This window comes from Nycticebus coucang, chromosome 2 (genome assembly GCF_027406575.1).
Source record: "Nycticebus coucang isolate mNycCou1 chromosome 2, mNycCou1.pri, whole genome shotgun sequence".
Lineage (NCBI taxonomy): Eukaryota > Metazoa > Chordata > Mammalia > Primates > Lorisidae > Nycticebus > Nycticebus coucang.
In genome coordinates, this window is record NC_069781.1 from 5,317,336 (window position 1) to 5,459,434 (window position 142,099).

Consider the following 142,099-nt stretch of genomic DNA (forward strand, 5'->3'; position numbering starts at 1 on the left):
GACCAAGGTCACACAGCAGGTAAATACCATGCAGCCTCACTGCTCACCTTACCAACCTTTTTGAATAGAACAGGAGTCCACATGAGGGTAGCTACCCTTTTTCTTCTTTTTCCTTCAACCCTTGTCTTTTCTTCTTCTTTTTTGGCTCATTTTTCTTTCTAAAGACCTAAGATCTAGTAGTTGTAAAGCAGTAAATTACTGCTGAAGAAACTCTAAAGATTAGAGGAGAGATATCTGCATGCAGTTGATTTCCCCCCCCCCCCTTTGATGTGCTTTTTATGTCTAAAGTCCTTTAGAAAAGAGACAGAAAGTGGGATGATACATTTAGGACCACAGTGGGATACAATGAAAGCCCTAGGTCCATTCTGTAATAGTCATCTGCACTCAAACATTTGCTTTCTGAAACCAAGTCCTCCTGTATCAGAATATTGGTCTTGCCAAGAAGCGGGCGGTTTTCTAGAACTGAATTGTCCAGAGAAACTTTCTGTGATGATGAAAATGTTAGCGCCTGTACTGTTTAATACAGTAACCATTAGTCATGTGTGGCCATTGTGCACTTGAGATGTGGCTCACACAGCTGAGGAACTGAGTTTTTGTTTTTTGTGTGTTTTATTGAGACAAGGTCTTACTATGTTGCCCTCGGTAGAGGGCCGTGGTGTCACAGCTCACAGCAACCTCTAAACTCTTAGGCTCAAGCGATTCTCTTGCCTCAGCCTCCCAAGTAGCTGCGACTACAGGTGCCTGCCACAATGCCCAGCTATTTTTAGAGACAGGGTCTCGCTGTGGCTCAGGCTGGTCTCGAACCTGTGAGCTCAAGCAGTCCGCCCACCTTGGCCTCCCAGAGAGCTAGGATTACAGGCATGAACCACTGCTCCTGGCCTCTGAGGAACTGAATTTTTAATGTCATTTAATTTCAGTTAAAATTTAAATAGTTATGCAAAGCTGCTGGTGACTGATACAGATCTGTATGACACCTTAATACGATGTAACATGAGTAATAATCATAAAATGGTTGTTAGAGGTACTCTTTTTTTATTCATGTTGTTCTATTAGTCTGTATTCAAACTTATTTTTTCCTTTCAGCCTTTTCTGATGAGTAATGGATTCTTGAGAATCTACTCAGATTCAAATATACATACTACTTGTTCAGAAATGAAAACTGGAAGCCCATGCTTCCCAAGCATTGTTTTTTGGGTTATAATTCTTTCTTCCTCTCATTGTTTCAAGGAAAATCAGCATTGGAATTACCTGATCCAGGATGCTCAGAAGCGTGGTGCCATTATTAAGACCTGCGACAAAAACTATAGACATGATGCAATGAAGATTCTGAAACTCAAACCTGTACTACAGAGAAGTCTGACTCACCCCCCCACCATAGCCCCAGAGGCATCCAGACCCCAGGGCGGCTTGCCCAGCAACAAGCTGGACAGCGGATTTGCCAGAACATCTTATGCTGCTTCTCTGTACCACACGCCCCCTGACTGTAGTGAATCTACTGTTACTTCAAAGGATCTTGAAAGGTCACCTGTTCAGGAGCTCCGAGACCCACGACTGCTTAGGAGGATGAATGCTGAAGCCAAAGGAAAATTCATCAGGAGTCCACAACCCTCGAGCCCCCAGCGTCTTGGAGCAACACCTCCTGCAGAAGAGCCCGGCTCCCCTGTCACTCAGCAGGGTCTGGGGTGTGGTGTGCAGCAGTCCACTTCTAAAGCAGCCCCTGGGAGCAGCCACAAACCTCATGTGCAGTGTGAATCTCCAGCTGCCAGTACTGATGCTGCAAATAATAAGAGAAAATATAGTGACCTGGAAGAGGGACTCAGTCACAGGAGAGAGACCAGGGCTCCCAGTGAAGGGGAGCCGGAGAAGCAGGGCTCTGTGACTGATCACACCCAGAGGAACTCTAGCTGGGACAAGTGGAGACAGGAGAATGAGGACAGCAGTTCTAAGAAAAGAAAGCATACGTAGTAAAGCCAGATGACCCAGACCGTCAGCCACAGCATCATTGTAAACTTAGGAGGGCCAGCTGATGGGACATCCACATAAGATTATTTTTTCCTTTAAGGAGTTTGTGTGCTGTTGAAAAACATGAAAATGCCTCCTAACGCCTGAGCCTGTGGTCATCTTCAGGACTTATGTCAGATGCAAAAGCTTTCAGAGGGCACTTGTGTATCCGTAATAACGTCCTTGAAGCTGGAAACTCAAAATGTTGATTTCTTGTTCTTCTGTAGACAAGGAGGTCAGACTGGAATGTTTTGAATGTTACAAAAGTTCAAGTGTATATTTGTATAGCAAATAACAAAATCCTTTTAAAATTTAATCTAGTAGGCCACTTTTCTTTCCCCTGTTTAAAATGTTAAATCATTTTCAATAGAAAAAAACATATTTTAAAAAGGCAGGAGGAGGGCAAGTCTTTTCACAACCGTTGCATGGCAAGACAGTTTGCTTCTGCAGCCTAGCTGAGTCGGTGGTAGGCTAACTTAAAGGGGAAAAAAAATGGAGTCACCGAGGGAAAACTTTGAGAACAGTTATGTTAGGAAAGTTCTGCTGATAGACATTTTTAGTTGAGACACCTTGTCACTGCTTAGGAGGATGGGTTTATTACATTTCTGTGATGAGTTTACCTATTTTAGTACATACTTGTTCCTTAGCTAAAATTCTTAACTCTTCTTGAAATAGAAAGATATGATAGGACAGAGTAAATCTCGAACTCTCACTCATAATACCCTCAGCATATGTGACCTTCCTGTGACTGCTGAGATACATCTAAATGAGTGCTGGGCTGGCTTCCGAAGATTCAGACAAATCTTAACTAATTTTCAGGAGAGCTAGGGAAGTTATGTGTTAAACACTTAATTCCTAAGGGATCCTGATGACCAGGCAGCTTGGGAACCACTGGGGCAGGCCAATAGAATATTTCAAGCAGGAAAGAAACACCCTTTCCCAACAATGGAGGGCAAAGAGGAGTTTAGTGGGTAGATTTCCCGTGAACTTAGAAATCATTTAACTGACGAAAATACACTGTTGTTGTGGAATATCAATTGGGTGTTTTCAGCTACTGTTAGAAGCGATTGTGCTTTTGTGAAAGAAATTTAGCCATGGGATAAGGAAGGGGCTGCCCTATTTTGTCCAGTTTTCCAAATACCCACACAGAACGAACTTGGAGTAACCTAAGCTTGTACTCTAGACAGCTGCAGTAACAAATGGTTTGGAGTGAATACTGTGTAGCCCATTAGCTAATTCAGGGCAGAAAATTCCCTGAAATGTACACTATTCATTCTCTGTCTTCTGCTTTTTAAGCAAAAAATTTTGTGTTAGAAATTCTACTGAAGCAGGTTAGAAAGAGCTTTAACAAAACAGCTTTTAGTTGCTGGAAGTTTGAACGTTCTGTTCATTACTTGTGCTTCTCCCTTTGGTGTCCAGCCATCTGTCTAATGTCGACTGAACACTCCTGAAACTCAGGGAGCAGATGCCTTCTTAGAGAGCTTTGTCCCAACAGAGCCTTCCTATTTGCGGGTGAAGAGGTTTTGTCCTTGGCCATGCAGTTTAAGAAAGCACAGGAGGCGGGTACGGAGTGAGCCCCACTGTGGCTGGGTCAGGCGAGAAATCTCACTGTTACTTTAAGTTTACTTCCCTGTTATCTTGGTGAAGTGCTCAGTTTAGCAGAGACTTGTAGTGGTGACTACTTAAGGAATCTGAAATTCTCAAAGCTTCTAAAGGAGGCGTGACAAAAATAGTTGTGGTCAGAACTTCACCCTTTCTGCTCATATTAATATTAACATATGAATTAAGAAACAGGTTTTCCCCAAAATGCATACTGCCACACGCTGAATAGTACTTTTTCAGCTAAATTTGGTGCCTCTTGGCTCATAGCTCACTAGGTCTTAACAAGGAAGAATTAGGAGAGCTGCCCCATCCTAACAGATCGGCCTATGTCCCTGACAGCCTCTCCCAGCATAATGCAGTCTACCTGATGTTACCTTTGAAACTTGGTTACTACATTTGGTAAAAGTATTTGTAGGAAGCATCTCGTGTACATTGTGGCCTTTTTGGATGTGGCTGTCGCAGCCTTGTTGAATGGTAGTGAAAAGTATGGCTCTTCGCTTCATTCTTGCCATAGCATTAAAAGAAAGTGCCCTGTCTTTTTTCAATATTAGGTATTTCAACATGAATATATACTACTTAAAAACTTGTTTTGCTTCTTTGTGTATAATCTGCCTTGAATTTATTGTACAGTTTGTTTAGTTATATATTTTCATGGGTTATCAGGAGTAAATTTGATAAGTACATGTGAATAACCTCCTGTAAATGAATTTTGTAACAAAAATGTACTAAACTATTTTCCAAAATTAGTTGTGCAAATTAGCAATTTATTGCCATAGCTTTGACTATGCGATGAATTCATACCTGGGATTTGGCGAACAATAGCCCTGTTTTTGTTAAAACAAATTTTAAGAGTAAATGGCAGGATTAAAAGCAGAAACAAAACTGACATGGGTTACAGGTTACATGTTATTGGATTAAGGTGCAAGGACTAACAGGTAATCCACTTAGTCTGCCACTGGATTTGCTTTATGCTGAAATTATTTGATAAGGGTTTGTGTAGTTCCTATGTAAACATGTATAGTCCTTTCCACCCAGTAAGCTGAGGTGGGAAGATCCCTTGGGCCCAGGAGTTTGAGCTTACAGTGAGCTATAATCATGCTACTGCACTCTTGGCCGGAGTGCAGATAGACCATTTCTCTATCCAGCCCAGCTCTCCTGCTTCCCAGCTGCTTTTAGAACCTTCTCCATAAAGTAATGAGGTACATCATGGCCATCTATGGTGTTTGGTTTACACTGAAGTTTGGGCCAGTAGAAAGATGCTCACTGTTCATAGGAACAATGGACGGTAACCCATGAAAGGAGCTCCCAGAGGCACTGGTGGAGGGGCAGGGTATAAATGTCCAAATCGCAGGGGTAACTGCCCATGGTTATGGACATAGAACACAGTTTGTGAAAGCAATAACTTCAGGAAATGTAGTCAGACTGCCCCACACTTGGGCCTGTTAAAGGCACTTGACCTCAGCCCCAGTGTCTAATTCTGTACCCAGAGAGTGTGCACCCCACCCTCTTGGACTGCTTTGCTCATTTGATATGCATACACAAATAACCAGTGAGGGTGAAATGGCATGTTTGGGAGTTAGGGGGAATAATAAATTTGCCAAATGACCTATGAGAGAGAGATGAGTGCTATGTCATGGTCATTTGTAGAATTTTGTTTCTGCAGCGGCTGTAGCAATGATATTTAAAGTCACCAGACATCTTCTCTCCTGACCAATCTGTCCCGTAATCAGCCCCCACCTCCTGGGTTTCACTATTCATTGTTTGAGGAATAAATAAGTCAGAGAGGAAACTAAAATTCAGCTTCAGCTTAAATAGAATTTATAGTGTTGTATAGCACCACAAAGGCAGTTTCTGGACACAAGGGATCCCTTCCTAACTCCTAAAAGACCTGAGTTGTTATCACCCAGTCCTACTGTACAGAAGGCATTTGCCAAGTCAGGTGGCATAGACGGGACATTCGAAGCCGCAGGATCAAGGCTCGTTGGTGCTGCTGTTGCTTATGGCTCGAGCTGCATTCCACTGGTGGATACAGTTGCAGTTAGAGCTTCCACCTTAGAAGTGGACTCTGGAATCACCTAGGGAACAATTGAAAAACGGATGCCTGGGCTCTACCCTATTATTCTGATTGATTTTGGGGTGCAGCTTTTGCCCTTTTTTAAGAAGTCAAGCTAAAAAAAAACTCCCAGGTGATTACATTGAGCAGCCAGCAGTAGGACCTGACTCCTACAGAGCCAAAAGGAAAGAGAAGTCCCTGGAACCCAAAGGGCCATGCGTACCTTCTTCACGTCATCTCTCTTGCTGTGGCCGAGGCTTTCAGCACAATAGGACCCAGCGAAGCAAAACTGGAAGCAGCTCAGTTGACTCCTGACCCCATCAGAAGGGCAGAGGTAGAAGACTCCTGGGAAGATCTGGCCTGAAGCAGTGTGGCCAAGGAGGCCTCAAAAAAGCAATCTTGCTGGGCGAGGTGGTTCCCACCTGCCATCATACCATTCTGGAGTCCCAGGGGTTTTGAGACCAGCCTGAGCAACAGTGAGACCCTATTTCTACTAAAAATAGAAAAATTAGGTGTTGCAGCAGGCGCCTCTAGTCCCAGCTTACTTGGGAGGCTGAGGCAGGAGGATCCCTTCATCCTAGGAGTTTGAGGTTGCTCCGAGCTAGAAGGACACCATGACACTGTAGCCTGGGCCACAGAGTAAGATCTGTTTCAAAAAACATGGCAATCTGTCTGATGGGTGTGCTCTGGCCCCCTGCAAAGGGAGGGCTCTGAGTTTATTATCCTAAGGAAAATGTGGTACATATATCTAAGGCCTGAGGTCTGCTAGGCATCTGTGTCCCTGTGAGTTCTCTGAGTTCTCTCGCTAGCCCATGATGCACCTGTCGTTATTCCCATCGCACAGATTAAAACGGTCAAATCAGTGAAATGGCTTTCCCAGCATGATACAGCTGAGAAGCACCCAGTCTGCAGTTCCAACTCAGTTCTTGTGACCCAAAAGCCCTTGGCTGGTAACCACTACAGTAGGTACTTGAGCAAGGATGAATGCCATGCTGGCCAAACCACCACAGAAACGGGCCCCAGGGGAAGGAGTTCACTTTGCCTGGAAAGGAGCTGGAGATTGCCTGAGCCCTGCTGTCCATCTTACAGCCTCCGTGGGTTTCACTTTCTTTGCCTGCAAACTCATAGTTTGAGTTTGCTTCCGATACGTTTTACGAATAAATTATAAAATTCCAGGCCCCAATCTCTGAGCTCTGGAGAGGAAGTAGCAAGAGCAGTGAGTTCATAATTTGTCAACTGTGGGTGTTTCCCTTTAGGGTGGGCCATGGCAGGTACTATTCATGACATCTGAAAGCCAGAAATGAAGCAGCATCCCTGCTTAGGCTCAGAAGGCTGCCACGAGGCGCCAAGTGCTGTTGCCTTTTTGACACCTACCTGTTGGCCTATTGGTGTGGGACAGCAGCCAGGCCTGCAGCTGGGTCTCCATCCCCTTCAGCTGCTTCAGTTCCTACCCAGTAGGTATTTGACTGTCCCTGCTCTCCCCACCTTATACCAATCTTCCTTTCCCAACTGCCTGCCTGCAGACTCCCACTCATGCAAATTTTAAATAACTTGAAAAAAAATCTATTATATTAACCTATATAGTTAACATCTCTGTGTATTTTCCCTTATTCCTGATTTTCCCAGTTGCCTTTTGGAATCATTTTCCTTCAGAAAGAACTACTTATTAGAGGTCTTTTGGCAATGAGTTCTCTTAGTTTCCCTTCACTTAAGAATGTTCTCTGTGTCGCCTGATCCTGAGGAAGATGTTGCTGGATATAGTATTCTGGGTTCGTAGTGCTTTTCTTTCAGCACCCACTGTCTTCATAGTTCCCAGTGAGAAATCCAGTCATTCAAATCATTATTCCCCAATGCTGTGGTCTGTTTGTTTTCCTCCAAATTTGCATGTTGAAACTTAGTCTCCAATCTGATAGTACTAAGAAGTGAAACCAGCACATTCAGTGTGTCAGGATTCAGTGGGTCAGAATCAGAACCACTGTAAAGTAAATGTAAATAATTGATTACAGGACTTGGCCTGTAGGCATAGTAGGAGCTAGTTTAAAAGTCTTTGTTAAAGCTACTTGGGAGGCTGAGGCAAGAGAATTGCTTGAGCTTAAGAATTTGAGGTTGCTGCTCACCACAGCACTCTGCCCAGGGTGACATGGTGAGACTCTGTCTCAAAAAAAGAAGTCTTTGTTAGACTATCTTCATGTCTGTTATTTCTTCAGATTATTTTATTTTATTTTATATTTTTGAGACAGAGCCTCAAGCTGTCGCCCTGGGTAGAGTGCTGTGGCATCACAGCTCACAGCAACCTCCAACTCCTGGGCTCAAGCGATTCTCCTGCCTCCACCTCCCAAGTAGCTGGGACTACAGGCGCCCACCACGCCTGGCTATTTTTTTGGTTGCAGCCGTCATTGTTGTTAGGTGGGCCCGGGCTGGATTCGAACCCGCCAGCTCAGGTGTATATGGCTGGCATCTTAGCTGCTTGAGCCACAGGCGCCAAGCCTCTTCAGATTATTTTTGTTCACCAATCTTTTCTCTCCTTCTCAGACTTTCTAGAAGCTTTTGATATTGTCTTATGATCATTCTGCTCTCTATTTTTCAAATTGGACAATTTACATTGATGTATCTTCAACTTTACTGAATCTTTCCTTTGTCACTTTCATTGTGCTATTGAACCAATGAAATTTTTACTTGTATTTTTCTTTTTTTTTTTTTTTTTTTTTTTGTAGAGACAGAGTCTCACTTCATGGCCCTTGGTAGAGTGCCGTGGCGTCACACAGCTCACAGCAACCCCCAACTCCTGGACTTAGGCGATTCTCCTGCCTCAGCCTCCCAAGCAGCTGGGACTGCAGGCGCCCGCCACAACGCCCGGCTATTTTTTTGTTGCAGTTTGGCCGGGGCTGGGTTTGAACCCGCCACCCTCAGTATATGGGGCCGGCGCCCTACTCACTGAGCCACAGGCGCCGCCCTTTACTTGTATTTTTCAGTTCTAAAATTTTCATTTGATTTCTTTATTATGCCTTCTATTTGCTGAGAGCTGTCTTTTCATTTATTTTGAGAGGTTTTAATTTTACTTCTCAGAGCATGGTTATAATAGCTGCCTTAAAGTCTTTGATAACCTCGACACCTGAGTCACCTTGGGACTTTCACCTGGTGATTTGTCTTCTCCCTTGAGAATTGGTTGCATCGTCTGGGTATAATTATAAAAGGATATTCACCAACGTTAACAGGGGTCAGGCAGCATTTTTTTTAAAAAGCAGTCTATATTTTTTAGAGCTGTTTTGGGTCACCACAACTGAGCAAAAAGTACAGTTTCATTGCCCTCCCAACACATACAGTCCCCCCAACGATCAACATCCCCTACCAGAGTCATATATTTGTTACAGCTGATAAACCTTCATCACTATCACCCAGAGTCCATAGTTTACATTAGGGCTGAATCTTGGTGTGTTACATTCTATGGGTTTGGATAAATGTATAATTACATGTATCAAACATCCATTGTGTCAGGGTCCTGCCCCAAGAGCAGCGTCTGCTGAGACCTGTGGAAACTGGGGGCAATCCACTGAAGAAATATAAAATTAGGAGCAGCGGTAAAGAAAGACAAGAGATATCGAGTAGAATTAAAAGCGGTAGCTTAGGCGTCCATTGCCCATTGTAGGATTCCAGCAATGGCCCAGAGTGTTTGCTCCACTCAGATTTTTTTTTAAATTTTATTTTCTTTATTGTTTTGTTTTGTTTTTTGGGGGGGTTTTTTTTTGCAGTTCTTGGCCAGGGCTGGGTTTGATCCCGCCACCTCTGGCATATGGGGCCCGTGCCCTACTCCTTTGAGCCACAGGCCACCCTTCCACTCAGATTTTATTAAAGTCTATTTGCCCAGAGGGTAAGATGAGGGAAGGAACAAAGACGTCAGCAGTTTCTCAGACTGGTCATATCAGCTCCTATTGTTATTAATATTAACCTTAAGGGTAGCCTTCAGAAATCTGAAATCTGAGCCTTGTATTGAGAGAGCCTCCTGCTTGAGATCACACACACAGAATTTTAGGGAGGTGTTAAACTCCACTTAATGTGTGGAGTAAAACGCCACTGGCATTAATCTCTTTTGAGGGATCAGTGGGAGGGAGGCATTTTCCTCCCATCACCACCACAGAGGATCTTCCTCTGCCATAAGGGATATAAGAAGCTCTTCTGCCCATATCTCAGGGCTTGAGCTATCCCCTTGGTCTCTGCCCCAGGCAAATACAAATCTCCACAACAAATCTCCACAATTAAATTGGCTTTGCCTATTTAATGGGCAGGAACTGCCCTAGAAGATGTATCTTTTCTAGGACTTGCCATAATCTCTTCTATGGCCATTACCCTCCTCAGAGTGTTCACAGACCCATCAGGGTGTTTGTAAACTGTAACCCCAACAGGCTAGAATTTCAGAAAAGGCAAGAAGTTTGCTAGCAGTGGCTAGCTTAAATGTAAACTACCTGACTTTCCTTTGTTCTGACTCACTCAGCTTACTTTTTAGTTTTCTTGTTTTTCTAGGGGTGCTTTCCTTTGCCAAGAATGGGGTCTTTGGTCCCCATTCTCCCAGCACATTGCTCTAAAAATTCTTTGTGTTCTACTACCTAGAACAGTGGTTCTCAACCTGTGAGTTGCGATCCCTTTGGGGGTCGAAACGACCCTTTCACAGGGGTCACCTAAGACCATCCTGCATACCAGATATTTACATTATGATTCATAACAGTAGTAAAATTACAGTTATGAAGTAGCAATGAAAATGATTTTATGGTTGGGGTCACCACAACATGAGGAACTGCATTAAAGGGTCGCAGCATTAGGAAGGTCGAGAACCACTAACCTAGAAGGTAGTAATTTTAAGTGCATTCTGTGTACTTTTTTCATTTTCTTTACAGTGAGAATAAATTATTTTATAATAAAAATTATTTTAAAGAAGACACACCAGCTATTTAGACAATTTTTTAAAAAGGCTTGCACAACTCCATGCTAGCAAATCTTCAAACTGCTCTGTGATAATCTGATTTCCCACAGTCAGCATGGCTGAAGTTCAGGGAAAAGATCTAGAGATTCTATCTGGAAGCATGGTGTCCCCAGGAGACCCTGAGTAGACACTCAACCGTCTCTGGGGCTCAGTATGAAAACACTTCTTATTCATGGGGGTCCCAAGTCCAAAGCCACCCCACCTCTTCCCCTGAGAGGCCCTCTAGCCTATCCATCCTCCCTCCTGTAACTGAGACCCCCAGAGCTGGAGGACACATTTGGGGCTCAGAAAGGTTTGAACAAAAGCAGGGAGGTGACAGTGAGCTGCTACCCACCCACCCACCAACGCTCAGGTGAAAGACAATGAGAACCTGTAGTCCCTGTACTACCAGGTGCCCACCTAGGGTGGGTACAGTGCCCCTTGTCCCACCCTGGCCTCCCTTCCCCTGCCTTGGGTATCTACAGCCCTGAGTAGGACAGTGCTGCTACCCTGGGTGGCCCTGCATAAAGGGAGGAAGCCATTAAATATGCCCTGAGTGGGACAGAGCAGGGTGGAGTGAAGTGAACCTGGCAGGCAGAAGAATGTGTGCTTTACTGAACACATCCTGTGCGACAGTGAGCAAGGGTAAGGCAGGGGTTTGGAGCGTGGATCACGATTGTGAGAAAGCCGCTATTCTACACCAATGGCTCTCAAATTCTTTTGTCCCATTAAGGGGCCTCTGTCAGTGTTCTGGCTATTCAGGAGGGAGACAAAGACATCAGCTTGCTAGCAGCAAGGAATTGCTCATGAGGAGATGAGCCCACGCATATGAACTAAGTGGGTATACACTTAGCAGCTAACTTATCTGCATAGCACAGGCTGACAGGCAGCAGTGTAAATTGTGTACAAAGAGTTCGGGGCCTGTAGCTCAGTGGGTAGGGCGCCAGCCACATACATGGAGGTTGGCGTGTTCAAACCTAGCCTAGACCTGCTAAACAACAATGACAACTGCAACAACAACAACAAATAGCCTGGCTTTGTGGCAGGGCCTGTAGTCCCAGCTACTTGGGAGGCTGAGGCAAGAGAATCACTTGAGCCCAAGAGTTTGAGGTTGCTGTGAGCTGTGACACCATAGTACTCTACCGCAGGTGACATAGTGAGACTCTGTCTCAAATAAATAAATAAATAGTGCACAAACATCCCAAAATGTAAATGGATATCAGTAACACTAATGTAGCAGTAACACCTGCTCAGGGATCACAGGTAGGGCCGGTGCAGGTCACCCTGGCTGGCGGGGTGGGCACAGGCGGGGCTCTCAGGACCCACATCCAGGGCTCCTTCTAGTTAAGGGACACTTAGCTGGTCTATGGACACTTTTGTGAATGTCAACCCTTACTAACACCCCCTCAGGTTGCTGGGATACCTGCCCTTCTCCCAGGAGAGCAGCAGGGAGAACGGTGGCTTCCGGCACGCAGCCGCACGCGGGCTGCCTTTTGGGGGGACAGGCTGGACCCCGCGGCCTGCTCGGAGAAGCGCACACATCACCCCCGGAGGCGGCGGGCGGGACTGCACTGCCCCAGCTGCCCCGGCGGCGGCCGGCGTGCGGCCCCTCCCAAGTAGGGACAAGTATGTGGACCCACGAGGCCCAGTGACCCTCAGCCGGGACCCCAGGACAGGGCAGGAAAAGCCCGTTCTCCTCAGGGGCTGGAGGTAGGGACCCCTGCCCTGCCCCCAGGCTTCCTTAAGCACCTGTTCTGGAATCCACCACCCCTGCTTTGCTACAGCTGAACCAGCCTGACCGCCCGTCCAGCCCCGGCCCTCCTCACCCTTTAGATGGAGAGTCACTGACTGTCCTGCCCCGCCTACCGGCTCGGGCTCCCCTGCACCCTGGATATTACGGACACGCACAGCCCCTGCTCTTCTGGCAGGCCCCACTGCTGCCTGTGATTCCTGGAATGTTCTTCAGCTGTCCACCGGGACATCATGGGAGGCCTCCCTGGGGACACTGGCCCTGGTCTGAGCCTTATCTGTGCCCCATCCCTGCAGCACAGCATCGTCTGTGCCCCATCCCTGCAGCACGACCTTCACGGGGAGGTGATGTCCTGCGCTGTGCTGGTTTGAGAGCTACTCCGAGCGGATGGGGCGGTGTAATAACAGTGTAAGGAACGCCCTCTGTACCCACTTTTCACAGGTCCCATCATTGCCCTACAGACAGAGTTGGATCCCTGTGACATTCGTCTCCCTCCGAAGAGACATGAGCCTGAGCCCGCCCTGCCTGCGTCTCCCTCGCCTCAGTTTTGTATTTTAGCTTTTACACAGAAAGTATTACACTGCATCTCTCTGTAACACGAATTTCCCATTCAACATTGTGTTTTTAGGTTTATCCGTGGTGCTTCATATGGCTCTAATTTAGCAGCTCTCAACGGGTCTTCTGCCCCCTGTCCTGCCCCGCCTACCAGCTCAGGGGGACGTTGGACTGTCTGAAGACCTTTGTGGCTGTCACAGCTGGAGGTGCTGCTGGCTTCTGGAGGCCAGGGACGCTCTGGACAGCCCGCAGGCTCAGGACTGCAGCTCCTGCTTTTCACTGGTGTCTTTCCACAGACAGAAGATGTTTTTTTTGAGACAGTCTCAAGCTGTCACCCTGGCTAGAGTGCTATGGAATCGCAGCTCACAGCAATCTCAAACTCTTGGGCTTACGTGATTCTCTTGCCTCAACCTCCCATGTAGCTGGGACTACAGGCGCCCGCCACAACACCTGGCTATTTTTTGTTGCAGTTGTCATTGTTGTTTAGCTGTCCTGGGCCGGATTCAAACCTGCCAGCCCCAGGGTATGTGGCTGGCGCCCTAGCCACTGAACTACAAGCACGGAGCCAGACAGAAGGTTTTTATTATAGCGTAGTTGAATGAACAATCCCCCCAAAGTTGTAAAACTTCATTTTTCCCATTTGTGTCTTTAGCCACTTGAATTTATTTTTGTATATGATGTGAGGAAGGCCTAGAATTCTACTCCTTACCGCTCATAAACACAGCCACATCATTCTAGCTCTGTTTTTTAGCTAGTCATTTTTAACTTTTTAATTGTTTCTGTCCAGTGTTTTACTCTGGAAATTTTAAATCTGAGGAAAAGTTGAAACAGTACAACAAACACCTAAATACCCTTTGCCTTGCTTCCCCAGTTCTTACCAGCTGAACACTTTACACTCTCTTTTTCTACTTACCTGTCTATGTTTTCAGTTTTCACTGAGCAATGTGAAGCCCTGCTAAGCCATCATGATATTCCATTCACAAATACTTCACTGCAAAGCACCAAGGAATAGGACCATTTTTTTTTTTACACAACCACAATACTACTATCACATCTGAATTTGATATAATAATAGTATCTAGCGTATCATCCATATTCAGATTTCTGCAATTGTCCTAAAATGGCCTTTATCGCTGTATTTTTTTTAAAAAGAATTTGATTCAGGGGTGGCGCCTGTGGCTCAGTGAGTAGGGCGCCGGCCCCATATACCGAGGGTGGCCCCATATACTGAAACCCAGCCCCGGCCAAACTGCAACAAAAAAATAGCCGGGCGTTGTGGCGGACACCTGTAGTCCCAGCCACTCGGGAGGCTGAGGCAAGAGAATCGCGTAAGCCCAGGAGTTGGAGGTTGCTGTGAGCCGTGTGACGCCACGGCACTCTACCGAGGGCGGTACAGTGAGACTCTGTCTCTACAAAAAACAAAAAAAATTTGATTCAGATGCCACCAGGAACCTCCCATTGTGTTTGGTCTCCTTTCTCCAGTTCCCTGTGTGTAGAATAGCGCTGCTCCCTTTTTACTTTATTTTTTGTTGGTCTTTCACAATATCGGCATTTTTGAAGAATAAAGGCCAGTTATTATATATATGTATGTGTGTGTATATATATATATATTTTTTTTTTAAAGAGACAGAGTCTCACTTTGTTGCCCTCAGTAGAGTGCTGTGGTGTCATAGCTCACAGAAACCTCCAGCTCTTGGGCTTAGGTGATTCTCTTGCCTCAGCCTCCCAAGTAACTGGGACTACAGGCGCCCACCACAATGCCCAGCTATTTTTTTTTGTTGCAGTTTGGCAGGGCCGGGTTCGAACCCGCCACGCTCAGTATGTGGGGCCAGTGCCCTACTCACTGAGCCACAGGTGCTGCCCACAGTTATTTTATATTAATGGAATTCTCCATAATTGGAATTTGTCTGATTGTTCCCTTATGTTTGAGTCAGCTTAACTATCTGGAAAGAGTTTGCAGGCAGTGCTATTACCTTGCTGCTATTGTCACAGCAGGAGGCATGAAATGTTCCTTTTGCTATTGTTGGTGTTGAGTTTGATCACTTGTCTGAAAGGTTGTCGCCACCTTCCCCTCCAGGTAATTAATCAGTAATCTGTAGGATAAGACTCTGAGGCTGGGAGAGTAACCTCTTGCTCTGAGCTTTTCAGCCAATGCCTTTAGCGACTACTGGTGACTCCCCTCCCCCCCAATCAGTTCCCCTGGAGGTTGCAAAATCATGGTTTTCTATTTTTTTTTTTTTTGTAGAGACAGAGTCTCACTTTATGGCCCTTGGTAGAGTGCCCTGGCGTCACACGGCTCACAGCAACCTCCAACTCCTGGGCTTAAGCGATTCTCTTGCCTCAGCCTCCCAAGTAGCTGGGACCACAGGCGCCCGCCACAAAAAATCGTGGTTTTCTAATCTGTCATTTCCTGGGTGCTGTCATCTAAAATTCTTTGGCGGGCATTCTTCTACAAAGAGCTCCCCATGGCCTTCATTCCCTACCCCCAACACTTTTTGAATGTCGCTAGGAACCTATCATTTCCTTTAAAAAAAATCAAATGTCTGGGTGCACTTTGGAAGGCAGGAGGATCGGCTTGAGTCTAGGAGTTCAAGACCAGCCAGACAAGATCTCTACGCTTTTGTAGAGACCCCATCTTTACAAAAAACAGAAAAATTAAGCTGGCATGGTGCATACACCTTTAGTTCCAGCTACTAGAGAGGCAGAGGCAGGAGGATGGCTTGACCTCGGAGTTTGAGTTTGCAGTGAGCTGTGATGAGGCCACTGCACAGCCCATGTGTCAGAGCAAGACCCTGTCTCAAAAAAAAAAAAAGTCATTATTGACATTATTCTTGTTTATACACAAATGATTCGTACTTGGCCAGTGGGAGTCCTATCACGCTAGCTCCTGTCATCTTTGTTGTTTTACTATTTCTTTTTTTTTTTTTAGAGACAAGGTCTCTCTCTGTTCCCCAGGCTGAAGTGTAGTGGTGTGATCATTGTTTGTTAACACCTGGGCTTAAGCAATTGTTCTGCCTTGGCCTCCTGGACTACAGGTATATATTACCACACCTGGGTAATTTTTAAATGTTTTATAGAGATGGGTTTTTGCTGTGTTGCCCAGGCTGGTATTGAACTCCTCCCAAGCCATCCTCCCACCACAGCATTCCAAAATGCTAGGATTACAGGCATGAGCTACCATGCCTAGCTTCCTCTTTGTTCTTAGAATACCTCCTTGTCTGGCGGTACAAAACATTCTGGGTGCTCCTGGCACGATCTTTGCCCAGCCATGGGGTCGGCCTTTATCTAAGAAGCCCTGCTTCCTCTTAGTGGAGAAGGGTCTCAGGTGTCCACCCTCTCCAGGCCACCAGATTGACTTCTGTGTTGGGACTCTCCCTGGAGCTGAGCTTATGGAGGAACCCGCAGACCAAGGACATCCGAAGTCCACCCACTGGGTGTCCCAGGCTGTTGGGAGTGGTAGGATGGACTTCTGTCTTACTGGAAACAGAGGCCCCAAGAGTAGAATCTTTTCTTTTCTTTTTTTTTTTTTTTGCAGTTTTTGGCCGGGGCTGGGTTTGAACCCGCCACCTCCGGCATATGGGGACAGCGCCCTACTCCTTTGAGCCACAGGCGCCGCCCAGAATCTTTTTTTTTTTTGACACAGAGCCTCAAGCTGTCACCCTGGGTAGAGTGCCATTGCATAACAGCTCACAGCAACCTCCAACTCCTGGGCTTAAGCGATTCTCTTGCCTCAGCCTCCCAAGTAGCTGGGACCACAGGCTCCTGCCACAACGCCCGGCTTTTTTTTGGTTGTAGTTGTCATTGTTGTTTGGCAGGCGTAGGCTGGATTCAAACCCTGACCAGCTCTGGTATATGTGGCTGGCGCTTAGCTGCTTGGGCTACAGGCACCAAGTCAAATTTTTTTTTTTGGCCAAGGCCAGGTTTGAAACTGCCACCTCCAGTATATGAGGCCAGCGCCCTACTCCTTGAACCACAGGCGCCGCCCCCCAATTTATTTATTTTTTTTGAGACAGAGTCTCAAGCTGTCACCCTGGGTAGAATGCTGTGGCATCACAGCAACATCCAACTCCTGGGCCCAAGCGATTCTCTTGCCTCAGCCTCCCAAGTAGCTGGGACTACAGGCGCCCGCCACCATGCCTGGCTATTTTTTGGCCTGGGCTGGATTCAAATCTGCCAGCTCCAGTGTATGCCCTAGCCGCCTGAGCTTCAGGTGCTGAGCCTCGGGAATAGAATCTTTCTCATCTTCCCTCCTTTCTTCCTCTGGGTTCTTGCCTTCTCCTCCCAAACCTCTAGCCTCCCTCCTGAGCCTTGCCTAACTCAACTACTGGTATTATTGATAATGCCCCTAATTGTAGACTCTTTTACACAATTAAAGAGCTTTGCCATCTTTATCTTGTGTCTGTTCCTGCCCTTCCCTGGCAAGTTCCCTCATAGGACTACAAGCCCCTCAGGGCAGCAGCCACCCCTGTCTGACATTGCCTTGGCCCTGGACACCTGGGGGATGAAGAGACACTGAGGTTATGGGAGCCAGGAGGGCCACTCACTGTATCCAGCTGGCATCAGGCTCAGCCTGGCACCTGGGAAGGGGCTGCCTACTGCCCTTGACGGGTGCCAGGGACTCAACACACAGAGCAGCTGCCCATGACTTTAGCTGAGCTGGAGATAAGACTTACTTGGTCCGCACAAGTTCTTTGTTTAATTGAGGTGAAATTCACATAGCACAGTGGACCATTTTAGATGCACAACTCCGCAGCATGTAGTACAATTACGGCGTTTTGCAGCCATCACTTCCGTCTAGTTCCAAGACGTTTTCATTGCCTTAAATAAAACCCGGCGTCCGCTGAGCAGTGGCTCCCCACTCTTCCCTTCCCTGGCCCAGAAACCACCAGGCGGCTTTCTCCCTGTGTGGATTTGGCCCCACTGGACGTTTCCTGTCTTAGTAAATGGTGTTGGAGTCTGCAGCACGTGACCTCCATGCCTGCCTTCTTCCCCGGGCTTGTCCTAAAGCTCTCCTCTGTGGTAGCACACGGGGCTATCAGGGCTTCATTCCTTTTTCTGACTCGGTAACAGCCTGGTATATTTTGGTTTTCCGTTCATCAGTTGATGGATAAACTATTTCCCAAATTTGGCTTTTGTTCTCTTTTACCTATAGCCCTTGCCTATTTCGAGTAGTGTGGTGCTGCGGGGAGTATTTGTGTATGAGTTTTTATTTGAACACTTGTTCCATTTCTTTGGAGGTCTATAGCTAGGAGCAGAAGTACTGGATCATATGCTAATTATGTTTTACTTTTTAAGGAATTGATCTGCAGTTTTTTAAAGACAGGCAAGTTAGTGGCATGTTTGAAAATCCAGAGGTTTCTGTTACACTCTAGAGTTCTGGTTTCTCTTGAAAACTCCAGGGAACTGTCAGCAGCAGGGTCGGTACCTGTCCGCCTGTGCATCCGGCCTCACTGGAATCTTCCCTTCCCGCCCCAGTGGCTGCCACAGGCCTAGCCGGCTGGGACATGTGCACTAATACTTGTTTGCTGAGGGCTGAGCAGGGCAACCGGCTGGCCAGGGGTGGGTCCAGATGCAAGTGGGGGTTTGCTGCCTTCACACTACCCCAGACCTTCGCCCTATAGTTCACCAGGCAACCAGGGGTATTTGTGACCAGTTTTCAAGGAGGAGTTATAGAAGCTGGCCCCTGAGGGCTTCCACAGCCCCAATGGCCTGTGAGGCCCCAGGGAGGACCAGAAGGTGAGTCTGAGCACAGCCCAGCACTGCCCACCTGCCTTTGGGCATCACACCCCTTCTAGTCCACACCAGGAGCAGGAGTGGGGGAGGAGGGGAGGATGGCAGGTGGACCAGAGTCCCTCTCATTCCCTCCCAACCCCCATAGTCTGGTTCTACCTGGAGTCCAAGGATGCTAATTTGAACCAGCCTCTCAGGTCACCATGAAGGGATTGCTTTTCTTTCTTTCTTTTTTTTGAGACAGTCTCACTATGTCACCCTCGGTAGAGTGCTGTGGTGTCACAGCTCACAGCAACCTCAAACGCTTGGGCTTAAGCGATTCTCTTGCCTCAGCCTCCTTAGTAGCTGGGACTACAGGTGCCCGCCATGATGTCTGGCTACTTTTTGTTGCAGTTGTCATCGTTGCTTAGCTGGCCCAGGCTGGGTTTGAACCAGCAACCCTCAGTGTATGTCACTGGCGCCATAACCTCTGTGCTATGGGTGCCGAGCCAAGTGATTGCTTTTCAAGGATTGGCTGCATTTCATTCCACAGCTTGATGGATGCCTTTAAATATTTAGACATGTAGTACATGAGCCTCCATCTGTGCTCACGTCTCAGCCCTGGAATCAGAGGGGTGGTGGGGGCCCCTCCCACTGTTGCCTGGCTGTGCAGCAGGTAGGGCTGGGCTACAGGTCTCAAAGCTACCCCCAAAGATGCTGCCCAGCTCTGTGCCCCCCAGGGAGTGTGAAACCAACAAGTAGGGACATTTGGACCCACCTCTGGCCAGCCAGCTGCCCTGCTCAGCGGTCAGCAATCAGGAACTGGTGTGGAAGACTCCGGGAGCCACCACCAACCACAGGCCTCTCCACGGTCACTCTGCAGGCTCTAGGCATCTCTGCTAGCCCTCACGGCCTCTTGGGAAGTGGCCCTGCAGAGGGTTAAAGGGACAAGGTGTGCGAATGATGCTGGAGATGCTGGTGGAGGCAGGATCAGAGCAGGCCTGGTGGGCCACCCACAGGGCTGACTTGCTCCTTCCTGGACCTGGACATGTCTGCAGTCAGCTACACCTGTGAGAGGGACATTGGGACCTCCTTTCCCAGGACTTCCCCTTCCAGGTCCCCAGTCGTTTTGGTCACACCCCACCCCACCAGTCCTGGGAGCCTCTGTCCTCCTCCCGAGTTCCTCAGTCCTAAAGCGACTGATGGGCTGGGGTTTAGCCGGGGAGGTGGGCAGGGTGGGCAGGGTGGGCAGAGCCCTTTGACGTCTTCCTGGTCCTTCCTGTTGGCGTGGGCAGCTCCTCTGCAGATTGAATACTTCCTGGGGTGTGAGGTGGCTGGGGGTGGGACCCTGGGGAGGACAGGGCTTGTGTCTACTTGCTTCATTGTGCCCTGGCCTGGCACAGGGAGGCGCTCAAGTGTACGATGAATGTGGGAGGGACGAGAGTGTGGGCAGACAGCACCCACGAGTGGGGGGCAGGGAGGAAACGGAACAGTAATGGCAGTGGCCCTTGCCTAGTGCTCACTCCATGCTGGGCCCCCCTTCTAAGCACTGCAGCCTTAGCTCACCCCTCAGCAGCCCATTTCACAGAAGCAAAGTCTGAGGCACAGAGAGACGGAGAAACCTGACTGAGGTCACAAAGCTAGGTGATGGTAGAAGACAGTTTTGAACCCAGGTGGTCACATTCCAGAGCCTGTGTCCTCAACTGCTGTCCTTCTGCCTGTGGACTGCTGTCCTCTTTGGGCACTGGGTCAGCTATAATTGGCATGAGCTGCTGGGGCTCCAGGCCCTATTCCAGTTGCTCACAGCTAGGTCCCAAAGGCCACCTGCTCAATCATCCACAGAGCTGCCCTCTGGCCAGAAGCCGTTTGGAGCAGTCCCACACAGGTGCCCCTACCTGGCTTTCTGCAGGCTTCTGGCCTTGGGCCTGCCTTTGCAGGACAGGCAGGTCTCCTGTGCTACCAGGAGCACAGCCAGAGGGGAGTGGGGGTCTGGCCAGACCCTGTTGTGTTAGAGGGGCCCATGGGAGTTGGAGTCCTGCTGCCAGCAGCCCCTGGACTGAGTGGGGAAGAAGCCAAAAGATGGGGCCAAAAAATGAAATAATGGGAGTTTGCATTTCCCTTTTATTTTAAATGCTTCCTTTGATAGTCTGGATATAGTGCTGATTTTTATCTAGCAAGTTAAAGAAGGGTGTGTGCAGATGAGGCTACTGTTAAAAAATAAAAGAAAAAGGTGGACGGCCATGCCGCTCAGTCTGATAAGCTTAGTGGGCTCTGTGCCCAAGAGAGGGAGTTTGCAACCTGGACTCTGCCTCTTCCTGGCTGTGTGACCCCAGGCAACTTGCACACTCTCTTTGTGGAGGACAGTCATTCTTTCTGTGTCCCCTTCCTTGAGGGAGTGGACCTGCTGGACACGAGGGTGAGGGCACACAGTGGGGGCCTGGTGGGGAGCCCAGCGGGAGGGAGGCCTGGGGGTGAGGGCAGTGTCCACTTTAGGTGGGATACTGGGTGGCAGGCATTCCTGGCTTGGTGGCTCCCTCCTCACTCCTAGCTGTCCTGACATACATCCCTGGGTCCCATGAGCCTTTGAATAATCTTGTTTGCTGCTTCATTCACATGAATGAATATAGCCTCTGCTCATTCAGCTAAGGTCCCCGCCAGGCCCCTCCCAGTGTGCAGTGTGCTGGGTTCTGAGATGGCTGCATAACTCAGCATCTGGGAGCACCCCTCCCACAAGGAATGTCAGGCCTTAGCACACTGGCTTAGCAAATGCGTGGCTGGGGGGTGATATCTGCCTGTGAGTTTTATTTTATGGGAAAACACGAGAAATATCTATCAGAAAATGTAAACAGTTATTAGCTCTAGACGGAGAGTTGTGGGTGATTTTAATTGAAAAATTATTATGATTTTGCTTTTCTGTGTTTTCTTCACAATTTCCCTACTAGTCATGATTTGTATTTTGAAAAGAAAAAGTGCAAATCACTGGGCCAGGTCCCTTAACTCCTCTGGCTCCAGGAGAACTGGGAGGGTCTGGGAGGGGGTGTGACTGCCCAGGCTGGGATGCAGTCCTGGGAGCCTCCCCCCGGCCCAGGTCTGCAGAGAGATGCCCTGGTGGTCTCTAGGCGTCCATAAATGCCTCGAGCTGTAAGGCACAGCACGGCAGGGACTGCTGATGAAGCAGTCCTGAGTGTCCAGAGGCAGGTGGGGCAGGGGCACAAAAGCCTCTCCCCTGACAGCAGAGCCATTCTGATGAAGTCTGACTCCCCAGAGACCCTTGCTCAGCCTCTCTGGGGCTGCAGGGGCCAAAGGAGGGAGGTGACAAAGGGGAGGCCGGAGATGCTGCTGAGATCTCACAGGGTGCAGTACAACCCCTCAGCCCCCTGCTCCCCGCCCCCCCACCGGAGTCCACGGTGCCAGCTGAACACCTCGTCCTGGAGCAAAGGAGAGAATGAAGGCAGCCAGGTGTGTGCAGCAAGTGTCAGCCAGGCTAGGGGTGGGAGCCGCCTCCTCTCTCCGTTCAGAGCCAGGCGTCTGCACACCTGGTCTGGGACCAGGGAGCACCTCTGAGAAGGAGTCTGCTCTCTGACTTTCGGCTCTGCCAACCTTGCTCTCGCTTTCTTCCTGCTGCCTGGAAGATGTCGGAGTTTCCCTAATGGCCACTGGCAACCCTCCACCCTCTGGTGAGGTCAGGGCCTGAGCATTGCCCTGGAGTCTTTGGGGACTAGAACTGCCACTCTGATTTAAGATGAGCTCCTGCTCCACAGCCCACAGGGACAGACTGTCTCAGGGAAGTGATGCAGCCAAGGCAGGTCAGGGAGGACAGAGCAGGCACCCACCACTGAGACTTCCTCCTCCCAGACCCCTCGGGATTGTTCCAGAGCCACACAGGGTGTGTGTGTGTGTGTGTGTGTGGTAAGTGCTGTGGGTACCCAGCCCCCCAGCTCCTTCACAGGGGCTCCAGCACTCCCACGCCCACCTTCTGCACAGGGGCTTCCACTGACCCCTCATGCCAGCCTGGAGTCCATGTCCCACCTGAGGCTGAGCCCTTGCCCCAGATGGAACATTGCTGTGATGTCACTTATGCTCCAGGGCCCCCCAGCCATCACGCGCGGCCCTTCCTGCCCATCTCAAGTTCTGCTTCTACACAGAAACCCACCTATGACTGTTGTGTGTGGCTCTCACTGATATTTCAACGTCTTGATGGCAAGAAGGAGGCATCTGTGGTTCACAGACTGGGGCTGGCACCGGTGTTTCTCTGGAGGTGGGCTTCGAGCAGCCTGGCCTCTGCTCAAAGTAGAGACAGGTCCTGTTCTGGAAAGAGGTGAACACTTTTCCCCCCACGCTACACAGTCTGTGGTCTTCCTTGTGTGTTTGGGGGTCTCATCAGGGGGTTATGGCAAGAAAGGACTGGTTTTAGCCTCTCTCTGGCCATAGCAGACTCAGGGCATCTGGATATCAAATTGGGGGAGGGGACTAGAAAGTAATAGGAACTGGTAAGTCTGCCTGGAACAGAAAACCCAAATTCCAGTACTTCAGTCACATCAAGGTTTATTTTTTCTCACACATTAAGAAATGCAGAGGCGGCACCAGGGCTGGTGTCTCAGGCCCAGTGGGGTACTCAGAAAGGCAACTGTTGTCTCCCTGGCCAGAAGGGGGCTGCTTCCGCATTAGAGGCTGTTGGGTGTTTCTCCCCCATCCTGCTAACTAAAGATGGGGAGGGGTGCCAGAGAAAAGCCAGGGCCCCAAACTCGGGCAACTGAGGCTTTGGGAGAAGTGTGTGTGTGGGGGGACAGCTTTAAAGAAACTTTCTGGAAGCTCCACCCATCACACCTGCTTATATCACATGGCCACTCCTGTCTACTCCCAGCCGCAGCAATTAAGTTTTATTTGATTTGGGCACTTTGGTCCCCTAAGTGGGGCTCTATTAATAAGGAAGAAGGTGAGGATGAAGCTGGGGAAGCCAAGGATGAGAAGGCACTTTGGGGGTAGGGGAGCCACCCCTGCAACCTGGTGCTGGGGACAGGAGCCCAGAGAGGAGGCTGGGTGTGTGTCTGGCCTGGGGATGCTCTAAGTCCCATTTACTATCCAGTTGTAACTCCAGCTCCTTTTCTGTGTCATAATCTCTTGACCTCCCCAGGACCAAACAAGTTTTATTCAACTTAGTCTTAGCTTTGCTTTGGGGACTTGAGTGAAGGACTCGGGTCTGAACATCCCAGCTTGGGAAGAGCAGCTATCCAAGCAAGTGCCAAAGGGTGACTACAGGCAGGGGCAGGAACGTGGCAGGGGGAGCAATTAGGAGCCAGGCCTGGCTCCAGAGGTCTGCTCAGAGATATGTTGCCATGTTTTCACCAGTGCAGAGAAGCTGGGCCTTCTCAAGAGGACATGTGACCTCCCCGCCAGGGGAGGAGACCCCTGCAGATCCCTGAGTAGTAAGGTGCCTAAGCTGGTGAGCCTGGGGTCCTTACAAGGCTTCCTCTCCTGATTCCCAGGCTGCCTATGTCCCCTCCACCACCCCTCCATGACCTTCAGAAGGTGAGGAGGAGAGGGTGGCCTGCCTGTACCTCTGCGCTGCCCACCTTCACCTCCCTGGGCTGCCTGGGAACTCTGTACCCAGAAGGAGCCTCTGGAAGGAGGTGGTGAGACCACTGCACCTGTGGGTCCTGGACTTGAGGCTCTGCATCCAACAGGTCTGAGATGATATACTTGTCCTGGGCAGCCACACACAGATCCTAACTCAGAGCCCTGGAATCCATGTCTACCAGATTCTCCCTGAGCCATTTCCCTAGACTTCTGTAGACTAGAAAAGTGCCGTTCAACTCTGGATTCTTAACCAGCAGTGCAGCCAAGGAGTGGCAGAGCAATTCCAGCCAAACCTGTGCAGAGGAGGGCTGCCTGCTCTCATGGCCCGGGAAAGCTTCTGCCCTGACAGGGAAACGGTTTCAAGGTGCCTCTTTAAACCCCAAACTACCCCAGGTCCACGACACAGAAAGAGAACAGACCTTGGAGGCAGCAGTGAGCGACTCTTTACTCCGGGATTATACACCATCAACGCCCAGGTGACCAGCGGCCCCACCTGTCCCTCCTTACAAGGGACAGTTAATACAAACAAAAATAGTTCTCTACAAAACAAAGTTCCCAGCCCCCCAACCCCTCCTTCAGATGGTGAAGTTCTGGTCACCAGGCCTCATGTGGGACCTGGGGTCTGGTGAGTAGGACGGAAAATAAAGAATAGAAAAGAATCAAGTGGCCCACCACAGTTGTAGGGCAACTGGGACTCCAGTCGACGCCGATGGTGAGCCCCGATAGGCGTGGGGTGTCTGCAACAGTCCTGTGTCCGTGTGTAGGTGTGGGGGAGACAGGACTTGGGGGGCTGGGGCGAGCAGCATTTCTCCCGACCCCTTTCACCACCAGCAAAAAAAAAAAAAAAAAAGGAAAGGAAAGGAAAGGAAAGGGGCGGGCGGTAATGTTAATACAAAAGAAAGAAAGAAAGAAAAACAAAAAAAGAAAGACTAAGACGGGTCGCAGGCCGCGGGGCGGAAGCACCGCTGATAGCACCTGGGAGCAGCCGGGCCTGGACGCCAGCCCGGTGCCCGGGACCCCGCGCGGGGCTCAGCGGCCCAGGCGCGCGGCCAGCCCCAGCAGCAGCAGGCAGCCGAGCAGGGTGGCGGGGCGCGGGGCGGCCCCGGGGGCGCGGTCGCAGTCCAGGCCGCCGCCGCCGTCGTGGTCCGGGTCGCAGCGGGGCTGCTCGCAGCGCACGCCAGTGTAGCCGCGCGGGCAGGTGCAGCGCTGGTTCTGCACGCAGGTGCCGCCGTTCTGGCAGAGGAGCTGGTCGTCGTCGCAGACGTTGGCTGCGGGCAGAGGAGGCGGTGACCGCGGGCGGCGGGCCGACCCACCCCACCCCACCCCGCCTGGAGCTTCGGGACCCGGATGTGCGAATCCCTGGGGGCGCCGCCGGGCCCAGCGGGTGGAGGCGGCCCAGGGAGCAGGTGGTGCGAAACGTCCTGCTCGGGCGGCGACAGCGCAGGTGATTCCGGCCCCCGCCTGCCTCCCGCCCCACTGGTTTTGGTGCGGGTCTTTCTTTTTTTTTGAGACAGAGTCTCACTCTGTCACCCTTAGTACAGTACCATGGCGTCACAGCTCACAGCAACCTCAAACTCTTGGGCTTAAGCGATTCTCTTGCCTCAGCCTCCCAAGTAGCTTGGACTAGGCGCCCCCCACAATGCCCGGCTATTTTTAGAGAAGGGGTCTCGCTCTGGCTCAGGTTGGTCTTGAACTTCTGAGCTCAGGTTATTCACCGGCGTGGCCTCCCAGAGAGCTGGGATTACAGGCGTCAGCCACAGGCCCTGGGGGCAGGACTTCAGACTCACCTGTTGTCTCCAGAGCTTTGCACCTGTTACTCCTGGCGCCTGGAGGGCCCTTCCACTCTCAGCCCATAGCTAACACCGCCTCAGACGCACCTCCCAGCCACCCCCCAGCCCGGCCTTTCCGGCAGTTCCCATCCGGCATCTGCCGCCCTCCCGGCCCCCCCTCGGGGCCGGCGCCCACTCACGGTAGCAGCCCTGGCGCCAGTAGTGCGTCGGGAGGCAGTCGTCGCACTTGGGCCCCGCGGCGCCCTCGCGGCATTCGCAGAACCCGGTCTCGTTGCACCGGTCGTGCACAGAGCCGATCTGGTTGCAGTTACACTCTGGGGGGGTGGGGAGCACATGCACAGCCGTCAGGGAGACCCGTGGGCGCCACCAGGACGGCCCCGCATCCCCCCTACCCTCGCCGGCGGGGTCTCCCGGGCACTATCGGGAGATGCTCTCTGCGGCCCCCTCGCCCTGACAAGCGAGGTCAGCACCAGCCTCTTCCTCTCTCCCGGCAACTGGAGGCAAAGCGGCTGGGTCTTTCCCAGAACGGAAGCGCTAGGGCTCTGATGGGGCGGGGGGGCCGCTTCAGCAGAGGCCACGGGGCATCTGTCCATGGGGCGATGGAGGGAGGGCGGGTGGCTCCCATCTGTAGCTTCTTTCCAGGGGGTTTCCTTGGGCCTCTGCTCTGTGGGAGGGGGCAAATGTCCCCTGACCCTGGGAGTCCTTGAAGCCCAGTGCTGGGCCAGAGAAGGGGGAGAAGGGGGAAGGTGCAGTGGGGGACCCTCTACTGGATCCAGCACCCCTGCGCTGTCCCTGGGTAACGTCACAGCACGACTTCCTCCTGACCACTTACAGTTGATGGAATCATCTGAGGCCACTGCCATGATTTAGATCAACAGCGCCCTCCTCCTCTGTACCCAGCCTGGGGAGGAAACAGGGCCTCCGGGGGCTGGCTGGGCAGGGGTGGCAAACACCCCCCAGAGTTGAGACCTGGTGTCTACTGGAGACAGGGCAGAGGAGTGGGGGGCAACTTCTAGGCTGTGGGGGGTCATGGGCTTGGCCTTTGGGCTGTTCTCTCCCCTGCCCCAGGCCCAGGGCTGGGGTATTTCCTTCTTTACTCAAGGCCAGCTCTGGAGCAGAGCTTGGGTGGTGCCTGCCAGGGCACCAGGTGCAGCAATATAAGCTGGACCTTTACTTAGAAAGCATTAGAGGAAAAGCTTCAGCAAAAAAAGAGGATCAAAAACCTAGATCTCACCCACTCCTAATTTTATGTGTGGAAAAGGCAAGGCCCAGAGAGAAGGAGGGACTTAACCAGGTCCACCCACCAAGGCCACCTCTAGAAGCCGGCCTGGGACTCTGTGGGAGACTTGCGTATGGGCAGCTTCTGGAGGCTTCTGTCCTGGAGATGCTGGACAGAGTGGGCCCTGGAACTGGGACTCCCGCAGCCTGCCAGGTGATTCTGACACAGGGGGTCTGGACTTAGCATGCTATGTGCCCTGTGGGCATCCCAACAAGCTCCCTGTGTGGGGCCGCGCCGCTCACCGATGCAGACGTTCTCGTCATCCAGCTCAGCCGAGCCGTTCCGGTAGTAGCCCAGACGGCAATGCTGGCAGTGCTGGCCGCGGGTGTTGTGCTTACAGCTGACACAGGTCACCACATTCAGGAAGTCAATGTAGCTGCAGCGGTTGGAGTGACCGTAGCACTCACAGTCTGAGCCGGCCGAGCAGGAGAAACACGATGGTCAGCACACACTCAGGGAAACTGAGGCACAGGCAGAGGAAGGACCCATCCCAGCACATGCAGGGAGGGAGAGATGTGTCTTTGGAAAAGGACCTAAAGGAAGCCCTGGGCCTATGACCCTCCTGTGGCATTGGAAAGAGATAGGTGCCTATTTCCAGTAGAGTAGGCCCAGCCCAGGGACTCCCACCTGGACCTGCGGGCAGTATCTGCTAACACCTGGCCTGGTGCCTGGTGAAGTGCTCTCTGAAGGACACCCATGTGTCAAGGTGACTAGAAAGGGATTCATGCGAGGAGGATGGGGTTGTGCTGCCACACCGTGTGTGGCATGAATGCGCACATGCATTAGTGCAGGACAAGGTGGACGGGGCCAGGAGCTTCCTCCCCATGCTGCTTTGGAAGATGGTTGGGAGGAACGCCCACGCTGTCTTATTAACCTCAATTTCTCAGTTTGTTTTGCAGGACCCTGGGCCTAAATACCAGCTTAAGGCTAGCGTCCTGGGTGTCTGCTTGCCTCCCCTGGGTCCTGGCCTGGCTTTTGACTTGTTGCTGCAGGCATGCGGCTCCTCCAGGACCACCATCTCCATCTCGGCTCTGTCCCGCTGACTCTTCCACCTACCCCCTGCACACTGCCTCTGCCGGTGGACCAGGCAAGCCCTGTGACCGCCTGGGCAAGGCTCTCAGGGCTTGGAGGTGGGATCCTCTATCATCAGGGGTCCTCAAACTTTTTACACAGGGGGCTAGTTCACTGTCCCTCAGACTGTTGGAGGGCCGGACTATAGTTTAAAAAAAAAAACAATTATGAACAAATTCCTATGCACACCGTACAAATCTTATTTTGAAGTAAAAAACAAAACAGGAACAAATACAATCACGCGGCCTCATGTGGCCCGCCGGCCACAGTTTGAGGAACCCTGCTGTCTATCATGAATGGGTGGGGTTTGGTGAGGGCGGTCACCTCCCTTGCCACAAAAGGGAGGCATCCTTGGCGTTTCTCCTAAGGGATTCAACGCCCCCTGGCCCCAAGCAAGAAAGCCAATGTGGCTGCCCCTGTAAAGGAAGGACACCACCAGCCTCTTCAAACAGCATCTGTGCATCTCAAGGGGATCCAGGCTCCCTTTTGTCATGGGGACTAAATCAGGCCTCAGTAGCAGAAGGGCACAAGCAGTCCTGAAAACAGCCTGCGGTGTGCCAGGACAGGCGGTGGTGGTCCCATCTGTGGGCTTCCTGGACCTGTGCCCTTCACCTTACCCCTCCAGGGTCAACACGGAGTTGAGGCATCCTCTGAGTGTCCCAAAGAGCAGCACTGGTGACCCTGTGTGTCCTAGATTCTGGTTCAACCAAGATGCGCCCCTGAGCCACACCTCCCAGAGGGGCAGGACAGGTTATTTCCGGCAACTGCCCTGCCTGCTGTGTGCCTGCCCACTGTGCCCATGTGGGCTTCTGACTCATACCTGCTCCCAGCTCCCTTAGGGAGGGAGGAGAGACTCCGTCTGACCTTGACCCAGCTACCTGGGGAGGGTTTTCTGAGCCAGATGTCGTCCTCTGTCCCGCAGTGGAGGTGGGGGAAGAGGAGAGGGGGAGGGCTGGTCTGGACGCAGGGCCCTCTTACCTTGGAATTCTTCAATAGGCATCACTTGAGGAGATTTGGGCTTGAGCTGGAAAAGTTTGGAGCTCTTGGCAGGGGGAGGGGCAGGGGCAGCTGTGGACACGCCCTCAGCTGGGAGAGATGAGAAACAGGCTCTTTCATCTGCCATGGTCCAGCTGCCTGGGAAAAAGGTTTCCGAGGCACCCTGGGCCAGCTCTGGGGAAGCCTCGTCACCTGCCCAGATTTGGGCCACTCTGGCCTCAAAGCACAGAGCCCCAAGTGAGGAGCCAGGCTCCTCTGAGAGCCCAGGGAGCTGGAGCATGCCTGCAAGCCCCCACCCTTATCCTCTGTCTAGGACGGTCTACACATCTGGCTGGGGTGACTTCTGTATCTGCCAACATCCCCTGCACTGTGCTGAGACCTTCTTGGATGCTGAACCGTTTTTTGACAGATCAACATCACTTCACATGCCCTTCTCTTGCCCTCCCCTTCTCCTCTCATAATTCTGTGGAACATCAAATCCACAGTTTAGCCCTGGCATTTAAGACAGAGGCATCTCCCTCCCTTTCTGAAGCAAACTCCCTGCTCCAGCCAGTGAGTCCTTTACCAGCTCTGAATTCCCACTGGCAAGTGTTGTCAAGCCGTGCACACAGATGGTGCCGTCTTCCACTGCCCCTAATCCCACCGAGGCCCCCTGTTTGGGGGTGAGCACCCCACTGTCCCAGGAGTGTCATTGCCTCCCTTCCCTTTGGGAGTCTGTGGTGTCTCAGTGCTCCAGGGCAGGGAAGTGATGGCTCCAGCTGGCTGTACCTCTCCATCACCAGAGTGGATGCTGGAACTCTGGGTCATTGCAGGTTGCTAGGAACCCAACTTACTAAGTGTGGTCCCAGCTCCAGAGCCACCTGCCAGCAGAGGGTGCCTACAGCCCTGTTCTCTGCTCATAGAATCAGGGCCGTCTGTGTGTCTCCTCCCCAAGCAGCAGGAGGACACAGCTGGGCTGTCAGTGTCTCCCTCAGTCCTGCCCTGCCTCGTTTAACAGGCACAGTTTCCACTTTGTCAGGGGCACTGCTGTCTCATCACCCAGTCTTTGCCCCAGCCACTCTCTGCCTTCCCCCTTCATCTACCGCGGTCAGCCCTTCTTTAGGTCCAACTGCCCCAGCTCCCAGGGAAAGTCCTCTCCTACTCCTCTGGACTCCATCAGCTGTCCACATGCCTTGGGAGGAAGGGTGGCTGGAGAGGGAGGAGCCTTCAGTGGGGGCAGATTCTCCCCTGGAGTCTGAAGCCCTTGGAGGGGGCGGTATGGGTGAAAAGGAGCTGGGGTTTGGGGGTGTCACACTGCACCTCTCTAAGCAGGTGAGACTTGGGGGTGGGCAGAGGTTCCTGGGGTCCCCTCCAGCCCTGGGTCCCCACCACATACGCCACACCTGCTACTTCTATTATGGTTGTGGGGGGTGTCTAAGGGTCTAAGAAGGGTCTGCCCGGGGTCACAGGCCTTGCCCCCCCATACCTTCTGCCCTGGAGGACACCTGAGGCCAGGGGGGGCTCTCCCAGAGGGGGACAGCTGTGGATGGCTTGGTCCACTCTTTGGGGGAGAAGAGAAGAAATCAAGTTATGTGGGCGGCCCCTGTGGCTCAAAGTGGTAGGGCGCCGGTCCCATATGCCAAAGGCAGCAGGTTCAAACCCAGCCCCGGCCAAAACCCACCAAAAAAAAAAAAAAAAAAAAAAAAAGAAATCAAGTTATGTGAGGAGGGGTCTGGGGGCGGCCTGGGGACACACGGAGGCATCATACATCCACGTGGCCATAGGACCTTAGAAGCAGCAGCTCAGGAGAAGAGGCTCTGTCTACACGGGCTAACAGAACTAGGTCTAAATCTACAATGGAGGGAGCATCTGCACTACAGCAGCCTGTGGCAGGCACATGCAGACTTGAAGCCAGAAGGGAGGGGCCCCACGCCTGAGAATCTGCATACTTTGGGCGATCCTTTCTTCAGCCAGACCTGCTTTGGGGGATTCCTCTACCCCTGTTGCAACTGAGGGTAAAATTAGACCAGTTTTCATCTCTGGGCTGAGGTCTCTGGCTCCTGGCAGCAGAGCAGAATTCATGTCTGGCCAAGAACTCAGATGTGTAACAGAGGGTCCTGGAGGCCTCAAGCCAGAGACTGAAGCCTCCTCCATCGTCTGACTCACCTGCCTGGCCACAACCTTCCCACCTCCTGACCCCTGCTTTGGGCCCATTTTCACCAGGAACCCCAATGTGAGTCAACCCCCAAACGCCACTGTGCTTAGTCCCTACACTAACTGGACACATGGCAGGGAAGGCAGGTGCTGGGACAGCTGGGATGGCTGGGAAATGCCTTGCACCTGCCTTTCAAAGGACTCACCCAGAGGGATGGGGCAGAGGTCTGATATTTTCTGCTTCTTAAAGGAATTACAGTGATGGCAGGTGGGAGAGAAAAGGAAAACATGCCAGCTAAAAGTACCGGAGCCTTTGCAGCTGGGAGCTGGCGCCTTGGACATCAAATTGACATTAGTATGGTGTTCAGTGAGGATCGAGGCTGCCAGACCCAAATTGGCAAGGGCTTAATTAGAGCTGCATAAAGTGAGCCCTGAAGGCACTTTGCTTCTGCGCCTGTCCCCCTGGGCCCAGCCAGGGCTGGATTAGTGGTCTGAGCAGCCCCTGTTCTCCAGACAGCTCAGGATTGGCAGGAGGGGGAAATATCTCGGCCAGGGGTTCAGGGACCCAGCTGGATCCTTGACAGAGCTCCATGCGCATCCTGGAGAGAGTCAGGACCTGCAGGGTGGGGACTGGTCTGGGGAGGAAATGACCCCCTGCTGGGCCCCAAGGGACATGCCCAGGTGTGCAGGAAGCAAGTTCTGGCAGTGGCCCGTGGCCTGTGCCAAGACCAGATGGCAGCCCTGACTGTTCCTTCTGAATTCGGGAGCCCTGTAAGCCAGGCCTTAAAGGTGACACACCTCGTAGTCCCAGGCCCCAGGGCAGTAGCACTAGGAGGTGGTGTCAGGGTAGGCAAGTCAGCGCCTTCCTTAGCTTGCTTCTGGCTTATGCCCCTTCCTAATCCTGGGACCTTGGGCAGCTGCTTCTTTTCTTTCTTTTTTCTTCCTTTAAAACAGCTTTATTGAGGTATAATTTATATACCATAAAATCCAGCTGCTGCTTCCTGAGCCTCAATTTCCTCACCCCTGGGACCAGGACAGTAACAGCCTCTAGCTCACAGAGCCACGAGCAAGGAATATGATAATACGGCTGGAAGAAGCCCAAGGTGAGCAGCACAGAGCAGGGACTGTCACGGTTGGAGCCATCTCCTTCCCTGATGCCCCACTGCTGGCACTGGGGGGGCCGACCAGTCCTCACTAAATGTTTGCTACGGCAGCCTGGAGTGAGGGTGCAGCTCCTGCTCACCAATGGGGCCTGGGGCCCCTCACAATTTTAAACTTCACCCTTTCAGATTCACCACTCTAGCCTCTGACTTTTCCTCTTTCACTCCCAGCTTCGCTCAGCCTTCATACCAGAAGCAGCTCTGAAAGTGGATTCAAGGTTCGTCATCTGTGTGCGTGTGCGCACACGCGTGCGACAGAGCACTGTCTGGAGGAGGACACACCCGCCACAGCTATGTTTGCTCCCATCTGCCCACTGCAGGCAAGGGCAAGTCTCACATGGCTGGGCCAACCTATGTCCTAAGCTTAGAATTCTCAGAGTGACTCCGGTCTTCCACCCCAGGAGGATCTCTGGGCTGGGAGGCTCCCCAGAAATCCTCCAATCTCCTGGTTAGGCCCTGCCCTCCCGCAGATGCCTCCCATGGAGAAGGCAGGATGCAGAGAGCTTGGGAGCTGCCCTCTGGGAGGGACTTTGTCCAGGCATCAACCCGGCCTGGGGAGGCCGAGCGCCTCACCCCCAACAGGCCAAGGGAAGAGAGGGTTAGAGTTAGGTAGGTCCTGTAGCTGATGGAGGGGCCTCTGCCCTTTAGAAATGCCACCACCCCCCCAGGCGCCCCTCCTTGGCTGAGGCCAGGAAGCACCTCCTCAGCCCCCATCTTCCCACCAGCCTCTGGGAAGGATGAGTCCATAACGACTCCTGGCACCTGCAGTGGGCAGAGTCTGGTAAGATTCTCAGAGGAGTCCAGAGGCCACCCTAGCACCCCAAACCTTGAGTGCACACAATCCTGCCTGCGGAAGGGAGTGAGAAACATACAGGTTTCCACACCTGTCCGTGCTGCCTCCCCTGAGGTGTGAGGGCCCCCCCCTGCCCTGCCTGGCCCTGCACACATAGCCCTGGGTGCTGGGCGGTACACGTGGTCAGATCCAGCTGCAGAGGCTCGTCTGCCGTGCTGCTGGGAAGGGTCTGCCTTCTGGAGCTAACCCTGCTCTGTTCATCCCTGTGGTCGACTGGCTGTGGAGGAGCTGGGGGCAGGCCGGGCCACTCCAGGGAACAAGGAGGTAGAAGCCCTGTCAGGAGATTAGACTCCATTTTTGGCTGAATCTCAGGGTGGCCTCACTGCCACCAGCACCCTCCTCCCAGGTTCCCTGTTTGGCCACACTGGTCGGGGCCCTGCCAAGCAATAACGTGGAGAGCAAAAGGAAGCAATTCTAGGTTCAAGACCTTTCTAGGCCCCTGGATCCCCGAGTTGGGGCTTGGTGACTAGTTGGCCTAGATGGCCTGGAGGCCCCTGGGCCCCTGCCCTTGTGGCTCCTTGTGGGCTCCAGCACCGCTACACTAAGAGCCAAGCCCCTGTTCTCCACAGGGCTGACCTCCCTCAGAGAGGCAGGGACGCAGGCTAGAAGCAGGAGTGAGCGGGACAGCAGGGGTCACTGGCTGTACTCTGGCACCCACCTGTGGGCTGTGGGGGCCTGAGGGCCACAGGGGCCCTGGCAGTGGATGTGGAGGGGGCAGGAGTGGTCGGTTCCCCCCTCATAGCCACAGTGGCCATGGGGCCTTTAGGGACAGGGTCTTTCCCGGACCTGCCAATGCCTGATGAGAGATTGGAAAAGCAAGAGAGAGTGGGGAAGTCAGCAGAGGTGGGAAGACTGCCGAGAAGCAACTTACAATGGCTGTGCAGGTCAGCATCCCCTCCAGGCTCCAGCTTCCTTCTGGTGCCCTCTCCGCCCACTGGCACCCCGGCGGGGCAGTCTGGGTTGGGAGGGACTGCCTGGGTGATATGGAGCCCCACATGGGGAGGGCACACCCAGAAGCATTTCTGAGGTTTGGGGTCAGCCAGTGCAACTCGGCACATAAGGCGTACACCTGGGGGAGGGCCCTACAGGGACTAACCGAGACCCTGCCCGTGGGCTCTGTGCTGCTGATGTCTGGATGACAGTCCGCTGACCACCTGGGGACACCATGCCTGCCCTCACTCTCCTCGAGAGCTCTCAGGATTCCCTGGCCCCCCTCGGTCTGATATGACCTAGGATCTGGGCTGGCTGGGATGACCAGGGCAGGGGTGGCGGGCTGTCCCCCATGGGCAGGCTGGGGGATGGATTCTGCCCCTGGTCAGTGAAGAAGGTCACCCCACTCTTGCCTGGCAGAAGACTCTCCCCCCAGATCTGGGTGAGAGAGGGTCAGGAGTCCACCCAGGGGTCAAAGAGACCTGCAGAAAGTCCCATCCCACTTTCCAAAGCAGCCCTGACGAAGCTCCTGGGAGAATGGGAGTTGCTGGCTGCCGGCCACAACCAAATGACAGTGTGCTGTGACTGGGAGAAGGAGCGAGAGGTGGAGAAGCAGATAGGGTGGAATTAGAGGAGGGAGTGGGTAGGCCGAGGCGCCGAGGGACACGGAAGCCCTTCTTTTCCCTCCTGCTCTTTTCAGGACATGCAAAGAGGCTCGTGCAGTGGGGGCCAGTTGCCCTCCTGGCGGGGACCAGGTGTGTACTTACTGCCAAAGGAGCCTGCAGCGGCACCTGCGGGGAGAGAGAGGGTCACAGAGCTGGCTGGCCGGGAGGAGGGGGCCTGGCTGTCTTCTCCCTGTAGAGGTGGGGTGGCGGGGGGGGCATCAAGATGTCCCTCCCTCTCTGCCAAAGGGGGGAACTTAGGGCTTGGGTGGATTAATCCCCTTCCACACTCACTGCAGCCCTGAGAGGGAGGAGCTGCTATTAGCCCACTTTGCAGATGGAGAAACTGAGTCTCAGAGCTGTGACTTACCCTTGGGGACATCCTGATAGGTCCCAAACACCCCACTGGGAGATTCACATATACCCTTCTTTTTTAAAATTTTGGACTTTGGGGCCCTCCAGTGCAGGACAAGGAATTACATGCAGTGTGTCCCCATCTGAGAAAAGTAGGGCTGAGTAGCTTCCTGAAACATAGTCATAGCACCTGCCCCCCGTGTGTGCTTTCCAGGAGCCGGGCACCACACACTCTTGTCCCTACACGAGCCATTTGGTTCTTACAACAACCCCCAAGGGAGTGTTCTTATGGTCCTAATTCTACAGACGAGGAAACAGGCCAGGGGACAGAGACTGCTGGGAGTGGCCAAGATGTGGCTCAAATGCCAGTGACACCGTCTGAGTGGCTGCCCCTCAGGGGTGAGGGAAGCCCTGGATCTCGGTTTGACCAGGGGCCTCGGGGTCCTGGGTGAGCATCTCCAGCGTCTCCACAGTGGGACGCATGGTGCGTGGACCTCTCTTGGCTGAGCCAAGGATGTGGCCAGCAGGACCATCCAGGGAAGCCGGGACGACGAGCCCAGCCAACCTTCCTTCCCTCACCAACGTGTCTGGGCAGGCATCACATCAGACCCTGGGGACACCCCTGGAGGTTTGGTCTCAGGAATGAAGCAAGGATGGAGCAGTTACCAAATGAGGCTCTGGTGGGGAACAGGCAGTGCTGGGGGTGGGGCACGGAGAGGCAGGTGACCTCTGGGCCCTGGAGGGTGAAGGAGCCACCCAGGCAAGGGCTGGGGGTGACCAGGTGGAAAGATAGGGCAGGGATCAGGTGGGAGGGGAAGGGAGGGAAGTGGATGGATGTGGGTGAGGGCTCCAGTCCAGGGGACCCTGACTTGCAGCTTCGTCTCATGGGTGTCAGTGCCACTTGCACCCTTTTCTCCTGGTTGCCTGCAAGAATGCAGGAGGCCAGGGGAGAGGACTTCAGGCTGAGGACGGGGAGCCCCTCCAGCCTCACCCCTGCCCCTGAATACTCCAGGCCTGGAGGCTCCTGAGGAAGCAGGGGGGTGGCCAGCTCTCGCCTGCCCCTGTGGGGAGGAGGGGAGGAGACGTTTCTGAGGCAATGCCCGGGTTAGGCAGTAGGTGGCCTCCCGCGTGTGATCTGCAGGTAAGAGTCTCAGTCTGCGGTGCCCAGGAGGTGGCAGACGGAGGACCTTGCAGAGTCCTCCCAGGAGTAAGGGGCAGAGGAAGAAAAGAGCCAGAAGTGCCGGAGAGAAGGGGGGGAATTGCCCACAGGAGGATGAAGGGGGGTATCAGTGAGTCAGAGAGGGAGTGACAGCCATTAAAGGAGGGGTCCAGGAAAGGGTCAGGGCCACAAAGAGACAGCACGGGAGCAGGGAGGAGGAAGCCAGGCTGGGGGCTGTCAGCTGTGCCTTTGAAGGCCTACGGGAGCACGGCCTGGCGCCTGGCGAGCCAGCCCTTCAAAGGCCTACTGTGCTGCCTGCCCTGGCTCTCACACAGGTGCCTGTCAGGCCTTGGAGCTTGGCTTTCAGCTTTGATCAGCCTCTTTTACGCATGGAGGGAGGGTGCCCAAATGGGGGTGTGCAGCCTGGGGTGCAGGAGGCTGCTGCTCAGCCCTGGCCTTGAGCCCCAGTGCCGGCATCTAACTCATGCTGACCCCTACAAGGACCCTGAGGCTCTCTGGGTCTCAGTTTGCTCATCTGGAGAGTGGGTGATTTCAATTCTCCTACACCTTGTGCTGTTGGGTGGGCAAAGAGAGATGATGCATTTAAAGAGCCTCAGGCACCAGAAAGGTCCTTCACAAAGGTCAGACATCAGTAAAATCCTGAGGAGGGTGGGTGGGCGGAGTCTGGGCTCTCCTACACTTGTAGCCCAGGATCCCCATGGGATTCCTGGTTTCAGGGAATCACCTGTGGGCTAGGCTGGGGTCCCTGATGAGTGATTCACCGGGAGCTCATGATGCAGGCATGTGGGCAGACTTGGAGGACGGCCTTCCTGGCCTGTTTGAGCAAGGAAAGGACTGGGCAGACGGCACGGGCCAGGGGACTCTGGTGAGATCCTCTGTAAAGTGGGACAACAGGCACCCAGCTTCCCGGGGCACTGTGAGGACAGAGGGGGTGCGAACACACAGCACTCTGCAAGCGCTCTGACAACACTCATCATCCAGGGTGGCACTGGTGATCTGCCTGCCTGCCACGGGCCCCTTCTCTCCCAGGGGCCTCCTGCCTGGATTTTAGGGGCAGAAAAGATGCTCAGGGGCTCAGCTTGGGTTTGCTTGTGGGCCAGGGTCAGAAGGGTGGCGTAGAGGGAGACAGCTGTGCTCGAGGCCTGCTGGGGAGGTGTGTGTGTGCACCTGAGCATGCACATGTTTTTCTGTATGCATGTGCATACAAGTGCATGTGTATGCATGTGTGCCTGTGTCGTAGGAGGGACACTGCAGCCACCCTGACTCTTGGCCGGGCACAGCACGTACAGGCGTTGGGAGAGCCGTGGGGCAGCGGCAGGTAGGAGCCGGCACGCCAGGAGCGGGTGCGGAAGTTCTTCTTGCACTTGCCGCAGTCGGGACCTGTGGTGTTGTGCTCACACTCACACTGCAGGCTGCCCTCATGCACGGAGCACAGGTTGGCGTGCAGGTTGCACTTGCACCTGGGGAGACATGGGGTAGGGGCAGAGGCGTCAGAGAGCTCGTGGGCAGACCAGCTGGCCTGGGAGAAAGAAGAGCCCCATGGGAGGGGCCAGGAAGTGCTGGGCTGGCCACCCAACCAACCAGCACCACCTCCTTTGGGACAGACAGAAACTCCCAGTTTCCTCCCCTGTCAAGGGATCAACTCCAACTTCTGAAGTCCTCCCTGGACTCGCTGCTGCTGCTCTGCTCCCCTCTTTGATGGTGATTTCAAGGATTCCCTATACCTGCTGGGGCAGGTGATGAGACTCTTTGTCCCAGATGCTGTATTTTTAGCAACGCAGCTTCTGATCATCCTGGCTCTTAACTGAGGTGGGTGGACAGGTAGTAAGGGCTGCCTCCAGCCCCTCATTGTGTAGACAGGGACCTGGCCATGAGCTGCACTCTGCTGTCAGCAGTGGCCCACTTCTGTCCTTGAGGGTGACAGAAAGAGCCCCCAACTCCCAAGTCCCTGTCAGTTCATCCACACATGTATTCATTCATTCAAATATTTATAGGCAATTCATTATTCTGAAAACTGGTAAATACAGGGAAAGAATCAAGTACTTATCCCGCCTGTCCTATATAAACTGTACCTCAGAAGTTGAAGAGGGAAGCGTCTTTTTACAGAAGCATTTTGCGATAGAATTAGTGGTCCCTAATGAATGAATGGCTGCAGCCACAGGACAGAACGCCACAGAGGGAGACGAGAGCGAGTGTCCCACAGAAGAACACCCCCCACCTGGAGCCATCTCTTGCCATAATAAATTGCACCTGACTCCCGCCAAGTCTCCCAGGCGTCCTCAAACTTTTTAAACAGGGGGCCAGTTCACTGTCCCTCAGCCCGTTGGAGGGCCGGACTATAGTTTAAAAAAAAAAAACTATGAACAAATTCCTATGCACACTGCACGTATCTTATTTTGAAGTAAAAAAACACAACGGGAACAAATACTATTCACACCGCCGCATGTTTGAGGACCCCTGCCTAGACCCAGCCTAGAGTTGATGAGAAATGGGACAGAGCCACATACTGCACACCAGGGGGCGCAGTCCAGAGTGGCGGGAACTCCAGAAGAAATGACCCAGTTTCTTCAACAGATGAATTGCATGGGACAAAACTGATTGGGGGAAGGGTAGAGAAACCTCAAAGGCATACGTCAAATGGCAGGGTGTGGATTGCCTCTGGATCTTGGTTCAAACAACCTACACAATCAAATAAACAAATGGAATGTATAGGCTCGGTGCCTGTAGCACAGTGGTTATGGTGCCAGTCACATACAACAAGGCTGGTGGGTTTGAACTTGGCCCAGGCCAGCTAAACAACAATGACAACTGCAACAAAAAATAGCCGGGCGTTGTAGCGGGTGCCTGTAGTCCCAGCTACTCGGGAGGCTGGGGCAAGAGAATTGCTTAAGACCAAGAGGTTGAGGTTGCTGTGAGCTGTGACGTTACAGTACTCTACAGAGGACGACGTCTCAAAATAAAAAAAAAAAAAGAAAGAAAAAAATGGAATGTATATTTATGAGACACTTGAAAATTTGGACACTGCCTATATTTGATATTAAATTAATGTTCATGAGGGGTGATAATGGTATAAGTTTTTTTTTACATTTCAACTCTTTACTATGGAAAAAAAAAAGTCAACATCAAATCAATAATAAAAAAAAAATGACCCCAGTAGAAACCAGGAAAAGGGATACATGTCCAATTTGCCAGAGTAATACTTTATTTTTATTTATTTATTTATTTTTTGCAGTTTTTGGCCAGGGCCGGGTTTGAACCCACCACTTCTGGTATATGGGGCCAGCACCCTACTCCTTTGAGCCACAGGTGCAACCCCAGAGTAATACTTTAAGAAGAATAAAATGGTCAAATTAAAGCCCCCCCAAACTTTCTTTATACTATGATTACTAGGAAGGCAATGATAAATGTTAAATAAAAATATCTAAAAACTGGGCAGCACTTGTGGCTCAAGGAGTAGGGTGCCGGTCCCATATGCCAGAGGTGGCAGGTTCAAACCTAGCCCTGGCCAAAATAAAAAATAAAAAAAAAAAATCTAAAAACTGAAAATTTGTATTTTCATGGCTCTATAAAGCCATACACAACTGACTGAACATTCACAAGTGGTAAGATTAAATTCTTCTACCTATGCTTATGTCAATATTTCACTAAGTAGAATAATTAAAAGGTTTTTTTTTTTCCCCCGAGGCAGAGTCTTCCTCTGTTGCACAGGCTAGAGAGCAGTGGCTTCATCACAGCTCACACCAACCTCAAACTCCTAGCTCAAATGGTCCAACTGCCTCAGCCTACTAAGTAGCTGGGACCATAGGTGCATACCACCATACCTGGCTAATTGTTCTGGGGGTTTTTAGAGATATGATCTTGCTATGTTGCCCAGGCTGGTCTTAAACTCCTGGCCTCGAACGATCCTTCTGTCTGGGCCTCCCAAAGGACTGAGATTACAGGCATGCCCCACCGGGCCTCCTTGGCCTTTTCTTTCAGAGAGAGATATTTATAGATGAAAAATTGTCTGATAACTGGGATTTGCTTCAGAATAACACCAAGAGGGGGAACATGGGCAACAAGACAGATGAAACAGGAAGGGCCACCAGTGGACTCTTGGATGACAGGTACATGACAGCTCGTCACAGCAGAGTCTCTCTTTGTGTGTTGGAAATTCTCCATAATAAAAAGTTAAAGAGAGGGAGAGTGCTCTATATATGATATGGGAAGATTTCCAAAACATACTGTCAATATTTGGAAAAAGCAAATTGCAGAACAACGGGTTTAGCAGAATCTTCTCTTTATTAAAATGTGCAAAGAAAAGTATTTATAGGGCACCTGTTATGTGGCAGGCTCTGAGCTAAGAACCGTTGAGTATTATGGTCAGCAAAGCAGATGAGACCCTGCTCTGGTGGAGCACAGAGGGTCTAGAAAAAAATCAGTGATTTGAGGGAGCAGGAAGGGCAGACAGACAGGCGGAGCACAGGGGCTGTTAAGGACAGTGAAACTCCTCGTGTTGCTCTAAGGATAGACGCACAGTACCATGATGAAACCACAGAACCATCCAACAGAGTGAACCATGAGGTAGACTAGAGGCTTAGTGAATAATAATGTACCAAGGTCTGCCCATAATTGTAACCAATGTCCCCCACTAATGAGAGATATTCATAATAGGAGAATCTGAGTAGGGGAGAAGGGGCAAACTTTCTGTACTACCCGTTCAGTCTTCCGTAAACCTAAAACTGTTCAAGAAATAAAGTCTATTAATTAAAAAATAATCATCACACAAATCTTCCATTGTTCGTTTCAGTTGTTATAAGGGCCCACGTGTCACACAAAGGAGAAAGGATTGCGGGGAGGGGTCTTAACGTGGTCTGGGGGAGCAGGACAGGTTTCTGGAAAGAAGAGTTTTAAACTAAGACCTGAAAGAGAATCAAAAGTTACCAAGCCAGAAGGAGAGAACCTTCTAGAAAGGGGCAAGAGCTTTAGGGAAGACCCTGGCTACTCCACGGAGAGTGATTTGTCTGCAGATAAGAGCCCAGGCAGGGAAGCCAGTGAGAGGCTGGGCATACAGCCTGCACGGGGGGGGGGGGGGGCAGGGGGTGAAGGAAGGGTTCCAGCAACCACTGCTCTCATTCCACACCAGCCACCCATCTGTGCTGCTCATTTCCCAGGACAAAGGATGTCTCCTGGATTTCTGGGAACAGGACTCCAGTGCAGAGCAAGGCACTGGCCCGGGGCATCAGTTGTCGCTGAAGTCTGTGTTATTTAATTCCAACCTCCCCTTACCATCTGGACACTAACCCTATGGAGGTTTCCCTGCAAATGCAGCATGAAAAAGCCCGTTCCCTCTTTCACCAGAGTTCGAAGCCCTCCACCACCACATGTGAGCCACGGGCCTACTATGTGCTCTGCTCTGGGAGAGGCACAGAGTAGACTGGCAGGCGCCTGCTGGCACTGGGGGCTCTTCTTCCTGGGGGCACTACTGGTCTCTGTCCTGTGCTCAAACCTTCTTGGTCAAGCATATGATATTCTCCAAATCCCCCCCATACCCTGCTCCCTGACCCCTTCTACCCAGGGCTACAGCCCAAATTAGCACATTAAAGGCTCTGACAAGTCCTGCAGGGAAGAAACCTATTTGACTTTAACAAAAGTTTTTCTGCAAAATGTATTTGACCTTGGAAGGTTTTCATTTTCTTCTTCTGAATTCCAATTTGACATCCCACTGAGCTAGCTGGAGAGGCGCACCCCAGCTGTATGCAGTCAGGAGTGTACTCTACACCGCTGGCCCAAGGAAGGGATATTTTTAGATATCAGCTACATAAAGAAAAGATTGCCATCAACTTTGGGTGATAACATTGACCTTGGCTTATTAAAAATGCATAAAAGACCAGCTGAATCTGAGAAGCATGTTGTAACAACTATAATAAGAGTCATGGGATGTCAGAGCTGGACAGGTCTGGATGGTACAGGTGGGGAGAAGCTTGCCCAAGGTCAGACAGTTAGTTTCTCCTGACCCAAATCCAGATGTCCCTCCATGGCCCTGGCTCTGCCCAGGCTGCTCCTGGCCAGTCTCTCCCACCAGCCCCAGCTTCCTCAGGAGCAGGAGAAGACGTTCTGGCCTCTCCGACTCCCAGCTGAGCTCTGGGATGAGCACTGTGCTTCCTTCTCCAAGGAGAGAAGAACATCCTGCCGGGCAGGAGCCAGCTCAGTGCAGGGAGAAGCCCAGGCAGGGCTGGCACAGACGCGGCCACTGGTCCTGACTGACCTCCACAGGGGACTCTGGGTGAGGTTACCTCTGTGCGTGAGTGTGTGTGTGTGAACATGATGTGTGTTCATGTCCTCTAAGCCTCTCTGGCTCTCTCTTGGTGTCTCCTCCCTCATGTCTGTGTCTTTCCTTGTCTCTTTGTCTCTCTCCCCGCGTCTCTGTCCAGCATGTGTTCTGACCTTGCTGTCCTCCGAGCCTTTGCACATGCTGTTCCCTCTGCTTGGATCGTGCTACAGGCTCCGCCCCTTCTCCTGAAGCTAACACTGAGGGAAGCAGTGTCAGATTCAAGGCCAAATACTGCTTCTATAGGGAGGAGTTTCACCACCCCCACCTGGGACCCTGCTCTATTCTCCCTCACCACAGAACTTATCGCAATCCACAATGTCCCCCAAAGCGAGGTGCACGGATGCAGTAGGGGTGAGGGGCAGGGAGCTGGGTACATGACCTGTAAAACAGCTTAATAGGGTGTTATTTCTTATTATTTGTTAGAAACTATATCTTATTTTATTTATTTTGGGGCATTTATTTTTGAATGCCAGTATTTTTCAAAAAATGACAAACTCCTAAGATATGGGATCTTAAAAATATTATCTGGGTGAGACCAGCCTGAGCAAGAGGGAGACCCCATCTATACTAAAAACGGAAAAACTAGTTAAGTGTGGTGGTGGGCGCCAATACTCCCAGCTACTTGAGGCAAGAGGATCACTTGAGCCTAAGAGTTTGAGACTGCTGTGAGCTAAGATGCCACCGCCCTCTACAGAGGGCACAGAGTGAGAGTCTGTCTCAAAAAAAAAAATGATTGCCTGGTTGAATCCAAGTTCTAAACATATATAAATTTAAAGAAATTATTAGGCAAACAAATAACATGAGATAAAGTTAGACCTTTACCTCACACCACATACAAAAATTAACTCAAAACGGATCAAAGACCTAAATGTAGGAGCCAAAAATTAGAAAATGCTGAGAAGGAAACATGGGGATAAATCCATATGACTTTACACAATGGCTGCTTAGACCACGACACCAAAATCAAAAGCAACAGAAGGAAAAAATAGATGAACTGGACTTCATAAAACTGAAATGTTTTTTCATATTCAGAGGACATTATTGAGAAAGTAAAAAGATTACCCATGGATGGGAGAAAACTTTTGCAAGTCATATATCTGATAAGGGACTTTTATCTAGACTACGTAATAAGCTCTTACAACTCAATGATAAAAAGACAAAGGCAACCCAGTTTTTAAAATGGGCAAGGGGGCTTAGCGCCCGTAGCACAGTGGTTACGGCACCAGTCTGCATACACCGAGGCTGGCGGGTTTGAACCCGGCCTGGGTCAGCTAAACAACAATGACAACTGCAACAAAAAATAGCTGGGCGTTGTGGTGGGCACCTGTAGTCCAAGCTACTTGGGAGGCTGAGGCAAGAGAATCGCTTAGGCCCAAGACTTTGAAGTTGCTGTGAGCTGTGATGCCACAGCACTCTACCCACGGTGACAGCTTGAGACTCTGTCTCAAAAAAAAAAAAAAAAAAGAATGCAATGGGCAGCAAAGGATCTGCACAGCTATTTCTCTACAGAAAACATATACGCAGGACCCGCAAGCACATGAAAAGGTCCTCGATGTCATCAGTTAACAGGGACGTGCCAATCAAAAGCACAGTGAGCTAACACGTCGTACCCACTGGCGTGCTACAGTAAAAAAGGCAGGGACACATGTTGGTGAGGGTGTGGAGAAGTCGGGACCCTCCTGCCCTGCTGGGAATGCACAATGGTGCAGCCACTTTGGAAAGTGGCTCTGCAGAAAGTGAAACTTAGAGTGATCCAGGAAGTCTATCCCTAGGTGTACACCCAAGAGAAACAAAAACACGTGTCCTCACAAACACTTGCACATGAATGTTTATAGCAGCACTATTCCTAGTCAAAAGGCAGAAACAACCCAAATTTCCATCCACGGATAAACAAAATGTGGCACATTCAGACAATGGAATACAACTTACTATTTAGCTATAAAAAGAAAGAAAATACTAGCACACGCTAAAACCTGGAAAGATCCTGGAAACATCACGTTAAGAGAAAGAAGTCGGTCACACAAAGTCACACACTGTATGATTCCATCTGTACAAATGTCCAGGGCAGGTGGTCCACACAGCGCAGACGGGCAGCTGCTGGGGAGGGGCTTGAGGTTGGTGGCTAAGGGGAGCGGGGCATCTTTTTAGGGTAATGAAAATGTTTTAAACTTGACTGCACAACTCTGGGAATATCCTAAGAGCCGCTGAACTGTTCCCTTTAAATGCGTGGATGGTACGGCACGTGGATTCCATCTCACAGAAGGCTGCAGTGAAGGAGTAAGTGGGAGGCGGGCAAGCAGTGAAGGGCTGACCTGCATCACGACAGCTGGAAAACAGGGCTTTATTGTAATATTACGTCTCTCCTACAGACCTTCGGAAGTTTCGTTTTACTATTTCTATAAACCTATCAAGTTGTACCTCAGAAAAAGGCTTCTGTGCAAAGGCCAGCTGACCTGCTTTGCATGAATTAGCACACCAGCCCTTCAACAGGAACCCTGTGAATGATGCATCCTTACTATCTCCTCATGAAGGGGGGGAAACTGAGGCCTGGGGCAGTGAAGGGAGCAGCCTCAGGTCCCACAGCTGTTAAGGGGCAGAGGCAGGACTTAAATCAGGCAGCCTGATTCCCAAGCCATGTTTAGTGTCTGTGCTCTGGTGGCCCGGGTGGCGGGAGTCTGGGAGCTGTGGATGGTGGGCAGGGCTCCTGCGCAGCTCAGGGTGCACAGGGCCGTGTGGCCCTACATGGGCTTCTAACCCATAGGAGCATCAGTTTTCTTACCTGAAGAGCGGGGAGCAATAACCCACATGGGCTGTCATAGAGCCCAGTGACACTGGTTACTTGTGAATGAGGGAGTGGGTGAATAGACACATGGTCTGCACCTACCCACCTTGTCCAGGGTTGGGGTGAAACAGAAGCCCCTTTCCTAGCAGGTGCCCAGTGGGCTTTCATCGTGGTCCTGGCCTTTCCTGGTGACTCTGGGATGGCAGCCCTGTCCCCCTCATCCCACTGGCCTGGGATGTTCTGCCACTTACTGCACAAGCTTAGGAAAGCTGTTGAATTTCCATTGGCCTCAATTTCCTAATCTGTAAAATGGGGCAGCAGAGCACCTGCCTTGGAGAGTTATTGGAAAGAACCACTGAGAGGCACTTGTATGAGGCACGGAAGTGTCTGGAAAATGTCAGTTTCCCTTTCCCACCCTTCCGAGCTCCTAGAGCCAGGGTTCCCAGAGTTATACCCTTTTCCAGAATGAAGGTATAGCTCTTCACAGGGAACTTATGAAGAGGATAGTGGACTACCTCCATTTTACAGACAAGGAAATGAGGCACAGAGAAGTCAAGCAAGTTGCCTAAGGCTACACAGCTGGTGAACCCAAATTTAGGAAGGGTCTTGAGCAGATAGCTGGGCCCCTGGAAGTGCAACCAGCCCACAATCCCTCCCTCAGGCCTCTGTCCTGTGTTTTCTCTTCCCTATTCCAGAAGGTGCTTGGGAGATGAAGTAAAATAAATAACCAAGCATATGGAACTAATGTGCCGAGCCCCCGTGCGTGGGTCGGGCTGCACTGTTAACCAACCCTCACGGAGACCCAGAGGCACCACTCTTCCCATTTGACAGGTAAGAATGCAAGACTGGGGCTAACATCATGATGTTAACAGGTGCTAACATCACCCCAGGTCTCTGGGAGGGGAAGTGGCTTTGCCCCCAGGGCCGTGGCACTGGCATGGGTTCTTGTCATCATCTACCACTCTGCCGCTCTCTTGGTGCTGACTCTGTGTCCAGCCAGCTGGGAGGACAAAGGTCAGAAAAAGAGCCACTAAGCCAGACCCTCGCCCTGCCTTCCCTTGCCGAGCAAAGTAGCCGAGCAGCTACAGAAGAAGAAAGAGTCCCCTGCCGTGCCCCCTCCCACACCAGTTTCTGCCTGTGTCCACACCTGGGGCGAATATAGGCTCCAGGCTGTATCTTCAGCCCAAATAGCTTCCCTTCATCCATGGGATTAATTTTCCCAAGGAATCACTTTCTGAATTTGACCTTCGAGAACCATCAATCGCATGAGAAAACCATCACCTGTGCCACGTGAACCTGCTACCCAGCACTTTCTGGCTCACCCACCAGAAAGCATCGGGTAATGATGAGCACGGAGATGGGGAAGCTGGCCAGCCCCAGGCCTGCCCCAGGTCAGCGGGCAGCTTAGCCCACTGGGACCTGCTGTTCCCTCTCCTCCCCACCCCTCCCAGAATCTCCCAGCTTTAACAGCAGCAGGAAGACAGCTCCATGGGAGACAGGCTCAGGGAGAGGGAGAGGGACAGAGGCAGGGAGGGACAGGAAGGGATGCCGTGGAGTGTGGGGGGACGGGGATATGGGGGAGGAGGTGTGGGGGAGAGGGAAGAGATCCTGAGTCAGCAGCCAGGTTTTTGCCCAGGGCCCTGCTGCTGATTTGCCAGGTGACCTTGAGCAAGTCACCTGTCTGGGTCTCAGACCTCTTGGTTGCCAATTGCAAGTTGATTATACTTAGATTTCCAAACTTATTTTATTTTTCCTGAATGTTGAATAACTGTCTGGCACACAGCAGGCTCTCACCATCTATGGGAAGAAGGGAGGATGGCAAGAGGGAGGATGGCTAGAGGGAGGGAAGGGATAAGGGGTTGGGCTTCGAGCACCTGCTCAGTTATAGGCTGCTGTCAGGGCCCGGCTGGAGCATCGTGGTCATATAGTGGCCAGGCAGGTGGATTCAGACCTTTGCCTCCTAATGCCATGCACATGTGGGCAGGGAACCAGCCTCAGGGACTCGGCCAGTGGGCTGCAAAGCTGGGAAGTGGCTACTGCCACCTGATGTGGCTGTGGTAGGGGGAGCTGCGCTGGCACCAGTACTCAGTACAGGGTGTGGTGCACAGCAAGCCCTTCACAAATGCCAGCCATTGTCTATGGCCAAGCAGTGATGAAGGGAGGGACAGAGGGGGGGTTGCAGTTTGGCCTGGGGTTTCTAGGAGCAAAGATTGCCCTTGCCTGGCAGTACTCAGGTGCCCAGCCCCCGGGGCAGGCCCTTTTATCAATGCCATCCTCCCAACACCTCCCTCAGAGCCTGTTTCAGTGGCCAGCTGCTCCCAAAGCAGACATGACAGATACTCTTCAGGGACATGCCCAATGGCCTCTTGGAGTTGCATCCCCACAGAAGCTCCTGCCACTACAGTTGACAGATTTACCAAATAAAAACACAAGGTGCTTGGGGGTGACACCTGTGGCTCAGTGCGTAGGGTGCTGGCCCCATATACTGAGGGTGACAGGTTGAACCCGGCCCCAGCAAAACTGCAACAAAAAAACAGCCGGGCGTTGTGGCAGGTGCCTGCAGTCGCAGCTACTCGGGAGGCTGAGGCAAGAGAATCGCCTAAGCCCAAGAGTTCGTGGTTGCTGTGAGCTGTGACGCCATAGCACTCTACGGAGGGCGACAAAGTGAAACTCTGTCTCTAAAAGAAAAGAAACACAGGGTGCTTAGTTAAACTTAAATTTTAGATAAACACCAAATAATTTTGCTAATATAAGTATGTCCCAAATATTTCGTGGGTTATATGCATACCTACGCTAAAAAAAAATTCCTTATTTAGTGAAGTTCAAGTTTAATGGGACACCCTGTATTTCATCAAGCAGCCCCCCTGCCACCCATGTGTCTGAGCCACACCCCTCTGCCCCGCCCAGGCCTGGCACAGGCATACTCCATCTCCTGCTGGAGGTGGCCCTCCTGCCTGCAAGGACAGAAGCTGCAGCCAGCTGCTCAACTAAGTTGTTCTTTTATCTTGAAGAATCTCTAGCTAACCCCAAAGACCACAACGGCTTGGACGCAGTGCTAGGCCTCACCTCCAGAAGGCCCGTCCCAGACAACCCAAGTTCTGAGGTAACCATGGCCAGCCCAGCCGGGGACCCCACAGCCCCACGAGGGGCCCCAGCCCTCACCAGGCCAGAGCGTGCCCTGCCCTACAGGGAGGGGCAGGCAGTGCTCCTGAGCTGCCGGCAGGGGCACCATCTGGCCCCCGGCCTGGCACTGTCAGCTCCACAAAAATCGTGAGCTGGGCCCTTCCCTCCTCCCAGGGAGAGAGAAGCGGGGTGTTTGGAGAGTCTCCCAGACAGGAGGGCGGGTGGAATGTAGGTCAATGCCTGGCTGCCGGAAAGAGTGATGTCATCCACTCCTTGGGGGAAAGATGGGGAAGCGGTGAGTTTGGGTGAGCAGAGATGGCGGCAGAGCTGGGCAGGGAAGAGGAGGCCCCAGGGCCGGCTCCCCTCCAGGGTCAAGCCCCATGGGGATTGCAGAGCAGTCCCAGCGGGGTGCACAGGTTGGGGGAGAGCCAGCCCCCACTTCCTCACAAAGTGCCTCTTTGCAGGACCCATAGGAGATCTTGGTAATCAACCACACACACTGCCTGGTCCTCCCCCGACTTCCTCTGCCACTCGTCCTCACCTTGGGAGTGGGGTGTGTGGAGCCAGGACCTACGTAGGTCTGGTACCTTGAAGGCTCAAGTTAGAAACACACCACTCTTTTAAGGTATTGTTCTCCTATTTCTCTTGCCAGAAAGAGCACTTAACTTTGGGTAAAGACCATTCTTTCATCTTGGAAAAAAAACATTTTCATGGGCCTTTGGGTTATGGGCAAAGTAACCCACAGTCCCAAATCTCATGCTGGACTGTCCACCTTAGCATGTGAGGTGGACACATTCTGCAGGACAATGGAGAAGGCCAAAGTCACCAAGGCCATTTCTTTCTTGTGGGTCTCACACATCTGGGGTTGAAGGTCTGGACAAGTAGGAAGGATGGCTTTGAGTGGAGGCCCAGGCTCAAGTGAGGTGGGTAGGGGTCTTGTCTCCCCAGCCAGTGGACCAGCCCCCAGGGCAGTGATGCTAATGGCCATCTTTGACACGGTCATCCCTGTCTCTGCTCCCTTGCCCCGAGTCAAGCTGTGATGAGACACAGTGGCCTGGGGGGTCTTAGGTCTTCTCTGAGGGGCTGAGGGCAAAACCATGGCCAAAGCCATGTGGGGAGATTGGCAAGAGCTAGAGCAGCAAGAAGGGGTCAGGAGAGCAGCCCATGGAGGCCAGCTGGACTCGAAGAGGTGACAAGTGACCAGAGGACAAAATGGATTTGAGGATCATGGTACAGGAACCAACTAATCAGTAGAACGGGCGAGCCATGGGCATAAGCAGGAAGAAGGCCACCGGTGTCAGGGAACTTGAGATGACTGCGTCAAAGGCCACCACAGTGAAGGCTCGAGACCCCTGAGTAGGCAGCATCGGTCAGTCAGGCGCTTGCCTGACACAGCCTGGGCAACGTGGACAAATGCTGGAGGCAGCAACTCCTGGAACATAATCAGGCTGGCAATTGAGTTCATCGGCTAAATTCAATTTGGGCCTCTGTGCGAAGTCTCTCTGCATTAAGTGCTTTACTGTGCATCACCTCCTGAGTCTACTGGGAAATCCTATTACCCAGCACAAAGCCAGAGGCAGCTCACAAGACAGTGGTTCCTAGGTAGGTGCTGGTGGGCTTGGGTGTGTGGTTTAGGGGTGACACATGGGTGTGGCCAGGGCCTAGAAAGACACCCCTGGCCTGGCAGGATTGTTTCTCTCCCTGTGGGAACTCCCAACACCCCCGAGGGAAGGCCCAGGCCCAGGTGGTAGCTCAGAGACGCCCATTTCTCCCACAGGGAAAACATGAAAAGGAGCTGGGTATGACGGTGGAAAGGTGGGTGGCAACAGGGGTGGGTGTTAGCAAGCCCAGCTGGCTCCTGTATTCTAGTCCCTTTCTTCCCTGGAAGGAGTTACAGATAGTAAGATTCATTTGTTCATGTAAGGAAGTTCATTTGTTCATGAATGAATGAATGAATTCCACACATCCATAGGGTGCCTACTTGGCCTGGGTGCTGGTGGACAAGGCAGGCCCCGCCAGGCTCCCTCAGGACTCAGAGCTATGGTGGCTGTGAACATGCAGCGCGGCTGGTCTGGAGAAGGGGACAAAGGGGACAGCCACATAAAATCTCCTGCCTTCAGGAGCTACAGAGAGGTTCTCTGTGAGCCAAGCCTCAAGGGGTGAGGAGTTGCCAGACAGAAGCCCAGGGAGCGTGGGGCTGTGTCCCAGGCAGAAGGCACAGCTCAGAGACACGTCAGGGGGACCCGCATCAGGGTGGCTGATCACCAGGACTCGGAGCCCAGCTGGAAGGGGTTGGTAGCGGGGGAAGCTTACAGTCCACATAAGCAGAGTCACAGAGGGTAGACTTGATTCTCAGCTCATGGAAAGCCACCAGAGAGTATCATATAGGGGAGAGACTGGGTTTGTGTTTGGGGAAAACCTACAGAAAAAGGGCAAGAGGGAGGGGAGGGCAGAGGCATCGCCCCAGACACATCATGAAGCAGCCTGGGGCTCCTTCTGGGTAGTAGGGTGCTGATGGGGGTCAGCTGAGAGAATGGGATGGGGGATGTCCAGGAGTCCAAGGGATGGGGAATGTCCCCCCCCCAACAAGTGGAAAGAGGCCTTCAGGAACCCAAGCACAGGATGAGCAGCTCCAGAGGGGCAGAGCGTGGAGAGGCCCCTGTGAATCGCAGGCTCCTGCTGAGGCCTCAGCTCACCTGAGGGTCAGCACGTGTGCACAGGTGCGTGGTGGCAGAGAGGGTGCTGTGTGTGACGGGGTGCTCATGGAAGTGGGCCCATGAGTGTGGGTGGGGTGCATTACAGACAAATGTGTGTGTGACGAGAGGGGTACACGGGAACATCTGTGAGTCTGAAACACACTTGCTACGGACAAAGTGCCAGTGAGGTTCCACGTGAAGGCTCCTCTGCTGGAGGTGGGAGGGAAGCCTGGGAATGGGTGTAAAGTGGGCAGGAGGCAGACCGAGGCCTGGTAATAAGTGTGCACCTGGCTGCCTGCTCCCCGTCTGACCATCCCTCCAACCCTCTGTTCTGCCCACACCTCACCTGCCCCACCTCGACCATAGTTGACAAGGTCCAGGTTACAGAGCCAGGGGTGGGGGATGGAGCCACCCAGGCTGAGCCTTGCAGGGCTCGCACCCTGAAAGGTGCTTTGCTACAACCGGATTAAAATGAGTTTCTCTTTCCAGCGCACAGGCTGACTAATGAAGGGGCTCGAGGACAGGGCTAGACTTGAGATGACATCCAGGATTTGCTCCCACATGAGTGACACAGGGAAATGGGGTTTGTGTCCAGGTGACTAAACGCTGGCTCCTACAGGTGACAACAGCTCCCCTTTCTCCAGCACCAAATGTGTGCCGGGGCTCCAGATAACCTGCAAGTCCTCGGACAGCTATCACAACCACAGGAATCCCATTTTACAGGTGGGGACAGTGAGCATGGGGAGACTTGCCTGGGGCCATCAAAAGCAAACTGAGGCTGAATTCCAAGCAGGCTGCTCTCCACCACCTGGATGTGCATCCCTGACTCAGGCCAGGGGACCTCTGCAAGCCAGTACGGACACGGAGTCCCAGACAGTGTTGGAAGCAGGTTCCTGACATGAACGCAAAGTCCCACAGCCTTTCCTCCTTGGCCTCACAGCACCCTCTGTCCTCCCAGCTCTCTGCCACCCGGATGGCTTTCTCCAGCTCCCGCCCTGCCTGAGTCATCATCATGGGTGCTGCCTCCTTCTCAGGAAGAGCCCTCTCCTCGCCCCATTCTCCCAGCAGCTCACACTCCCCACTCGCTCCAGAGCCAAATGTGTTAAAAGCTCCACGCCCCCTCTTTGTCACCCCTTATTCACTCTGGAGCCCACCCGAAGACACCTTCATCTAACTCCCCGAATCTGTTCTCATAGGCCCCCCTTTGGCCTCCACATTGCCAAAGCCATGGACGCTCCTTGGCCTCCTCTGTGTGGGCTCCTCAGTGGTGAGGGTCACGGGCGCCTGCCCCTCTTCTGCTATCCCGATCCCCCTCTTTGATCCACCTTCTCCTTGGAAGTCTCGCACACCCCCATGGTGGGCGCCAGGCGCCATCTCGAGCCCAGGCCTCCCCGTGCCCAGTCTCGCCTGCGCTTCACACTCGAGGTCCAAACGCTCCGGATGCCTCAAAGGCGTCTCGCAACCAGCAGGGCCAAAATAGAACCGTCCTCCCGCACACAGCCTCGGCAGCACGGCCTGGCAGCTTCTCAGGAGTTAAACCTACACGCACCATGTGACCCAGCATCCACACCTGGGTGTTTACCCAAGAGAAAGGAAAACTTATGTTCACCCAAAAACCTCTACACGAATGTTTATAGCAGTTCTATTCATAATCGCCCCAAACTGGAAGCAACCAAAATGTCCTTCCCCGAGCACGGGTAAACAAACCTCGGTGCGCCCATCCTCTGCTCAACAGCGACACGGCACATGAGCCTCGGAAGTGCTGCTTTGAGCAAAAGAAGCCAGTCTAAAAAGCGACATGCTGTGTGAGCGTGTCCATCTGTAGGACATTTCCAGAAAAGACAAGACCATAGTAACCGGGAGCAGATCAGTGGTTTCCAGGAGCCAAGGGTGGGGCAGGTGTGGCTACAAGGGAAGACACCAGGGAGTCCTTTGGGCAGTCAGGACAGCTCTGGACCTGACCGTGGCGGTAGTTACACGAATCTATACTTGTGTTAAAATGTATAGAACTGACCCCCAAAAGGCCAATTTTACTACATAATAAATGAAAAAAGTTTTTAAAATTTACTCCAAAAAACCTTCTTCATTTGATGACTGTCCCCGTTTGACGAGGTAAAAGTGCCACCCACTGAGTGTCTCAAGCCAGGCACCTGGGAGTGGCCAGGATGCCTCCTGTGTCCTACCACCACCAGCCACTCCGTCAGCTTTGCCAAAAGGCCATCTCCAGGCCCATGTCACCATGCCTCCCACCCCCATTGGAGGCTGGCCAAGCTGTTGTCAGCTTGCAAGGACTTGCCGGGTCTCACTGCTGCCACTTGGGCCCAGGTCCCAGAGTGGTTCCCAGCTCCCTCCTGTATTCTCCTGTCCTGAGTCCGTGGTCATCTGAGGCTACCTGGTGTCCTCATTCCTACACGACCTACCATGGTGTCAGCCCTGCAGAGCTCTTGGATCCCAAGGACCTGGCTCTGTCCTGAGGGTGGCAGGTGCCTGTTATGGGTTGAATCTTCCCAGCACACCTCGGGAAGACTCTAAGCCTAGAGCACCTGCAGGGTTTCCTTGCCCCTCTGCTGAGGGGGAGCACAGCAGTAGAGGAACAGAGCCCAGGCAGCAGAGCACACCTGCGGGCCCAGGGGCCACCCCACCGGAACACACACACACACACCCTGCCCAGCACGGTCTGCCCCCATCTCCTCCAGTTCTCAGCAATGGCCAGTGTCCTTTGTACTCTCCCAGGCCCGCTCTTGGGTGGGAAGCAATAGTTCAGGGGCTTAGTGGGGCCAAATAAAGGTGTGTGAGCTGCACCTGATGAAATCTTGGTCCAGGTGCGGTGGCTCACCCCTGTAATCCTAGTACTCTGGGAGGCTAAGGCAGGTGGATTGCTTGAACTCATGAGTTTGAGACCCTGTCTCTACTGAAAATAAAAAAACTGAGGCAAGAGGATCGCTTGGGCCAGAGTTGGAGGTTGCTGTGAGCTATGGCACTCTACCCAGGGTGACCGCTTGAGACTGTCTCAAAAACAAAAAACCTCTCTGTTCCCAAAGAGCTGGGCACACTTACACTGGGTTAAAAAAAAAAAAAAATGGAAAGCATAACACAAACTGCCCTTCCAGGGTCTCTCCAAACATTTGGGGATCATTGACCCTCTAAGAATGGACTGAGAACTGGGGCTTCTCTCCTCCTGATGATGCACACACACACAGCATGTAGCGTATCTGCATTGAGGGGAGTCCACAGACCCTGGAATACCAACCACCCTTTGTCCTTCGAAGGGCCCCCAAGCCCAGGGAGAAGAGCCCCCAGTGCCCTGACAGGTGGCGCTCCCCTCATGTGGACAATCTCATTTACACCTCGAGGTCATTGTCTCCCAACGTAATGGAACGACGAAGAAGGCACAGACGGTTAGGGGACTTGCCTAGGTCACATCTGATCCAGGATTTGCACCTGGACAGTCTGGCATGGAGGCCATCCACCCCTCCATCTATTTATTTTGTAATGTGGTAAAATACACATGACATTTACTGTCTTACTATTTTTAAGTTGACAGTTTGGGGGCATTAAGTACATTCACAATGTGGCATAAACCTCGTCACTATCCATTTCCTGAACTCCCTCATCTTCCCAAACCAAAACTCCGTCCCCACTAAAGACTAGCTGCCACCCCGGCACCCACCATTCTATTTCTGTCTCTAGGAATTCGACTACTCTGGGGACCTCAGATGTGTGGAATCCTGCAGTATTTGTCCTTTTGCGACTGCCTTACCTCACTTACTGTGGTGTCAAGGGTCACCCGAGTTGTTGCATGTGTGAGAATTTCCTGGACTCATCTGCTGGGAGTGTGTTGCGTTTTGTTTTTCCATTCATCCACTAATGGACATTTAGGTCGTTTCCACCTTTTGGCAACTCTGAACAATGCTTTTATTAGAATATCTGTTCAAGGCCCCTGGACACCCTATACCAAGGTGTGGAATTGCTGGGTTACACGGCGATTCTACCTTTAACTCCTTCGGGGCCCACAGGCCCACTGTTCTTCATGACACTGTGCCATTTTACATCCTACCAGCAACACACAAAGATTCTTCTTCTTTTTTTTTTTTTTTAGAGACAGAGTCTTACTTTGTCACCATGGGTAGAGTGCCATGGCATCATAGCTCACAGCAACCTCCAGTTCTTGGGTTTAAGTGATCTCTTGCCTCAGCCTCCCCAGTAGCTGGGACTACAGGTGCCCACCACCACGCCTGGCTAGTTTTTGTTGCAGTTTGGTTGGGGCTGGGTTCGAACCCGCCACCCTCGGTATATGGGGCCGGTGCCCTACTCGCTGAGCCACAGGTACCGCCCCCAAACGAAGATTCTAGTTTTTCATATTCTCGATTTGTTATTTTCTGTTTTTCTGCTAACAGGCATCCAAATGGGTACCTCGATCTATTCCTTAACCTCTCGGCCCCAGTTTCCACATCTGTGCAATGGGGCCAATGATCCCTTCCTGGTAGGACTCAATGAGGAAACCCACAAAATAGAGCTTAGGACACTACCTGGACGATAAGAACTCTCAGTCAATGACAGCTGACACTACGGAAGGAGGCTCAGCCCTCCCAGAGTTATACAGACTGAGCATAGGCAGAATGTATCAGAGAATTCCCTTCCTGCCCCTGTTTTTCCTGTAGAACAGCTGAAGAGGGGAGGGTGGGCACAGAAATGGGCAGAGCTGAAGCACCTCTCTCTGCACCCCTAGAGGCTTTTACTCTCTGCTGTAGTTACCCATCAGAAGACAAGAAAGCAGGGTCAGGGAAGAGAGAGCCAGGCTGGGGGTTGCCCCCATAGAGTCTGGGGGAGCCTGGCATGGCCAGTCCAGGGATCAGATCTACCCGTCCAGGCCCAGCTCAGCCTCTGGGATCTAGCAGGTCTCCTGCCAGGTAGAAGGGGAGTGAGGACACAGCATGTTGCATACATGGAGTAAACGGTACCTACTATTCCCATTCATTTAATCCTTATTTACTACTGTTGAACAGAACAGGTGCACAAGACTCCAGTCTGGCACACAGGACCTCTCTCCATCAGCTCCCATGAACACCACCACACTCAGCTTGAATCCCTCCAGGAATGGGAAACTCACTCCTCCTTTCCTGTGCCCAGCTGGCAAAGGACCAGCTGGGCTGCTTCCCCGGAGCTTCCAAGAATTTTCTGGGTGGAGGAATTTGCCTCCAGATATGGCTGGGGGTGAGAATAGGATGACTCTCCTCTTCCTTCTGATTCCCAGATTGGGAATGGGCAGGGCAGGCCAGGATGTTTTGCTGGAGTTTGCCTATGCCCCAGCTCCTGGTGTGACAGCCCAGCCACGGGCCATGTGCCTGCTGTCACAGCTACACGCAAACTGACAATTTCAGAGCCACAGGGCATGCTGGCAGCTTGTGAGGTACCCTGGGCTGCAGGGGATTTTTTTTTTAAACCTGTACAGTTTTGTTTTGTTTTTGCAATTTTTGGCTGGGGCTGGGCTTGAACCTGCCACCTTTGGCATATGGGGCCAGCACCACCCAAACCCGTACAGTTTTTTAAAAACTTTTGAAGTAGGTGTCAATATTTTAAAGATCAAGATATTTCCCGTAGACATCTGCTGTGTGCCTGTCCCAGCAACACGAGACGATCTGGCAGTATTCAGTATGCTGTCCTGTGCGGGGCCTGCTCTCTCCATTTCTCCACAGACCATACCCTTCCCTGTTGCCTCTGCTGGTCTGTGTTACACACATGTGCTGACTTCACAGTCCCTGCGGACCTTTGGGCTTGCAATTGCCATGAATTCAAAAAGCACATGTCCACAGTCCCTCTGTAAGCACCCGCGTCTACGGTGGGTGCAGCGTTGGCCTCGTATCCGGGCAGCCTGATCCCCACACCTGGGATTTGCCTCTCCTGCCATCCAACTAGAGAAAGTCACACTGGGACAAGTTCTCTAAATACATCATTCTTTGAATCCCCACAGCAGGCTGCTAAGGTTATTATTACTTCTCAGATGAGAAAACTGAGGTCCCTTGGGCTGCGCCCATGGCTCAAAGGAGTTGAGTGCCGGCTCCATATACAGAGGTGGCGGGTCCCCTAGCCAAAAACTGCAAAAAAAAAAAAAAGAAAGAAAAAGAAAACTGAGCTCCTGACAGCTCATCTGCCTGGCTGCTCCCACCTCTCCTGCTCACTCCTTTGCAGAGACAGCTTTCTGGATCTCGCCCCAACCTTTCTGGACCCAAAGCCTATAGTGGTTAGGGTGGGGATCTTGTCTTCAAAAGCTCTCCTGGAAGGTGCTGGGTCTGGTCTGGACCTCTTTGTGCTGGGAGTGGGGGCTCCATGCCTGCTCCCAGCACCGTAAATGAGTGATCTCATTCCTTCTCAATCCAGATCTTGCCCCAGATTTCCTGCACGGTTTAAAGCCAGGCGCTCTCTGCTCTGCACCTGAGTTCCCCCGTGTGTGGAAGGAGAAAATAGCTCCCGCCCCCTTCCTGCCTTCTAGGAACAGGCACAAGGGGCAGGGCTCTCGGGAGGCAGGGAGGAGCCGCCTAGGAGGTGCAGGTGGCTGGTTTCTCTTTGGTCTCCCCCACCACCCCATGGGACTGCAGTTAAGTTTGCTGCCTCCTCATAACCCCCAATTTTTACCAATCTCCCATCCCCCGGGGCCCTGGGGTCTCTCTAGCTGCTCTGGCTCCCACCCCAGCCAGGTACCTTTATGTCCCACTCTTGCCCCCACCTGTCATGGGGATTCATGGGAGCTGCAGACAGGGTAAAGAGTAGCCACCAATTCAAAGGCTGCTGGGGGTGGGATAAGGTTGGCGGTGGGGGCGGGGGGGCACGGGACAGACTACCTGAACTCAGAGAGGGCCCAAGTCAGAGCTGGGACCGGGAATGAGGAAGCCACAGGGCCAACACCTGACCAGACCAACTTGAGCTTGGATGTTCTTGGGGGCTGGACCTTGATCATCTGGCATTTAGCGTAGCTGTGTGGTCTCCTTATACTCCAAACCTCACAAGCCTCTGCCTCCTCATCTGAGATGGCTGAGGCGGGTGCTGCCCTGTAGAGAGGCTTCGCAGGGTGGGGATCAGGTCTGGCTCACCCAGTGCTGTATCCTCGGATGAGGGAGCTTGGGCATTCGACAACACAACCATTGGGGCTTAAATGACTATTGATTAAACAAGAAATTACACACCAAGTCCTTAATAGAGCCTCAACAGCAAAGGAGGCCATGGCAAATGCTCAGCAAATATTTGCTATTACCGTTAGTGAGCCACAGGGGTGGCACCAGGGAACACCAGGATGGAAAAGGCCTGAGGGAATCCCAGAACCCCCAGGGTCCCCAGGTGCCCACTCAGGAACTTGGGGTTTCATTTCCCCCTTTGCCACCTAGTCCTGCCTCTCTAGGCCTCTTTGGGGTTTTTGGCACAGCTGGGCTTTCCAATGAGGAATTTAAGAAGGGAAAGAGGAGAAAGTCACACCCTTTGCTGAACTGTCTAACCAGACCTCATTAATCGATAAGCCCAGCTGCCACTTTCCTGCCAACCAGCATCCCGAAGAGTGCTTACTCTATCTGTGAATTGATTACTGTACTTTCACTACCACCATGTCTAATCTCTGCCGCCCACAGAGGCCAGGTGCCAAGGGGAGCTGTGAGCTGCCGGGCAGGGACTGCCCTGCCACCTTGCCAGCGAGACATGGCCTCGAGGCAGCCCCAGGCCTCCTGTCACAGATGGGAAACTGAGGCTGAGAGGGGTACAGAGGAGTGGGGCATGAAGGCCAGGTCTCCCTGCCAGGGCTCAAGGGGCACCACAAGGCTCTTGGGCCTGTCACAGTCCCAGACTTGACTTTGCAGCCAGCCCAGACGTCAGGACCCCATGTTGGTCGCCTAATGAAGTGTAAGGTGGCACTTGAATGGACTCCTGCAGATGAATGTCCCCTGCCAGAGCCCAATGCAGGTCAGAGAACAGGCCAGGATCTGAGGAAGGCCTGGGGTCCTGGTTCTCACACCTGAGCTGCTAAGCCGAGTGGGACTGTGGAGCTCAGGGATGTCTTACACCAACCAGACAATTGTATCCTAAGGGTTCAAGTCACAGAAATGACCGGAGGTCAAAAGTCTGGACTCTCAGCTTCCTTAACAGTGCCCATTTATTGGGTGGTTTCCAGAACTTTCCTGATTTTAAATATCCTATCTCAATTAGGGAAGGGCTGGCAGGGACAGGTGTCAGAACCACAGGCCTCTATGCACCTGCTCCGTGCCCGTCTGCCTTGAACTTGACTTCCACTTAACGAACTCCTTGCCTTTGCACATTGTCAGAGTAAAGTAAAATGCTGAAATCAGAAGCACCACACAGGCCCTGCCCAACCCCACTCGGCAGGCCCCTGTGACATTTCCCCCATGCTTATCCAAAGTTCTCTTCGGTGTCCCTTCAAGATACAGAACTTATATGCACAGATGCTTTGTGTACTTTCCAAAAACAGGATTGTGCTAGTCACACCATGCAGGAAGTCGCTTTTTCTACGCGTCAGGAATCACATACCTGGGCAGCATTTAGAGCCTTCGGGGGCGAGGTGCCCACAGTGCACTGTCCAGCCATGCTCAGGCATGGCCCTGCTTGTGCCTCAGATGTGCTCCTGCCTTGATTATGCCCCAACGCCCTTCTCTTCTCAATCCTGTCCTCCCTCAGCCTGTCCCAGCCCTCTCGTCTCATTATTTTGTCCAGTTTTTATTCACCTTGTTTTAGTACATATTATGCGCTGTGCACTTTTCTGAGGGCTTCATCAATTTTATTCATTTAATCCTCACTTGATGCAGTGAGAGAGGCATGATCGTCACCACCCTGCAGAGGGCTCAGGGATGGAGACTTTGCCCCACAGACCTGAGCATTATCCATCAAGGGACAATGAAGAACCATCTAACCACCCATGATATAAAAGTTCCTAGGAATCAAAGGCTGTTGTTACCTGCCATGACAGTTTCCTTTGTCTCCCCCAAAGTGTCTCTAAGCAAATTCTCCTCCAGAACCATGCAGTGAGAGTCACATCAGCAGGCCTGGGTTGTCCACATCCTGCACAATCCAAAGGCAGGTCTGACCCAGGTCTGACCTCTAACCCTTCATAAGTCCTATGAGGTATGTGTTTGTCTGAACGTCTTGGGCTGCACCAGAGTCTATGCTAATAATGTGATTTATGGTGAGGCCATGGCCACATAGCATCAGCTCAGCCTCTGAGGTACTGGAGACGAGGCAGCTGCGTGATGGTCAGTCATGTCCACGTGATCAGCCTCCATAAAAACCCTGAGTACCAAGGCTCTGGCCAGTGTGCCTTGCTGGCGACACTCCCTGGTTGTCCTACACTGCTGTCGGGAGAACTCGATGCAGTGTGTGCGGCACCACCAGGACAGGACATGCAGAGCTCGTACCTGGCTCCCCTGGACCCTGCCCTGCGTACCTGTTGCTGATTTTAATCTGTGTCTTTTCACTGTAATAAACCATAACTGTGAGTTTTTCTGGTGAATCTTAGGGACCCCTGGGCACAACACCCGTCCTCTGAGCCAGTGACGAGCAGCAGCACCTCCCGCACACCAGCGTTCAGCGACATCCCAGCCCTGGCCATACTGGCCAGCTCCACTCCGGCCCTGCAGACCCCCAGTCCCTACGGAGGACATCTGTCACCCACACATGCACCTCCCTCTATGGAAAAGCCCAGATTCTCGTCTGCACAGCCCCAGCCGTCGTGACAACCCTCCAACGGAACACGGGTCACAGCGTCCCAGCCAGGCACCAGGGGGCTCCCCAGCCTTACCTGCCCACGACCTCGATGTTGGAGATGGCGTAGAAATACTTGTAGAGGTTCTCGCGCTGCACGTAGGTGCCGCCCAGCGCGGGGCGCAGCAGGCGCATGCGCAGGTCCGTCAGCGTGAAGAACTCCTTGAGGCCCTTGGCGCTCTCCAGCCGCGTGTACAGGTTGTCCATGTTGCGCAGGTCGGGGCCGGCGAAGATGGCGAAGCGGTCCCGCACCTCGAAGCGCACGTGCTTCTCCTTCTTGGAGCCGGCCCAGCGCGAGTACTCCTCGGTGCACAGCACGCGGTGGGCGCTGGACGCGGACATGTCGCGCGCGCGGCGGGCGGACATGCCGAACGCCTCCATGCAGTCCTCGGCGTAAAACTGGTAGGGCTGCCACGTGCGCCCGTTGTCCAGGGACTTCTCGAGGACCATGACCGTGGGCCGGCCGTACTCAAAGGTCACCACCACGTCGTCCGTCAGCTCCACGCTCTTGTTCCACGACAGGGTGATGTTGGCCTCCAGCGGGCTCGGGTAGCGGCTCCACGTGATGCTTTGCCAGTAGGTGGCCAGCCCCTCCTCCTCCTTGTCGAACATGAGCCGCGGAGGGTGGGCCAGGTCCGGGTTGGAGGCGTCGCATTCGTTGCTGCACAGGTAGGGGTTCTCCTGCAGCGAGGAGAGAAGGGAAGAGTGGGTGCCAGCTGCCTGGGCGGCCTGGCCCCTGCCCGCTGGCTGGACATTTGCCCCGTGGTCACAGAGCCAGTGCTCTCGTGTCCGGACACCAGTGGGGTCATTTGTACTCATTTCCCCAAAGTGTACAAAGCCAGGAAACTTTACAGCTTCCCAAGAAAACGCACCCTTGTTCCTATTCCAGGAAGTGTGGGCACTAGTCCCCGGCTCCAGAGTTTTCCATGGCTCCCCACTGCCAGGAGGATGAAGTCCTAACTCTTTACTACATTGACGCTGACCTGCCCCCCTGCACCTGGTGACACCACTCCTGGGCCTCCCAGCCGAGTACCCCTGTTCTCCAAGCCCTGCTTGTCTGAGCCTTTGCAGAAGGAATTCCCCATCCTGCCACTCTGTCTGCCTCAAAAATTCCCATCCAGGGCGGTACTTGTGACTCAAAGGAGTAGGGCACCTGCCCCATATGCCAGAGGTGGCCAAAAACCCCAGCCCTGGCCAAAAAAAAAAAAAACAAACTGCAAAAAAAAAAAAAAAAAATCCCACCCACATTCTCAACTCTTTAAACATCTCCTACACCAAGATGCCTTCCTGAACCTTTTACAAAATACCATTAGGCTTGAGCCTGGAAGCCCCCAGCCCCTCCCGGACACCTGCCCTATGTGTTGCTTCTATTTAGCTGCCCTGGAATCATCTCCTTTGGAATGAAATGGTAAATGTAAGGAAAGTGCCCTCCTGAGTTCTGTGAGCTGCTCTAGAAATTCTCAACCCTGAGGGGGTGTTGAGGAAACCCCCCTATTTATAGCCTTGGTCAGAAGCATGGGGGGCTCTGGACATGCAGTTGCATCAGAGGAGGGGATGGGGTCTGGTGCTGACTCTGGGCAGCCAGTGGCAGAATTGGATTGAATTGTTGGACAACAGTTGGTGTCCAGAGAGTTGAAGAACTGATGGATAAAGAAAAACCCCACACATTTGCTGTGACAAGTACTGTTGATGGAAACAGGTCACAAGGATACTGGCTGAGGACTGCAGGGCACTGCCCTCGCTGGCCTGCCCTCCGCCCACCCCACCCGTCAGGTGTAGCTGTCTGGCAAGCTGGTGGCTGGCTGTCCTACCCAGCAGGCTCCCGCTGAGGCTTCCCCTCTGTGGCAGGTCAGATCCATTCCCGGGTCTGGTCTGCTGTGTCTCTAGTTCCCCAGAGACCTGAAAATGTCACTAACATGGTGGTTGCCCAGGGTCAGAGGGATGACGGGTGAAGCACAGAGCATTCTGTGAAGCCATTCTGTGTGACACTGCAGTGGGGTACATGGTATCATACGCATGTCCGAACCCACAGATGACACAGTGCCGAGAGCCATGAACCCTCCTGCAAACTGCAGATTTTAGTTAATAGCAACGTACCAGTACCAAACGCAGCAAATGTCCCAAACTCATGCAAGATGGTGACAGAGACACTTTTGAGGGGGCGGGAGTGGTAGGTGCTCAGTACTATCTGCTCAATTTTCTGTAATTCTAAAACAACTCTAAAGTATAAAGTCTATTAATTTTAAGAAAACACCAAAAAAACACTGTCACTAACAGCCTTACAGCGCCCCAGACCACTTACAGCCCTTTTTGATGAATATTTCAGGTGTCTGGTTTGCTCAGAGACAAAATGGCTTGGATCTGAGTTAAAACTTCTCACTCCCAAATGAGCCATTCAGCCCCCACGGGGGAGTGGACACACTGCCGGCATCACTGCAGCCCACCCTAGGCCCCGACTTTGATCTTCTGTGATGGAGGACAGGTTCCCAGACCGCCTAGGGCTCCTCGGTGGGCAGGGCTTGCCCTGGGGTTTACAGAGCCCTCCCTGACCAGAATAGCTTTGCCCCAGTCCACCTGGTGCCACTGCCCACTGCACCTAGCCTGGCCTTCTGCTTCACGGGACCCAGGGTGGAAGGAAGGAGCACTCTGTCAAGCCTGATACCTTATTAAGCAGATGGGGAAACCAAGGCCTGGGCAGGGCAGGACTGACACTGGTACTTCTGAGGACAAGCCTGCCCCTGCCTGGCTGGTAAGCTCCTGAGCACCACAACAGGTAGGGGGACCTGTTTTGGCTCATGGCGGGTGGGGGGCAAACTTCCTTATCCTCTGGTTGGGTGACTCTGAGCAAGTCACATCCTGTCCTGGGTTGTCACTTGAACAGGGACAGGCTGGGAGATCTATGGGGGTGGCTCAGAGGCTTGAGAGGGTAGCAGGCTGCAGGCAAGAGGGCTCTGAGTCCAGAGGTGGAAAGGGCTCTGGCTGTACCACTGGGGACGAGCAGGGGGCACATGCCCTTAGAGCTTGCACCAGGGCAGGAGACAGTCTGCACCCAGGTTCATTTTTCTCCAGCCCAACAATCACCCTCTCCCCACAGTCCTGGGCCTTGTTAGGGGCTGAACTGTGACCCCTCAAATTCCTATGTTGAAGCCCTAACACCTGTAATTCGGGACAGGAGAGTTGGGGAACTGGGAGGTTAAGGTTAAACGAGGCCCTCAGGGTGGGTCCTTATCCAGTCTGCTTGGTGTCCTTAGAAGAGGAAAGAAGGGCAGGTGGAGAGACACGGGGGCACCCTGAACAGAGCAGAGGCCATGTGAAGAACAGGGGGAAGGCGGCCGTCTGCAAGCCAAGGAGAGAGGCCCCAGAGGAAACCAAACCTGCCAACACCTTCATCCTGGACCTCCAGCCTCCAGAACTGTGAGAGAATAAACATCTGTTGTTCAAACCACACAGTGTGTGGCAAAGTAAGACACTCCGTGTCCCAGATGAGCAGAGGGAGACAGGGTGGAGGAACAGCTCAGAGGGGGTGGCACTGAATTGTGACTTTTTGATGATTAGCCCGGCTCCTCAGCATGCTGGCACCAGGTAGCATCAGGCTGCACTGTCTAGAAAGCTCTTACCAGCTCAGCACTGAAGCTTCAGTGCCTTTTCCCAGGCTGTCCCCCACCTCGGAGTGGTGCTCCTCCAGCCACTGTCTCTTCTTCTGGTTTCCGGAGTCCTCCCCGCCGTGCCTTCTCCAGGCGGCCCTCCTTACCTGACTCAATCTCCAAACCCAGTTCCCTTATCATCAGTCACAGATCTGTAGTGAAGTCTCCATATATGGCCTAGACCTCAGTAACTGCTCACTAAATTATAGCTATTATTATCATATTAAGTAGCTATTAATATAATAACAATCACATTAATAATATATCTGATATCGAGCCTTGATATTATCCCTGTCCACCCCCAGTTGGAGTAACACCTCACCTTTTCCCTGGTCCCTCTTGGTCCTCCTCACTTACCTCCCCCCACTCTGCCTACCCTCCTGGTGGTCTCCACAGGATGGGGTCACATAGGATCCCTCAAAGCCCCCAGTTGTGCCTGGCCTGTCGCTGGGAAGACTGACACAGCGGGCTCTGCCAGGAGACAGGGGCGCCAAGCTGGCTGCAGAGCTGCCCTGACCTACAGGGCCCGCCGCCCCCCGCCCCAGGCCGGGGAAGCAGATGGTCAGAATCTAATGAATCAGCCTGTGTATTTACCAGCCCCACGCCTGCTGCAGAGCAAGCTTAATCAACAGTGAGCACAATAAATAAATCCCAAGCCATCACCAACACAATCTCTCTCTCTCTCTTTCTTGCCACCCCATTCTGTTCCTTCCATTGCTCTCCTACCCCAAGATCTCTGAATTCTTCCCAGGTTAGGGGGACAGAGTGTGTGTCCTGCTAAAGGCATTGTCCACGTGGATCTGACCCTCTTGCTTTCCTTCTGTTCTTCCCTAGAGGGAATTCTAGTGTCCAAGCTGGGGATTAGAAGCCCAGTTTGCCCCAATCCCCCCATCTGAGTGCTGCTCTGACAGCTGACACCAGCGTACAGAAGGAGGGGAGAGGGGGGATTACCCCCTCCCAGGGCAAGGTTCGTGGCCTTTCGGTTCGGTCCCGCACATTTCTACCCACCCCCAGGAGAGCTGATCAACTAATAAAACAACGGTCAAAACAGTGACTTTATATGGGGAGAAAAAGTTGGGGATGTTTAAGGCACACCTCTATCCTCTTAGGATGGCACCAAAGTCCACTTTTGATATTACTGAAAGCAAGAATTGTTTCTTTAAACATTTCATGAATATTACCCTCCAAAAAATCATACCTCTGATTAAAAGCCTTGGGACTTTCTCCAGAAAAGTGCAGGGAAACATTACATTTTCCATACAATTTTGAGGGGTTCATGGAGCCCCTTATCCCTGGTTAGGAACCCTGGCATGAGTCTGGAGCAGGGGAGGACACTGGCTTGGGCCTGAAAGCCCTGAATTCATCTCAGCTCTCTCCTCTGAGGCTTTGTGACCTTGACAAAGCCACGTGACTTCTCTGAGCCTCTATTTTCTCACCCAGTGTCATATGATAGTGTGTCTTGCATTATCTAGAATACCTAGACATTGTCTCCAAATGGTAGTGATTATTATTAAAGAGCAGCCGTACAGACACATTGGTCCAGGGACACTCCCTGCGACCTTCCGAGGGAGGAGGAAGCGAGGCTGAGACCACCAGGCTGGTTCACGGGAAAGCCAGGAACTTCCTTACGTGGACCGCCTTGGGAACTGCCGACACAGAAGGGCACTTCACTCCCCCCACATTGGGGGCAGGTGGTGCCAGATAGCCCAGCTCACAGAAGAGTCACACAGTGTACACTGGCCCTATAGGGCTTCCCTGGCCTCTGGGGGGAATCTTGGGGACATCGAGCCTATGATGTCTCTGGCTCCCCTATCTCTCTCAACACACACAGGCAAGTCGCCTGAAAGGTCAGGCAATGCTAGATGGGCAAAGGCAGGGGCAGGGAGGCGAGGGGAAGGCCGTCAGCCTGGACCAGCAGCACCAGAGAAGCAGGGGTGAGATGTGTCTCCTCCACGGACACCAAGCGGGAGACGCCGGGCATGAAATAGTCTACAGAGAAACTGATTTCATGCCACGCTTTTCAAACCTGTGTGACGAGCTCTTAAATGCTTTTGCTTTTATGTTATTTTCTGTGCAAAGGGTACAGTCAGAGTCAGAGGCCAGATTGTAAACTCCGCAGACAAGCTGTGGGCAAAAAATCTAATTGAATGGGGACGTGAACTGCTAGCGGGGATGGGGGTAACCATGCCCTTGGGAAGCCAGGCCATTTGAACCTCCAGGCCCCTGACCCGCTCCAGTAACGTGGAGAGCCGTTACTGGAATTGAAAGGGACCCGAGGAAGAGGACGAGGTAATGGGACAGTCACTGACGGGCTGGGAACCCCAGACCTGAGTTGAGACAACATCTCACAACAGCCTGCCGTCACCGTGTCACTGTTAGGGGGTTTTGGTGATGTGTGCTGCAGTCTGCCAGAGCGAGGGAGGCAGGGCTCTGCAGCTGTCAGCCAGCTGAGCGGGGACAGTCCTCACTAGCCACTCAATAGCTCCATGAGCTTGGGTGAGTGGCTCAACCTCTGGGGCTTGACTGGGCTCAGGACATGCTACCCCCAAAGTATTTTAAGCTGAAGGAATTTGAGAAAAGTTGCAGAAGCAAGGACGCTCTCTGACGCTCCCCCCAGAAGCGGGTCAGAAGTCCCTCAGTCGACAGGTGCCCTCCTACACCTGGCAGAAATGTTCGCCAACACGAGATCACACTGCTTTTAGCAGATCCCATTTCCCCGTGACTGTCTACTTCTGTGTCACAGCTAGCGTGAAGAATACAGACGCTTACCCGTTTCTCTGGGTCTTCCCTCCTTATGAAGGCTCCGCTGTCACATAAAACTTAGAGTAAATCCATTTCTGTGCTTCTCTCTTGTTAATCTGTCTCTTGTTTAGGGGTCTCAGCCACACACATGATATGGATATGGGCAAGTTATTCCTCCCCACCCCCTGCAGGCATCTCAAGGAGAGGAGGCCTCACTGGGACAGCCATCTCATCCATCTCTGTCGCCAAAGCCCCAGCACTTGGGGACAGGGTACATCTTTATGGAGTGAAAGGAAGTTCAATGAGGTCCATAACACTCACTTCGCAGGGTTGTTGTAAGAATGACACCACATGTCGCATGGCAAGCACCTTGCGTGACGCCAGCTCATGGACGATGGGTGTGGGGACCATGCCCGGGACTGTTACCAGCCCTGTGGCTTCAGCAAACAGCAAGACCTGCCATTGGTGGAGCATACCTTCCGTGCTAGACCTGTGCCTAGCACTCCCCAAGGTCACGCGGGTCCTCAGTAGCCAAGGTGGGATAAGAAGCCAAGGAGTGGTACCCTCAAGCCTGGGTTCTGAGACACCTTGGGATGTTGTGCCCTTCACCCAAAAGGGAAAGGTAGCTACCGCCCCCAGCCTGTGCCGCTCTCCACAGACTCGGGTTCCCCCCAGGAGGCAGACAGCACATCTCTCTGCCGCCCAGGCATGTGGGCAGGCACAGTTTAGTAGTTGACAGTTTTTTTGAACCTGTCTGCTGAGTTGCCAACTGAACTTGTCTTATCCCCAGCCCTGTCAACCTCACTGGGGCTGGAGGCAACTGCTGTCCAAGGTGGGATATGGGAGGCTGTCCAGGAGGGTCCTGGGCATGGGTACCAAGGCAGGGGCCAGGTCAGCAGGGCTCTGTCCTTATAAAACAGAATGGGGGAAGGAGCAGAGAGAGAGGAGGCCGGAAGGCAGCAGAGCCAGCCCCACCCTCCGCCATGCACTTTGGAATGTTAGAGAGGACTCTTCTGGCCTGAGCAGGCATGCATACCAGTAATAAGTGCCCCGACCCATGGGGTCATGGAATTGGGACTAAGGGACTTCCCTACATACCACATATGACCTCACTCTGTGTGTGCCTCAGTTTTCCCATTCTGAAATGACTGAGCCCAAGTGGGCCACCTGCCTGACACCAACATCCTAAACTTTAAATTCTGTGTGTCCCTCAGTCCCCAGGCTGCCCAGGAGGAAGGGCATGGAGACTCCAGAGAGAAAACTGGGGTGCCCAGGGAATTCTCCCTAACAAATTATTTCCTATTTATTGGTAAGAAAAGTTGCAGTGGGGATAAATTATTAACAAAACGGAAATGGAGATTCTGTTCAGAGCCGATTCTAATTCTAGCTGCCCTGACGGTCTCTGACTCTCTCCTCCCTCCCTCCCTCCGTGCTCGCTCTCCTCCCCCACCTTCTCCTTCTGTGGTTTCATTGATCCCTGACCCTCTGGCTCTCTCCACATGTAACTCCTTCCCCGCCCCCAGGCTTCTCTCCTTCCCTTTCCAAGGGTTTCAGCAAAAGCCCTGGACAACAGCAAGGTCACCCTCTCTGCTTGTGAATTAGCGAAACCGACTGGTCCTTCTGGGCTGGAGCCCAGAGGCTTCTCTGTTTTCTTTTTCTTGTTGGAGCAATTTTCCTTCCAACCCCCAGCAATCACTCAGGCAGGAAAGGCCAGTGCCCCACAGGAGGTGACTTCCAGGGACTCAGGGGTTGGTCATCCCAGCAGTGCACCAGAGGAGCTGCTGCTCCCACTCTCCCTCCAGTTCGGCCACAGTGGGCATCTCCTGGGCAAAGGTCCACCTTGGACCCGGAGCCTCAGACCACATGACCCGGCCTGAGTGGGACTCAGAAAAACTCACGTCAGTTCCTCAGTGACCCAGAGCAGCTCCACATTGACTGGGAGGAAAAGCGGCATTTAGGCGTTTCCTTCCAACCCTGCCTGCAGTGTTCCTCCCTCCAGAGCCTCTGTGACTGGGAGTGCAGAGGACTCACCCACTTTTACACCAGACTCCCTGACAGAACCTGGCAAACATCCTCAGACTCCGAGGGTGGCCCCGCCCAGGCAGGACACCAGAGGCCTCAGTCTTCCTCACACCAACTCGGACCCCCCAGCAGGGCAGCCAGCAAGCCTGGCGTGGGTGTCAGGGACATCAGACTGCCCAGTGGACTGAGCTGCCCAGGACAGTGTCTGCTGGAAAGCCAAGGTGAGAACAAAATGCTGGCCCTGCATGGCCACCCACTGCTTGTCAGGACAGCAGGCCCAAGAATGGCAGCTGTCCTCAGCCTGAGACCAGCCAGGGGTGGGGAAGGGGGTCCCGCCACAGCTCTGGCTAGACGATGGTTAATCTTGTCAGGAACTTAAAACTGTATTTAAAAAAAAAAAAAAAAAGAAGAGGATCCCTTCTGTTTTGCCCTGGGCATATGTGGATTCTTCCCACAGCCAGATTTCCAGGAATGTTCGGAGCGGGGAATTCTATCCCCACTGAAGATGCTTGGTGCTACTGACGCACGCCAGACCCCCAGCTCGACGGCCTGCCAGACACAGACGGACACCTGTCTCACGCCTGGCTCCCCCTTTGTTTGCATACCTCTGGTGACAGGGATTTAACTACCACGAACTGGACTGCGCCCTCCTGAGAGAGTTTGGGGAGACACTTGGTGCTCACCCACGTATCTCCTTATTCCGGGCTCTCCCTGCCCTGTTTTCTCTGGTTATGTTGCAAATATTTTCTAATTGATTGGAAAACGAGAGGGAGGCTGGGTTAGGCCAAGCCCTCCTCCTTCCCCGCACCAGGAGCTCAGGGAACCTCAAATGCTTTTCCACCAGGGCCAGCTGGAGCGCTCAGCCAGCTCCTCCCACTCCTCCCCCGCCCCCAACACACAGGCTCAACCTGCTCCTCCCAGGTGCTTGCCCGCCCCAGCCCATCAGACCCCCTTCCTGCCCACCATCAACTGCCCAAAAGCTGAGCTTTAATACTTTTAAAAGGAAAGAAAGAGGGATGGAAGGACAAAAGAGAGTAGGAAAGGAGGGGAGAGAGGAAAAGGAGGAGGGCGTGGAGGACAGAAGCTGCACAGAGGAGCCGGGTAAAGTGCCTTATTGATTCAGGACTTAGAAAATGCTTAGGGAGTAGGAAAAGCGTCCTGCTCTTTAAAAGCTTGAGCAAAGCAGAAGCTAGACACAGGCAGCCTTCCTGAAGAGGGCCGACTCTGCTGACATGAATATTTTTTATCACGGAGGGAAAAAGTGGCTCGGATTCCGTGCGGGTTGGGTAAGGGGCAGGCCCCGGCTGCCGCTCCTGCTCCCCAATCCCCTGGGCCTCTTCTAGCCCCATCCTCCTCTCTGAGAGCTGCCCTGGGCTGAAGCGCTGATCAGCAGGGCCTCAGCTAGGTTCTGTCAGAGGCCCGGGGACAGCAGGGGAGACACTGGCTGCAAGGAGAGGCTCCCCAGCAGTTCTGTCCCCTAACTGGTCACTGTGCCTGCCCTGTGCTTCCTGCCAGGGGCTGGGGCCCCACGGACCTCTCAGCTGCCAAACGCCCTCTGCCATGCACAGCACACCCTCAGCTCCTCCCGGGGGCTAGCCCAAGCCCCTGGTCCGGGCTCTGCCCTCCTGCACAGACTTGGGTGGGGGTGTGAGTGTGTGTGCGTCTCTCCCCCAATCTCTCTTTCTCGCCTTGTTTCCTATTTACCAGTCTCTCCTTCTTTTCGCATACTTCCCCCCACCCTCCAGCCTTTCCCAGTGTCTGTTTAAGCTTCTCTTCCTCAGAGAAGACCTCTCAGGCCACTGCACGGAAAATCCCCCCAAACACTTGATCACAAGTTTCCTCAGTGCGTGTCCCCTCCCTACGGTGTGCTCCAGGAAGGCAGGGGCAGAGCCTGGCACAGGCAAGGTGCCTAATCTACATTTGCAGATGACTGCCCTTCCTCAGCACGGCCCCTCTCTGGAGGACTCAGGAGTGGACACAGTGTCCAGACAAGGACTCTCCATCAAACGGGGCCTGCCCATGTGAACCGCCACAAGTTGAGACCATCTATGGTTTCCTCTTGCTGGTCTCTGGGGAGTTAAGAGGCTTCGGAGCAGAAGAAAGAATAAAGAAACTCCTGCTTTTCCCACCCTTGGTCAAGCTTGGGCACCCTGGACAGGTGTCCCACTCGGGGTGGGAGGGGTGAGTCTGGACTGTCAGATTTCATGGATTTATTTATTAACTTCTGCGTCGACTATTTCTGAATATTCTTTATATGCAAAATAACCGCAGAGAAGCAGCTTGGCCACCCATCAAAATACTTGGGGCAGGGAGGGGTGTGGCATTAGTCCTTGGCTCCAAGGCCAGCAATTCTATTCTAGGTTGAAAGCAAAACAACCAACCACCCACCCAACCAACCCAAACCCTGTGCAGGTGACTCCGTGCATGGCCAGGGTTGAGAGTCTGGTATCGGTGATCTAAAGAGGGCACCCACACTGTGACATCCTGTCATTATCATCATCCTCACTCTACTCTAGGTGAGAGGGCTGAGGCCCCCAGAGGCCAGGCCCTTGCTCAAGGTCACACTTGTCAGAACCTGGGCACTTTGAACCCTTGTGAGAATCTTAGGGGAATGTTGATGGCTCTGCTATGACCACAGGAGAAGTCACCTGTGGCTTGGTCCCCATAAGTGGCACAGGTTACGGGCCCTGGACAAGATCTGGGAAGGCTCCCCAGAGGAGGTGGAATTCCAGCTGGGCTCAGGACAGGCAGGTGAGTGTAGACAGGTGGAGGGAGATTTGTCCAGGCTGGGAGGAGGGTGCTCTAGGGAGATGCACTGAGCAAAAGGCCAGGCCAGACATGCAAAGTGCTGCAGGGAACAATGGGTTAATGCACATGGCTCCCAAGTGGGGAGCTTGGTGGGGAGCACAGGAGAGCAGGCTGGAGGGGAGGCTGGTGGGCACCCAGGAAGCCTGAACGAGGATGCAATTAGTACCTGGAGCTTAGACATAAAGGAGGCTTGTGAGAGCCACAGCAGACCTCAGAATTCTCTTCTCTCTGGTCTTTGAATTCAAAACCAAGATGCCGAAGGCTGGAAGGGATCCAGGGTAGTCCTGGGACAGACTTCAGTCAGTGATTCTCAAACTTGCTTTGAACTGGGACCACCTGGGGAGTTTTAATAAGTCCCCAAACCAGGCTCACCCAGACAGTCTGCAGTGTTTGTCTTGGGTGCAGCCTGGCTGTGGGGGCAGGAAAAGCTCCCAGCTGAGTCCACTGTGCAGCCTCACTGAGAACTGCTCAAGTAGCAGGGAGGGCAGCCCTGTCCCTGCCTTCTCCGTTCTTTCTGGGGTCACAGTCTCTCACTTGGGCTCAAAGCCTTCAAGAAGACCACCCAGAGTGAGGAGATGGAGAAGAGAACCACAAGATCTGAAGTCCCCCCATTCCTGCTGTGGAGACACCCCTTACCCAAGGCAGCAGTTCTCCCGTTAGCTCACCCGGGGGCACCCCACAACAACCACGGCAGACCCTGGGGGTAGGTCCCAGGCACTGGGCTAGAATGGTGCTCTAAGAGGCTCCAATGTGCAGACAAGGTCAAGGCTGCTGCCTTGAAGAACCCCAAAGGGGACAGTTTTCCCTCTTGGAGCAGGCAGCAGCAGCAAAGCGGACAAGCCAGCTTCCAGCCCCACTTCCCCCCCTCCCCCTCCCATGCCTCTCTCCCGGCTGGGCTGCAGCCAACCCCTCGGGGAACCAAGCAGGCGGGCAGGGAGGGCTGCCTGGTGCTAGGCAGATGGGCCTGGAGCCCTTGGCTGATGCCACTCCCACCATCCTGTTGTGCCCTCCACCCTCTATTTTTAGGTCCATCATTATTGTCCATTGTTGGGCATATATTTTTCCCCTGCTCCTTCCCCAGAAAAACAGATCAGGCTCCTCCAGGCAAAGCCATCTCGCCTTCCCTGGAGCTGGTGCGTGGGAGCACGCATACTGCCAAATAGACATGAAATAAGTGAATAATCAAGTAAGTGGATCAGCAGACTCCACATGTCTCAAAGGGCAGGGAAACGTCACTGTCACAACCCCACTCCCAGGCCACCAGGGTGTGCTAGGGGAGGAGAGGCTGACAGGGACAGGATGCTTACCTGGCACACACACACACACACACACACACACACACACACACACACACACACACACACACACACACACACACACACGGTGGATAACCACCTCTACCTATCAGGCGCTTTCTGAGATGCTCAGAGCAACTCATGTCAGCCAAGCAGCCTGGTTAGGGGCCTGGTCCTGGGTCTGCACAGCCCAGGCTGGAGATGCCAGGCTCCTTGACTTAGAAGCTGTGTGATCTTGGGCAAGTGGCTTACCTTCTCTGATTCCTCATCTTCAAAACAGTTATAAACATGAACTCTACCCTAAGTCTTCAGTGAGCTAGTTTAGATTAAGTGCTTGGTATATGTTAGACCATTGGTTCTCAACCTTCCTAATGCTGCAGCCCTTTAATACAGTTCCTGTGGGTCGTGACCCACAGGTTGAGAACTGCTGCGTTAAACACTCAATACACGTTAGCTGCTGTTGCTGAGGAGGAAGAAGATGCAGAATCAGGAAAATCAGACGACAAGCCCTGTCAGGCACTGAATACCATATCCTAGGAGTCCCCAGAGGGCAGAGCTCTCTCAGTGCAGACGACTGAACGGGGGGTCCACAGGTGGACTCAAGGTGATCTGGGAAGTTCCCACAAGTGTTTGCAAACTTGTTTGTGCAGGCATGCATGCACCAGTGTTTGCACACATGTGTGCACGTGTGTTGTTCTGGAAGGAGCACCCACCGTGGATTCTCAAGAGGGCTGAGACCCCCAAAAGTTAGGTGCTCTGGCTCCGGGGTTTGGGGTAGGTCCCCTGCCTTCTCTCTTCCCTCTGGGTCTGCTTGGGCCAGGGAGGCTGCTGCTCTTCTCTGGCCCTCTCTCCAGAGGCAGAGTCCGGGAACACTCTGAGGTCAGCATGCAGACCCCTCCTTTTGTAGGCAGAAATCTATACCCCAAAGGGGAAAGAGGCTTCCCCAAGGTCACCCAGCTCCTGGCAGCCAATACAGAGGGGGGCCCAGTCCCCAGCGCAATGCCAGACCCAGAACTGTTGGCAAAGATTTCAGAGGGTGCCCAGGGTGGAAAGAGGGACAGAGACAAGGTGCCATCTGAACAGTAGTCTTCTCTGGCTGCCACCTGCTTCTGACCATCTCTTGAACCCCCAGAGGGAAGGGGTGCTCCAAGAACCCATCATCCCCCAAAGAACCGGTGAACTGCTCAGGCTGGCAGCAGAGGAAGGCCCTGCGCGGTCGGGGGCTGGGGGGATCTCGTCTCTCCCTGGGCCCCTCTCACCTTCTGCCCGGCAGCAGAGTTCTGCTGTGGGAAATGCCCAGTCATGTTTCATTTCCTTTTATTTCCTTGGCTGACTCTTGGAGTCAAGTGGACAAATGACTTGGGCAGCAGGAGGGAGGTAGAATGAGGGGCCGAGGAGGCCAAATGGTTCCCCGGGGACCCAAGACAAACTGTGCTGGGAAGAAGAATGCCAGGTCCCCGAGGACAGGCCTGAGTCCCTTTTCATAGCAGGGGCAGCTCTAGAACCCCCAGGTTGTTTAGATCTGACAGATCCATAAACATGGCCATTCAATTCCAATTCCTCCTACTGACTAGACCTTGAGAGGTGAGAGGACCCCTCTGTGGCTGCCCAGTGAGATTCCAGCCCCTCGGTCTCCCAATTTCAGGAGGCCATGCAGATTCCTGCGTTACAGAGCAAGGAAACGCAGGATGGTGGTCAAGGCTCTGGCGACAGATCCTGGCTTTGGCTGTGCAAACTTGGATAGGTCTCCCCACCTCTCTGAGCCTCTCCTTCCTCATCTGTACTCTCCCTGGTTCAGTTTTGCTGACAGCATGTGAAAAGCTTCGCACATTAAATGCTTTGCCCAGCACCTTGCACTGGATGGCCGCGATACGGGCCTACTGAAGCAGCCCCACGTGTGGTGGTACCCAGCCTCGCTTCATGACGCCCCCAGCTGACCAGCAGACAGCCAGGCCTGAAGCCACAGGACAGAGTCGTGGCTGCTGACTTCATAGTGGTTGCTAATGTTCTGTCACCGTCCTGTCCTGCCTCCCCCCAGCCTGGGCCCAGCTGTCTCAGAACATCCTTTCTAGCCACCTTCTGTGGCTGCCACTATGGGGAGGACCACAGCTTATAGGTGGGCTGGGGGGCAGTGTTTTTGGTCCCCTCAGGGCCGGGGAGAGCCTGCTCTGGGCAGTGTCTCAGTCACAGGTGGTGAACTCAGGTGACAGCTCACCTAAGCAGGCCAGAAAGTGAATGTGGGAACTCCCGGTCCCTGGAGGAGCAGGTTCAGCACCCCCTGGCTGAGGTGGCTTCCAGGCAGGCATTCCCTGTCGTCCCACCAGATGCCACCGGATGCGTGAGGTCAAATCCAGGGTGTGAGTGGATAGATGGAGACCAGGTGCGGAAAGCACCTGTCCCCAGGCCCCCAGGGCCTACCGTGTCCCTCTAGCCTCTGGGCTTCAGTTTCCCCAGTAGGGAATGACAAGGGTTAGGGCTGTCTTCCTCCTCAGGCCTACCAGGAAATAACTATTATTAAATGACTGGGATCTAAGTTTGAGCCTTGACTTCACACTTACTACTGGAGTCTGTTTCCTCGTCTCTAAGATGGGTATGAAAGGGTAATAGTAGCTTTTACCACCCAGGATATTTAGGAGGGTTTGATGAAGTACCACACACAGGATGCTCAGTGCTTTAAAGATTTGAAAGCCCAGAAATAAATGCATATATCTGTGCTCAGCTGATGTTTGACCAGTTTGCTAAGAACATTTAGTAGGAGGAGATTATGCCCTTTAGAATAGTGCTGGGGAACTGGATATCCCACATGAAAGAATGAGGCGGGACCTTACCCCACACCATGTATATCATGTATATAAATACAAAAAAATTACTCAAGATGGATCAAAGACCTAACTGGAAGAGCTAAAAGTAGAAAAGTACTAAAAGAAAACAGGAGTGAATACTGCTGACCTTGGATTTCGCAATGGTTTCTTAGATAAGACAGCAAAAACACAAGCAACGAAAGGAAAAAAATACATAAATTGGACTTTATTAAAATTAAAAATGTTTGTGCATCAAAGGACATAATCAAAGGTGAAAATACAATACAGACTGAGGGGAAATATTTTCAAGTATATATCCAATAAGGGTCTAGCATCCAAAATATCTGATGAGCAACTCCACGGCCAGAAGTCAACCTAATTAAACAACAGGCAGAGGACTCAAGCACACATTTCCCCGTAGAAAGTGTGCGAATGGCGAAGAGTACTTGCAAAGATGCTCAACATCATTAGCCATCAAGGAAAAGCAAATCAAGGCCACAGGGAGACAACGCTTCACATCCAACAAGTTGGTCACCATAAAGAACAAAAATGGAAAATACCAGTGTTGGTAAGGATGTGGAGAAACTGGAACCTTGTACGTGGCTGGTGGGAGCGTGACAAGGTGCAGCCTCTGTGAAACACAGTTGGCAGGTCCCTCAAAAAGTTAAACGTAGAATTATTACATGACCCCCAAACTCCCCTCTTAGGTATACCAGGACTGACAGTTAGGCTGTAGAATTCAGCCTAGAAAAAGTGCCATACTCCTCACTGCTGGATGTCACCGCAGTCACCTTTGAAGTACTCCCCTTGGGAAGCTCTGCACTCATGCCCCCACCTAGTCCAACCTTTAAAGCAATTTCAGAACCCTTTTGCTGGAATGCCCATCAGAGCTGTCAGCATATGATGTCCTGAATGCCATCAAAATGTCTTCCTTCAACATTTTCTTTAGATTTGGGTAAAGAAAAAAGTCATTGGGAGCCAGATCAGGTGAGTAGAGAGAGTGTTCCAATATGGGATGTTTGTTTCTACCGGCTAAAAACTCCCTCACAGACAGGGCCGTGTGAGCAGGTACATTTTTTGTGATGCAAGAGCCCATTTTTGCACACATCCGTCTCATGCTAAGATTTTCAGTTAAGATTTTCCTAGCTGTTTCTCTATTCATGTTTACTTGGTCTGCAATGCTTCTTGCAGTCAGCTGATGATTTCTGATGCTCAATTCAATGAATTTTTACAATTTTTTCATCAGTGCTGCACACGGTGGCAAGTTCACAAACTTAATCATCAGACCTTATATATATATATATATATATACCCAAGAGAAATGAAAACATATACCCACACAAAAACTGGTACACAAATACCCAGAGCAGGGTTACAATGGCCCCCAAATGGAAATGGCCCAAATGTCCATCAATTGATGAGTAGATGAAAAAAATACGGTCTATCTGTACCATGGAATATTACTCAGCCATGAAAAGGAACAAAGTGCTGACACAGGCTACAACACCAGTGAACCTTAGGAACACGATGCTAAGTGGAAGAAGGCAGCCACAAACCCTCACTTGTACGTTTGGTCTGTGTGAAATATCTAGAATGGGTAAATACAGAGACAAAAAGGCAGCCAGCGGTGGGGGAGGGGAGTAACTGCGTACAGGGTTTCCCTGCAGGGTGAGAACTAGATAGAGGTGGTGGTGCCACAACACTGCGGGTGCACTAAACGCCACCAAATTATACACTTTAGAATAGGCAAATTTTAGGTGAGATCTCTTTTATTACAATAAAACTTTTCTTTTTTTGAAATAGGTCTTTCTGTCACCCAGGCTGGAGTGCAGTGGCACAATCACAGCTCACTGCAGCTCGATCTCCTGGGCTCATGATCATCCTGCCTCAGCTTTTGGAGTATCTGGGGCTACAGGCATGCACCACCATGCCTGGCTATTTTTTGTAGAGATGGGGTCTCTCTACATTGCCCAGGCTGGTCTCGAACTCATGGCCTCCAGCAATCCTCTCTGCTCTAGCCCCCCAAATGCTGGGATTATAGGCGTGAGCACATGGACGGAAACATTTTTTTTTAATGGTTAATTCTATGTTATATGAATTTCACCTCAATTGAAAAAGTTTTTTTAATCTTTTTTAAAAAAAATGCAGGTGCTGTGCCAGGCCTAGGGGACACATGTGGAACCCTCTATCTGCACGGGGGTCTTCCACTTTGTCTGTCACTGACATAGATTTTCCCCAAACTCCTAGAACATACCTGGCACCCGCCCAGGAAAGCTGAATGAACTGGTTAATCTAACCAAACCCCACGGTTGTGCCATTGGGGAAACTGAGGCTACGGGGCCTTGGCCTACCAGCAGCAAGCTGAGGGGCCTAGAACTCCCCCCGACTCCCCCAAGAATAGGTTCTGCTCTTACCCACCCCCAACCCCCCCGCCCCAACCCCCTCCAGCAGTTGGTGTGTGCTCAGGGAATTAGAAACACATTTCCATATATTTAAGCAAATCTGCTGCTGATGAAAAACAAATCAGATCCTGCAAAGCAAAGCCGAACAGAACCTGTTTCCGCATCATCTGGCACACCTCACTCTGCTCACACCCGGCCCCTCCAGGAAGAAGAACAGCATCCCCGCCAGGTTAGAGGCCAGGGAACAGGGCTTTGCAGCCTGACCCTTGGTGGAGGCCTGGGGCAGCCCCACTGCCCAGGACTTCCATGTCCTGAGCTCCCACCTTTGGCCCTCACCTGCCTCCTGCCCCTCTCCTAGCCCCAGAGAATGGTGAGGAGCCAGGGTCAGCCACACCCCTCCTCTGTGTCTCTGCACACACTGTTCCTTCCGCCTGGACCCTCCCGCCTCTGAACCCTCCTCGGAGCACGCTGCCGGATCCCTGCTTGGCCTACAGAGTCATTTTCTGTCTGTTAGCGTCTACTTCCATTTCTTTCGTCCGCCAAGCTAAATTCTAGAATGAAACAAACAAACAAAAACCCACTTTTGAGCATTCACAAACTTCCTCGGAGGCTGTGTCTAGTATCAACCCCCCTTTCAGATGAGAAAGCCAAGACCCAGGGGATTATCCAGTGTTCAACAACCCAGAGAGGCAGAGACAAGCACGACACCCCCGGCCCCACCTGACCCCTGTCCATCGCCTGCCTTATCACACAGGGGATGGAGGCAGCTGTGATAATACACGAAATAAAGGTGAAAAAGGGAAATGTGTTAAAAATCTGGGCTGGGAATGTAGAGGAAGATGATCCAGGAAAAGGAGGATCTAAAAAGTCTAGATTCTCTAAGCCTCCAACACTCTTCAGAAAAATGTCCCCTCCAGGCCCCTTCCCTCTCCCACTGCACTCCAATCGCACTGCCTCCCACCAAGCCCCGGCCCCTTAACATTATAAAAGTCAGAGGCAAGGATGTCACACTGTGGGTGGCCCCAGTGGCAGCACTGACCCCCATCTTCCATCTACTCCCCAAGAAGGAGACTTCACTGTACAACAAGATGTCATCTCAAGACACTGTTCTTGTCCTAGGCTGCCCTGCCTCGGGCGTTTCAAGAGATTAAGTGGGTTAACCAAGGGCCGGGTGCAGCTTAGGTGCCAAAGTCACTTGTGACTGACTTAAGGACAGAACTGTGCAAACCTCCCGGCTTGATCTGATTACAAATCCCACAGAACAGGAGCTGCATTGGAGAGCAGCACAGGCTTCCTTCGCAAAACCCCAGTTCTTCCCCCCAGACTCAGCCCTGAATCCTTCTTCTCTTAGAAGTCTGCCTGGATTTCATTATCTTTCCTCCCATCCTTCCATTTGTTCAGCTAACACCCACTGGGCACCCATGGAACCAAGAGGGAGGCGCTGGGGACACAAAGATGAGGTGACAGCCCTGCCTTTGAAGAGCTCACAGTCCACAGGGGAAGCAAACATCTGAAGTTAGAGAATTGCGGTTGTCAAAACAGACATCACAGGACTGATGGAACAGACTCTTTATGGAAGAACAAGCCTAGCAAGATTGGATAAGCTTTAACAGTCACGCCTCACATTAGAGCAGACTTAGACTCTTAGCTAAGCACTTCCAGATATTTTGAAAGGGGCATTTCCTTCTCCTAGGAAGTTGGTGAGTTGGGCAAGGCAGTCATAATCATATTCCTTTTACTAATGGGGAAACTGAGGCTTGGAGAATTTGAATGACTTGCTCCACACCACCAGGCCCACAGTGACAATGCTGGGATGTGAGCTCAGAGAGTCAGATCCCAGGCCTGCAGCTCTTGTCAAGATATGGGGCTCCCTCTCTCTGGAGTCTTCCACCAGGTCATGCTCAGAGTGGAGCACGGGCGGGCCCTACCTTGACAAGAGAGGCCAGCATTTGGAAATCTAAACTCCTGGCTCTATTCTCTCATTCCCAGGTCTGTGCTCCTCCTGTTCTCTCCCCCTTTCTTCCCTCTCCCCTTAACCCTCAAAGGTCTCAAGGGAGCCAGCAGCCACAGGCCTCAGCAACAGGCCTCCTCTACTGCCATGGGGCCAAACCCTGTATGCCCCCCAATCACCTGGGTTTCTTACTTTCAGATTCTAGCTCAGCAGGCTGAGTGGGCCCGGAATTCTGCACTTCTAACAAGGGATTCTGCACTTCTAACAAGGGAGGTGGATGCTCCAAGGACCACTCTTTGGAGAGTAAGGGTATAAGATTGCTCTAAACACCACCCTGCCTGAACGGCAGCTCTCTGGGTCTCTTTCTCCTGCTTCATCTCTCTCCTGAGTCTTAGGTGATTGGCTTTGTCTCCGAGGCACCAAGAAAGGCTCAGGCAGCTGGTGGGAGACCTGGATTATGGAGCACTGTGGGACTCCTCCCCATCCCAAAGGGGTCCTGGGAGCCACAGTCACACTTAGAGGGGTTGAGAAAGCCTTCATCCACTGCCCACCCCTCACCAGGCTGGCCTCCAGTGCGGGTTCTGGGAACTGGGACAGGGGAGGGGGCTCACCTTGCTTTTCCTGCAGCCCTCATTGAAATTTTGCCCTTGCACACGAATCCTTGGTTGAGAGCTCATCCCTATTAATTCTGGTTGTGCATTTAGAGCCAATAGGTTTTTATTTATTCATTTATCTTGTCTTTCATCCTCCTCCCCTTCCTCGCCAGGCTGGAATTTACAATTCAGTTCTCCTGCGGCCTTGCTGAAGGACAGGAAGCCTGGGATAGAGAGGGTCTGCTCCTCAATCTGAAAAGGTTGTCCACCTCTCAGCCCCTCTGGTACTCCGGGAGTACTCTAGGGCTCATATTCCAGTGGGCTGGATGATGAGACAGGCCCAGCACCTGCCACAGGAGGGACAAAAGGGAGCAGGGACCTGCTGGGTTGACTACATGGTTAAGGGGGCAGCAGGCCATCTAGCCGCCATTGGTGCGCCCCCTGGTGGCAGGTCAATGCCACCTGCCATGCTGGAGGAGCTGCAGCCTCGATCCACCTGCTGCCCAGAGGCTCCAAACGCAGGCGTGGGGTCCTCAAGGCTGGAGAAAGGCAAAGAGAAGCCCCAAAAGCACCGCGGGAGGGAGTAGTAACAACAGGCACAAGCCAGTAACGATTCTATTGCATGTTGAGTACTTACTACGTGCCAGCGTGCACCCAGGGCATGCGCAGGTGGCCTGTACCGGCCGCCTGCACCAGGACACTCGGGCAGGATTCTCTCTACTTGACAGAGGAAGAAACTAAAGGCTGGGGAGGTCAGAAGCTGAGAGGAGAGGCTGCGCTGCCTGGTGGATAGGCCCTGGCCGCAGACAAGTTCCCGGCCTGCCTTCTACTGGGTGACCTTGGCAGGATTTAGGCACCCCTTTCTAATCCCTAAAATGGGATTAGATTAGGACCCACTTCAGAGCACACCCAGGATACGCCTATGGGAAGTGGCAATAAATGGTGGCATCAGGGTTAGAATCTAGATCTATCTGGAAGTAATCTCCCCACAAAAGCCAGCCCCTCAAAAGGCTGCCCTCCACCTGCCAAGACAGTGGCCCCACCCTCACTGGCCACACGGGTGGCAGCCAGTGATGAAATATTTATGCTCATAAAAAAAAGAAAGAAATATTTATGCTCATCAAACTGGTGTCAAGACCCTGAGGACTCACCCTGTGGGAGATCTTGGAGACACTGTTCTTCCTCCCTGCCCTCCACGCCTATCCTCCCAGGAGAGGAAAGGGGATGGGGTGAAGAAGAGAGCTCCTTCTAGATCCAAGGCTCAAGGGCAGCCACCTGGGTTCAAGCTTGTGGGCATCAGGACTGCGGGGAGGTGACTACCTCCCCCAGCAGCTGCCAGGTGGGCTGCATTCTCTGTTTGAGGGTGGGGACAGGGCAGATAGAGGTCCACATCCAAGGACATCCTGGACAGGCTTTGGCCAGGAGAGGGCATTGGACCTTCATCAGTTCTCTTGACCTGAACTTGGTCCTATGAATTATGATTTACCCGACCCCCTCAGCACATTAAAGCAATAATGAATATTTAAGGAAAAAAATACCGTGGGGACTATAATATGAGAGGCAGAGGTTGACTCCGTCCAGGGAATGTGTGTGAAAGTCCTCCCAAGAGCTCAATGCAGACCAGCAATGGGCTGCTGCCCTGGTCTCAGCCCTGACCTCCAGGGCCCAACCCCTTGCCTGCCCCTGAGTTAGTGGGGGCCCCGCATCACCTGTGTGTGGAGGCCCCAGACCACACAGCCATGGATGCTGACTTCATGCTGCCTTCTCCCTTCCTCCCTCCCTCCCTCTCCAGCCCAGCCACCACCTGCAGTGATGGCCTTGTCACCACTAACAAGTAGGAACCTACCTTCTTGTGCTGACTGGTCTATGTGACAAGCAGCTCCATGGGATCAAGTCCTCAGGAGCAGGGAGTGGGGATGCTGGGCTAGCCCCACCATAAACTCAGAGATCTGAAGGATCCCCCAAGGACGCTTAGAGGCACCAGCTGTCCCAAGGACAACAATGAACTCCTCTTGTCCACTCCTGCAGCCTGGCTGCCCACTCTGTCCTGCCCTGCCAGGGACAGGCTGCCAAGGCACTTACCAGTGAAAAGGTGCCTGTCAGCGGGCAGTTTATGTTAGTGACTTTCACCACATCATGGTGTGTGACTATGACCAAACACCTGCAACCCACTGCCTCAGTTTCCCCATCTATGTGACTGGAATGTTAATGGCTAATATCTGTGGGGCACCTGCTCTGTCTCTGACCCTATTTGAACACTTTACTTTTATTAACTAAACCACAAACTCCTTCCAGTGACCCTGTGTGAGCTGAGTGCCCATTTTACAGATGTTAACAGAAATCCAGTGATGTCACTGGTCCAGAGCTCACACCCTACGGCTCCTATCTCATACTATACAGACTCCTGTAGCTTATGGTGAGTGACATTGGTTATCACTTTGCTGGTAACATTACTTGAGTATCCAAGTACCCCGGGGGTCTAGGACCCCTCCTTCTCTAACTAGGGACCCAAATGACAATGCCTGAACATCTGCCATCCCCTGCTTAACCCCTGCTGGTGGCATGACATGAGGAATGGGAATGGAGGGGTTCTGCTGTACTGTCCACACACCCTGATCTGCACCACCCTCCATCATAAGCTCTCTCTGAGCTGTCAAACCCACCTCTTCTGAGTGCCAGCTCAGGGCACACCCTGGCCTCATAGTGCTGGATTACACTGGATGGGCAAGGAGGTTGAATCGCAGAAGGGATGAATAGAGGAGGGTCAGAGAGTCCTGTCACAGACAGCATCTCACTCACACTCAGAATTTGGACTTCTACACGGCGGTGGGGCTCACCCTCGAGGCTGAGGAACTGAAAACTATCATCTTCCCAAGAGGAAAACATCCATCTAGTGGTCAGCTGGCAACAATACTTACCCCCTTCAAGAGAACAATGTCTCATGACCCTGGAGTCCTCCAGATGGTCTTTGCCTTGACCCATTCTAAGACCTGGTCTCAATTCAAGATGCAGAGAAGTCAGCTTTGCATCTTGGTCCTCCTGCTGGGCTGACCCAGCAAAGGGTCTATCCCAGCCCCCCACCCCCAGCTTGGCCTAAACAAAGAAAACAGCTGTGGGCAGACTTACGTGGGAACAGAACCGTTCAGGGGGGTCTCCACATGTGATGCCCGAGGGCTCCACCTTCACCTTGACGTAGTCCTTCAGGCGCATCACCTTGGGTTGGCAGGCGTAGAACTCCCAGGTGGGGCCCTCATCTGTGGTCACCCAGGATTTGCAGATGTCGTAGTCCCCAGAGGCCAGCGGGAAGCAGTGCAGGAAGAGGACCAGCAGGTGCAGCATGGCTGCGCAGGCCTGGGGGCGCGGCCAGGAGAGGTCCTGGAGAGGCAGCAAGGGGGTCAGGTGGGACTCGCAGCTTCCGCATGGAAATGCCACATCCACTGGATGATGGTGGCAGGGATGTCCCAGGATCTCAAGCGCTGAAGGTTTGCAAACAGCAAGGAACTTTTTTTCCCCGAAAGGCTGATAGAGAAAATTCAGAGCCAGCGTTTCTCAGACTGCTGATGGGCAGATCAAAAAGTTGCCCATAACTTTGCGTCCTCCTAACCTTGGCATCACACCTCTCCCGGAGGTGACTCTGATCAAATCAGGCAGATTCTCAAATTGTGACAATGGATGGAAATGGGATAAGGAGAAAATCCGCCGGGATCCAGCATGAGACCAGATCAGATTGCTTTTAATTTTTGTCCGTCCAATCAATCCAGGTCTTTAAAGGGGCCTTAATGTGTGATGCGGTCAACACAGCTGCCAAACAACCCTCCAGCCTGTGTTGTAAAGATAAAATAAAATCAGGAGTTGCACATGTAGCTGGAAACACGTTCGCTCTTTGGCATTGGACTTGGCATCTCAGACCAATAAAAGAGATTTCTTTTCATGTGGGCTTAAAGTGACAACAATGGTACAACTGAACTGGAAAATAAAAAAGCTAGTGAGGTGTTAACTGCAGAGAAGGTTATTTGGCTCTGCTTTGGTGGGGACAGGTACTAATGGGGGCCAGCTGACCTTGGCTGGTAGCCATCAGCAACTTATTATGAAGTTTCTGAGATTTCAGCTCTCAATCCATCCAGGTGTCTGGGGTCTGGCTTGTCTTTCATTGTAAGATGGGAAGAGAGAGAGAGAGAGAGAGAGAGCTCATTAGCAACAACACCTGCAACAAATTAAAAAGGGGGAGAATGGAGATGCGTAAGAACAAAAGATCTCCAGCAAAATGCACAAAAAATGAAGCTGCATTAGCAAGGTCTCCCGAGAAAACTGGGTTATTTTTTATTAATATGAGAGTTGCACATTTGGAGACTGGGCATGTTATTTAAGAGGTGGTGCCTTTTCTCTCATTTATAGGAGTGTTAGTTCAGCAGAAGTGCCCCTGCTTGGGGGTCAGAGACTTTCTAAAGCATCCCCAGGAGCCAAGATTTAATGGTTGCTTTAAAATATCATGACTGACAAGTCAAAATGTCAAAGCTGCTAAAGGCAGAGATGAGACCATAACTACGAGCATGTGAACAGGACTGATCCGTGTGTAGGCCAACAATTAGAACCAGGTACCAGTAAGCATCTCCCCAACCACAGGCACAATCCAAACTGGTGAATTTAATTTTTTTTTAGAAACTAGGATGTTGAAGACTTCCACATAAGTAACTGTTTTGTTATATTAGGTTTTCTGCTCAAGGCCAATGTTTTACAGTCATCCTTAGAGGGTATGTCTATAAATGGATCACTAGTATAAATGTTGCTTTACTATTTTAAGTTTCTGATAATTATTTAAAAGCTAAAATACTAGATCTAATTAATATGAATGTTATAAGGGGTAATACATGACTCCATTAATGTGGTGTGTTCTCAGGCGCTTGATACATCACCAGAAAAATTTGAATCTGGCCAGCATTGGATTCTGGCCAAAAATATTGACCAATAGGACAAAGGTGACTGCAATGAGTTACAGTAGAAGGGCCTGCATTATTATTCTAGTTATTATGATTATTGCATTTAAATTCCCAACCTGCCCAGACATTGATGCTGAATCTCAGTCTGCTGCTCACCTGACATGCTCTTCAGCCATTGTACATGGAAGGTCCTTGAAGAGTTAACTGTGTTACCACAAAATCCCATTCTCTACACACACACACACACACACACACACACACACACACACACACGGCTCCTGCCAAAAATGACAAACCTGTGGGGTGAGTACCTGCTGCCCTCAGCACCCCAGGCCACAGAGAAGCCCCCAGCCAGCACCCATGCTCCAGGCCCGGGACTCATCCGTCAGCCTTAGGTGACCCTGTCCCTCTCTCTGATGAGATGAATGGAACCCGACCAGGACCACACTCTGACGTCTCACCTCTGGCTGTTCAAACAGAAACCTGTTATACAGCCTGCCTGGCCTTGAACGCGCTCCTTGCTAGAAAACTCTCAGAAACAACCCGCCCGTCGTCTATTTTTACAACCTGAGAAAATGTAGTAAAAATAAAATAGCGCGGCCGGCAAAGGTTTGGATGCCTCTACCCAAGCTCCGCTGCCCAGAAAACAGCACGTCCCTAATTAATTCTTCCAGCAGCTGACTCCCAACTGTTCACTAACAGGTAGGGAGCTCCTGGCTGCTGGGACAACCAGGGCACCAGGCTGTGATTTGCAAGGAGGGCCCAGCTTCCGGCGTCCTCCGTCGGCAGGACCAGTAGCCACGCTGGGCTTGGAGCGGCTGGACGCGGCCAGGGCGGGGAGGCAGCAAGTGTGGAGGCTGGGGAGGCGCAACTCACAAATCTATTCATTGCTTTGCAGTTCTGTTGGCTTAAATGCCACGCATTCCCTGGAAAATGGAAAAGAAAAAAAAAAAGCCAAAAACAAAATCTGCGGGGGGTTGGGGGGCGGTGGGATAGGGGAGAGTGTGTTTACCACCTGTCAATCGATCGGGCGTTGCTGGCATCTTAGTAGGAATTCTGAGCTCAGCACACGAATATTACAGTCGGTTTTTGCCAAAAAGGAAAAAGAGGAGTGGGGAGCAAGAGTCCCCGGAATAACCAGGATAGCAGAGAGTGAGAAGCCGGCAGGGGAAATTTCAGAGTGAGAGGTTGTATCCCGGCGGATTGTTTTCTCCGCGGAAAATATATCTTCACCTGATATTATTAAGAAGCTGCAGCTCCCAGAAACAAATAGAATCAATGTCGTTTATTTTCTTTTAAGAGTCCTCAGGAACCGAGGGGGGCTGATAGCCAGGGTATTAAAACCCGAAAATTAGATTTTATCAGGATTTCTGAACTCAGATTTCTCCGTCTTATTGAATTAGCGCCTCCCGGAGCGGGCTGGGCTCGCCGCAGGCTCCTCCCGGAGTTGCCGGCTGCGCCTCGCCCTGGGGGAAACTTGCCCCGGGGGACGCTGGAGGGACGGCGCCGGGGACTCCTCGGGGACCCAGCCCGGCCAGGCGGCAGAGAGGGGTGAACTCTGTCTTTGGGGAGTGGTGCTGGGGGCGAGGAGGTAAAAGAGGCGCTCGATCGGGCCGGGGTCACCTTCGCGTCCTCGGCCCCGGGCGGGGTCTAGGAGGTGCTGGGCGTCCGCCTCCAGCTCGGAGGGCGCCTGGGTTCCCGCGTCCCCGGTGCTCCTCACCCTCGGAAAAGGGCGCTTTCTCTGGCTCCCGTGTCCCACCCCTCCCCGCGCCTCTCAGTGGCCGGGGAGCCCCGGGAAGTTGGGCGCGGGGGGCGGGGCGCGAGCGGCAGGCCCTAGGGTGGCCCGGCCGCGCGGGTGGGGTTAGCCCGGGACCGCAGGCGCCTCCGGGTCCGGGTCGAGTTAGCACTCTGGGCCAGCTGCAAACCGAGTGCGTTGCACAGAGACCAGTCCGGCAAAACCGTGGCTGCTTTTTGTCTTTCTCAAGTTGCGTGCAAGCCATGGGAGCAATGATTAATTATGCCTTTAATAAAGGCCCGGCCGGCACTGTGGTGCTCCCTCATTTAGCACCACCTCCCTTAATTAAAAGACACCAGCAAAGCGCCGGAGAACTAGTTGCATCTATTTCCCCGGCGCTGCTCCCAGAGGCGACCCCCTGCCCCGCCCAGACAGACAACTTACTCCGGAGCGGGAGGACCCCGCAGCCCGCGGTCCTCTTCCCGCCTTCCCTCCACCTTTGCTCCCCCCACCTGCGCGCCACGCCAGATGGGGACGAAGTTCCACTACACACGGTCCCCACGCCGATCCCCGTGCCCCTCACCCACGTACTACCGACCCCCTCCACGGCAGCAAAAGAAGTTTCCGGCCGTAGCTGGCCAGGAGTTTCCTGTGCAACTCACGTTCCCCAGTTTGCAGAGATGGGCGAGCACGGGATGGGGGTGGCACTGCAAGGTGGCGATGAGATGGGGGGAGTGGCGCGAGAGCGGGGTGCATTTCCTTTTCACAAACACATCTAAGCGTTCTTGCAACATCCATCCTCACCAACACACACACACATACACTCGCGACAGAAAAAGACCCGGAGTGGGGGGAGCCAGCCAGAAACACAAGCTACTCCTTTAAGACGCCGCCACAAACGCACATCACACACCCCTCTCGGGCGACTCCAGTCCTCCGCTAGTAACAGCCGCTACCAAATAACTTTTGCATCCGAGCCTTTGCGGGGCTGCTGCAAGTGGCTCCTGGGCCCCAGGAAGCCTGCATGGTCACCAAAGCCCTTTAGAAATGAAACCAGGCTGGCGAAGCCGCAGCATCTCTCCCCCCGCTCGCCTCCCGGGCTCTCCCCGCCCGCCTTACCCCGGCTCGGAGCAGCTTCCCGGCGCGGGGACCCGCCAGGCCGGGGACCGCCACCCGCTGGCGCTCCGCCTCCCCCTCGGGCAGGCTCCGGGCGGGGGCGAGGGCCGAAGGGCTGCGAGCCGCGGCTCCTTCCTCGCGCTGCTCCCGCCGCCGCCGCTGCTGTGGCCGCCGCCGCCGCCGTCAGAGTGGGGCTGGGGAGCCCTCCGGCTGCCGGGAGGGCCGCCCGCAGCCGTCCCGGAGACGCGAGCCGGGGGAGGGGGCCGCCCGCGCCGCCCGCATCGCCCGCCTGGGCCGCGCGGGAGGTCTCCGCTAACAAGTGCAAACTTTTTGGCCCCCCTGGGCGGCTCGGGGAGGACGGGCGCGCGGGCTCCGGGCGGCCCCCGGCCCGGGTGGGCTTCGCGGCTGCTCGTCGGGGCGCCGGGGCATCCCCCCAGCTCGGCGCGGGCCAGATGGCGGGCGCGTCACTGCCCCCCTGCACTCCGCTCCAAGTTAATGCCGAGGCTAAATCCTCTTGCCATCACTCACGATCACCATCGGGGCTTTTATCTCTCGGTCTGATCCGGGCTGCGTAACTTCCTCTGTGTGGCTTTAACACACCATCCCACCACGGAGCAACGGTCTTCTTAAAGGTGCAGGAAGGAAATACTGCGAGACTCGGGGGACGCGCCACGGCCCCGGGGAGGGGCGTCCCGGCGGGTCCGCAGCCAGGGCGGCCGCAGCAGGCTCTGAGGGGTCGCTGCCTAAACATCTCCTCCAGGCCCGGGGGCCAGCGGGTCCCTGTACCCAGAGCGCATCCTCAGCGGGCTCGGGTCAGGCGCAGCAGGGCTGCAGCTCCTTTTTCCAAAACATTGGCGCGGGCCGGGGTGCCAGCGCCCATGGGCGTGGGGGCTGCCCCATCGGCACCAGGGAGGGGGCCAAGTGAGTCAGTTCCCCCGCCCCCAACAGCCAAGGGCTCAAGGCTGCTCCTCTGTCTCCCTCTGTGAAGTGCTGCCACCCAGAAGGCCCCAAGCAGTGGGTAAAGGGGTGGGTGGGTGGATTTGGGGAGATGGGGAGGGGGAGCGATCTGAGCGCACAACCAGAGCCTGAATACCAGCTGACACATCGCCGCCTCCACCCTGATGGGCCCTGCTTTTGACGAAGCCATGCCAGCTCTGCAGAGAGTGCAGAGTAGGGGGGCAGGAGGGGCCCCTGCTAAGGGGTTCTCTGCCTCCCTCCGGGCAGGCACGGGTGAAGAGCGTGGGAGGGCTCCTGCCAGGGGGCAGAGGCCACCTAGTGGGGGGCGGGGGTAGCCGTGAGCTTTCCAACTCCCAGGAGGTTTCCTGCCAGGCTGCTTTCTGGGGCTGTCAGGAGGACTTCTGTGGTCTTCCAGGAGCATAAGTGTTTGGGGGCTCTCCTGGCCTCCTAGGGTGGGTTCTCGCTGCAGCGTTCAAGCAGCCAGCACTGTTATTTGAATGCATCAAGAACAAAGGGCCAGAGGAGAGAGAGAGAGACTGGTCCAAGGTCACAGAGGGTGTTAGGAATGGGAGCAAGATATGGCACCTCAATGCACCATCCCACTGCCACCTCTTCCTTCCACCTTAACCCTTCCCTGCTCTTGTCCCCCTTTAAACGCAAAGAGAGGGCTGTACTGTGGAATAGCGTTTAGGATCTTGTGACAACACAGGCAGAGGGTGCAGAATTAAAGGCTGTCTTCTGCTGTAATAATAATAATGATGATGATGTAACATTTATTGAACACCTGTTTCATGCCAGGCTCTGTGCAAACCAGTTTGTGTGCATTATTCACTGATATTTCCTCCAAAGCCTGTGACTTAACTGCTATTAGCAAAGTCCCAAATACAGATGAAGCTTAGAGACATTAAGTAACGCCCAAGGTCACACAGCTAAGGAAGACTCTGACTTGGGAGGTAGGGCTCCTGGGTTTGCAGACCATGCTCTGCGACTGCTTCCCTTGCTGGTTAACTCCAGGCATGGCACAGATTGCTTTGGGGCCTCAGTTTCCCTGTACATGATATGTGAATGGTAAGTCTTTCCTTTTTCAAAGAGTGGTCAAAGCAGGGGCCATCAAGTACCTCCACCTGTATCTTCTCTCAGATCCCTCCCATGGAAGATGAGCCCAGCCCACAAAGCTGTCCAGGAGAGCAGACACAGGCCAGCCCTGGTCACCTGCTTCATGGTCTCAGCACCCAGCAGGAGCAAGCTCCACAGAAGATGAGAAAGAGCTCTGCAATTTGATTTTTAAGCACTCAGCCTGCAGGCAGCAGTGAACAGCACTGCATGGGGCTCCTGCACAGGGTGAGTGATGACCAAAGTCAGCCCTCAGCCTGCTGTCACCCCCAGGCAGGGTCATTAGTCCCTGGGAACGCCCTGCCCCTCCATCATCACTGCAGACTGGATGGTGTCAGGAACAGCCTATGAGACCTGGGGGAAGACATTTCTTATTTGTCGTTCATGTAAATGCAGTGCAGGGACCCTGGATTGCATCTTCCCTGTCATTGCTGGGATAGTTTGAGTGACCCATATGCCAAGGCATGTGCCATAGATACAAGGTTTTAAGTGCCTCTCATCAGCACCTCCCCATCTCCCCATGCCTCTGTGACAAGCTGATGCCAACAGGCTGTTCCAGGCCCGATTCTGGAACCTGTCTTCTGGACTCCTCTTTTCCAGCCCTGGAAATCATGGGATAGTGGAAGAAGCACTGGACTGAGAGTCAGCTGTGTGACTGGGAGCAATCAAGTCCCCACTTTTGGCCTCAGTTTCTCCATCTGCACAGTGAGGGCATTGCCCAGGAGGGTGGTCCCTATGCTACAATCCTGAGTTGACGGCACATCACAGCAGCATCCAGGAGACTGTGTTTCTTTTAAGTGAACAGTAAAGTGCAAATAGGATTCCTGCCAGGTGGGGACCAGGTGGTAGAGGGATGTTCATTTTTAAACTTCATTAAGGTACCTTCTGACAAATGACCTTCCCCCCTGCAATGAAAGAAGCAGAGCACCAGGGGCAAGAAAGTGTTAACGAATTCCCCCCCAAAATAATTGCTGGCTCCTTTCTTAACCGCAGCCTCATCGACCTCCTCATTGGTGGGATTTGGTCTCCACTGCACAGTTTTAATTTAATTGTGTATGTAGAATCTACTATCACAGAGCAGCTGCAGAAGAACGCATTTAATTGTATTCCATCTATGTTTTGTAAAAAGATTTGTGTATAATCATATATATATATATATGGACTGTGAAGATACACACCAAAGTATGAACAGGAGAGATGAAGGGGAAAGTATGTGCTTTATCATAGACATTTTTTCTGTGTCTCTTGACTTCCTTACAATAAGGAAATATGTGTGGAATAGATGAGTAATAGGAAATTATAAAGTCACATACAAAAGTAGTCTTCCTACCAGCTTTGTAATGAGAGGTGCAGGCCCTGTGGGGATTTCTGACAGAAGCCAAGTCCTGGTACAGACAGACAAAAGGACAGACAGATAAAATTAGCTCATACTACCAACCAAACCCACCACCCTTGTTCTCTCTGTTAGCTTCTGCCAGACCAAGATTTTGATTCTTTAGGTAACTCTTTGTCCCCTTGACTTTGAGCTGTTGAGATGCTGCTGGAAGCAGGTGGCAAGCTCCTGTGGCTAGTGCTCAAGACCATGCAGGGGTTTCCAGGCATCCCTGGACTGCTTACTTCTACAGCCAAGGTAGCAGCAGGCAGAGAGAAGCCCAGACCCCAGCCCAGGGCCTCCCCCAAGGTGACATCTCCAGGCAGTGGCAGAGGCTCCAGGAAATACTGTGACTCCTCCCTGCCAGTTCTTAGCTCTAATCTCTAGACCATACTCCCATTAATTATTATTACTGTATTAATCATACATGTGATTAATTCAGTAATGGTGATTCATAATTGATTGCATTTTATATGGTGCCTTTCATCCACACATCTCCCAAGATGTGCGCTGCCTACAACACAAGACACAGACGGCAGGATGTGTTCTTTGCGAGCCTGCATTTTGTTGGATAAACTTCTCTTCACAGAGGCAGGGGGCTAATGGTCTTCGAGCAGACTGAGCTTGCCAGCCCGAGTTCTGTGCCCACTTTCCTTGGTAGTGCAGTTCAGTTCACCCTGCCCTGCCCTGCCCAGGAGCCCCATGCCCTGGGAGTCCTGTAGACCCTGTGCCCTTGGCAGGCAAAAAGGCTGCCTGGGCCCTAGGCTGCTGGGCGTGGCCAGCCCGCCTCTTCAAGGAGGCAGTGCCACAAAGTGACTCTGGACAGGGTTCTAGAATCTGCCTCTCTGGATATGAGTTGTACCTCTCCCACTAATTAGCTGTGTGGTGTTGAGTAAGCTACCTCCCTCTCTGAATCAATTTACCCAAATGAAAAATCAGATTAATAATAACCTTGAGCTTCTTAGGGTTATGGTAATAATTAAATACAATGATGCGCTTGAATCATTTGGAACCTGGCACCTAGGAAGTACTCAGTAAAAGGGAGTAGCATTAGCCTTAGGCCTGGTTCCAGCAGCAGCAGCTGCAGCAGCAGCAGCAGCTTTGAGACTAGATTGATCTTTTCTCTCTTCTGGGCCTCAATTTTCTCAGCTATAAAATTGGAAGACCCCTCAACCTCAAGGGTTCCTTCTAGATCTTAAATGAGACCTCACCATAGTAATGGTTGAGATTTGGGGCTTCAGAGTCAATCAGCCCTGAGCTCACAGTCCTGCTCACGGATTCCCAGCTGTATGACCTTGAGCAAAAGATTCTCCTTGCAAAACCTCAGTTGTCTCATCTGGAAAATGGAAATTATAATGATATCCCAATACCTAGGCTTGTTGTAAGGATTCAATGAGCTAATGCTTGAAATCTATTTGGCTTTTAGAAAGTGCTTAACACAAGGTGGCTCTGGTATCACACAGCCCAACGTGGTGCACAGCAGTGCCTGATGGTCTTGGACTCCTGTCTTACCAGCACTCCGTGAACCAGGCTGTTATTCTTGCCATGGTTTAGATAAGAACACCAAGGTTGGTCTGTCCAGGGTTACTCCATGAGGGCCAGGCCCCAGTTTGACCCCAGGCCTCAGGCCGGGCTCACTGATGTACAGTCTCAGTCCTAAGCTTATTATTCCAAAATTGTTTTCTTCCCAATAACCCCGGGAGGGAACTGGCACTGCGGTCTCTGCTTGTCAGCAGAAGATACCAGGCCAGAAGTAGCTTGATGCTTTCTCCAGGGCAGGGCAGAGCAGGCCCTGCAGGTGCCCCCGAGCCACCCTGTCTTTTCCTAAGGGATCTCTCCTGCCAGGAGTTTGGCCAAGGTCCCTCCATGGGAATGTGGCCTTCCTGAGTTCCAGGCAGCATGACAAGGAGAGGAATCCTGGGAAGCCCAGCCCTGAAGGAAGAGCCTGGGCTCCTGTAGGCAAAGCTGCTCTGCTGCTCTGCTGCTCTGGGGAGGGGAGGGAGGGGGGTTGCTGCAAGGAGGAAGCTCACCCTTCCGCCCCCGTGGGCCAGTGGAGATCCAGGTTGGGTGGGCAGCAGGGCTCTGGTTCAGAAGCCCCACGGGCAGACCTGATTGCTGCTCACTCTCACAGGTTCCCGAGTCCCTGGGGACAGATGGCCAAGGAGCATTGGCCCCTCTCTCCTAGTGAGAGCAGATGACTGCCTGGCCCTGCCAGGCGGGACCTAAGGGCACATCTCCCCACGGGTGGTTCTGGACTACCCACCAAAGACTGACTATGCAAGCACTCCACTGGCTCCTGGACATGCCCCTGGTGACAGACCCACAGGGTCCCGCCTTTGGGTGCTTCAAGTCTGGCGAGATAATATACACTGTAGGCACCAGGCTGCTGATGTACCTCACAATGTTTTTCTGAGCACTTACTATGTGCCAGACACAGGTCGAGTCAGGGAGGCAGAGCAGTCTGAGGAAGTATGAGTGCGTATGTGTGTGGCATGCACACACGCGTGTATGCAGGCTGAGTGTGAATGTACCAGCCTAGGAATATTGCCCCCCCCCAAAAAAAATCACTAGATGACCTCCAGGGAACTGGGGAAGCAAGTCCCACCTCTCAGGATGGGAAACAAGGAAAATTCAAGCTGCAAGCTGCAGGAACAATCGCCAGGCTCCGTGGGAACCCAGGTCTCAATTCCCATCTCTCTGAGCCTCAGTTTTTTCATCTGTCAATTGGGGATACTAATAGCGCCTGCCTCCTGGGGTGTTGGGAGGATTCACTGAAGCAATGAGCAGTGGTCTACCCAGCAGACAGTAACTGCTCAATAAGTGCTGGCTGTCATGAGTCATCCTTTGCAAAGCCTCTCCTCTGGCCAAGGCTCCTGTTCCACAATGATGTGAAATTCAAAGGAAGGCTGCTCTGTCTCACAAGAGTAACAGGTACCACTTGTCCATCGAAGCCAATGGGGACACCAGACCAGCTCCCCTCCTCTTACAGGACCAGGATGCAGAATCTGATGTCCCGTCTGCATCTGGACCTCCACCCCCACCCTTCCCTTTTCTCTATTTGGGGGACAGTTTCTCTCAACTCAGCATGGAAAGCAGGAGACCAAGTGGGGGTCAGCTAAAGAATCCTGCTCTGGGGCCTCCCAACCCTCTTGCCAGGTGTGCAGGGGTGTTTGGAGGTGTGGGGCAAAGGGCAGAGGTGGCATCAGAGGGGGAGACACAGCAGCAGAAGGTGCTGTGCCCCTTCCCTCCCCCCGCCCCCACAGCTCCTCATTTTTCTTCCTTACTGAGGAGGTGAGTTAGGCTCCAGGATGGCACAGCAGATGTGGCCTTCCTCCTGGACCTGTACTGATCACAAAATAATTGACCTAAGTATAGAAATCCTGTTCCGGGCCTTGGCCCTCTGACTCCCGCTGTCCTGGGGAGCCCCCAGACCCTGGAGTGGCCTTCAGTGCACAGGCCTCCACTCTGGCTCCCGCCCAGGCTCCCTTCATCACTGATGTTGATCAGAAGGAGCCCTGTGTAGGCTCCCGCCCCAAAGGACCCATCTGCAAAGTCCTGTAGGTCGACTGCGTGTGGGCAAGCTGGGAGCCACACTCCCCGAAAGGAAAGGCAGTTGAAAATCCTGAAAGACAGCCCACAGGGAGAGAAATAAACCGAAAGGCATCTCCCGCCTGTGTCTTTCCTTGTCTTGCGCACACTCTCACACACACGCTGTGTTACATGCAGCCATTTTCGTCATTAAATTGTCTCTACTGGCATACAAACTTCTGGTCCATCAAAGCATTGAATTGTAAGAGCCCTGCCACCTTGGCCCTTGTGCTGGGTCCTCAAAAGAGAATGAAGTGGCTTGGCACCGTAGCTCAGTGGTTAGGGCGCCAGCCACATAGACCAGAACTGGCTGGTTTGAACCCAGCCCGGGCCTGCTAAACAACGACAAGTACAGCAAAAAAATAGCCAGGTGTTGTAGTGGGCGCCTGTATGCCTAGCTATCTGGGAGGCTGAGGCAAGAGAATCACTTAAGCCCAAGAGTTTGAGGTTGCTGTGAGCTGTGATGCCACAGCACTCTACCCAGGGTGACATAGTGAGACTCTGTCTCAAACAAAAAACCGAGAATGTAGTGATGTTTCCCCAAACAACCCCACATCTGTGCTTTTGGGCAATCCTGACTGTGAGACTCTGTGTGACAACGTCCCTCTCTCCACCTTGTCCCCTCACTCTTCATCCATCTTTTCTGCTCAAAGGAGGGCCTCAAGATTGGGGCTCCCTAGAATGTTGCAGGTACCATGGCTCACGAAGTTGGCTCTTGATCTTGGGAACCAGCTTAGATTTCTTGTGCAATGACACTTGGCCTAATGGATGGAGACAGCTCCAGCTGCCACTGGTCTCTCGCTCTGTTGACTTTGCTGGCCGTCACTAGTGACCTCTAGAATGTCCACACTCAACCCATGCTGCCCCCCTTTCTGGGAGGGCTCCTCCAACTCCTAGGGGTCCTAGTGAGCCTTTGTCTTCACCCTGAGGTCCCTCATAAGCTCTCCTGCCTCCCGTTCCCACCCTTTATTCCTTTTCCACTGGTTTTCACCTCTTTACCGGATGAGTAAATGCAGATGTACAGGCCAGGAAAGAGAGACCAGCTGAACACCGCGCCAAAGGCTTTGCTGTTTACATCATGTAAGGTGGGAAGGACCTGGCTTCTAATATCCCACCAATGGAGGACTCCTGGGGGTTTTTCTTTTTAATCTAGGAAGCCAAAAGTTCTGGACCTGACTTCCTCTCTTTTTGGTCCTGCTAATCCTGAATCCAACTTTCCCAATGTGGTGCAGTGATGTGGTTTGTCTTGTCCATCTACTCGCCTCTGTCCAGGGGCTCATCTGGGACCCTTCTCTAGAGCTCTGCTGACCCCAGTTCCTTACACTGCTTTGGGGATCACTGGAGGGGGGTTGTGGGGTCCTGAGTCAAGAATCCACAGTACAGTTGCGGGGGGGTGTCCAGACGGCCATGGCACGTTGTGTGTGAGGGTCTTTGGTTGTATTTGCAGTAAGTTTGACATTTTGAAGCCTGAGTTTAGAATCCCTGCACCACCACTTGTGTCCTGGAGCAGCCTGCTGCACCCCTATTTTCCATCTGTACAATGGGGACAATAGTAGCACCTATGTCCCAGGGTTATTTTCAGAATTTAATAATGAAATCACATCTGCCAAGTGCTCAGAGGAGTGTTAGAAGCCACCAGTGCCATCAGCCTGCCAGGAGCAGGTTGGTCCTCGAACCTGGAGGATGTCCATTACCAGGGCAGAGGGGTCTCCCCTTCTCTAGAGAAGCCTTTGGGCCTCTAGTGTCAGGAAGTGCACACCCCACTTCGAAGGGAAGAGGCCACCTTTAGCTTTGAACTCAGGAGATAGCAAATTACGACACTGGAAGCAGGAGGAAGTATACTCTTGTGTCCAGTGGAATGGTGCAGCCTTGAGCCTTTATACAAACAAAGTTGATCCCTGAGCCCAGCTTATATCACTATCTGCTGTGAAGTTAGAAGCACCACCTCCCTCTTCCAAGCCCCACTCTGACCGCCAGACATGGGCTAGGCAGTCTTACTTGCCCCCACCTTACAGATAGGGAAACTGAGGCTCAGAGAGTCTTCTTGCTCCAAGTCCCACACCAGGGTCTAAACCCGGACCTGTGATCCCATAGCCAGTGCCTTGGGCTGCTCTGGCCACACTGGCCCAGAGTTCCACACCCCTATTCTGTCCCCTGCAAGTGTTAAGACCCTGGCCCAGTTCCACACTCCCCCTCTGTGCCTCAGGAGGGAGAGGTCGGAGCTGGTGGTGCCTGAGGGTGGGTCTAGCACTAACATCTTCCGACGACCTGCCAGCCTCCTGGTCCTCCCCTGATGCAGGCTTCTGAGTTTGTCCAGCACAATGTTTCCCTGAACAATCAACAGAATGACAACTCCTTAAGGAATGGAGAGGCCGGCTCCAAGAGCAGGCTTGTTAGAGCCTGACATTAACACGCCACGCACACAGCTCGGGTGAGACCCTGAGCAGCCAGTGGCGTGGCCACCAGGGAACGCAGTGGGGGCGGCGGGCCAGGTCCACGGGCCTGAGCTCCCAGCTTGTGTGTTACCTGCTGTGTTTGCTGATGCAGGCTCCAGAAAGGCCTGCGCAGCTCACAGCAGGAAACTCCCTCCTGCAGCCAGATGGCCGAACAGACTACATGTATGTAGGGTCCTGGGCACCCAAGTGGGGGCTGGGACCTCTTTGCAGGGTGTGACCAGATAGTTTCCAGAAAGAACCTCTTAGTATGAGGCATCCATACACAGGGCTGCTGCCCTTCAGCTGGTCTGCACCAGGACTGTCACTCTCATTTGCTGAAACATTGAAATGCTTCATGCATTTGGCAGTTGGCAAAGAGCCTCTGCCCTGAGTATCCTGAAGATTCCCAAGCCACCAGGACCCTTCCTTGGAGCACTTTAGACTCTAGACCTCCCTGAAACCCTACCTGGGCTAGCACCTAGCACAGCAGCAGGGACGCTCGGCCCATTCTCACACTCACCAGGTACCTGCTCCCATCTGACCGCACCTGTGGCCTGCAGGTTGTTAACCGCTCTGATTACTGACGCTGCTATCACCTCAAACATACAAGTGCACTCACGCACACGTGGAGTGGGGGCTGATGTGGGTCTCTGCTTGCCACACAGGATCCCCTAGGTGGCTTCTGAAGGCCGTGCTCCCAGGCAACCTCTCAGGACCCAGGTTACTGGGGCCAGGCCACCCTCGGGCCTCCCTACAGCAGGGCGGGAAGGCGACCTCTGGTCCTACAGGTGCCTCAGAGCGTAGCACCCACCAGGAAGTCGCAGTGACCTCCAAAGCCTGTGTCTTTCTGTCCTCAGAAACCTTTTCCTAACCAAACCCACTGCCACTTTGCATCTTATAACCAGAGAAAAGAGTGACTCGTGCTCATGGAGGAGGGAGCTCCCTACCGGCTCTCTTCCAAACAGACTCCGGGCTGGAGACGCGGGGCAGGCAGAGAGGGTCCAGAGGGGGCTAATACCCAACAGCAGTGCTGACTGGCGGCTGTGTTTCTTTTTTTTAAATTTATTTATTTTTATCGTTAAATCATAGCTGTGTACATTAGTACAATTGAGGGGTACAATGTGTGAGTTTCATAAACAATCTGAAATATTCTCATCAAACTGTTCAACGTAGCCTTCATGGGATTTTCTTGGTTATTGTATGTAGGCATTTGTATTCTGCATTTAGTAAGTTTCACCTGTACCCATTCTAAGATGCACCGTAGGTGTGGCCCCACCCATTACCCTCCCTCCACCCTAACCTCTCCCCTCCCTTCCCCTTCCTCGGCCCTTTCCCCATAGTCTTGTGCTATAGTTGGGTTATAGCCTTCATGTGAAAGCTATCATTTAGCTTCATAGTAGGGCTGAGTACATTGGATACTTTTTCTTCCATTCTTGAGATACTTTGCTAAGAAGAATATGTTCCAGCTCCATACGTAAAGAGGTGAAGTCTCCATCTTTCTTTAAGGCTGCATAATATTCCATGGTATACATGTACCACAATTTGCTAGTCCATTCGTGGGTCAACAGACACTTGGGCTTCTTCCATGACTTAGCAATTATGAATTGGGCTGCAATAAACACTCTGGTACAGATGTCTTTGTTATATTGTGATATTTGGTCTTCTGGGTATAAACCTAGTAAAGGAATTATAGGATCGAATGGCAGGTCTATTTTTAGGTCTCTAAGTGTTCTCCAAACATCCTTCCAGAAGGAACGTATTAGTGGGCATTCCCACCAGCAGTGTAGAAGTGTGCCCTTTTCTCCACATCCACGCCAACATGGGGGATGTGTTTCGAGGGATCACTGGTTAGCAGGACATAGCACCATGAAAGACTAGTCAGGGATGCCTGTCACATCTGTCTAGGAGACTGGAAAGGCAGGGAGACCTCATGGTATTCTCTCTATTCTAGAGGATGAGAAGGAGTCCGTCTACTCTGCTGAGAGCCCAGAACCATGCTAGACACAAAGCTTTCAACTGGGGGCAATGGTAGAGACAGGCCCCGCAGCCTGTGTTTATTGAGCACCTACTATGTGCATTTGCTCAGATGGTGGAGTGGGGACAGGAACTGGTAGCAAAGCTTCTGGGAAACCTGAGGGTTAGTTTACTTCTACCCAGTCATCCAGCCAGTACCTCTGCAGTTATTTACCAAGTGTCTACTGTATGCCAAGCTCAGTGCTGGGGTCTGGAGATAAAGAGCAGTGTCTGCTCCCAGGAGCTTGCAGGGAGCGCCGTGTGGGGAGACAGAGCAGGTGGGTCCGGGGGGAGTGTGAGCTGCTGCCTGCGGTGGGGGCTGGTGCAGCCTGCTGTTCTCCTGCCTGGTGGAGAGGCCCTCCCAGGACGGCTGGGGTTATTAATATCCTGCTGAGTCAGGGGGCTCTTGGGTTTCAGCATCACAAGACACGGAGCCCGCCCGAGTGGAGCCGAGGGGATGCTCTTGACTTCCTCATGCCCTCTCCCTTGCTCCTCCTCCCCAACTGCCCTTCCTTCCCCAGCCTCCACTTGCCTCCAGCTGTTGAGAAGGCAGCAGGGGCAGACGGAAGGTCTGGTTTTAGAAAAAAGGGGCACGAGGGATGAGTCCTTGGCAGAGAACTGGCTCCAGTCTTAGCTCTGTCAGTCTTTCCCTGCATGGCCGGATGTCAGTGATTTCCCCTCTCGGAGTCCCCTCATGTACAAGAAGGAGATAGGGACAGGGCTTATGCAGCATTAAATGGGATGTAAATGCCAGGGGCGACTCCCAGTGGTGTTCAAAAATCATGGTTATTCATCCAACAAGTGCCCACTGGGGCTGTCCTACGGGAAGAAGACGGGTACAGTTCTACCCTCATAAAGCTCAGATGTTGGGGAGGAGGCAGATGGTCAGATGGGGTCTGTGCTGGGGTTCCTGGCACTCTGGAGCTCCCACAGGATGCCAGGCTTACCCTGCCCCAGAGCCACCGGGTTGTGATTTCCTGGTTGCTGGAGTCCCTTCCTCACACCCCCATGGACCATAAGCCCCACTTGGGAAGGCTGTGCCTGGCTGGTTCAGTAGAGACTTCTGATGCCTCTTGCATAGTAGGCGCTCAGCAAATGCGTGCTCGCCCAGGGCAGGGACAAGCCACAGGTAAGGAGGCGACTGCTGTTGATTTTAATTGACTCCTGTGTACCCAGGTAAAGCTGAGCAATTAGTGGATTAATAGGATCAGCATAGATGTTAATTGGAATATTTAAAATCAAATTTGCCTCCTAATTCTCACTACCACACACCCTTGTGTGCGCGCGTCTTTCTCTTCTGAATAGAATTATCTCAGCTGTCAGCTTTTCCCACGTACGCACGTAGAATCTGACAATCACAACTCGGAAATGTCTTTTCAGTTTCCATAAGAAGTGGAGAGGTCCACGTGCGAGTTACTGGGTATCACTGCCTATCACAACTGCTTGTCAGAACGCCCTCGCCAGACCGAGGGGCATGGAGAACTCCAGCCGCAGAGCAGACAAAGCATGGCCTGGCAAGACCCATGTCGGTGCCCGCCTCCGGGATGCTCTGGGCTTTCTCTCATCCCACTGCTAGGTGCTCCTTGGGATTTTGCCTGCCAGAGAGGAGCAGGAGGAAGAGGAAGAAAGGGCAGATGAGATTAGAGACAGGAAAACCAGGTAATGGAGAGCAGGCTGTACTGACACCAGCCAGCATCACCTACTCCCCAAACGTCTGTGACTTGATGACCCCGTGAACACCCAGGAAATACGCTCCTCTACTCAGCGAGCTTGTATTTTAGCTGGGAAGAACTTAACAGTTGCAGGCCACATCAGATGAGTAAATGAACGGTCTGTGCAAAGACCTTCAGCAGACAGCCCTGACTTCCGCCTCTGATTCCCTCATCTGGTCCCTTCATTCCATTCCCTGGCCACACCCAGCTTCCCACTGTCCAGAAAAAAGTTTACCAGTGACACTCAAGTGACGTTAGCCCAGCTCACCCCATTGTTCCTTTCACAGTTCTTCTCCCTGCCCCTCCTCTGCAGTCAGGGGGATCATTTCCCAGACGTGCCTGGGATGTCCCCCACCTGGATCTTTCTTCCTTGGTAGCAAAATAGCTGGCTCTTAACGTTGGATTCCACCCCCAGCCCCAGCCTGCTGCCTCCACAGGTCTCCGGGAAATCCTACTGGCTTCAGGGGCTGGCACTGCTGTCCTCCCCACCGAGAACTTGTCCTTGGCCCTCCAGCCAAGGAGGGCCAATTGAGTTCCCTGAATTGTTCTTCTGGGAAGGTGGTACAGCCTGGTGATGAAGCCATGGCTCTGCAGATGACCTGCTTGGAATCCCAGCCACACCCCCAGCAGCTCTGTGACTGTGGATGTACTAAATAATCCCTCTGAACCTCAGTCTCTGTCTCTGCAAAATGGGAATAAGAATAGCCCCTCCCCCACAGGACTGTTCTGAGGTTTAGAAAAGATGTGCATTCTTTAAAGTTGCCTGCAGCCAGGCATGGTGGCTCACACCTGTAACCCTAGCACTCTGGGAGATGGAGGCAAGTGGATTGCCTGAGCTCAGGAGTTCGAGACCAGCCTGAGCAAGAGCGAGACACCATCTCCACTAAAAATAGAAAAATTAGCTAGGCATACAGGTGGTGGGCACCTGTAGTCCCTTCTAGATCCTCAAGAGGATCTCTTGAGTCCAAGAGTTTGAGGTTGCTGTGAGCTAAGACTCCATGGCATTCTACCCAGAGTGACAGAGTGAGACTCTGTCTCTAAATAAATAAATATGTAAAACAAAGCTGCCTGCATCCAGAGTGCCCAGGTGTGCGGGCTACAGGGGCGTGGTCTGATGTGCATGGCAGCTGTGTGGACAGAAGTCTCATGTCCTCCACTAGGCTGGGAAGCACTTGAAGACAGGGACCACTCACAGCTCCTTTAGTCTTTACCCACCCCGCCCTCCCCACCCTCACAGCCCCACCCCCTTTGTCCAGGAAGAATGAAGAAGGAAGGCAGAACTAACAGACAGAAGAGGGACGACTGCACCACTTCCTTTATTCCCGCTGCCCTGTTCCAGAGTGTTGGTGCCCCTTGTTCACAAAAGAGAAAGCTGAGGCCCAGAGCGGTTCAGTCACTGGCCCGAGGGCGCCCAGCTAGTGGGAAGCCGGGGCTCCAGACAGCCACTCATCTGTGTTCATACCAAGCCAAACTCCCCAAACCCTCTTTTTGGAAAAAAACTTTTAAAGCCAAGTTTTAACCGGAGCGAAGGCTGTCTGAGGAGCAGCGTGGGGACTGCCATCCTCTTGAGAAGGGGGAGCTGATGTCCGGCATGTGGACCAGTCCTGTTCCACTCTCCTCCGGTGCTATTTTCACACACGGTGGGAAAATAACTGCTCCACGCCCCTCCCTTCCCAGAAGGGCTTACAAACATATGGGGAGCCGGAGACAGAGCGCTGAGCGCCGTGTCATCTGTGTGCCAGTTTTCCATGCAGACTAAAGAGAAAATTAGTGGTGAAACACACGGAGGGAAATGAGATTCGGATAAAGGGAAGAAGCAAGCCGCAGCGGCTTCTCCTCTCGGAATCCCTGCTCCCTGGGTGTAAGGCTGCATTCCATGGCAACAGCATTCACACTTCACTGAAATAAAAGCTCCCACCAGCTGGACCCGCTATTAAAGCGGAGCCCCAGGATTAGCATGTTCCATGCGAGTGACAAAGTGGCACCCGGTGCCCCATATCAGCTGAAGCAGCTGCCTGAGGCCTAGGGGCCTGGGGCAGGATAACAAGCAGCCTCAGGCCGACCCCAGCCAGCGTCTGCGACTGCCACTGGACTAGAATGAACCAGAACAGTGGGGGCCCTTTAGTCCAGGAGAGAGTTGAACCTAGTGGTTAGGGACAGTGGCAGTCAGGACAAAAAGTGCTGAATTCAAATCCCAGCTCAGCTCATAACTGGTTGTTCCATCTAAATGAAGCAGTTCTCTCTGTGACTCAATTTTCACATCTATAAAGTGGGTATGATAACACACTCCCACTGTCCGTGTATTGATCAAATGAAGAAACATACGCAGAGTCTTAGCACACAGCGGCCCTTGATACATGACTATTTTCTAGCATATTCTTCAGGAGAACTACAGATAACTGGTCAGGAATATGCCTGTAGGATAAAGCTATAGGGGAGATTCTTTTAACATTTGATGCTTTGTTAAAACATATCAGCCAGTTACTAAATACAGCCAAGAAGGTCGGGGCGGGGAGCAGATGGAGTATCAGCTTGGGAGCCCCAGCTCAGCGTCTGAGTCCGGCTTCTTCCACTCACAAGCTGCGTCACCCTGGGCAGGTCGCTCTGCCTCCTCTTCTTTAGGTTGGGGCCCCGCACCGTCTTCACAGGGTTGTTGAGGAAATGAAAAGGAACCTGGCATCACTCATGCTCTTGGGAGAGAAGGAGCTGCCGGAAACGCCAAGTGACATTCTGGAAGAGGAAAAGGGCATGAGTGGAAAAACAGGTGAGATCCAGAGGGGCGGCCTTTAGTCAACAGCGCGCTGCCAGTGTTAATTTCTTGTTTTGACAAATGTCTGTGGTTATGTCAGATGACAACATTGGGGGGAACTGGGGAAAGGGTACAGAGAACTCTGTACTGCCTGCGCAACTTCTCTGTCCATCTGAACTTTACATTCATGCTGGTTGCGACCAAAGAGGCCCAAGAAGCACAACGCAAAGCAGTATGGGGTCTGGGACTGCTTTTCCTTTCCTGGGTCAAAGGAGAAGATAAACGGCTGGAAGGCACAGTACTGAGAAAAGTAGCAAAATACGCACATAGACGGTAGGCTGGATGGGTAGTAGTACACAACCAGTGTCGGATTTCCTGAATCTGATCCCCGTCCGAGGCTGTGAAAGAACGTCTTGTTCTTTGGGGACGTCTTGTTCTTTAGGGGACGCGAGCTACAAGTAATTCGTGGTGAAGGAGCAACTTGCTCTCAAAGGATTCATCAGAACAACAATATATAGGGTGTCTCCAAAGTCACCCCGACGGTTGCCATACATAGGGGAAAATGGGAATTGTAGCTAAGTGTACATTTATTTACAAAACAATCTCTGTATGTTGGCCACCTCTTCGTAAAATGTTGTAATGAATGTGATAATGCCACTGCACTCCAGCCTAGGTGACAGAGCAAGACCCTGTCTCAAACAAAGAAAAAGTGAGAAATAATTACATTTAATTTAAAAGATCCTAGTGGTTGGTACCTAGGAAACTCATTCAACAAATGGAGTAATTACCATACGTACACACTATGAGAATTTTATCTTAACAGTTACTGTTTATTTTCAACTATGCCTTGAACCTTTGTTTAAAGAGGGGTTCTGAGCCGTGCAGCCCTGAGGCAGGAATGAATCGGCCAGTCCCCACTTTTAGGGTGAAGGCCATGTTCCAGGACTGTAGCCAGGTGACAATGAGACTTCATCTTCTGGGCCCAGCTCCTGGCAGTGCGCCCACACGTGAAAGCTACCCGCTGGACAGCTGCGGGTGAGTACACAGCACAACTCAGTGGTTCCTGGGGCCAGATATGGGAGGTGCCACAGAGCAGTCTAGGAGGCTGGAGTGGGGCGGATTCTGGACAGATGTCCTCCATTGCTCATTCTTTGCAGCCACTCTGGAGACTTTAATTGCTGCTGAAGCCCTGGCCAGCAGCAGCCTTGGGTTTCTAGGCTGTTTGTTATTTAGGACAATGACTGAAGTTGGGTGGGAGAGGGTTGTGGCTTGAAGGGTCACTGCTGGTTCCCATTGAGCCCCGTCAACACCTGCCCTCTCCAGCGTTAACGACAGCAGTCAGGTTAGGAGGGCATAATTGGATAATTCAATTGCCTTCCTCGGAGAGTTGCTATTTAATTAAACAGGATGGAAGACAGAGCTAGGCGGCTGGGGAAGACCAACTTGATTGTCTAGAGATTGGTACGATCTGGCGGGACGGGGAGTGTGGAGTGTGGAGCTGAGCCATGCTAAGCCGCAGCTGCCCCGGGCGAGGGCCCCATGGAGACAGATGCCAGCTTCCACCGCAGGGAGCAGCACTGGTCACGTGATAGCAAGTCAGCAGGCAATCCCCTTCATTGGCCAGAGAAGATAATAGCATCCCTTGAGAGAACGAGCCTTAGAATCAAAGGTTTCATATAAAGTTGCCTTTCCATAAATGCCATATGCTATAGTCTGCTGGTTTCTAGCTGTGTGACCCCAGGAAGTTTCTTAACCTCTCTGAGCCTCAGTTTCCTCATCAAGTTCACAAGGTGAAGAATGAACCTATTAGGTGAAGTGAGGGATTCTTTATAACATTTGACGCTGTGTAAAGATTTTTATATCAGGCAGTTACTAAATGTGTGTGTGTGTGTGTGTGTGCTGGCAGGTGTGCATGTGAGGGGTGAGGGTGATTGTCTGTTATTGGGACACGCCTGACTATGCCATTCTCAGAGTGCCACGGACAGGCCCTGTGTCCAGCTTTCATTCCAAAGGATGAGGACTGACCCCTTGGCACAGGCCTGGGTGTGTGGCCAGCACTCAACGAATGTCAGTTAAATTTTAAGAATAAACAATAATGAATACATGTGGGACTTGGAGAAGAAATTTCCTGCAAAATATCCGATGTAGTTACATTGATTACGAAATAGCATAAGCTCTAGAAACCCACTGCCAAGGCTAATATAGATGTTTATTTATTTATTTATTTAAAAAAATCCTACACCATAGAATATACCTACCATATGGCTAGAAAATATTTAATGGAATGAGGTTTGGGGCTTTTTTTGGTTGTTTGTTTGCAGTTTTTTTTGCTGGGGCCGGGTTTGAATCAACCACCTCCAGTATATGGGGCCACCGCCCTGCTCCTTGAGCCACATGTGCCGCCCTAATATAGATGTTTAAATGGCCTCTTCCCCTCCTCCTGATCATTCTTAACAACAATTGAGAGTTGCTTATAATTAATTAGGGAGTATTATCAATTATCATTCAGGGAGTATTTTTTGAGCCCCTGCTGTGTGCTGGGCACAATGAGCAAGATGGACCGGTGACTCTGCCTTAGGGGAGCTTTCAGGTAGATCCAGTGCATCCCCACAGACCTCCAGGGGAGGAGACCTTCCTAGGCAGCAGGGGTGAGTAAAGAGGCCGCAGGGGCAAGAGACAGGCGAAGAGTGCAAGGCAGGGATTTTTGCTCCTGCCAGGACAGGCAAAACAAGAGAACAGACTCCCGCCTCCTCCCCCCAAATCTCCCTCAAAAGCATAGTGTGGCTACTCCTGCGGTGACCAGCCCCTGGGTTGGTGTCCGGTTAATATTTTTAATTGGCTCCTTCTCAGGTTGCGGCTGGAGTGTCCCCCAGCGGGAGCTGCCGTGAGCTGACAGCTCCTGGGGCGCTGCCCCCGCAGACTCTCCACTCTGTCTTCCCCGTGAATGATTTTCTTTCAGCTTCCCTATTGAAGTGGTCCCTTCATTCTATCTGTGTCATCCCTCTGCTGCCATCTTATTAGGGAAAGCTTAGCCCTCTTCCCCGGGGTCAGACATTGTCCTCCTCTTCCCAGAAACCGCCACAGCATTTAGCTACAAAATAAAACCGTGAAAAGGCACATCCTGCCTTCCTCCTGCCGGAGGGGAGGGATAGCTCTTTCTGAGCTGCCCAGCACATGTGCCCAGCAAGCAGGGAGACAATGGTGACGGTCCTTGAGCAAGTGAGCAGCAGAAACTCTGGCCTGCTGCCCTCTGGAGGGAACGATTTGGGGGAAGAATCCAAGCTCTGCAGAGCTTAAGAATAAGGGATAAGACTACATTGTAGCAAGTGCAGAAATAAAGAGTAAGTGTCTATATGTGAAGTATTTTTTAAGGGTCATTAATATTAATAGTGTTGTTCCAAATAGAACGATGAGCAGCACTCTAATTAATCATCTTTAATGGCAGCTTTGCTCCCATTTTCACACTGCACTTTTCATCAACAAGCCCCCCATGGGCCTTTCGCCACAGGGATAATAACTGGAGGTGGCTGTTCCTTTCTCCCTAGAGAGACTGCACCGCAGCCTGCAATCTAGTGAGTGCTCCCAGGTCAGAAAGTCTATGAGGCTGACGCAAAGTCCCAGACATTGCAAATCGTGGCCAATAAACACTTTAAAGTGCCTGCTTTCCACCTGTGTTTATCATGCTGGTTTCTGAGGATGCCTGGGTGGTAAGAGCAGTCAGGAGGGTGGCCAGGCACGTGCAAAGGCCCAGGGCCACAGGGGAGGTGACAAGTTTGAGAACCACAGGCCTGACTGTAAAGCAAACCAAGAGTACTCAAGCTCACTGTGTGTTCTCAGCAGTGCTCCTCACAAAGGACAGAAAGGTGGAAGCAGCCCGCGTCCACTGATCAGTGAGAGGGAAACACAGTGTGACCTGTTCATACAGCAGAATATTATTCAGCCTTAAAAAAAAGGGAAGGAGTGTGGCTGGGCTTGAGAGCGTTATGCTGAGAGAATAGAGCTGGACACAAAGGTCACTTGCTATATAATCCCGTGTCTATGAAATATCCAGGATTGGGAAGTCGTGGGGACAGAAAGCAGAGTGGGGGTAGCCAGGGGCTGGGGAGGAGGGAAGTAGGGAGCAACTGCTAACGGACACAGGATAGAAATACTTTGGAACTAGGTAGAGGTGGTGGTGCGACATTGAGAATGCACTAAATGCCGTGTTCATCTTCATCACACATGTGTAAACTTCACCTGAAGGAGAAAAAGAGAAGAAAAGGAGGGAGCGAGAAGCCAGGTAAGAAGACACAGCAGCGTGTGGCCGGGTCCTTCAGGGACCCCTAGCAGCGTGTCCTCGACTCTCAGGTCTGTCACCTGCCCCAGAATTTCTAATTGTGACCCTGTGGCCACCCTCTAAACCGGGCCAAATTCTCAGATCTGCAAGGAATTTTCTAGAAACTGTTGTGATGACTGGTTAGCTATCCCAGTATTGAGGATTCAACGAGCTAATGTACCCCAAAATGCTTAAACTGGGCCTGGCACTGAGAGAGGTTCAGACATTTTGCACGGTAACAATGACACGATTATGAGTTAAAAAGTACCCAGTGCCTTCTTTGGGCCAGATGCCTGGGCCAGACTCTCCTCCTGTCCCATCCCATTCAACCCCCCATCAGCCCACCCCTCCCATCTGGCACTGTTATCATCCCCAGTCTATGGAGAAGGAAACCATGGCCCAGAAATGTTAAGACATTTGTCAAAATTGCACAGCTACGAAGCAGAGGGCCGGCCTAGAATTCAGGCCTGTGCAGCTCCAAGGTCCCTGCTCATTAGGTCCTACTGCCTCCTAAATTATAAATGATTGAAAACAATAGCTAACTCCCTCCCGACCCAGCTTCCAAAGCCTGGACAGCCACCTTCCTCAGCCCTGTTGCAGCGTCAGCCCGCAGTGAGTCCAGGAGGAAACTGACGAGGCTCTCTGCGAATCGCAGGGTTATGACCCGACCCGGGGTCCTTTCTGTGGCGCATTAGCCCAGCCCATAGACAGCTGTGTTCTCTTCCAGGTCGCCAGGAGTACTGGGGCTGGTGCAAAGTCTATGATTCTCTTTACTGCTGTGTTGATGGCCGGAGGCGGGACCTACAGAGCCTGTAGCCTGGAGAGCAGTTGACACTGTAGCAGGTATCGATTGGCCATCAAGTGTCTGCTGTGTCCCCAGCACAAGCACTCCTCCCAGACCAGCCCGAAAGGTGCTTTCAGCTTCCTTTATGTGTTGTGAGTTCTTCTGGTTTTCAAAGGTGTCCCCTAGGGGTGGTTGCAGAAGGTGCCAGGCACCGTCCCTGCTCTTCAGGGCCGGTTTCCCAGAAAAGGCTGGAGGCTGCCATGGAGTGCCTCTGACAATGGGGTGTCTTTTCAGGACATAGAGCACCAGGGCGTGGAGTCACAGTCCCCAATGTCTCGGGAAAGGGAATAATGGGGCTACAACAAAGGCAGACATTGCGATCTAATAAATAAAAGATGTCGCTGTGTGCGAAAAAGACTTGACTCCTGTGACTGGTAACTTCTCTGGATCTATCTCAGAACTAGCCCTTTCTAGTACTGCACTTTTTTGCAACTCATCGGAGAGTAATCGACGGGCTTCAGGTCTTGCATTGATCTGAAATATAAATACTAAAAAGAGGAGGGCGAGGTGACACTTTTATTGACTCAACAGTAAAGGAAGTCAGAGAACCAAAGGCAAGCAGCCAACACCATGGTACAAAGTGGCTATGAATTTGAATTCCATAGCAACAGACGGCCACCAGGATCCAGAGACCAGAAACCCAAGAATGAGGCACAACATCCACAAGAGACATTCTTGGGGGGTTCTTGGGCAACAACAAGGGGAGGGAGGTTCCAGGACCAGGACCTGGCCACCCACCCCAACCCCATGATGGCCCCGGGAGGATGGGTAGCAGGGCCTTCCCTCAGGGGCTGAGGCTCAGGCAGCTCAGCAGGCCCCAGGGCTTGACCCCAATGACATGGACGGCCACCAAACACCCGACAGCTTCTCAGACAGGGAGCTCAGTGCTCAGCTGTCCTCTGCCCGGCCCTCCACATAGCAGCAACGGCTTGTTGGACTGCCCTGCAAGGAGAGTCCCTCTCTGCTCCTCGACTCCTCATTGTCATCCAGAGTTGGGGGAAGGAGGCCTGAAGCAGAGACGGCCTCGAGTGGTGGGGGCGGAAGCAGAGGAGGCAGGCAGGGAGCACGGAAGAATCCCATTAAGGCACAGAGCTGATCGATACTCGCAGCCACCGGGAAGGTTTAAAAGCCTCTCCACAAAGCCTGCTCCCCATCAGTGGGAGAGAAGTGGCAGGGGAGCTGTGTGGACCCATCCCTGGGAGTGAGCACTGTCTCAGGGAGGGAGCATAGCCTGGGCCAGGCAGGGGAGGAGGCCCCAGCCTGCAGGGTGGGCTAAGAAGATGGGTCTGGGGATGTCAGCCAGCCCATGAGAGCCTGTCCTAGGGTCTTCGTGGGTCAGCACCGAAGGACTTCTTCCCTCTCATCTTACAGATATGGACACTGAGTCCTGAGAGAGAAAGGACTGGCCTGAGGTCCGTGGCTGGAAGGTTCTGGACCTCTGCCTTCTGGCACAGGAGACTTTCCACTTCAAAGCCTTTGAACACGACTGTCCCTTTCTCTTTTCTTTATTGTTATTAATGATATCAGCAATTTAAAAACCCACAACTAACTGATGAAAACCTACATTAATTGGACCAGGAGTGGTAGCTCGCACCTGTAATTCCAGCACTCTGGGAGACTGAAGTAGGAGCATCTCCTGAGCTCAGGAGTTCAAGACCAGCCTGAGCAAGAGCAAGACCATGTCTCTACTAAAAACAGAAAAAGTTGGGCGGCATCTGTGGCTCAAAGGAGTAGGGCATTGGCCCCATATGCCGGAGGTGGTGAGTTCAAACCCAGCCCCGGCCAGAAACTGAAAAAATAAAATTTAAATTAAAAAAAAAAAACAACAGAAAAAAATCAGCTGGGTGTGGTGGCATATACCTATAGTCTCAGCTACTCAGGAGGCTGAGGCAGGAGGATCACTGCACCAAGAGTCTGAGGTTGCTGTGAGCAAGGCTGATACTTTGGGTAGCCTGGGCTGCAGAGTGAGACTGTCTAAAACTAAAAAACACTGCATCACTGGGTGCTTATAGCTTCATGTGAATGAACATGAATCACACCAGCTGAAGCAGATACAATGAACACTGTACCAGTGGACACAGTGAATCTGGTCTGATCATCTCATTTTGGAGAGAAGGAAGTGGAGACTCAGTGGTTTCATGACCCAACCAAGGTCACACTGTCCTGGGGGGTTAGATTCTGTTCCTCGTTGGAAGTCAGCATCTGGATGAGAGGCCATCCAGCCAGGCAAGGAGGACGCCCCCTCGGGTTCTACCTGTGGTCTCAGGCTCGCTGGCTCAGTGCATTCAGTGCTCCTCTCCTGGGGCTGGTGCCTGGGGGGCCTGCTCCCCCCGAATGGATTCCTGGAGTCAGAAGAGGAGGGAGATGCCCTTGCCAGCACCATCAGCTCTTACTGGGCAGAATCCCTCCAGGGTCAAGGCCACGAGGAAAGAGAGGGAAGTAAGGCCTGTCCAGCAGCTGACACAGGCCTTTGTGCCCCATTGGACAAGACAGCTCTGCCATTCTGTTCTGGTCGTTCATCATCATTGCCATCTGAGCACCACGACCATTTATGAAGGGCTCACTGTGGACCTGGACTAAGAACTTGATGTATGTTATCCCACTAAAGACCCCCTTCCTCCCTAAGAGGTAAATTCTACCATTGTTCCCATCTCACAGAGGAGCAGACTGAGGTTAAGAGGAGTTTAAAAAAAAAAAGAGCCCAGGGTTTCACACCAGTAAGAGGCAGGACCCAGATCCGCGTGATTCCAGCCACCCACCGAATTTTCTTCTCTCAGTATCACTAGGCAAGAACAGGTGTGGGTTTTGTTGCTGTTGAGGTGCTGAGGGTGGGGTGGGACAGTGAAGCATTACACTTTTAAAGGAGACGATCAAGGGATCCAGGCCTGGGGGGCCCTTTGACTATACCTCTTTCCTCTTCCCCCACCTCCCAGAGGTGACTCAGCGAGGACCCCAGAGCATCTCACTGTGGGTAAGGAGGGGGCACGTGAACAGAAGGCCTTGGGCCACAGTCCAGAATTGTTCACATGTGCCCAGAGGTACAAGTTATTACACTGAACCAAGTGGGGAGGAGGGGACGACACCCAGACACCACAGGCCTTGGTGGTGACGTGTGCTGCCACATGTAACACTATGCAGGTCTGGCTGAGGAGGTCAGTGTGGCTCCCTCTCAACCCTGTCTCAATGTCGTTTCCCTAAAATCAAAGTGCCATGTTGGTCAAGGATTTATAATCTGCTCTCTGAAAGGAAAGAAAAAGCTCTGATTTGTAGTGTTGGCCAATTCCCATGGTGTAAATGTTCCCACCATGGCTGATTTCGGCTCATGAACATGATGTCAGAATGATGTCCATCGAAAGTGGAATTGGGAAGAGATGGAGCCATCCTTACACAACATTTCCACCACAGGGATACAATCTATGCAAATAACAACAGGAGCATAGGTGAGGGCAAAATGGAGTAAAACAATTAAGAGACAAATTTTGATTATGAGTGCTTATTAACTTTGCTTTTAATATCATTTATTTAATCGCAGATGTATATAATTTAATTTCTTAATAATGGCTGTGTATTAGTCAGGACTGTCCAGAAGGAGAGAACCAGTAGGGTATATATAAAGATATGAGAGGGATTACTAGGGGAATTGGCTCACGTGCTTACGGAGGCTGAGAAGTTCCACAACAAGCTGTCTGCAAGCTGGAGACTCAAGGAAGCTGATAGCCCAGCTCAGGCCAAATCTAAAAGCTGCGGAACCAGGGAAACCAAGACTCTAGCTTTCAGTTCAGAGACAAAGTGCAAAGCCCTGGTGGGGGTGGGGACAGGCACAGGTGCAAGTCTCAGCGTCCAAAGGCCAGAGAACCTGGTGTTCTGATGTCCAAGTGTCTAAGGACAAGAGAAGAGTGAGTGCTGGCTCCAAAAGGGGGTGGGAGAGAGAGCATATGGATTCAGTTGTGCCTTTTTGTTCTACCCAGGCTCTGGGTAGAACAGGTGCTGCCCATATTGGTGAGGGCAGATCTTCCTCACTCCGTCTGGAATGCCAGTCTCTTCTGGAAACACCATCACTGACATACATAGGAATAATGCTCTGCCAGCTATCTGGGTATCCCTTTAATATGGTCAAGTTGACACCTAAAATTAACCATTACAATAACTATCTCACCAAATCCCTGAAAATGTAACAATTGGCTCTCCCCAGCCAATGTGAACTGGCTCCAATTCGGTGCTGATCCTGCCCTCATCCTCTGAAATTCCTCCCCTGCCTGGCTACTGGTGTCTACAGTCCCTTTATTATTATTATTTTTTTAGAGACAGTCTCACTGTGTCACCCTCGGTAGAGTGCCGTGGTGTCACAGCTCACAGCAACCTCCAACTCCTGGGCTTAGGCGATTCTCTTGCCTCAGCCTCCCGAGTAGCTGGGACTACAGGTGCCCCCCACAACGCCCGGCTATTTTTTGTTGCAGTTTGGCCGGGGCCAGGTTTGAACCCACCACACTCAGTATATGGGGCCAGCGCCCTACTCACTGGGCCACAGGCACTGCCCTTCAGTCCCTTTAATGTGAAGTAAAATCTTTCCTTTCACAGGACGAGCTCAGCTTTAAGGCATTAATGGCCCTGGACAGAAAAACACACCAATTCAATGCAGATTGTTCCTCCAAAGTAGACTTGAAGCGTGAGGGTGCAAGAGCAGGGTGCGTGGGACGGCAGGACTGCCATGGCAGGGAGGACAGAGGCACGTGAAGACAGGGAGTTCCTGAGATGAAAATTCTCTTCTTCCCAGTCCCATCTCCAATTAGCATCAATAGAAAGCAACAAAACACCTGCCAACATACCTCTGATTTTCTCGTCAAATTTCCACTTGCAATTACTCTTATTCTTGACCCCTGTTATCTAATGCTGTGCAACAGACTGCTCCACAGCTGATGACTTAAACAGCAACCAATTTTATTGTTAGCCTTCACAGTGCAGGGCCTGACTGGGCTCAGCTGGGCGGTTCACAAAGGCTGGTCAGTCTTCATGAGCAACCTGGCCTGGACAGCACCACACACAGCCTTTCTAAGACCACCTGAGAGCTGGTGATGAAGGGATTCCCTAACCTTTGCTGCCAGATGCTTCTGAGTTAATAGACCCAAGAGCTTTGCCTAGCCTTTGATCACCCATCTTGAAAGTTCTCCCCCTTCTAAGTCTAACACTACATTTCCAGCCTGTCCACAAGCCTCACTGGCCACTCCTTCCTCTCCCTCCTCCGTGGGAGCCTTTCTACCGCTTCCTGGCTCTGTTCCCTCCTCTGCCCTGTCCCCAACCCTTCTCCTCCTCCTTCACCTCCATCTCAGGGGTCCTCTCACATCGCTCTGTGCTGGAACCTCGGAACTGTCTCCAGCCCTGCCCCTCCCTGGGTAAACAGCTTCTAGCTGGGCCCTTCCACTGTCACGCCTACCAGAAAGATCCACCTGGGGTAACACCTGGTTCTTGTTACTTCTTGTCTTGGCTCACCTGCCCCCACCCCCAACACCTCCACTGGCTTCAGAATAAAAAGAAAACCGCAGGCCTCTTCTGCCTTCTGGCCTGACCTATGAGACAGCTCTCTTTGACACAGAGCCCCACTCTGCCTTGTCTGCACAGGGGCCCTGCTGTTCCTGTCACTCAGTGCCCCTCCTTCCTCCTCTCTGTGTGCCCCAGTTCTACCCAGGGTCACGTGCCACAGCCTCCAGGAAACCCTTGCCGCCCCTCCTGAAGCTGAGACTCCAGCATGGCTCCATCGGCACCGTTCACATGGCTCACCACAGACGGCCGGGTGGGCCACACCAACAAGGCCTATGCCTCCCAGGCCAGGACTGCCTCTTGTTCATGTCTGGACAAGGGAGTGCTCAGGAGACACTGATGGAATTGGAGTGGAGGTGGCAGAAGTTACCGGGGGTGGGGGGGTGGGGTGGGGGGGCATCCAGTCATGGCTGGTCACTATTCTGCCAGGCTACTCATCTTCCTAGGAAGGAATGGAGCCAAGAAGCCGGAGCAAGCCCTCTGGCAGTACCGAGCCATATAAATACTTTATAATGCAGAATTTACACAAATCAGCGGAATCTAAAAGGAGGGGGTGGAGTCCATTTGTCAGGGGAAAGGAGATCTGCTAAGTGCAGGGCAGAAAATTCCAGAAGGGCCTGGGAGCTCTGGACATGATATTTCCAGGAAGAAATTAACCAGATAACTGAGCAAACAAAACAAAGGGGAGTCGGCCATCCAGGAGATGGTTCTGGCAGCCCTACATGGCCTAGTTCTGCTCAAGAAGTTGCAGCCAGAAGGGCCTAGAGAGACCCTCTGGCCACATCCTTGACCAAGATGCTACCAGGTATTCCTGTTACTACTCCGATCCCAACAAAAACAATAGCTGAGGAGGGAGGCCAGGAGTGTCACGTGCACCAACAAGACCCTTCTTCACCACCTATGTGCCCTGGTGAGAGCACGACCCTCCTTCACCTGCACACCCACCAGTGCCTACCTTGAGACCCTCACCTACTCACCAGGCCAGTGTCCCTGTTTGCACCAGCGGCACCAGCTGCTCAGGGCTGCAGGCCACCCCTGCTTCTGGGCTGGAATCCCCAAATGGCCCCGTGGGTGTGGAGGCAACGCAAACCCACCACCCTACTCCGACCACCCATCCTCTTTTCCTGCTCAGTTTTCCCTCCCTCACACTGAACATCTGGGACCCGGCACGTTTCCCTCATCCGTTCTCTTTATTGTCTGTCCCCCCCAAAGCGGGATTTTTGTCTGGGTTCTTTGCTTGCCGTGTCGCAGGCCTGGAACTGAGCTTAGCTTGTAGCATGTACTCCGTCAACACTGCAGATGGAGACGGATGAGAATGAGCAGCTACTGATCTCCGAAGCACTGGCCAGACCCGGTGCTGAGGCCCATGTCATCCTCACAGTAATCCTGCATTTCCCCACTTCCCAGATGAAGAAATGGAGACTCGGGGAGATGGAGAAACTCCCCTGAGGCCACCAGTTAGTAAGTGGTACTGGCAGGATTGAAATCCAGGCCCACCCATGTCCTGACCCCTCCACTCTCACGGGTGGGACTAGCCTCACTGCCCAGCTGAGGCAACAGATGCCAGAAATGTGTATGTTCGTCCCCAAAGGAAGATCCAAACCACCCAAAGTGGGGGAGGCTGGGGTCGGGGCTGCCCAGGCGGGGAGGAGTGGCCAGTGAGGCTGGTAGGCAGGAGGGGGCGGCAGAGCGGCGGGCAAAGGTTCTCTCCCACAGTGCATGGCATCAGGCCGCCAGCCACGCCGGCATTAGTCTGCTGGGGCTGCCCTGGCAAAGCACCGTGGACTGGGCGACTTAAAAAGCAGAAATTAATGGTCTCACAATCGCAGCGGCTGGGAGTCATCTGAGGTCAAGGTGCAGCAGGCTGGTTTCCCTGCCTCTCTCCCTGGCTTGTGGACAGCTGTCCTCTCCCTGTGTCTTCACGTCATGTCCCCCAGTGCGTCCGTGTCCTAATCTCTTCTTTTAAGAACACTAGTCTTGTTGGACGAGGGCCTGCGCTCATCTTAACTTAATCACCTCTTTAAAGAGCCTGTCTCCAAGTCCAGTCACATTTTGAGGTCCTGGGAGTTGGGACTTCAACATATGAATAGAGAGAAACACAATTCAGCCTCTAGCAAGGCCCAAGGGGCTCCTTCCACTCCTTGAAACCTCTAGGAGGCTCCAAGGCCCCGAAGCAGGGGTGGCTGAGAGAGGGGAGGGTCCCTATCCAGGCCCAGGGCAATACGTCCCTGTTGGGTGGTCACAGAAGTGACCAGAGTTTGTAGTTACCCCTCAGACACCTCTGCCCCTGTGCTGACCCCACATGATGTTCCCCTGCACCCCACCGCGGGCTTGTCCCTGGCAGCGGGCTGTGTGTGTGTGAGCAGATCCACAGCCGCACTGCAGCATGAGATTTCCAGGAGTGATTGCATTCTGCACCTTGTAGGCCTGCAGCATGCCTTTCCAGCGTCACTCACTTCCTTCGGGAGTAGCTGGGCCACTTTAAGGAGTGTGCCGAGAAGACCTGTCCACCAGCAGCCCCAGGAGGACACCCAGGAGGAACCCTGCGCCTGCCCACCTCCGTCCCCTCCCACCTGTCTCTCTGTCTCTGTGACCTTCACCTGGCTCCAGCCACAACAATGGACACTGTGACTTCCGTGAAAGGATTAACCAGGACCAGGTCACACCAGGGTCGCGGGCAGCAGAGGGGTTGAGGGGGACAGGGCCAGCACATGTTCCAAGTAGCACCACTCCATCTCATCCCACTCCCAGCAAGCCTCCTCAGAAATACGGGCACTTCTGGGTAGAATTGAGGCTGATTCACCACAAACTCATTCTCACCACCCAGAAACAGAAAGAAGAAATCAGCTTTGCGCCTGCAGCTGCTGGGCCAGGAACGCTGAGAGCCAGGGCAAACTTGGCTGGGCCCCAGAGCTTTCAGGACCGCCAAGGCCAACTGCTGTCTTCTCACTGTCGAGGCAGGGTGTCATAACAGCCATCTGCCCCTAGGCTGAGAGAGAGGACTTGGGGTGGCCACGGTTTTCATTATGGAAGATGTCAGCAGGGGCAGACTGGGGAGGCCTAACTGCAGCGCCCAGTGGGGTACGTCTCACCCAGCGTTCCAGGCCAGGGTCCTGACCACCACCCTGCGTCCAGCCATGCCCGGGAGCACAACACACATGCTCCTCTACTGAGATTTTCCTGCCTCCTTTGTTCCCTCCTACTGACCTTGCTGCAGTCAGAATCGGACATCTTGGTGCCACACAGGTGACCCTTTCATTGGAGAGGAGGGTCATCAAGTCCAGGGGTCCCCAAGCCTGGCTGGGCATTGCATCCAGCTGTTTGCTCACCCATTCTTTTATTTAGCTGCCATGGGCCAGACTCTGTGTCTGTGAGCAAGACAGACCAGGCCCCTGCCATGGGGACCTGAAATTCCAGTGCGGAAAAGCAGAAGAAAAGAACTTCACAAATAGGTTAAAAAAAAGAAAATTACTTGTAATGATGCCCATGTAGAAAATACTGATTCCCAGGCTCTGATGGTGGATATCCTGCCTCGGTGGGCCTGAGATGGGGCCCTGCAAGCTGTTTCGTGAACAAGTCCCACATGCCTCTGAGCCATCCCGCTGCCTACAGACAGAACCAGAAGTTAATTCTTTCGCCCAACAATCCCACATCTGAGACTGTAGCTACAGGACCCGCTGCACAGATAGGAAATGGCAGGCAGAGCATCGTTCACGGCAGAACTGTTGTCAGAGCAAAACATTAGAAATAACCGCAGCTAGGTTCGGCGCTTGTAGCTCAGCGGCTAGGGCGCCAGCCACATGCACAAGAGCCGGCGGGTTTGAATCCAACACAACCCGCCAAACGACGAGAACGACAACCAAAAAAAAAAGAAATAACCGCAGGTCCAGCCGTGAGCGTCGGGTTGAACACGCCATGCCACATTCACACAATGGAACACTATGCAGGCACAAGAAAAGGCATCTGTAGGTACCGTAGGAAATCACCAGGACGCTAAGGGGATCCCAAAGGTCACCATGCACAGGGAAAACAGGAACTTGTGCCTAAATGTCCCTTTGTTTACATCACGTTCTTTACAAAATCTTACAAAATATTCTGTACGTGTTAGAAAATTTTGTAATGAGTATTTTGTAAATGAAGGGACATTTAGCTACAATTTTCCATTTTCCACATGTATGACAACCTTTGAGACACCCTGTATTGTTAAGTAAAACAACGACAACAGCAATATCTATAACGTGCTACTTTTGTGTAATAAAAGGGGGAACCACCTCACACCCATTAGGATAGCTACCACCAAAGAGCCAGAAGATAACAAGTGTTGTCAGGCCAGGCACAGTGGCTCCCGCCTGTAGCCCTAGCATTCCGGGAGGCTGAGGCAGGTGGATTGCCTGAGCTCAGGAGTTCCAGACCAGCCTGAGCAAGATCGAGACTCCGACTCTACTAAAAATAGAAACACTAGCTAGGTGTTGTGGTGGGCACCTGTAGTCCCAGCTACATGGGAGGCTGAGGCAAGAGGATCGCCTGAACCCAAGAGTTTGAGGTTGCTGTGAGCTATGACGCCACAGCACTCTACCAAAGGCACACAGTGAGACTCTGTCTCAGAAAAAAAAAAAAAAAAAGAACCCAACAAGTGTTGTCAAGGATGCGGAGAAACCTTGTGCATCAGAACCCTTATGCACTGTTAGTGGGAATGTAGAATGGTACAGCCACTGTGGAAAACAGTGTGGCTGTACTGCAAAATATTAAAAATAAAATTACCATTTGACCCAGCAATTCCATTTCTGGGTATACACTCAGAAGAATTAAAAGCAGGGTCTTGAGGAGGTGTTTGTATGCTTGCCTTCATAGCAGCCTTATTCACAATAGTTAAAACATGAAAGCAACCCAGGTGTCAGGCAAACTGATAAGCAAAATGTGGTCTGTCCATACAGTGGAATATTACTCAGCCTTAAAAAGGAAGGGCATGGCTCCTCGCCTGTGGCTCAAGTGGCTAAGGTGCCAGCCACATACACCTGAGCTGGCGGGTTTGAATAGAGCCCGGGCCCGCCAAACAACAATGACGGCTGCAACCAAAAAAAATAGTTGGGCATTGTGACAGGGCGTTGTGGCAGACACCTGTAGTCCCAGCTACTTGGGAGGTGGAGGCAGGAGAATCTCTTGAGCCCAGGAGTTGGAGGTTGCTGTGAGCTGTGATGCCACAGCACTCTACCCAGGGCGACAGCATGAGGCGCTGTCTCCAAAAAAAAAAAAAAAAGGGCACTCTGACACAGGCTGTGACATGAATGGACCTTGAGGGCATTATGCTACATGAAATAAGCGAGTCACAAAAGGACAAGTACTGTGTAATTTCACTTATATAACATTCCTTAGGTGGTCAAATTCATAAAAGCAAAGAGTAGACCCAGGGGGCTGAGGCCGGAGGAGTTAGAGCCCAGGACTTGGAGGCTACAGTGAGCTATGATGACACCGTTGGACTCTAGCCTGGCGGTGGGAGTCACTGCCTAAAAAAAAGAAATAGAGTAGAATGGTGGCTGATGGGATCTGGGGGGACAGGGGAATGACCAGTTATTGTTTCATGGATAGAGAATTTCAGTTTTATAAGATGAAAACGGTTTCAGAGATGGATGATGGTGATGGTGGTATAACATAATGAAAGTATTTAGTATTAATCTGTATTTTAAAAAGTGGTAAATTATATGTGACTTTTTTCTACAGTAAAAAAAAAAAGAAAAGAAAAAGTTTGCATAAAGACCCTGGAAGGGTAAAGGAAAAGGTAATAAGATGCTTTCCTGCAGTGGGTGCTGGAGGGTGGAAGCCAGCCGCTCTGCACCCATCTCATATACAGTTTGATTTGGGAATTAAAGAAGTCAGATGGAGAGGGTTGGGAGAGGAGGGTGGGTTTTCGTGTCAGACTCCTGGGCTGTGAGCACGTCCCCCTGACTTGACAACCACAAGCCCTGGGTGAGTTATCTCCGTCTCTAAGCCTCCATCTTCCTCTGAGAATGGGGACAGGCCCTCCTTCCTTCCCAGCCGCTGAGAGGTGAGTGAGCATTCAAAGGCATTTTGCACAGAGCCCGGCACAGGTGTCAGCCCACTCTGCCTCCAATCCTAAAGCTTTGGCTCTATTCAGGAGGAAATTGGGTCTGGGGTATTCATGGCCAGTTAGTACAAGGAAATAAAGTATATGAGACATCATTAACCATGCCTTTATGCCTTTCTGTAGCACTTTCCTATTTACCAGAACTTTCCTAGACTCTTCCCATTTGTTTTTGATGTAACCTAAATATCCGTATTTACAGGCAGAGAAACTCAGGCTCTGAGAGGCAAAGCGGTGTCCACCTGGCTGCCTGTCCTCTGCTCTCCTGCCCACCAGACCTTAGCTTGTGCCCAGCCCAGCAGCAGCTGTTCTCTCAGCAGAGTCCTGCCCAGCAATGCGGAAGGAGACGTGGAGGTGTGGGCTGGCAGGGGAGCCGGCAAACCTTGAGAGGCTCCCCGGGCCTGGGTCTCATGAGAAAGCGGGGCCATTTGAGCATCCTTCCCATGCCACGCGGCTCAGGCCGGCTACTGCTGCTCAGGCAGGGAGGCGGAGGCTACATGTGGGTGGGCCCTTGGGAGTACACAGCCACACATTTGAATGCCAGCTCTGCCACCTACTAGTGACCTTAAGCAGGTCACTGAAATTGCTTAAAGTATGCTTCACTTTGTCCATCAGCAAAATGTGGGTAAGAAAAAGCAACCTGCTCACTGACTTGCCTAGATGAGAAGACCCCTCCATTTAAAGATGTTACTTTCCTATAAACCAATCCACAAACTAGTGTAATACCAAACAAAACTCCCAAAAGATTTTTCACAGAACTTCCTAAAAGGCATGCAGATGAGTAAGTTGTAAGAAAATATAAGAAAAATTTAAAAAAGTAGTAATTGGTCAAACTTGTTCTACCAGACATTAAAACACACAATAAAGCCACGGTAACAGCTTGGCATTGGTACAATATTAGATACATTGGCCACTCGAAGACTAGACCACGCACACAATAGGTGTGTATACAGTGAAGGATGGACTGCTTATAAGCAAGAAATTAAAATTAAATTCCTGCCTTATACTATGCAGAAAAACCCCCACCCACAGCCCTCCCAAAAGGACTTCCCCAGATGGTGCAAACAAAGCCCTTGGAACCAGGCCTGGCCCTCAGTAAATCATAAGCTCTTGTTATCTCTGACTTCTGTCTTCTAGCCTTAGGAAGTGACACAACAGAGCTACATTTTATTTATTTTATTTTATTTTTATTTTTTAGAGACAGAGTTTCACTTTATCGTCCTTGGTAGAGTGCTATGGTGTCACAGCTCACAGCAACCTCCAACTCCTGTGCTTAGGTGATTTTCTTGCCTCAGTCTCCTGAGTCGCTGGGACTACAGGCACCTGTCACAAAGCCCGGCTATTTTTTTTTTTTTTGCAGTTTTTGGCTGGCGCTGGGTTTGAACCCGCCACCTTCCGTATATGGGGCCGGCGTCCTACTCCTTTGAGCCACAGGTACCGCCCTAAACCCGGGCCACTTTTCTTTGCAGTTCCAACCCACCACCCTTGGTATATGGGGCCGGCGCCCTACCCACTGAGCCACAGGCGCCGCCTAGACCTACATTTTATTTAAACTGTCTACAGGGACAGTATGATGTACTTATGTGGAATAAATTCATCAATTAATACATTAATAATTCACTTCTTTAAATTCTGTGCCTCAGTTTCTTCATCTATAAAATGGGGTAAGACCCACTTCATGTATCCCTATAAGGCTCAGTGAGATTAAGCATCTGTGAGACACAGAGCCTGGAACATTAGAAGGAACCAACAGGTATTAGCTACTAATTATTATTATTATTTAATGAGACAGGTAGTCAGACTCTATTTTTTCTGAAAGCTGTTTCTTACCAGGTCGGCCTCATCAGCCCACGTGTTGGCATCACACAAGTGCAGCCAGAGAGAGGATCACTCCTGCCCCCTGATGTGAGCACACAAAGAGGGCGAGGCAACCAGATAAAATTCCAGTCCTGATGGGAGGTAAATGTAGGTGTCTCTGAGAGATGAATGTTCAGCGAGTCTTCATGGGGAACTCTCAGGAGATGACTACCCTGGAGCTCAAAAGGAAAGTAGCTTCCTGACCTTGGACAGCCCCCTTCCTCCCCCTCACAGACCCCTCGCCCCACAGCAGCCACTGGTTATTTCTGGTACATGAGCTCCAAGGTCCCAGCTCTCCACCTTTGCCAGTGCTGTTCCCTTGTCTAGAGTGCCCTTACTTTCCTTCCTCTTTATCTGTAGGTGATTAAATTCTATGCAAAATTAAACACTGAGGTAAAAAAGATAACAGCCACCAGGTCCCGTCACCTGTGACTATGACCTCTGGTGTCCTGGAGTAACCTCCATTAAGTCAGGGACCAACAGCTGGCAGGGCCAAAGGAGATGCTTCTGCCAGCCATGGGCAGTGAACGATGCCTGGGACAGAGACAGAAGGACTCACATAGATTTAATAAACTCCCAAATTAACTATTCTCCCAAACCTTCCAGTCAAACAGCACTGCAATAGTCATGAACATTATACGCTATTTCCCCGAAAATAAGACCTACTCACAGGAAAGATAAGACGTCCCCTGAACATAAGACCTAGCGCATCTTTGGGAGCACACCTTAATATAAGACACTGTCTTATTTTCGGGGAAACAGGGTATTAGTCAGGGCTCTTTTTTTTCTTTTTTTTTTTTGAGAGGCAGAGTGTCACTCTGTTGTCCAGACTGTTCTCCGACTTCTGGGCTCCAGCAATTCTCCCAGCACAGCCTTCCAAGTAGCTGGGACCACAGATGCTCACTGCCATACTCTGGTTGAGGCTCTTGAAAAAAATAGCTTTACTGAGATATAACTCACATGCTACATCTAATTAAATCACACAATTTAGTCGGGGCAAGGTGGCTCAAGCCTGTAATCCCAGCACTCTGGGAGGCCGAGGTGGGCGGATCGCCTGAGCTCACAAGTTCAAGACTAGCCTGAGCTAGATCAAGACCCTGTCTCTAAAAATAGCTGGGCGTTGTGGCAGGTGCCTGTAGTCCCAGCTACTTAGGAGGCTGAGGCAAGAGAATCCCTTGAACCTAAGAGTTTGAGGTTGCTGTGAGCTGTGATGCCACAGCTCTCTACCTGGGCAACAAAGTGAGTCTCTGTCTCAAAAAAAAAAAAAAAGAAAGAAAAGAAAGTAAGTAAGTAAATAAATAAATTGTACTGTTTAATGTCTTTTCATATATTCTCAGAATTACCTAGGGTGGAATTACTGGATGAAATCACCTTTGGGGGAGCCACCAGACTGTTTTCCAAAGTGGAAGCTCCATTTTCCATCCCCACTAATAACGTGTGAGAGTTCCAGTCTCTCTGCACCCTCGCCAGTACTTGCTATCACCTGCCTTTCTGACTCTAGCCATCCTCATGGATGTGCAGTGGTATCTCGTTGGGGTTTTGATTTGCAGTTCCCTGATGAAAAATGTCAAGCACTTTTGGATGTGCTTTTTAATCTGGGCTCTCTGATATCCAGTGATAGAAATCTACATCTGACCAGCCTAAGCACCAAAGGATGTGCCATTTAGGTGAGCAGGCCACCATAAAGGGAGAGGTTGTTGGAATTTTTCCCTGGGTCCTGGTTCCGGAAGGGATCCGGGATTTCTCATTCTGCCTGGCCTTCTCTTGTATCACTGCTGCTCTGTGGGTAGGCCCCAGTCTCTAGGCTTCAACAGCTAGAAGTCCAGCCACAGCCTTACAATTCCTTACCAAGGAGAAAAAGAAGGTTTCCTCCTAGCTTCAGTATGACTACTCCAAGGGAAGGATTTTTATTGGTTGGGCTTGAGTCCCATGCCCACTTATGGACAAATCATTACTGAAGAAGAGTGAGCTTTGGTATCAAGAGAATGGGAAAAGTTTGGTGGGTGACAAAAAGTCTATACTCTGTGTCCAGTATAGCCACCTGTGCCTGTGATGAGAGGGGCAGGGAGGAGACAACAAAGGGAGAAAAGGGATAGATTAGCTTGCCATCCTCAGTTTCCCTGCCTGTCTCTGCCCCCTACCCCTACTGCTTCTCCTCCTGACACCGCCATGGGGTGGGGGTGGGGGATGGCTTCATCTTCTATGACAGCTCAAATAGACTCAGGTTTTCTGAACTCCCAACATCCCCGTTTCACCTTCATGTGTATTGCTGTATCCACATAAACACCCAGCCTCTCTCTTATTCCTTTAATATTTTCGCTTCAAATAATCTGATGTTTAGCTTAAATATATGTGCTTTAAAAGGAAACCGTTTATCACCACAGTAAATGAAAAATCAGTACAACTTGCTACCAACATAAAGTAAGCATAAAAATAAATATAATGAAAATCAAATAATGCTGTCAATTTCCAGAGATACATTCCTGTCGGAGGCTGGGAGCCTGAGGACAGCTCTCTCTCCTTGTTAAGGAGAAGGATTAACAGGCACTGGGGAGGCGTTAGAGACTCCAGAGCACCTGAAATTTCTCTTTAAGCAATATGAAGGTTGAAAGAGAATCGGAAGAGAGAGTAATTCTCACTATGTGATTTAACATCGTTCAACACCATTTGGATTCCACAAAAGCCCTTCCACTTCCACGAGGGCCACGCAGCCTGTAGGTTGGCAGACAGTGAAATAATCCATAAGGAGACTCTGCTAGGGGTCCTTGTGCCAGATTTCAAAAATCCAAATCACCAGGTTTGCTACAACATTCATCCCCCTTCGTCCTTGATCCCTGGAGGGGCCAACTGACTCCAAGGTCTGAGCCACAGTCCTCCCGTCAGGGTCCCAGGACAGCCAGGGGGCGGAGACAAGCCGGCCTCTATTTCCTCTCTCAGAGATTCCCATTCCCCCAACATCTTCTCTGTTATTACAAGCCCGCCCCCTCCTGCAACTACCAAAAGCTTCTGACACTCCCATATGCCAGAGCTGATAAATTGGTGACATTAGTATTTTGATAACTTGAGGCCCCAAAGCCACTCACCAGCAGAGACAACCCACCCGGGGCTAAATTATTAATAAACTAACGATGTGATTAGAGAAGCTAGAATGAGTTCTCCGTGGGCCTTGCTTCAGGAGAACGAGCTTGTATGTTTGCAGCTCTTTGTGGAGGCCTTGGGTGGGTTGGCTGTCACCATTTTTTATCCATCGCAAAGCCAGCAGCTGTCTGTTCTGCTTTCTGGTTTACATTTCAGTAACAGGGAGCTGCTAGCAGGGGGCAGAGGAAATCCCTCCCCAGGTTAAAAAAGAAACTGAAGTCAGCATAGCAAAGACACAAACAAGAGGGGGGGCTCTTAATGACTGGTTCGGTTTATTTTGGGGGCTCGTGCAGAGAGAAGGGCGGAATGTGAGGCTTGCTTATTGAAGGGAAGGTATTGATCGCTGCAAATCGATAGTAGTAAAGAGCTCTGCCTGAGTCCCTGGCTTTGAAGGGCTCAGATCGCTTCGTTTCGCTTTCTTTCCCTGCCAGGACTTGGAGAGCTCTGCTGGCCACAGGTGAGTTTGGAGTTGAGACAGGGCCCTGTTCAGGCAGCGATTTTGCTCTCCTGCAATCAAAGAGGAAGGCCTTCGTTCAGAGAACGGCAAGGGGAGTCTTCTGGATGCAGAGGGAACATTTTCCCCTCTGGAAACCAAACACTGATTTCCTGATAAGGGATATTGGTGGTTTGGGGGGTGAAGGGGGCACGGAGGGATCTGGAAGGAAATAGGGGCAACCGCCCTAAAAATGGGTTTCTAATGGACTTGGACCAGCTTTGTTGTGTCTCTGGAAACCAAACTAAGGGAAGACGGGGATGCCGGGAGCCTGCTAATGACCAGGGAGAGAGGGGACAGCTGCTGCACCTACCTCACTCCCATGGGAAGTGAGAAGAGCAGAGCTGAAGGCTATTGGGAGTTTGGAAACACTTGATAAAAATGAGGAATTAAGCCCTCCTCGATACTGAGATGATGTCAGCAAAGGCTCCCGTTTCTTCTGCTGTTCTCTTGTGATAGGCCACACTCACACTTGTGCTTTAAAGTTTCCCTGGAGGGCCCCTGGGGGGCAGAAGGGACCCGAGGGGCGTGTGACTCAGTGAGCCCTGCTTCACTGCCTGTTTTCTGGGAGGTCCTGGCAGGCAGGAGGGGGCTGAGCAGGGGGCTGCGGCTCTCCCCTCACCTGGATCCCTCTGGGTAAACAAATGCACCATCAGCATATCAGGGCCCGTTAGCTTCCAATAGCCCTGGAGGAATTGTTTAACCTACTTAGTATTTTGGGAAAATTATAAGGGATAAAGCTGAGACCAGAAATGCAAAATGATCTGAATGTGGTACAAATATCTCAGAAAAGACAGAAGAGTTGCTCTCAAATTTGTTCACCGAAACTTGGGATGCCGGCAGGAAGGCCAGCTCCCTGAGGGGCTAACAGACCAACCTGCTCCCCATGCCCCCCCCCACATAAGTTGAATGTTTTATGCCCCTCCCACATCAACCTGTTATGAGGGCAAATCAATTTGATGGAGTTCCCCAATGCTGCAGCATACTGTTGGGCACAATGAACAGGTTGTTCATTCCCTCCCCTCCTCTTTGCTTCCCTTCCCTTCCTTTTTCTTCCTTTCTTTTTCTTTTTTTCTTTCCTCTTCTTTTTCTTCCCTTCCTTCTCTTTCTTTTTCTTTCTAATTCCAGGGCTCTTCCCAAGTATAGCACATTTGAAGCAAAAGCTCTTGACTATAGATTTGTGTGAATATATTTTGTCAAGTGTTGCCAAACTGAATAATATTTCTTTTTCTGCATAGGAAAGATTGGTTACCTAAAAGAATCCAAAGTGAGTTCCTCTGAAAAGTGAAGAGGATGTTGTAGTCTGTCAGGTTACTGCTGACGAGGCTGTGTTTGGGGCAAGGGCAGGGAGGGTGCTGGGCGCTGGGCTCATGTGAAGGCCTTCTAGGCTTCCTGCCAAGTCCATAGGTCTACGTTTCACATGTTCTGGCATTCTTAGTTTATCTGACTTTATCTCCTAGTTTATCTTCCTATGTTCACATTTTATATAACAAGTGTCCTTTAAAATGAACTATATTTAGATTTCTATAGGACAAATGACTTAGAGTGTTCAACAGACAGATGGCATTCTGAAAAGGACGTGTGACAGGTTAAGAGACTTAAGGGGCACGTCCACCAAATATATCACGTGGTCCTTATTTGAGTCCTGATTTGAATGAAACGTGTGAAAAGACATTTTCAGATAATTAGGGGAAAAATTGAACAAGGACCCTACAGATGATATGTCACAGGAATTAAGTTGTGTTATTATAGATACATTAAGGGCATTGTGGTTATGCTAAAAAAATCTTTCTCTGTTAGAGGTTCATATCTGTTATAGGTGAATTACTGGTGTAATTATACGACGTCTGGGATTCGCTTTAAAGTCTTCCAACAAAAAAAGGAAGGAAAAAGGGAGTGAGATGAAATAAGAATGGGAAAATATCCCAACTGTTCAAATAGGTGCACGAGGACTCATTTCATTTTGTGTATGCTTGAAATTTTCCATAATAAAAAGTAAAAGTTTTAAAACACATGACACGCTTATACATGTATATTTATTTTATTTAATTAGTCCATTTATTTTTGAGAGACGGTCTTGCTCTGTCACCCGGGCTAGAAGAGTGAGGTTGCATCATCATAGCTCACAGCTACCTCAAACTGCTGATCTTAAGCAATCCCCCTGCCTCAGCCTCTCAAGTAGCTGAGATCGTAGGCTTTTGCACCACAACGCCTAGGTAAGTTTTCTATTTTTTGTAGGGTTGGGGAGTCTCATCCTTCCTGGTCTTAAACTCCTGGCCTCAGACACTCCTTTGATCTCGGCCACCCAAAGTGCTAAGATGACAGGCGTGAGCCCCCCTTCCTGGCCTCTGCCTGCCTGCAGGTTGCTGTCTCTGAGAATCCTCATCTGCTCACTTCTCTGGTGTGACAGGTCTGTGGCTGGTGATGTTCTCTCTGCTCGGTTAGACTGGAGATTCTTGAGGACATGGGTCACTTTTTCCATTTTGGCCTTTCTTCCCCGCACAGATAGATGCCTGAATCCAGTAGGTATTTAATACACACTCTTGGCTGTCTGATCAAGGGATGCAGAGATACTGAAGGAAACTCGGCTGGCATCCCAAAGACTGTGGACTCCCCAGCAGTGAAAGTTTCTACAGACAGCGAGCAGGTAGCCCAAGCTGATTCATTCTGCTGTTGGGACTGTGCACGCAGGCGTGCTGTAAATAACTGTAGGACTAGATTTTATTAAAACATCAGCTGTGATATATCACAAAACTCTCTTTATGAAATGAATTCAAACTAGAGTGGAAAAGGACTTACTTTGCAGATGGAATGGTGCACACATACAAACCCAAGACGGATGACAGAGCATAGCCTCCCCGGAGGTTTGTGGGACCAGTGTTTGTTCTGCCCTTATTTAACATCTTTAATAACGATCTGGCAGATGAGTCAACAGCACACTAATGAAATTTGCATAAAGCCCCTAATTGGAAGGTGTTGCTATAGCCAAGAAGGGCAGAGAGGTATTGCAGACGCCTTGAAGGGGGTTAAAGATATCAGTGGAAAATAACAAAATAAGATTTGGCGCAGAGGGAGAAAGACAAATTCAATTGGGAGGGAAGTCTAAAATAGAATATTCCCTGGAGAGAAGAACAATGCAAAAATAATGCAGAAAGAGGTTCAGGCAGAGAGCAATCTTAGCTAGAGGTGTGATTTGGGGAGAATGGCCACATTAGGAAGGTCATTCAGAAAGCAAATACGCATTCTGGTGATGGGCTTCCTACCCCCACTCCACACACCCTGTAGACTCCAGAGACTCTATCTTGGACCATACAGGCCACTAGAGCCCCAGACCCTTTCCAGAAAAAGTGACCTTGAAGGGGATTTCCATCGTGAGGTCATCCCAGCCACTTGGAGGCTAGCTGTCCAATTCCCAGAAATCTCATCCTCTGTGAGGACATCGGACCCAGGCCAGTCAGGCCAACCTAGCGGTGGACAGGGAAAGAGAAACAGACTTCCCAGAGCCTAGGAAATCAGGGGTATTTGCTGCTCTGTATTAAAGAGGGCCCCTTTACATTGCATGGAGAGGCCAATACCATTTCTGCTTGACATAGATATAAAATTCATTTGCTCAACAAATATTTTGTAAGCACCCACTACATTGCCGGGTATCCAATCTGACAGACCCCTGCCCTCCTGGAGTTTATACTCCAGTGAACTGTAATGGCCCTAGTGGCCATGTGCCTCTACAGGACTTAAAAACAGGAGGATGTGCTCAGCACCCATAGCACAGTGGTTGCGGTGCCAGCCACATACACTGAGGCTGGCGGGTTCAAACCCAGCCTGGGCCAGCTAAACAACCATGGCAACAATAACAAAAATAGCTGGGTGTTGTGGCGGTCTCCTGTAGTCCAGGCTACTTGGGAGGCTGAGGCAAGAGAATCGCTTAAGCCCAAGAGATGGTGGTTACTGTGAGCTATGACAGCATGGCACTCTATCAAGGGTGACATAATGAGATTCTGTCTCGAAAAAAAAAGAACAAGAAAGTAAGATGTGGATCGTTGTACTGTTTAAGGGGTAGCTCCCCGGCTGATGTGTTTGGGGCCTCAAGTCCACAATTCAATGAGGACAACTAGCCAATGATTTTGAGTTAACAGACCTTTGGAGTTAAAAGACTTAAGTTTTCAGTTTAAGCTTCAATGCTCACTAGCTGTGTGACTTTGAGCAAGTCACTTAAACTCTCTGAGACTCAGTTTTCTCCTCTGCAAAATGGGAATATCAGCAGCAACTACCTCTTGGGAGTTGGCAGGAGGCTGAAATGAAATGATGCATTGAAAGTACTGACTACTGCGTCCGACCTTCGGGAAGCATTCAGTAGGTTGTAACTCTTGGGACCTTATCACTATACACAAGACAATTGGCAACAGCAGCATTTCCTGAATGTCCTGGGGTAGAATCCACCGGGGGTGATGTCAACACATCTCATTATCTCAGGAGGGGACATGGGAAAGACATGGACAATGATACACTTTCTGTGTGGCACACGTTCCACCTGGACTTCCCTTTGGTGAGGTCCTTTTCTTCATTTATTATGCACCAAACCTTTCTTGAGCACCTGCTCTATGCTGTGGATAGTGAATACAAAGATAAATAAGCTCCAAGGATGCTTTCAGGGCAGAAGAAATGACTCGACAAACTGCCTGGCCTTTCTCTCCTTGAGCCTGGGCTTGGCTCCTGAAGACAGCGCTTTACCTTTTCTTTGCTCATCTTTGAAATTTGAGCCTCTTGATCAGCTGCTTTTCTGACTTCTGATCTCAAATATCTTCGAGAGAGAAGTGATGGGCTTTCCCTTAGGAACACCTAGATCTGAAGACCCGACCGTGCCTCTAGCTTGCTGTGTGACCATGGAGAAGTCACTTAGCCTTTTGAGCCTCGGCCTTCTCAGCTGGGAAATGGGGATGATGTGCCAACTCCAAGGACTGCTGAGAGGACTCAAGGAGTCAAACCACTTGCCTTGGGAAGCCTATTTCCTGGCCCATGGGGAAGTGTTCAATAAACAGTATTAAGCTGTGACTAAGCTAATAGCTCTAGTCAAATGACCTTAACGATGACAATAGTGTGCAGGAGTTTATCCAATAAAATACAAGAACTTATTTCATTTTGTTTCATTTCATATTTATTTCCAAAGGCCAAATATCTTGGAGTTGTTGATCTTGTGACCTTGTCAAGGTCATTCCCTCTCGGGGGCTCTGTTTCCCTAGCTGTAAAATAAGAGGGCAGGATGCTCACTAACCTCAAAAGTCCCTCACGTCTCCGAAAGTCTAAGTGTCACAGCTGGGGCAGGGCAGGGAATGAGACCCTTTTTTCCTGATTATCTTTGAAGCATTGAAATAGGTGTCAGGTGGAAAGAACAGACCAGTATTAAAAAGTGTAGAGTCATAGGGAGGAGGGAAGAATGATTTAGCTGGGTCTGAGAAGGCATGATTGATGAAATTTAGGAATAGTCAATGTAGACTAAATATCAAGGAACAGCTCTCTGACAGTGAGAGATTGGCCTTCTTAGAAATGCTCAGCATTTACAACCAGGGTGACCAGCCAACCTGAAGTGGGGCTCGAATAGACCTTTGCTGGATGGGGTTCTGGCTTCTGTGGGACCGAGGTGTTTAAAGCCCATAATGGCTCTTGGTATGGGGGTGTGGGGAAGAGCATGTGGGAGCCCTATTCTACTAGCAGGCCATGGGCATGGGTGGGCAGAGAGCCAAGACCTTGAACATGCACCAGAAGTTATTTGAGTGACTCTGGCATGGGTGTGCTTCCAACATACACCTGCTGGGCCAGGCACCCTGAGACTCTTTCTGTAAGAACTTTCTCCGTAATCACCCTCTGAGCCAGAAGTAACTCTCTCACTAGTGCAGATGGAGGGCAAGAGAGTTTAAAGGACTTGCCTAGGATCACACAGACAGCAAGATGCTGCAGCAGGATTCAAACCCAGGTCTCTGACTCTGAAGCCAAGGACACATCACTGCTGGACAGAGCGAAGCAGCTGCCCTGACCGTAACCCTGTCTTCACAAATATTCATCACGTGAGTTAATGAAGGAATACCTCTTGGTGCTTTCATCTCAATGTACTTTCATTTAACCCATTTTTCAGGTGAAGAAACTGAGGTCTGTGGAAGATAAAATGCAAGGACATCAAATAGCTAGTGGCGGAGGCAAGCGCAGAATTCTACTTTCTTAATTCCTAACCTAATGCTTTTCTTTCTTTTGGATTTTTCTTCTTTAATTAAAATCTCCTGTCATTTTTTTTTTTTTTTATGGGAGCTTGAGTGAGAACCACTCCTAAATAGAGAGACTGTGCGGGGGTGGGGTGGGGAGGGGCTTAGAGCTGGCTTTCAAGGAAAAGCACCTGGAAGTGGCCCCCCGGGGGAATGATAGAAGGAAATGACTAAGGAGTGAAAGGCAAGAGGTTTGGGGCAAGTTCAGCCTTATCTTCTACAAAATGCAGGATAGTGACCCTCACCACCCACCCGGACTTGGGCAGCTTCCCTTTCTGGATGCCAGGTTCGCTCTTTGTAAAGGAGCAAGGCAGACCTGTTACTAGAAGAAGATGGTGCTGTGCTGGGCAGCCGTGCTGGGCAGCCGCTAGCCTATACACTCCTAGGTAAGAGAGTCCAGCTGCACAGGAGGCCGATGCTCCAGCTCTGCATGTTAATAATTGGCCTCAGGACACTAATGATTCTGATCTTTTCCTTCCTCACACCTCGGGGGCTTTGCACGATGACTGAACAGCAAGTCACTCCCAGGCATTTAACGTCCAGCTGATCGTGGTTGAGGACTAGCTCAGCAGTGCCCGCCCAGGCTGTCTTGTAGAGCAAGAACTAGAGTTAGGGTCCCTGCCCCGGGCCCCTGTCTTTGCCCACTGCCTCCCCACCCCGCCCCTTGCAGTGCCCCCTCATTGATGGAGCCAGGTATTTGCAAAGAGCTTGGGCACACATGCCCACAATCAATATCACAAAAGATAAATCTGCTGCAATTGACTCCAGGCCGTACTGTCACTAAGTGACGGTGAAAAATGATCAGCGCTGGAATATGTTGCACTTTTATCTTTAAATCTTTCTACAGAAGCAGTGTCAATATCAGAGCACTAAATAATCTCTAGATAGCAGGAAGATGCAGAACATTGTTTTCTTCTTCATGGAAGATGGATGCCGCGTTTTCGAAGGCCTTAAATACTGAAGCAAGGAATTAGCTCTCTAAATGCCCTGCAGTGGCTGGCCGCCTCGTCAGTCCTCTGAGGACGATTCAAGTACCTAACTCCACTCTTCCATCAGTGTTCTTTAAATAACAGCACTTGGCTCTGAGGACTAGGGGGGGCCTTCCAAGCCCTAATGAATCCATCCATCAAGGCTTGCTGAGTCTTCTTCCTCGGTCCAACCTCAGTGAGCAGATAGGGGAAGTCGAGGCAGGGGACAGTTGAGAGGCTCGTCTAACCAAAGTTATGTAGGAACTTGGTTTTCCACTAGAGTCAACACTTATTGTCCTTGATGAGGAGATGGGGCCAGTTTCTCTTGGGACTATAAGATGAAAATTACATGAGCTAGCAGATAACTGGTTATGGTCACCACATGGTCAGTGACAGACATAGAAACGTAGAGAAATCAGCCTTACTCTTTCAAGCTTACAAGGCATCGGGTGGAAGAATGTTTGCTTGGCAATAATAACCACCATATTGGGAGGCCAAGGTGGGTGGATTGCTTGAGCTCACGAGTTTGAGACCAGCCTGAGCAAGAGCGAGATCCCATCTCTAAAAAAAAACAGCCAGGCATTGCAGTGGGCACCTGTAGTCCCAGCTACTTGGGAGGCTGAAGCAAGAGAATCACTTGAACCCAAAAGTTTGAGGTTGCTATGAGCTGTGATGCCACGGCACTCTACTGGAGGTGACAAAGTGAGACTGTCTCAAAAAAAAAAAAAAAAAGAAAAACCTTCACCATATATTGAATGGAAACAGCAGCAGACACTGTGCAGAGAGCTCTCCCCACACCCTCTCAGCCAAGTGAGGCTTACAGCAGCCCCACAAGGTGGACATCATTAACCTCATATTACAAAGGTGGCAACATTGCCAGTGACAGAGCCAGGAAAGGGCAGAAGACCTGGGCTGGAGTCCTAGCTCTGTGTCCTCAGGCAAGCCATGACCCTCCTTGGGCAGCTTCCCCACAAGTAATGTGAGGGGAGGGAGTCAGACTTCATGATCCCCAAGGACCCTCAGCCTGTATAATCATCTGTCCTGTGTATATTCAAATAGCTGGGCAGCCCGTGCCCCTACCCCCAGCATGTGCTGAAAGCCGGGCATGTAGAGCTGCAGAGGGCAGGTGCAGGGCCCACACAGCCCTGCCTGGAGGCCGCTGCTCTGCACAGCTGCCGTAGCGCAAAACATTTTTTTTGCTCAACAAGTGGAGAGAGAGATTATAGGTACCTATCTTTCCCCCAAAATTATTTCAACAACAATTAATCAGTTCTAGTGTGCTTTGCACTGGGGGGGGGGGTTGATAAAGAACATGCAAGGAAGAAGAAAAGTTTCCGACGTGGAAGATTTCACAATCATGCTGGAAAGAGGAGGCTAGTGCCTGATATAATATCCTACACGACCAGGTGTGGGAGCAGGTGCTGAGGAGGCTGCGGGGCAGTGGAAGAGCATTGCAGGGCAAGTCTAAGCCCTCTGCTGTATAGGGCAGTGATTTTTTTTTTTTTTTTTTTGAGACAGAGTCTCGCTATGTCGCCTTGGGTAGAGTGCTGTGGCATCACAGCTCACAGCATTCTCAAACTCTTGGGCTTAAGCAATTCTCCTGCCTCTGCCTCCCAAGTAGCCGGGACTACAGGTGACCACCACAACACCTGGCTATTTTTTGGTTGCAGTTGTCATTGTTGTTTAGTAGGTCCAGGCCAGGCTCGCACTTACCACTTTCGGTGTATGTGATTGGCACCCTACTCACTGAGCTACGGGTGCCGAGCCTAGCGCAGTGATTTTCATCTGGTGTTCCATGGTACACTGGTGTGCTGTTAGAGGATCTTAAGTGCACCAGGAAAGTTTTTCTTTTTTTTTGAAAATTGTTTTATTTTTTAATCTTTTTGTTTGTTTGTTTGGGTTTGGGTTTGAACCCACACCTCCAGCATATGGGGCCGGCGTCCTACTCCTTTGAGCCACAGGAGCCGCCTTTTTTTTTTTTTTTTACCAAAAGTAAAAATTATTTTACAGAGTGGTCAGTTTTTATAATACATCAAAAACTGTATACTTCCTTGTTCTTACTAATTAGCAGGAAAGTTTTGTTTTTTTTTTTTGAGACTGAGTCTCACTTTGTTGCCCTCATTTGAGTGCTGTGGCGTCACAGCTCACAGCAACCCCAAACTCTTGTTTAGCTGGCCCGGGCTGGATTTGAACCCACTGCCCTTGCTGTATGTGGCTGGTGCCATAACCACTGTGCTACAGGCGCCAAGCCAGCAGGAAAGTTTTTTTTTTTTTTTTTTTGTTTATCATTAAATCATAGCTGTATACATTAATGCAATCGCCAGGAAAGTTTTTAAAGAACATTAAATTAGTTTCAAAAGAAGTTCAAAACACAGTAAGTATATTCTTTTTTTTACTCTTTTTTTTATCAACATAATTTAAGTGTGCCATGGAAGTTTAAGTATAGGTTCAAGTGTGCTGTGAGATTAAAAAAAAAAAGGTTGAAAACATTACCATAGTGGGCTAAGAGGGAGCTGGGTTAATAGTGTGTCTGACTGTGAAGCAGAAGCCCCATGTGGATCTGGTAAGAATCAGCACAGGAGGTGTAAACTCAGACCTTTGTCACTCTGGGTGGTAGCCCACGGGTGCCTTGCTGACTTGGTAAACATTCAAATCTAATCAAGGTGAATGGGGGTAATCAGGACTAGGAAATGGTAACTTAATTATTGTGCTCTAACCTGTCTGGAGAGGAACCATTCACAGAAAAGTATCAGTCAGCACCAGGCACAAAATTTGTGGGTGGGGCCCTGAGTATCAGGACTGAGTACTGCCCACAAGAGAGAAGCACGGTCTGATGCATCCCTCCCCACCCTTCTCCAGCACAGGGGTTCCCTGAGACACTCCGGGAGATGTTCTGGGAACCACAGCAGGAGGGAGAGGCTCCACACCATAGCCAGCACGGTCACCAGCGTGGTCACTCGGATGTGATGGCCATGGCAGTCCCGCTAAGTTCTGCGGCAGTGAGACCTGCCCAACCTTGTTTAACCTGGTACTTCTCAAACTTAGGCAAGAGTTGGTTGGGGAGAGGAATATCTATGAGCATAAAACACAGTTTAGAAAAGAATGCTGTAGAGCTTTAGACTAAAGAACTGGCCTCACAGAAAAAGGAAATAACGAGAAACTATTCTGGACAGATGAAATGCTTTAAATGTTAAACTAAGACAGACAACTGATGAGGACGATCCCCTCAACAGATTGCATTAGATTTACATAAAAGCTAGGCACAGAAGAGGGTATAAAGTTCGTGCTCATTATTTTTAACAAAAGTGGCAGAAAATAAATAAAAACATATATTGTTTATGTATATATATAAATACACATATTTGCTTATGTAGCCATAAGACATCCCTGAGCATGTAAATTGGTAATACTGGTTGATGATCCCAGGGAAAAACAGAGGTGAAAGGTAGACTTTTTGCTGAATCCTTTCAAATTTCAGACCATGTGAAAGTATTACCTATTAAAAAGTTACTGAAAAATTATCTCATGGTATGTTGATATAGTAAAATGTGGATGAACTTAAAAAGCAACTAAGAGTCACCATTCTTCTTAAAATACCTCGGTGGCTTTCTACGTCTGTGGGATAAAGTCCGGACCCCCAGAAGGCCCTACCTGATCTGCCCCGTTGCTTCCCACGTTTCCTCTGTGATGTTTTTATAGCTCTTCCAAGATGCCAACATCTTTCTGTCGTTTTCAGAGTTTGTACAGGAGCTAGGTTCTGCACTTGGAATATTCTCTCCTCCAGTGAGCATCTAGAAAACCTGTGCTTATCCATTAGGTTTTATATTAGATGTTCCTGGCCCACCGAGTCAGCCTCTCCCTGCCAGGCCCGTCCTCCACCCGCCTCTGTCGGGCGCTGTCCATGGTGCCGACAGCATCGCTGCCAGCTGGGGGAAGTCCCCCCTGGTGGGGCTTGGATGCTATAGTGAAGAAAACTGAGCATACACAGGGAAGTAAATACATATGTAGTATTTCTTGACATTCCTTTGTGCTCTCGTGGTTACAAGTTGCACAGTTACTCAAGTTATGAATTATGAAAAAAATAAAGCACGCGAAAAAAAAGTACATTGTCATTGCCTTGTGTGCCAAGGCTTTTTGTGACCCTCGAATTGAATGTGAGTGAAAAACAAATAACCGCAAACAGAAAACCAAAATAAAGACGAGAGGTTGCTTTAAAACCCACTAGAAAGAAAGAGACCTCGGAAACAGGGTCTTGTTCCTGGTAAGGAGTACTTCTGCCCTTGTAGCTTTTCCTAGATGATCTCTCTTATCTTTCTTTAGTCTTTGGACAGTCACAAAAGTGCTGAACTGTGATGCAGTCGAATCTTGATCCAAGCAAAGTGGGAGTGAGGTTTCCTGTCTCGTGGGTCTAGATGCCTCCCTGCACGTTATATTCAGGCATCTTTCTAGTCGGCCTTCTGGAGAGTGTCGCGTCGGGAACCAGGGCACAAAGAAAGTTAGAGAGCCAGAGAAAAGGGTGCGTTCTCTGGTGTCCTATCCCCTCCCCCACCAAGTGTCCCAGAGCGGAAGCAGTTTATTTATGAAGATTCTATAACTTAAATATTAACATCATAAACCTGGATGAATGTCTTTCCCCAGACAGTCATTAATCCACTTATTCTTGTTGATTGCTCCTATCTCAATCCTGGTCTGGTTCCTTTTAAAAATTTTGGGGGTGTGGCCTCAGCAGGACAGCAAACATGCACTTTGGGGAGTAAAACTAGAAGTTTCAACCTGGATCAATGGAAAGATTTTATTTGCGTAGATGAAGATCTTAATTGGAATTAGGATCGAATCCTCCAGGCATATCATTATCAACCATGCTGCTGTAGGGGTGTGCACCTTCTCCATCAATACATTGGCTTCTGATTGGATGCGAGAAGAGCATTTTAAGACCATTCCTTCTCTTCCTTTCTGTAACCAGAATCTGAAATCGCCATGCTGGATTTGAAAAGCATGCTCAGATACAGATTTCTACGCTGTATTTTGTTGTAGACAGATCTCATTCTAATCCCTGTGCAACTACTTGCAGGAAATAAAGTTAGAATGTTTGCGTCAATCTGAATGTTGCTAACCAACGTCTTAAAGATCTCATTTGTGTGAGGAGTTTTGTTTTTTGTTTTTGATGTATTTGTCTGTTGCTTCTTCTAATTATTTATTGAACACAGTACACAGAGGTTTTTGAAACTTTTTGGTGGGGGGCAGAAAACCTCTGTTTAAAAAAATATATAAATACTCGGGTTTCAATAGGCATATAAATGGGATAAAAGTGGAAAGGGTTTGGTTAAACAGGTTTTGAGGACGTACTCCTGACCATCTCCTCTTCACCCTTGAGGCAGCACCTTCATGATATTTCTGAGGATCCTTGGTGCCCTGGAGAATTCAATTTGAAAACTGCCCGTACAGAAGCTAGTTCTGCCTCAAAGTAAGAAGACCTAGTTCTACTCTAGTCTGCCCTTATCTGTTGGGTGTTGGGAAACCCATTAAACCCCCTGGGCCCAGTTTCTTCATCTATATCATGAAGTTCTTAGACTGGTTTCTGAAATCCCCCATGACTATAAAATCTGAATTCCAAAATTTTATGATTGTCAGAATCTGGAATTTTGTGGTTTAAGATTCTCTGAGAATGATTGTGTACTTTAACAACAATTTCAAGGGGTGGCGCCTGTGGCTCAAAGGAGTAGGGCGCCAGCCCCATAGACCGGAAGTGGCGGGTTCAAACCAGGCCGTGGCCGAAAACTGCAAAAAACAAACAAACAATTTCATAATAAACTTCTGTGTTTTCAAAAAAGCAGTGAAAGCAGGGTTGGGGAGTTACCTTTTATAAATGGGACAGTTGGAGGATGCCTCAGTGGAGAAAAGCCTTGAGCTATGCAAGATCTGTGGAAAAATATTCCTTGGAGAAGGATCAGCATGTGCAAAGGCCCTGTGGTGAGGCTCAGTGTATTCCAGGAACAGCAAGCAGGCCAGTAGGACTGGAAGATGTGAGCAAGGGGGAAAGTGGTAAGAGATGAGGTGGGAGGAGCAGCTGGGGGACTGTTGGGGAGAGCATAGAGTGTGAATTTTCCTTTAAAAGCAAGGAGAGAACCAAGGAAGTGTTTTAAGCAGGGAGATGACAACCTGATTTATGGTTTTAAAAGATCCCTTTGGCTTTTGTGAGAAGAATGTACCATAGGGAGACAAGAACAGGAAATGAGGAGACCAGAGAGAAAGTTATAGCAGCATTCCAGGTGAGAGGTGGCCCTGATACGGACCAGGGAGGCGTCAGAGCAGGTGGTGAGAGGTGGTCAGATACGAAATACAGTTTGACGGCAGAACAACCAGGACTGGATGACTGATTGTACCCCACGCCACACATACTAAGATGCTGTCAATGTAGAAAACAAAGAGCAAATTCTAATTCAAGCCTTAAAGGTCATGGGGGTGATGTTCAGAATGTAGATGTTGGCCTGCAATTGGGCTGCTTCTCACGTGGGCAACTTGGGTGAGCTTGCTCTGGATAAAGAATAGCAGGGATGTGCTCATTTGACAATTGTCCAAGATTCTTCTGAACCATGCAAGATAAGCCGGCTACTATATGTGTAAATAGAAGTTGGTATCATATATATAAACAGTGTAAGCAGCCCGAAGTGGAATTGTGAACAATTTTCTTTTTCATGTACTTCTGTATTTTCTAAGTTGTCCTTCCTAGGTAAATAGAATTCTTACAGTCAGGAAAACAACAACAACAAAAAAACCCTTTAAGGTGAAAAAGAAATTCAACCTGATCAGGGAGATTAGGGAGCTCTGTTTGTTTCTCCCGCCAATCTTTGCTATCTTTCTGATTCCCAGTTTCTTGACTCTTAACTATAGTTTTTGGCAATTTACCTCCCAGTTACCTGATATGGTCCTGTCTTGGCCTCCCTCCTGTCATTCCTAACAGCTCCCACTCGGATTCAGGCTTCACTTACCCCTGGGCTACACCAGATGGGTCACGGCTTTGACACAGCATACTGCATCTGAACGGAGAAGCACACGTTCTGCTCAGGCAGTTCCTGTGATCTGGCTGCCTGATTGATTCATTAGTCTAATGGTAACACATTGCTAGGATGCTAAGTTTTCTCTCTTTCCCCAAAATGTTTTGAGGTTTTTCTCCTGACAACTGCGCTCATTGCAGTCATGGTGAAAACAACAAAATGAAAAGGAACCTCATGGGCCACACAATTCTCAATGATGTAGGGAAACATTTGGTTTCTCGTGGCTGTCAACACAATTACACCCGCAGAGAAGGAAAACGAAAGGCAAGCCTGGGGCCC

The 142,099-nt window shown here is 51.5% G+C and overlaps 2 protein-coding genes across 8 annotated transcripts in view; one reads left to right on the plus strand and one right to left on the minus strand.

Annotated features, from left to right (window-relative positions):
• The window catches only part of SETX (senataxin), a 180,262-nt gene extending 175,913 nt beyond the window's left edge, over window positions 1-4,349 (plus strand). For both annotated transcript variants that reach the window (XM_053559070.1, XM_053559075.1), the window contains one exon: window positions 1,228-4,349. In XM_053559070.1, coding sequence (XP_053415045.1) covers window positions 1,228-1,965 — 738 coding nt within the window. In that variant the 3' untranslated portion in view covers window positions 1,966-4,349. The remainder of the gene's footprint in view (window positions 1-1,227) is intronic.
• A 20,280-nt stretch (window positions 4,350-24,629) lies between these two features.
• On the minus strand, window positions 24,630-89,447 carry NTNG2 (netrin G2). 6 transcript variants are annotated; one of them, XM_053572592.1, is made up of 12 exons: window positions 89,326-89,447; window positions 85,594-85,738; window positions 84,661-85,355; window positions 61,314-61,957; window positions 37,897-38,069; window positions 35,181-35,204; window positions 34,142-34,279; window positions 30,803-30,877; window positions 29,320-29,427; window positions 27,513-27,680; window positions 26,171-26,305; window positions 24,630-25,469 (listed from the first exon to the last, which is right to left on the minus strand). In XM_053572592.1, exons 3-12 carry the CDS (start codon window positions 84,871-84,873, stop codon window positions 25,231-25,233), a joined length of 1,917 nt encoding a protein of 638 aa, XP_053428567.1. In that variant the 5' UTR covers window positions 84,874-85,355; window positions 85,594-85,738; window positions 89,326-89,447; the 3' UTR covers window positions 24,630-25,230. The 6 variants fall into 6 exon arrangements, with proteins under 6 accessions (XP_053428567.1, XP_053428561.1, XP_053428562.1 ...); XM_053572586.1 differs by lacking the exon at window positions 89,326-89,447 and adding an exon at window positions 86,628-87,157 and having other exon boundaries at window positions 34,142-34,438; XM_053572587.1 differs by lacking the exon at window positions 30,803-30,877 and having other exon boundaries at window positions 34,142-34,438.
• Window positions 89,448-142,099: the final 52,652 nt, after the last annotated feature.

Bases quoted from the DNA above. Each gene is read 5' to 3' on its own strand.
- NTNG2 (XM_053572586.1), bottom strand. From the start codon at position 84,873: ATGCTGCACCTGCTGGTCCTCTTCCTGCACTGCTTCCCGCTGGCCTCT. The intron at 61,958-84,660 runs GTAAGTCTGCCC...TCCTCGCTGCAG, and splicing joins CTGAACGGTTCTGTTCCCAC to GAGAACCCCTACCTGTGCAG. The intron at 35,205-37,896 runs GTACGTGCTGTG...CTCTCCCCGCAG, and splicing joins CCACGGCTCTCCCAACGCCT to GTGCCGCTGCAGGCTCCTTT.